Here is a 121,739-nt window from a genome sequence, read left to right as displayed (position 1 = left end):
TCCACTGAGAGGACAAAAAGTGTGAGATGCACAGTTGGATAACATGAGAAAATGACACAGGCTTTGGTCACCATGTGATGTGATCAGAAGCTTGAAATTCAACACTTCTCACTTGGTTCCAGTACGGAATGCCTGGTCTGCTCTGTGTTAAGAGATATGAAATGGTGTTTAATACTGTTTAAGACCTTGTGGGGAGATTTAATGATTTGTAATAAAAGATCGACTGCAGTCTGATAACTGCCCAGAAAAAAAAATGCAGACTATCAATATTAGGAATGAAAGAGGGAATTTCACTACAGATCCTACAAACATTAAAAAAACTTAAAAAATTTTTTTAAACCTTTTACTCTTTCAGCTTTTTGAGATATATTTTACATACAATAAAAATCACAACTTTGAAGGGAATATTGTGGACAACTTTATGCCAACAAATCTGAAAATTTTATTGTAATAGGCAAAAGACACAAATTACTAATGCTTATTCAAGAAAATTATATAACCTGAATAGCCCTACAACTGCTTTTAAAAATTGAACTTAGAGTTAAAATCATCCCAGAAAGAAAACTTTAACCCCACATGGCTTCACAAGTGAATTCTACCAAACACTGAAGGAGGAAATAATACCAGTTCTACACAGATTCTTCAGAACAGAGAAGGTAAGGGAGTACTTCCCAACTCGTTTAGTGAAGTTAGCATCACTGTAACACTAGACAGGACAAAATATTACAAGGAAGCTAAAAATAATATCCCTCACTAGCCCAGCCACAAAAATCTTCAACAAAATAATAGCAAATTATGTGAGCCCAGTATGAAAAGGATGGAACCATTATGACTGCTGAGAAAGGCAGTCTTTTAACCTCTGCCTTGGTGGCATAAGATTGGGCCTCAGGAGCATCTCCTCACCAAGAAGTAAAGAGTTTCAGACTGTACTTTGCTTATTGCTTTGGAATATTTTTCCCTCTTTCAGGCTCACAGTATGTTCCTTTTTTCTGCTTAACAGTGTGTGCCATGGGCCCCTGACCAGCCCCATATCTGTTTCACGTTTGGGGAGACGGGGTCCTCCTGCTGCAGCACAAGTGGTGTGCATGCTGCTCTGGGCCACATCTCAACTGCTGGGAAGGACCCGCTGGCCATGGGAGCTTCAACACTAGTGAAACTGTCATTTTGCACTGTCACGTCCCTGTGTGAGTAAAGCTTGTTCCATCCAGTGCTTGACTGTTTTGTGTTTTCCCTGGTGATGTCTAGACCAAGATGTAGTGAGCAGAAGTATTTGTATTCCTGATAATAGGTACCAGATGCTACTTGCGTGAGAATAACCAAGTGAAATTTAGCTCAGGAATACAATGAATGTAATTTACCATACTAACAGACTGAAAAGGAAAAACCATATAATAATCTCAGCAAATACAACAGCAGCAACAACAAAAACTTGAGAAAACTCGTCACTTGTTCGTGATTAAAAAACAACAACAACTCTCAGATAGCTAGAAATGGATTTCAACCCAGTGAAAACTTTCTCCTCAAAAGCTAGAGCATACATTATACTTAAGGATGAAAGATCAAAATGATTTCCCACTGAAATCAGGAACAATAGGGACTTTCCTGGCTGTCTAGTGATTAGGACCCCAAGCTGCCACTGGTCAGAGAACTAAGATCCCACATGACATGGTGCAGCTGAAAAAATCAGGAATAAGGCAAGGATTGTTACTCCTGTAACTTTTATTTGCTACTATGCATGAGGGTCTATTCCATACAATAAAGTAAGAAATAGAAATAAAAGGCATGCAGGTGGGGAAGAAAGCATTAAAATTGTTTCTACTTACCTGTGATATAATAGTTTATATAGAAAATGTTAAGAAATCTAAAAAATGGCTGCTAGCATAAGTCAATTTAGCAAGGTTGCAGGTTTAAAAGGCAACTTAAAAATCAAACATATCTCCATATCCTTGTAACAAACAATTGGACAACAAAAGTTTATTTAAAGTAATAATTAAAGAAGGATTAAATATATAAAATACTTAAAGGTAAATTTAACAAAATGTGTGCAAGTCCTTTATACTGAAAACTATAAAATATTGAGAGAAATTAATAAAGATCTAAGTAAATGTAGAGATAAACTGTGTTCATGGAGCAGAAGACTCAATATTGCTAACATATCAGTTATGCTCAAATTAATCTACAGGTTCAGTACGATTCCAATCAAAATCATATGGTCAACATTACTAAGAAGACTGCTGATAGCACCAAGGTTTGGTGAAGGGACGGCCTGTAGGGAACTTTCATTCATAGCTCAGGGGAATGCAGGATGGTATAGCCACTGTGGAAGACAACTGGTCAGCTTCTTATAAAATTAAATATAAACTTAAGACAAAACCTAAAAATTCCACTCCAAGAAAAATTAAAACACACCTTCACAAAAGACTTGTGCATGAATGTTAATTCATAATAACTCCATATGGACAAACTAAAGTCCATCATTTTATGAATGATAAACAAATATTGGTGGAATTTTTATTAACAATAAAAACAAAGCATTGTCAAGTGAAAGAAACCAAACATGAAAGACAATATACTTTATGATGGCAAGTATCTGAAATTTTATGCCAAAACTATAGCAAGAGAAAGCAGATGAGCAGTTCTGTAGGGCCTCGAGTGGAGCAGAGCATTGCTGAAAAGGGGGACTTTGGGGGGTGTTTCGGAGAAGGCAATGGCACCCCACTCCAGTACTCTTGCCTGGAAAATCCCATGGATGGAGGAGCCTGGTAGGCTGCAGTCCATGGGGTCTCGAAGAGTCGGACACGACTGAGTGACTTCACTTTCACTTTTCACTTTTATGCATTGGAGAAGGAAATGGCAACCCACTCCAGTGTTCTTGCCTGGAGAATCCCAGGGATGGGGTCGCAGAGTCGGACACGACTGAAGTGACTTAGCAGGGGGGTGTTTGAACTATACCTGTATTGTGCTGTGGTGGTGACTCATACCAATGTGTACAGTTGTCTAAAGTCATTGAGTCAAACACTTAAAATCAGTGATTGTTATTGCACATAAATTGTATCTCAATAAAAATGGGCACAAAAAGCTAAGCATATATATTATATTACTCATGATCAAATAAAATCTACACTCAAGTGCATCAGTGCACAAGCATAAGAAAGTTCACAACAACTTTATTCATAATATCCCAAACTAGAAAGAATCAAATGCTCATCATCAGTAATGTGGATAAACTGTGCCACATTCACACAATGGGTTAGTACTAGCTTTGACAGAGATAAACTATAGACATAACAACAGACATCAAGTTGGACGAAAGAAACAAGATGTGCAACATTCAGGCTCTATGATTCCACTTGTATAATAAAAAAAAAAAGGGCAAACCCAAACTAAAGTGTTCAGGGATGTATACTTAGGTGATTAAAGTACAAATAAACACAAGGAAGCAGTTCAGTGAAGTCAGCAGGAACTTCGGGGAAGGGTGAGGTGAGCTGCATCCTTGAGTCTGCAGTGTTCTGTTTCCTGATTTGGTGGCAAGGACACAGATGCTCGTTTATGTCATTAAACTGTTACATGCATGTCTTATGGGTTTTTCTGTGGCTCTATTATATTTTATAAGACAAAAAATTACAAAACAATAAGGTACATTCTGTGTCTCCAGGAATTCACAGGCCCTGATTTTGTGAGACTGAGTTCTTCAGATTAACCATCACCTGTGCAGAGATGGCTGCACTTATACATGAAGATCTATACTGATCATTCCCTAAAAAGGGGGGGCTTAGAATCAATAATGAAAGAAAAATTTGAGCACTTAGCCAGTTAAAAAGATAAAGGATGAAATAGTGGAAGGTAAAATGAAAAACAAATTAGAAAAAATAATTAGAATCAGCCAAATTAATTGAAGTAAACACTGTAGGAAATTGGATTTTAAATGCTAATAAATATGTAAATATTAAAATGCAATTTAACATTAATAGGGAAAACATTCTTCACTTGACACATGATTACTGCTATAATAAAAAAAACACATGATGTTTTAAAAACATTGTCCTCTCTGGTTCTCTGTTTTTAGAATGTGACAGTGACGTGTCCCACACAGAGGCGCCACAAGGGTCCCTGTGAATTCGCTTGGCGTGTGGTAGGCTTTGTGATTCTTAAAATCACTCCTTGCCACCCAGCCCTCCCCACGCAGAGTCATTTCTCAAGAGGGCGCTACTTCTTTCTGGCATGAGCTCCCCGCCTCAGAGCTCACCACGGCCCTCAAGTTACCCCCTGGACCCCGCTGTGCCAGGGGCTGGGGGAGGGGGACAAGCTTCACAGGTGAGCCTGTTGGGGGCTGGGGGAGAGGACTCTGCCAGAAAGCAGGGGAGGGCTTCTCTGGTGGCTCAGTGGTAAAGAATCCACCTGCCAATGCAGGGGACATAGGTTTGAGTCCTGGTCCGGGAAGATCCTACACACCTCGGGACAACACAGCCCATGAGCCACAACTACCAAGCCTGAGCCTCAACTGTTGAAGCCCATGAGCCCTAGGGCCCATGCTCTGCAACCTGAAAACCATGACAGTAAGAAGCCCAAACACCACAACTAGAGAGTAGGCCCCACTTGCCACAACTGGAGAAAGCCCACGAGCAGCAACAAAGACCCAGCACAGCCATTTAAAAAAAATCAGTGGAATTAACTTTCAAACTGTGCACGGTTGCAGAGGTGAGAGTGGGGCGGTTACAGGGTCCCTGGGAGCTCTGTGTGGCAGGGACTGTAGACTGCTGTCCCCTCCTCCTGCAGACACAGAGGGGAGACAGACACACTCATCAAGATAGCTGACCATTGTCCGCGTTCCGGCGGAGCAGCCAAAAAAGAGATGGCCGGCCACCTGCCGGGTGCCAGGTGGTGGGGCGGGAGCCCGAGAGTGTGTTCGACAAGCACCGTGATGGGGCAGGACCCTCCACCTGCCCCGACCCCTACTTGCTTCCAGCCCCCAGCCCAGTCTTCTCACTGCAGTGTGTCTAGAACACCCCACGGTGCCCAGGCCTTTCTAAGGTCTCCTCACCCTCTGGACCAAGTCCGAACTTGCACAGCTCAAGGCCCGTCATGACAGGACACCTGCTGGTCACTCTGCCTGCAGGGCTCCACATGCTCTGCTTCTGGCTCCTGGCTAGAGTGCCTTCCCTCACTGCAGCAGGGAGATGGGTCCTCGCCGTCCTGCGGACCTGGTCTGTGTCACCTGGCCCTTTCTCCTTGTGAGCAAAACTGGACTGACATTAGATGCTGTCACAGGACAGAGCAACCCCAGGTTGGCGGCAGCCCACCCATTCATTCATCTGCTCACTTGTCCATTCCACAGGGCCAGGACGGGGCCTGATGGGGAGTCCTGACAGGGAGGGGGTGGGGACAAGCTGGACATGGATCCTGCTTGCACTGAGCCTCCAATATGGTCGGGAAGACAGACATTTAGACCACTGGGAGATCCTGCCTGTTATGAGAGACCTTTGGCCAAGAGCTGAGGGGCAGGGAGGCAGTGGGGTGCAGGGAGGTGGGGGTGTAGGGAGGAGGGGTGCAGGAAGGAGGGGGTGCAGGGGGGTGGGGACTAGTGAGGTGGGCAGAGTCTGAGTTTGGTGTGGAAAACCTCTGTGAGGATAGCGGAGCCACCTGCCTCAGGGTTCATTGCCAGGACTAAACAGGAAAGTCTTTGGAAGCACTCTTTACACTGTTGAAAGGACAGTGGGCACCCAACAGAAGTTAGGGCAATAAAGGAGCTGAAGTTAAGGTCTAAGAAAGGGGACAGCAGAAGCTAGGTGAGGATGTGGCCTGGGGAACATAAAGCAGAAAAGGGAACAGCATATGCCAAGGGCTTGCTTTGGTAAGAGGCATCACTCATTTAAGGAACAGAGCAGTGGTCAGGGGTTGAGTGAATGGCTGGCAGAAGCAGGCTCTGGAGGAGAGAGGAGGTAAGATCCTGGAGAAATCCTAAACCAGGAGCCTGCCTGCCTCGGACTTGAGAGGCTGCTGCACAGCGGTCCGCAGCGCACCCAGGCCGACTCAGGCCTCCATCCAGGCCGGGCTCAGGACAAGCCAAGGCAGCTCACTTCCTCCCGCAAAGCCTCATCAATCTGGCTGCCGCAGCATCGCATAGGGAATGGAGAAGCCTCTCCATCCTCCACGGAGGTGGCTGCAAACCTCGTCTCCCTGGAAACAGAAATAATCATTGGAAGTCAGCTCATGGCAACTCCGCTCACACGCGTGGGTGCCACGATTATTATACAAGCTGATTTACACACTGTCCTTTAAAACCTATACCCCATAAATGTGAAAGAAGGCTCACTATCCCTACTTTTCTGGCAAGTCGTCATGCATGAGGAGAGGACTGAACGAGGAGGTTCAGCTGATGCTCTAAAATCTGCACTTCCTGCTAAAAATACAGCGAAACCTGCTCCTTCTCCGCACAGCCACCGCCGTTCACGTCCGTCCCACGCAAATGTCCAGAGAGACGCACGAAAGGCCTTCACATATATTCACTGGGCAGATGGTTTCCGTGAAACGTGGGCGAGGGTCCCCTTGCGCGGGCTGCCTGGCGAATGTGGGTGAGGCTTCCTCCAGACGCGAGGGCCCTCTGGGGGCTGGTGCCCCTGCTCACCGGGCACCGCCGGACACTGTGCAGGAGAGGGCCCGACGCTGTGAGCTCTGCGGGATGCCTCCACGGGCCAGAACTTGCCGAGCGGGCGGCAGGAACTGGGGTGTGTTCTCAAAGCACCCCTGCATCTCCCCCGGCCCCTCCTCCCGCATCTCGTTCCCTAGCTGCTGCACCACCCGCTTCCCCGGGATCCAGCGCGAAGTTATTTAACGCTGTAATTAGCCGGCAGGGTGAGTCATCGGTCCCCGGGCCTCGCTGCAGCAGCGGCAGAGCCGGTGTGGAAAGAACCGAGGGCGCTCGGCGCGGTGGGACCTCAGAGGGCTTGTCGGAGACGCGCTCCCAGGCCTCGTTTCAGCAGGCTGGGTGCCCGAGAGGCCCGGGCAAGGCCATCTCCACGCTCTGCTCGGCCCCACACCTTCCTCTCTCACCGAGAGCGCCGCGTCGGTCGGAAGGAGGCGATTTACCCTCCCCCCGCGCCGCACCCCCAGTCTCCCGCTTTGCTCTCAGGCCCTGAACCGCCTTCGGATGAATTAACTCACTCGCACCCGCATTTGCGGGGAAGTCCCGCATGATCCCTGAGAAAGGCTCGGACGAGACTCCTTCAGGGCTCCCCGAGGCCTCATCCCCCGCCCCCCGCACTGGGGCCCGCGCTCCCCGGAGGCGCCCGAGGGTCCCGGCACCCGAGCGCCTCCTCCGAGCCCTCCCCTCCGCCCCGCAGCCGGACTCCCGCCCTCCTCCCGCGAGTAGTCAGCTCACTCCTTCCCCGGCTCCTCTCTTCCCTTCCCTCCTGCCCGCCGCCCCCGCACACAAACCCCTGCTCGGGGGTGGGGGGGGGTCTTCCTTCTTCCCTTAGCCCCGGACTCGCCCCACCCCGCCCACACTCAGGCTTTCCCCGTAGCCCTCAGCACGAGGGTCCTCTCTTCCCGCACTCCAGGCCAACTTCCTCAGGCTTCCTGATCTCTGACAGGCGGGGGGCGGGGAGTGAGACCCCAGCCCCGTGGCCCGCGCAGCGCGCCCACTGAGGCCCGAGAGGTGGGAGGCGCTGGGGGTGGGGCCTGGGGGCGTCAGGGGCGGGCGCCCAGGGGTGGGGAGCGGCGTGCCCAGAGAGGCCGGGGCGCTACTCGGGGGAAGAAGGCGGAGAGACGCGGCGCGGGGGGCTTCTCCTTGGGGGGGGGGGTGGCTGAGGGGTGTCCTAGGGGCGACGCGGGTTGAGGGGGCGGGGGAGGGCGGTGCCTGGGCCGGGCGCGCTGGGCCGCGGGCGGTGGGGGGAGCTGAGCGTCCTGGGAGGGGCGCCGAGGGCTGGGGAGGGGGCGCGCGCGCCCTGCGGTCCTCCGCGCCGCATCGGTTCCCTGCGCGGGGCCGCGGCGGCGGCGGCGGGAGGCGGAGGATGCGGGCTCCGACTGCGGCGGCGGCGGCGGCGCGGGCCCGGGAGGACGCGGGAGGATGAGGAGGAGGCCGGCGGTCCGGCCGCGCGGCGCCGGGAGGAGGCGCAGGCGGCGGGGGCGGCGGCGGGCGGCGGCGGGCGCGCGGGGTGCGGGCCGGCTCGGGCGCGGAGGATGAAGTGGAGCGTCCGCGGGGCCTGCGCCGCGCTCTCCTCCTGCCTCCTGCTCGCCTGCGCGCTCAGCGCCGCCGCCGTCGGCCTCAAGTGCTTCTCGCTGGGCTCGGAGCTGCGCGGGGAGCCGTTCCGGCTGGGGGCGGCCGCTGGCGCCTTCTATTCGGGGCTGCTGCTGGCTGCCGGCCTCTCGCTGCTCGGCGCCGCCCTGCTCTGCTGCGGGCCCCGGGACGCGCCCCTCGCGGGGCCGGGCCCGGGCCCGGGGCTCGGGGTCGCTGCCGGCCCCGCGGGGGCTGCGGAGGCCGCGCCGGGCGACCCGGGGGGCGCCGCCGGACCCTCGGGGCCGGTGAGCAGCCAGAACCTGCTCCTGCTCGGCGTCCTCGTCTTCATGCTCGGGGTCCTCAGCGCCTTCGCGGGCGCCGTGATCGACGGCGACACCGTGTCCCTGGTGGAGCGCAAGTATTCCCACTACTGCCTGCCGCCGCGCGCGCCGGCCGCGGCCCCCGGCCCGGCCCCGGGCCCTGCGGCCGCCGGCCCCGGCCCGGCCCCCGGCGCGCAGCGCGCCCGCGGCACCCTGGACAGCGCCACCTCCGCCAAGTGCCGCCAGCTGAAGGACTACCAGCGCGGCCTGGTGCTCTCCACCGTCTTCAACTCGCTCGAGTGCCTCCTAGGCCTGCTCAGCCTCCTGCTGGTCAAGAACTACAAGTCGTCGCAGGCCCGGCGCGGCCGGCGCGGCCGGCGGAAGGGAGGCCGGGCCCTGGCGCGGCCCCGCGGCGGCCCGGGGCTCCGCGCGCAGCCGCCCGCCTCCCGGGCGCGGCGGGGCCGGCGGGGCCGGCGGGGGCGGAGGCTGCAGCCGCGGCCCAGCGAGGCTTCCATCCTGTCTCCGGAGGAGTCGGACTTCGCCGCCCCGGGGGACTGCGCGGGCTTCGCGACGCACCACGCGGTCTCCTACATCAACGTGGGCGTCTTCCACGCGTTTGACGAAGCGGGCGTGGAGGTGTGCTGTGGGGGGCACCCGTCTGTGGAGCTGCCGGGGTACGCGCCCTCGGACCCCGACCTTAACGCCTCCTACCCCTACTGCTGCCGCCCGCCTTGCGAGGCGGCGCGCCCCTGGGAGCCGGGCCAGGCCTGCTGAGCCCCTGGGCCTGTGCGGACGACCGTTCCCGTCTCCCTGCCCTGCCGCGGCGGCGAGGGAGGTGGGGAGTTGGCGGGGCGCAAAGCCAAGCCCCTCCGTGGCGCCGCAGCTTCAGGGGCGGTCTGGCCCAGCGCCTCTGGGGGCTCCCCGCAGCGAGACTGGTCCTCCAGTACTATTATTTCTGTGTTTGGGAGGTTTCTCTTCTTTTCTGTGTCTGCTCGTATCCGGACTCCATTTTAAAGTTTACAATAAATGTTTTGGGGTTGGCTCGCCCCCATCGCACTTCTCTTTGGCAAGTCCGTTCCCTGGGCGCCCCCGAGGCCCAGGCCCGGGTGAAACCTCACCCAGCGAGCGGAAAGAACGCTGACTGAGAGGACAGAAAGACGGAGCGGCTGATACTGTCGGAATGGAAGACGTGAAGAAGCACCCACAGCAACACTTTGTACACGGATGTGCCTGCTTTTGTTGATAACTTTCTTACTGTAAAGCTCTCCATAAACAGTGAAAATGTTTGGTAAATTTATTGCAATTTAAAATTGGTGAGTTCCTTTATTAAATTAATTGCTATGTTATTGGAGATATTCATCAAATTGGGGTTAGAGAATGTCGACACACAAATGAATTTGGTCTGACAGATGTGAGTTTGAACAGTTGTATTATGCTAGCTGGTTGGCTAAATCCAACCTCTTTCTGATGCTAACTTTCTGTGTGTATATCAGGTCCCATACATTTCTTTTTCTGGAAACTGGAGATTGGGTTTTTATGGCAAAACTGAGCTTATTTTGGTTAATACATATGAACAATCCAATCCTATTTTGGAAATCACAGTCATAGTTTTTCTGGCAAAGATTATTATCCTGTTGGTTAATTCAGTAATCTGGTAATTTTGGATATTATAGCATTTCATTTGAAATATACCCCTTAAATAGCCTTAATTGATGTGAAGGTCATACTTTTAAATCACTAGGATACACGTGTGTGCCTATTTAAACACAACGTGAAGTCTTCCGAATGATGGTGAAATGTGTTTCCGCCCAGTCCTTTGGTTCTGACTGGGATCCAGGTAAGCTCTGGATCTTGGGGAAAGGTGATCCAACTACCATGTGCTGGAATTGTGGTGCCGGGCAGGAGTGCTGCTAATTCTGAATGTGCTGTAAGCAGAGTCCCACGCTGACCCAAAGGGTGTGACCCTCCTGCAGAAGGGGTTGAGGACACACTCTGTGCTCTGCTAGGGTGAGCGCAGCACGGGACACTCGAGGCGAGAAAAGCTAAGGGAATAATGTGTGATCTCTCTGGAGTGTGTAGGGGTCCACTTCTAATTGTGGAAAAGCAGCCAGGTGCGGGCTCTGGGATGAGACCAGCTGACCCACCCAAAGCCAGAGTTCCTCTGTACCTAGGTGACTGAGTCCAGCACCTAACCATGACCAGCAAGGCCACCCAGTTGCAGCAGAGGCTGCTAGAGAGGAGAGGCCCGCTATCCACGCAGAGAAGCGGAGACCTACCGCCATTCAGTGGAGGTGGCAAAGTTGTTATGCTGATGCTTGGACAATTACTTAGAAACTTGGGGATTCTGATCTAAGGGGCCTTAGGCAGTGTCTTCTCCTTGTTATGTTGATGCCATCCGAGAAAAATGAATCATTCCGGGTCAATCTCCCAGGTCCTCATACCCAGACCTCTTCAGATAGTGGTCCATACTAGGCTTTCAGATTCAGTGAGGCTGAGAGCCTAGCCCAACTAGTTCCCCTGCTGGTCCTTATCACCTGACCACCCCCCCGCATCGCCCCCACACCACCAGCCCACTGGCCATCAGCCTAAGCAGAAAAAGTGATAAGTGGCAGCAAAAGAGACTTTTGATAAAGCTTTCCCCCATCTACCTAGATCAAATCAATAAGGCAGGGCTGCTCTCCACTCATGGAGCACAGACCTCAGGGGCAGCTGCAAGGCTGACTTCCCAGAACCACATGTGGAGGCAGTCAAGCCAGGGTGCGCCCAGTGAGTGGGCACACGGTGAGCTCTTGTGGAAGGCTGCTGTGCAGGGACCACTAGAATGGAGCAACCTCTTGAGCAGCGTGGACATCTGATGTCAGACCTTCCTGTATTCTTCCTGTTTCCTGAGGTTCTGTCTTACACAGTTTGTCATTCAAACATGCAGGCAAAATCAATGACCTCTCTCAAGTTTCAGACTTTTCTTGGGATGGGACAGAAGGCAGAATGGGATGGGGCAGCAGAGGGCATCTGGCTTCCCCCTGTCAAATGTACGTGTGACCAGGAAGCTAGATGGAATTTTAAAATATGTGTTTCTAACTCCAGAATATGGTTAAGTCCACTTTATAGAGGCTGATATAATGATATGAGATACCAGAGTTTTATTTTTTAAAGTTTGCTAAAGAAATAAAATCTCCAATATCCCTTCACTCAAATTGTTCTGAAGACCAGCACTCAGGGAGGCAGTGGAGAGTCACCACCTCACTTCCTTCTAACTGCTTGTGATGGCTCCAGAGTCCTGGGAGGTCAGCCAGCTCATTCATGCTTTTTCTCCTTTTTGAAAATTTACGTTAGTTGTTTAGAATTGATTCTAATGCTCCTTGGAAAATAATGCCAGCTCTTGGAGCGTTCTTAAAATATGGGTCTTATTCTACTTTTCAGAATAATAATAAACTCTTGGCCTGGTGGAGGCCAAACCAAGAGTTTATATCATAATGAAATACCAAAATTAAATAAACACATTTTTGTGTTTTTACTTTGTTTAATGCTGAGTTTGTAAGTTAAACATAGTTTGTTTACATTTAAAATAATGACTTAATTAATAACACATGACACAGTCACCAAAAAAACCTGTGTTTTCTTAATGTTGATGAACAAGCGCTCCCAAGGTGCCAGGGCACACATGCCATCCTCAGGCAGAGGAGGTGCTCTTGGCCACACAAATCTCGACTACAAAACTGAGTTTTTGACTGATATAATTAAGCAATCATTTTATTTAAAAAATTAGTCAGATGGTGCTTGTGGTGAAGATCAAACTGCTGGTTATCGATGTTTTTACTCTTGGCTAGTGTCATGATGCCATGCAGGTGGGAACCTCAAATATGTGCAAATGCACACACACACACACACGTGTGCATGCATACATGTGCATGCAGTGCACACTTGTGTACACAAAACCACATGTGCACATGTGTGCGTGTGTGGGTATGTGTATATGCACATACATATGATTATACATGCAGGAATACATTTGTGACAGATGTGTGTACATATGAGCATGTGCACACATTACATGAGTGTGTCAGCACATAGGAATGCACACAAATGAACACATGCATCTACATGTGAACACACATATACCTGTGTTTACACTCCCAGATATAACATGTTTGCAAACACATGCACCAGTGCATGCACACACACACACACACACACACACACACACAGACACACTGCCTCTTGGTGTCTGAGGTCCAGGCCAGTGGCCTGCCTGGGACACCAGGAACTCTAGGTGCAGTGTGTCGGTGGAGTGGCCTGGCTGTGGGCTGGTACCCCTGGCTGAGGCATCGTGGAGCACGCTCGTGGGGAGCACTCCTTGGAGGATTCTGTGGCTGCTGAGCTGCATGTTGGCCTGCACACTCTGTCATATCCAGGTGCGATACGCTGGTGGGACGGCTCCTGACCCAGATGCCAGCACAGCACAGCCAGCCACACCAGGGTAGCGTTGAGGTTGGGGCCAGTGTTGGTGGTGGTGTGAAGTTCGAGTTCCCAGGCTCCTGGGCAGCAGTGTTGCAGAGACCTCTGAGTGACCTCCGGGGAGCTCCGCTCTGGGCACAGGCCCCTTGCCAGCACTCAATGTTATTGCCCCAAAGCACCATTTTCTCACCAAAATGTGAATGAAAATTAATAAATAAGAGACTCTAAGCAAAATGAATTCTGGTACATAAATAACTATAAATTCTTTATATGCCTGCGAACTTCTTTTTATAGGAGCGGGAGCCAGCAGCCTAATGTTAGGTGGTTCATTTTCTAGATGATAGGATATCTTTGTTTAATTTGCTACTTTTCAGCACAGTAATTACAGGAAAAAACTCACCAAAGTGGAAAATAAAAATCTAACTTCGGAAAGTAGTGCCCATACATCCTTACATCCCCAGTTTGAATTCTAAGGACTTCCTGGGGGTGCTGGGAGAAAGCCTGGGGGTACCTGTCACTGTTTTTAATGGTTTTCTCAAAATCTCCACATTTGGAGGGTCATCCTCACACAGGTGAGTTTCATCTAGAGAAGTTCTGTCTCTGCCTTTTTATCTATCATTGCTCCTCTGAAGAATGTCAACAGAAATCCTGCTCCTTTTGAATCAATGAAGTCTGTGTTAGAGCACAACACTTTCCACACAACAGTCACTTCCTCTCTGTCTCTGGGTGATTCTGGTCCTGGTCCAGCAGACTGTGTAGTCAAGCCACCTGGGCTACATCAAGGGCAGGAGCGCCAAGCAGGCTGGTCAGGGATGGAGGCCGTCGCGGCCCTTCTCCGTGCTGCCTGTGGCTGCAGGAGGGGGCCCTTCTCCGTGCTGCCTGTGGCTGCAGGAGGGGGCCCTTCTCCGTGCTGCCTGTGGCTGCAGGGGGGCCCTTCTCCCGACACCCGGGCCCGGCTTTGGCTGTGCACCTGCTGTGTGCCCACACTATTCCTGCAACACCAGCCTGGGTCCTCCATCAGCTCCACTCCTGATAAAACTTTCTTCTAAAACACGTGTCAGATTGTGCTGTCCTTCCCAGGAACTTCCAGGAACTACGTTTTCTGAAGAAAAAGTAAAACCTCATGAACCTGACCCAATCTGACCTTTCAGCCTTCTCTGTGGGGCACAGGGGCTCTTGTCTGGGGCCCAGAGAATAAGTAGGTGTGGAGACCGAAGCTGGTGTGTGCCATGGACATGTCAGGAGGTGGGTGTGCAGTGGGGAGGCAAAGTGACTGGTGTCGCTGAGCAGGGAAGATGATATGGAGTACCAGGATGTAGGCCAGGAACATCTCAGAGGCCTGGACCATTACAGGGACCTGGGCCATCTCAGGGGCCTGGACCATCTCAGAGGCCTGGGCCATCTCAGGGGCCTGGACCATCTCAGGGACCTGGACCATCTCGGTGACCTGGACCATTTCAGGGGCCTGGACCATCTCAGGGACCTGGACCATTTCAGGGGCCTGGACCATCTCAGGGACCTGGACCATCTCAGGGACCTGGACATTGTAGGAGCTTGTCTTAGTTCCCTGGATTGCTGTCACACTACATGGATTAAAACAAAAAAATATATACTATCTCACAGTCTGGAGGCCAGAAGTCTAAGGTCAGGTAGTTGGCAGGGTTTGCTCCTTCTTGAAGCCCTAAAGAAGAACTCATTCTCTTCCTCCCTTCAGGCTCTGGGAGCCAGCAGTCCCAGGCATACCTGGGTCCATGGACATACCACATTATACCTGATCCCACTTTTGGTGGCCTCTGGCTCTATGTGCCCTTCTCTGCTTCTTATAAGGACTTTGTTGACTTTAGGTCCCTCTCTAGTCCAGAATGAACTGCAAAGACCCTATTTGCAGATAAGGTCATGTTCTAGGTGAATAAGAATTTTGGGGACTTCATTGAACACTTTTGAACCTGGTACAGAACTCAGGTGTGTGGTCTGTGCCCTCCTTCCTGCCTGGGGCCAGCTGCTGAGGATATCCAGGGAGGGCACCCCTTCCCTGAGCCAGGAAGCTGGTGGTGCCCTCGCCATCTGTCAGATGAACATTAAAAAAAAAAGCTGAAACAGTGAGATTAATCACCCAAGGGGGAAAGCTTTCTTAACATTTGGCGTATTTGCAAACATTTTCAGATAGGAGCTCCAGTGACTGTGTTATTTTGTAAATCCCGCCTGGCACATGTTACTTCCTCCTCTCAGCAGCCTGGGGAGATGGGGGCAGGCGTGGCCTCTGTGTCAGAGGCTGGAGTCCTGGTGGAGATTCCCCTCTCATCCAGTCAAAGGCCAGAGTATGTGCTCTGAAGGGGCCTCTCTGCCTGGGGCAGCGTGGACTCTGCAGTGGCCTCAATTTTGCTCCTTTTAGGGACTTTTTCTCCACCTGCTCCTTCTCCCAGCCTTGGCTCACACAGTCCCCTCAACACCTGTGTCCATCCCTGGACCCTCAGCCCCATCTCGTGTCCTGGCCCTGCTGGGATGTTGCCTTTGCTGGGAGGCTCTTCCAAGTGCACCTGCAGGGCTGTCTGAGGCAGCACCCCCTGCTCCTGTGCAGCTGGCTGGCCCTGGGAGCCCCTTCTGCCTTCTAGTGTAGCTCAGATTATTTTTCCTTAAATGCAAGACTTCAGTTCTCCTTCGTCTACCACTGTGGAGCTACCCAGAGCTGTGAGCTCTGCCACCTCCTGCCTCCCTCACCTCTTGACCTCACCAACCCTTCCTGGAGGCGAGGAAAAGCTCCTGGAGTTTCCTGAGACCCCACCCTCACCTGCCCAACCAATTAGCCTTGCCTGAGCCCTCACTCCAGCCTGAGTCCTATGCCTACCACCATCTCTGTCAGTGTGGTGTCATCTGACCAATGGCTAGTTTGTGTTGAGAGCTCTTTATGGGCAAGGCCCTGTGTGACAAGCACTTTAAGATTGCTGCCTCCCTTAATCCTGGAAACAGCACTTCACAGGTAGGAAAACCTAAGCTTAGGGAACGGGCTGTGTACCTGGGGTGGAGCTGGTGTGAGAACAGGGGTCTAAGCTCAGTTCTTCGCTGTGCCTGGGCCCCTTGCCTTGTTCTAGCCACAAGTGGGACCAAGGTTTTTTTTTCAAGTGGCATTTGTGGAAGTTTTGTGAGCCCAGGTTTGGCAGTGTAGCAACCTCCAGCTGTCTGCAGACCTCTGCTTTCAGCGAACAGCCTGCTCACTGCCCTCCTCAGGGTCCCTTAGGACCCTAAACTCAGACTTGCCAAAACTCAGCTTCTCCTTTTTCTCCATTGAGGGGCTCCACCCCTATGCCTGTCACCAGGGCTGTCAATTCAGCCTCTGCTAATTCATCTCTGTGTTCATTCAATGGCTACCCCGGGGACTGGATGTCGGGAATTCCAGAGGGTGCCCCATGCTCCATCCTGCCACTTGCCCTGATGCAAATGCCAAGTGCCACTCTTGGGAGACTGGAGGGTAAAGATTTTTGTATATATTTTCCATACTAAGTGCAGAAATCTGGTTGTATATTACATATAAGGCACATCTCAAAGTAGACTGGCCGCCATTCAAAGACGATAGCTGTGGTGGTTAAGTTGCTGCTGACTGGTCTAACTTAGTGTCATGGCAGTCTAAGCTCAGGTTGGAAAAGAGTTTACAGACAGAGCATTTCAGAAAGGAGTGAGTTTATTGAGAGCAGAGAGCAGAGACAATGAGGGCCCTGTGAGCACAGCGGCTGACCTCCTGACAGGCCAGGGAGAGCTGATGCTTTTCATGGTGCTCAGTCGTGTGGGTAGCCTTTCCTTTCTCCAGGGGGTCTTCCCAACCCAGGGATCGAACCCAGGTCTCCCGAGTTGCAGGTGGATTCTTTACGAGCTGAGCCACAAGGAAAGCCCAAGAATACTGGAGTGGGTAGCCTATCCCTTCTCCAGTGGATCTTCCTGACCCAGGAATCGAACTGGGGTCTCCTCCATTGCAGTCAGATTCTTTACCAACTGAGTTATGAGGGAAGCCGTTTTCCTGGGTTAGTAGCCAATTTTTATAGCCTCAAGACAAAAAAGATTCCTGCTGGAAGGGTGGCATTAGGTGATGGGTTAGGGCGTTATATGGTGAATACTGGATTGGGCCTCTTTGCCTATTTTGGTCAGGAAGCTTGTTAGTGATGATCAACAGAACTTTTGGCAATGGTTACAAAGGGTTTCAGTAAGTTCTGGAAATGGCCTTGGTTCTGGGCCCCGCTTCTGTGGCCTTGGTGCAAGGCCTTGCTCCCGTGACCTTGGTATGGGACCGTGCTCTTAGGACACCTCTTCCCCACACACTTCCTTTATTTTTCTCTGGAAGGAGGTTACATCTAATGTATTGCAAGTAATATATGCATCAAAAATAAAACACAGAACAGTTTAAAATATCATTTCCCATGTTCAGTCCACAGTTCTCTTTTACTGTTAAATATGTGAAGTGTCTAGGAGCAGCCGGAGCGACCCCTCACCCTCTGGGTTACCCTCACCTCTTGCTCCTCATGGGCCACACCTGGAGTGTTTTTGTGCTTCCACAACAAAAGTGTGTGTCTGTGCATATTATATAGTGTTGCCTGCATGTTTTCTACAAATTGAAGTATCGCTGACTTACAACGTTGTGTTATTTCTGCTGTGCAGCAAAGTGACTCAGTTGTACATATATATTCTTTCCCACTGCCGTTTGCCATAGGACACTGAGTATACTGCCCTGTGTTCTATACTAGGGCCGTGCTGTTTCTTCATCCTATATATACGAGTCTGCATCTGCTAATCCCAAACACCCAGTCTATCCCTCCTCCACCCCACTGTCCCCACTCGGCAACCTCAAGCCTGTTCTTTATGTCTGTGGGTCTATTTCTATTTTGTAAGTAAGTTCATTTGTGTCATATTTTAGATTCCACATGTAAGTGATATCATATGGTATTTGTCATTGTCTGACTTATCTCACTTAGCATGATAATCTCTAGGTTCATCCATGTTGCTGCAAATAACATCATTTCATTCTTTTTTTTTTTTAATGTCCGTTGTTTTAAATATTTAAAATGTTGTGTTGGTTTCTGCTGTATAACAACTTGAATCAGCCATAATTATATATATATGGAGAAGAAAATATATATAAGAAGAAGAATACCCACTCCAGTATTCTTGCCTGGAGAATTCCATGGACAGAGGAGCCTGGTGGGCAGTCCACGGGGTCACAGAGAGTCAGACATGACTGAGCGACTAACATTACATTATATATATATATATATATATATATATATATAATCAGTTCAATTCAGTTCAGTCACCCAGTTGTGTCCGACTCGGTTGCAACACCATGGACTGCAGCACGACAGGCCTCCCTGTCCGTCACCAACTCCCAGAATTTACTCAAACTCATGTCCATTGAGTCCGTGATGCCATCCAACCATTTCATCCTCTGTCGTCCCCTTCTCCTCCCGCCTTCAATCTTTCCCAGCATCAGGGTCTTTTCCAGTGAGTCAGCTCTTCGCATCAGGTGGCCAAAGTATTGGAGCTTCAGCTTCAGCATCACTCCTTCCAATGAATATTCAGGACTGATTTCTTTTACAAGGGACTGGTTGGATCTCCTTGCAGTCCAAGGGACTCTCAAGAGTCTTCTCCAACGCCACAGTTCAAAAGCATCAATTCTTTGGCACTCAGCTTTCTTTATAGTCCAACTCTCACATCCATACATGACCACTGGAAAAACCATAGCCTTGACTAGATGGACCTTGTTGGCAAAGTAATGTCTCTGCTTTTTAATATGCTGTCTAGGTTGGTCATACAGATTTTTGAGACTGCATCCAAGTACTGCATTTTGGACTCTTTTAATGACTATGATGGCTACTCCATTTCTTTTAATGGGTTCTTGCCCACAATAGTAGATATGATGGTCATCTGAGTTAAATTCACCCATTCAAGTCCATTTTAGTTTGCTGATTCCTAAAATGTCAATGTTCACTCTTGTCATCTTCTATTTGATCATTTCCAATTTGCCTTGATTCATGGACTTAACATTCCAGGTTCCTATGCAACATTGCTTTTTACAGCATCGGACCTTGCTTCCATCATGTCACATCCACAACTGGGTGTTGTTTTTGCTTTGGCTCCATCTATTCGTTCTTTTTGGAGTTATTTCTCCACTGATCTCCAGTAGCATATTGGGCACCTACTGAGCTGGGGAGTTCATCTTTCAGTGTCCCATCTTTTTGCCTTTTCATACTGTTCTCAAGGCAAGAACGCTGAAGTGGTTTGCCATTCCCTTCTCCAGTGATATATGTATCTCACCTCCCTCCCCTCCCTCATCCCACCCCTCTAGGAAACCAGAGTGCCAGACTGGGTTTCCTGTGTTACACAGCAACTTCTCACCAGTGCTCAGGATAGTGTATATATGTTGACGCTACTTTCTCCATTTGTCCCACTCTCTCCTTCCCCCACTGTGTCCACAAGTCCATCTCTACATCTGCATTTCCATTCCTTTCCTGCAAATAGGTTCACCAGAACCATTTTTTTAGATTCTGTATATATGCATTAATATACAACAATTGTTTTTATTTTTCTGACTTCACTCCTTGTAATTCTGTATGTTCTTTCCACCTCACTAGAACTGAGTCAAATTCATTTCTTTTTATGGCTGAGTAATATTCCATTGTGTATATGTGCCACATCCTCTTGATTCATTCATCTTTTGGTGGACATTCAGACTGCTTCTGTGTCTTGGCTATCGTGCATACTGCTGCTACCAACATAGGGGTACACATTTTTAACCTTACTCGATGGTCTCATACTGAGAAGAGTTGCTGGACCCAGTTCCAATGACTGCGTGTGGAGGCTTCTCCTGACCAAGCAGCTCTCTGTGGCAGTACGGAGTCCACGAATCCCACTCAGTCCTGATACTATCAACCCAGAGATAGAATCAGATCCCACCTGCCACTTCCGACAACACCAAACCCAGGGCCAGGTTGCTGCCTGTGCCTCTGACTAACTGACTGTCAATCAGAGGCACCCAAGAGCCTCTCCTCTGGTCATTCCCTTAATTGGATAGAATGGCTAGCAGAGTTCAGGGAAACATTATGTTTACTCACTAGTTTAGTGATTTACTGTTAAAAGATATTAAAGGATATGAATTAAGAAGCAGATGAAGAGACATGCAGGGCAAAGTCCTTAACAAAGACCTTCTTTTTTTGTGGAGCTGGGGGCCCAGCATGCTGGCACATAGAATGTTCCTGGTTCCCTGACTTGGGAACTCTTAAAAAGGGTAAGAAAGCACTCCTTTTTTTTTTTTTTAAGGGAGGATTCATTATATAGTCATGATTAACTAAGTCACTGGCCAATAGTGATTGACTTACCAGGAATCAGCGGGCAGGCCTGAAAGTTCCAGCTCTCTAACCATCCGGCTGGTTCTCCTTTCAACAAGCCTCCATCCTGGTTGTTGGCAGTTGCTCAGTCATGTCTGACTCTTTGTGACCTCATGGACTGCAGCACACCAGGCTTCCCTGTCCTTTACTATCTCCTGGAGTTTGCTCAAATTCAAGTCCATTAAGTCGGTGATGCTAACCAACCTTCTCATCCTCTGTTGCCCTCTTCTCCTCCTGTCTTCAATTTTTCCCAGCATCAGGGTCTTTTCCAATGAGTCAGCAATTCAAGTCAGGTGGCCAAAGTATTGGAGCTTCAGCTTCAGCATCAGTCCTTCCAATGAGTATTCAGCATTGATTCCTTTATTTTTCTTTAAAATGGTATATTAACATGCAATAGGGGCTTCCCTGGTGGTTCAGATGGTAAACAATCTGCCTGCAATGTGGGAGACCTGGGTCGGGAAGATCCCCTGGAGAAGGGAATGGCAACCCACTCCAGTGTTCTTGCCTGGAAAATTCCATGGACAGAGGAGGCTAGTGGGCTACAGTACTTGGTGTTGCAAATGATTTATATCTTTATTTTTGATTGAATATATTTATTTTAAATGTCTTAGTTTTAATTTTAAATGCTATAAATGCTGACAGATATAGCCCACATAAACCCAAGCTTCTGGGACCCCTGGTGGTTCCTGGATCATAAAGGCCCTGAGCTCTGCAAGGGTACCCTGGCAGCAGGTGAGCCTCGTCCCACAGAATCCCTGGACACTAACAAACCTGGAAACTTTGTATTCTTCAATTTAAACACATATATTCAGGTAACTTATCCAGAGGAAATTAAAAGCTCAGAAGTTCCCGGAGAGATTGTCAACAGGGAAATATGATGCATAACCCAACTAAGTATTTTAAAATGAGATTTTAAAACTACTTACTACTCAATCTAAATTCAAGTACAGTAGTCAAAGAAATTGAAGCTATTCATCAACCTTATAGAATTCACATCTTTTTTTTAAAAGAATAACCTTGCATTTAAACAGATATCCTTCGTGACACAAACCCATGAAGTAAACAAAAGAGTTTAAAAACATATAATTTTTCCAGTGTCTTGATAGCTCAGTCTAAGACCTCGTGTTGGTTTGATCCATGGCTGTGAAGAACATGCAGACAGCAGCTGTGATGAGCAGACGCGTTCCCTCATAGAGAAGTTTCGGAGAAAACACACTCCATATAAATAAGTGGTAACGCAGGGATGTCACCAAAACGACATACACAGAAACGGGAGTAGAACAGATGAGTGCGTAGCAGAAGCAAGCACGACTGAGTGCCGAGCCGCTGTCGACAGAAAGGGAAACGTGCATTAGAGCATGCCGCTCTGGACTGTGTGAGTCACGGACCCACATGCGACCACCAGAGCAGGAGCCCTGGGGTGAGTCCTCAAGCCCAGCCTTGGCTCCCACTTGGGACCCAGTCCCTCAGGCAGGGGTCCTCAGAGAGCTGCGCCTGAGGCATCACCTCCTCCCCTCCCGGGGCCTCGGTCCCGACACCCAGCATGGGAAATCCCTGGGGATGGGCCTGGGCACAGGCTCCGCTGCCCTCCTGGAGTGCCAGGGCATCTGTGCTCAGTGAGAGCCTGCTGACCCCACGGCCTTCTCGACCAGACAGGGAGGTAGGGAAACTCCAGACACTGACTTGCTTGGGTTTCAGTGTCATGCATGGGGAACGTGACCCACTTGGAAGACTCTGACTGGGTTCCTTCCATAGTGACAGCCCCAGTGAGAAGACAGTTCCTGTAACCTCAGCATAAGATAATTTGCAATTGAGGGGATGAATGGAGGCCCTGCAGCTTGGACCAGCTAGGCTGTCCCCACTGCTAAGCTCCAGAACAGATGCCAGCTCCTTAGTAGAGAGGCACGGTCTACCCAGGGCCTAGTTTTTGAGCCATTAGAAATACATTTTCAGAGCTTCCTTGGTGGCCCAGTGGTTGAGAATGTAGCCTTCCAATGTAGGGGACATGGCTTAGATCCCTGGTTGGGGAACTAAAATCACACATGCTGCGGGGCAGGAAGACCCCGCACCTCAATTGGAGAGCCTGCCTGCAGAAAATGACAGAGCCCATGTGCCACAGTCAGAGAGAAACCTGCATGCTGCAATAAAGAGTTCATGTACCTCAACTAAGACCAGATGTGGCCAAAAAAAAAAAATATTTAGAAAAATCATCTCCCTCTTAAAAAAAAAAAGTGTTAGCTGCTCAGTTGTGTCTGACTCTTTGCGACCCTATGGACAGTAGCCCCCCAGGATCCTCTGTCCATGCGATTCTCCAGGCAAGAATATTGGAGTGGGCTGCCATTCCCTTCTCCAGGGGATCTTCCTGACCCAGGAATAAAAAAAAAAAAAAAAAATTTGTTTTTCTATCACTTTAGTCTGGTTATAGTTTTCTGATTTTACTGGAAAAATAAAAACAGAAACAATAAGTGAAATTTGACTGAAAATGAATGAGAAAAACTTTTTCTAAAATAAAAGAGAAACATTCCTTAATTAGGGAAAACATCATACAACCCTCCCCAACTGACTAAAATGCTTTCAACTCACTTAAAAAAAATGCTAACATCTTTTTTTCTCTCCAATACAAGTATAATAGATGTCAAGTGCCAGGAAAATCAAGCTGTGATTTTAGCACCAGGGAAGCTGCTCTTCACAGAAGACTGGGCTCTCACGGCCCGGCCTTCACCTGCCCTGTCCACCTGCTCGGCTGGCCTGCAGTCAGAGACGTGGGTGCGTGCCAAGCTGGTACCACAGCAAGCAGCCCTCCAGGGCAGGGGGCACACACCTCACCTGCTCACGGCCCAGATGTGTGAAGGGACCTGCCAGCCTCCTGACCCAAGCAAACCCACAGCTCAGGGGCGCTCTCATAGCCAGGGAGGGTTCACGTGCAGCATGATTAACGGAAGGACATCCCAGGCCACACACCCACCCCATGTCCCTCCACGGCCACCAGCAGGCACCCGGCTCACAGGCGTGGACGACCAGACCAGCAGTGGCTGCGAGTCAGGGGAAAGTCTGTCCACAGACATCCCAAAGGCCACCTGAAGGGATGTCCCATCGTCGGGAAGCCTGCGGCCTCAGAGCAGGAGCTCTCTCCTCGGCAGGAGCCTCCCCAAAGTCCTACTCGAGTCTTGCCAGCCTCACACTGACGCTCACCTTCACCCTGAACGTCCACGGGGACACAAGCGTGGGGACAGAGGGCGAGGCTCCCTGAGACCTGTGTCTCAGGACCTGGTCTGGGGGTGAACCTGTGGGACTGAGAAGAACCCATGATGGAGGCCAAAGAAGTGGGGTTCAGATATTGGGTCAGCAGTCACCCAGGGAGGCCTGTGCTACTCTCTGGGGTAGGGAAGTAGGGGCCCCGAGGCAGGCGGAAACGGGAAGCTCACCCTCCCCTGGGCTGGAAGGGTCCCCCTGGGGCCGTCCTGACCAGCACAACTGCCCAGTGTGTGAAGGGGAGCATGTCAGGGGTTGAGAGGCACTGAGGGAGCCCTGACGTACAGACACTGCACTCCTCACACCCCAGCACCTTGTGGGATCCACCGCCCACGGCAGCAGCACCAGCACCCTGCCTGACTGATGAGGGTGGCCCAGCAGCAGGCTGCCACACAGCACTCAGGCCGCACACTGCCAGGTGGCCTGGGCACCCAGGCGAGCACGTGGACGGAAGCTGGAGGCCCTTCCTCATGACACCCCTTTCCGAGGGGAGTGATGTAGAAACAAGGAAGGAAGCACGGAATGTGAGGCGGTGGGAACTCTGTGGACTAAACAGGCAGGGGAAGGATGGACGGATGGATGTGCTGGGCAGGACAGCATGGTGGGCTGCCCTGTCAGTCTGACAGGAAGGAGCCTTTGGGGCTGGTGACTGTCAGCTTCCATGGGGGCAGGACAGGCTGACAGAGTCATAGCCCCATGGGGAGCCCCTTGGGACCATCCAAGGCCCCCCTCTCCAGCAGGGATCCTGGAGGTGAGAACTAGCTCTTGTGAGAACGAGAGAAGTCCTACTTTCTTGTCCCCCGTGGACACCCCCCTCCCTGGGCCCCAACCAGGTCCCCAGCAAGTAGATAAGACGAGAAGGGGCTTTCTATCCTGTCCAACTGGAGACCCAACTTGGTATGATCTAGAAGAAGCCAACAGGGACGTCTGAGCTGTCCCTACACAGAGCTGCCCCGTACCCCACACTGGCCACGCACTGTGGACTGTTCATTCTTTTTTAAGGAGAAGAAAACTGATGAAAAAGACCTCTGAGTTATTGGGAGCAGGAGTTAACCTGCCATCAGATTAAAGATGAGGAGCCTCACCTGCTGGCTTCTGAGGTCAGAAAGTTCACCAGGTGGCTGGCCCACAGCACAGGCCCCGAGTATGTCGCAAATGCCGTCAGGAACATGGCTGGGATCTCCATGTAGGCATCCAGGCCCACGAAGCCTGCTGAGATGTCCACAGTGGCGATGCTGTTGGAGTTTCCCTGGAGGAGGGCAGAAGCAGCGCTGACGTGGCTGGTCCTGTACCACGACCACGAGGGAAGATGAGAGCCAGTTGCGGGGACGTGGCCCCAGGAGCCCCGTTGCCCGTTCACTCCTGGCTCTGGGGCTGACCCCGGATGACGGCCCTCCACCTGCCTGCCTCACTCCCAGGCTTGGGGAGCAAGTGGAATGTTTTTTACCTTTGAGAAACTATACAATGTAAGTCTGCTGATGGGAGTGTGGAAAGCCCCAGACTTCTGTCAACCTCAGGTATACCAACCTCCCTCCTCCCTCCTTGGGGACCCTGTCTGAGGGGCTAAGGGCGGTGTTGCCACATGGCTTACAGGAGCAGCACGACACTGCTGTCAGGGAGTACAGGGAGAGTCAGGCCCAAGATCCTGGCCACTAACAGGACAGCTCGTCCCACCAGAGAGGGCGGGGTTTTGAATCCAAGTGAGGGTCTCCCAAGGTTTGGCCCCCCACCTTTCAGTCTTCACTGACGCTGGTGGCCTTTTCTAAGACACTTGCACTGTTTACATGCCTGACAGCACAAATGTCTGTCCCAGCACAGTGAAGGCCCTTCCCAGGAACTTTCTACCCGATGGCCCAGGACATGGGTCCAAGCTGGGTGAAGCCCACCGCCTCCTCCCCTGGCTGTGTGCCATTCTGGGCCATCACTGGGTGGTGGCGCTGACCCCCAAACATCTCAGGCCATACCTACTCCCACTGTGTTCACTGTCCACTGCTGGCCCATGCCTTGAAAACAACTTCCTTTGTGCAGCTTCCCCATGACCCACTCTGCTCACGTCCGTCTGGGCTCTCCCCCGACTGTATGATTGCCTCCCTAGAAACTAAGAAGACTTTGGAGCTGCTGAGAGGAGGAGAAGGAAGAACAGGAATCTTCCTCGCCACGGCGAGGAGGAGCAGGCTGATGACGGAAAAGTGGCTCTGACCCCAGGCGGTTGCTGGAGGTCCTGCCAAAGCTGACTCCGCCGTCAGGGAGGATTGGCCTAAGGTGCGGCCCGCACGCTCTGGGGCTTCCCTTGCGTTAGGTCACTAGGTTCTCAACAGTCCTGATGCTGTGTGTGTGGGTGGGGGGAGAAGGCATGGTCTAAAGGCAGACACTGAGGGGCCCATGGAGGGCTGTGGATGCCAACTGGGCACTAAGCTCCTGACCCTGTGCCATGAGGAGTTAGTGAGCTGAGGGCTGGGGAAAGGGTCAGTGAGCCTGTGAGCCTCCTGCCAGGAAACCCAACAGTGAGAAAAGGACGTCCTGAGGGAAGGGCTGTGGGCGGGGAGACAAGAGTGGCCCCAGGGGCCCACTGTGCACCTAAGGCCACACACCTGCCCACTCGTCTGACATGTTGTAGGGCCTGCCGTGAAAGGGCTGACCTGTGTTGATTTTGCTCCTCAGGGCCCTGCAGCACGTTTGACAGTGCCTGCTGTAGGCACACCCGTGGCTGTCAGACACATGTGCTCTGGCTGCCTGTGGGCAGTGCCTGAGATGTGCCAGTATCACATCCTATCATGGAAGCTTCGTGTCCTGCCGTGGGATGAGGCCACATGTGGCAGAGAAGCAAACTGAATGTCAAGAGGCTGTCTCCTTGCTTGGGGGCGTGACCTGCAGCCAGTCTTCCTGACACTGAGGCCTCAGCGTTGGGCAGAACTGTTCAGTTCACAGGGAGCCTATGGGCACCTTCCTAATCAGGCGGCAGGGTCTGCTGTGCCACTGGGGGCAAGTGGGAGACTCTGGTGAGCTGCACTCCGGGTACGGGGAACAGGTCAAGGGCAGGGCCGAAGGCTGAGGTGGAACCCGGTCGGAACCCGGTCCTTCCAAGGCCAAGAGCTGGACCTCTGTCCACCTGTCCAGTGCTGTCCCAAGCACACAGCTGCACCCTGAGGTCTGCCCTGGAGATGGCTGGGTCTGCCTCTATGGGCCCTTCAGCACTGAAGAGGAGATGCGACAAGCACGGGTCCCAGGAGAGTAACAGCCGAGCGGAGCCCCTGCGGCGCCCAGTGCTGGGAGCCAGGGAGCAGGGAGAGCAGTCACCAGCAAAGCTGACAGAGCCAAGCACTCGCTCCCCTGACTGCCCGCGGGAAGCAGGCCCGCACAGCAGCTGCACGCTGCCACCAAGCACGCCTCTCTTAAATAACTAACTGTACTTTATCTTATAAATATATGCATGATTTAAGCATAATTCACCTTGCCATGCCAACAGTTCTTGCACTAAACTTCCCAGCTTATGGTAAACATTTCTTAAAGAAAAGCTAAAAGATAAACAACATAAAAGTTAACAGTCTTCTATCCATAATGATGAAAACCTACCTGAAAATAGAAGAATGCTTGACCAAACCAGTAATGCATCACAGTGACCTCAGTTATGTTGTGCCTCAGGGGCCTCCAGATGAACTGAGTCATGATGGTCTGGATCGCGAGGCTCAGCACCAAGACAGGAAGATTGTGGGGTCTGAGGAGCAGCGCTGCCAGGAGAACTAAACCACTGTATATCTCCCAAAGGCCCACAGTCCTGGCCGTGAAGTCTGCAGCAATGATTTGAGATTTAAGCAAGTCTTTGGTGCCCGTGAACAGAATGCCAAGGACAAAGACATAAACAAAACGAGCCTCAGTAATGCCCCTAAAGAAAGCAAAACAAGTCAGATTCATTAGCACCAGCTGCAAAAAATCCAATACGTATTTTCCCACAAAAACCATGTGTCTACTGAGCTGAGGTGACAATACAAGCTTTGGGACCCACCCACCGCAGGGGGCTCTGTGGAAGTAGGGGTGTCTGCCTGTGCACATCAGCCCCCCAGGATCCCCAGAGGCTGGCAGCCCTTCCGGCTGATAGGAAATCGTGCTCATGTGGCCAAGGATCACCTGGGTGAAAGATCAGAGCCATCACTTGTGGCCAAAAGATCTGTCCACCTGCTTTGCATAGTTAATTTGAAAAACTGCTGCAGTAGGATAAGGTCAAAGAGGGAGAAATCCACAAAGGCCCAAGTAATCAGAGACATTTCAAGAAGAAAGGGGCTGGGTCCCGTATCAAGGAGGACACTGGGCAGGCTGACAGTGAGTAGGAAGGAGAGCACCACTGATGTCTTTAAGGGTCCCCCTCTGGCCCTGACCACCCAGCTGTGCCTGGATGTCCAGAACCACTGAAATCAGGCCTTCCACCCCAGCCAGGTCTGGGCTTCAGAGTGGAGGAGAAAGTCAGGAGTTAAAGGCAGAGGATTCCAGAACACCAATGTAGAGCACCACCTGAGGGGACTGAAAGGAGAGAAACAGCTTTTAGGGAGATCTAGACTCAGGGCAGATCTAGAACCAGGAGGGAGTCTAGAACCAGGATGGACCTGGAACCAGGATGCATCTGGAATCAGGATAAATGGAGTGGGGAGTGGAAGCATTTTACAGGAAGAATGGGAACCAGGCAGTGCAGGTTGATGAAAGGCTGCACTGGTCTATGTTTTAGACACCAACAAGGTACATACTGTTGTCTTCCATGAAAGGTAAGGAAGTGATCCATATCTTGATGCGAGTGATGCTGAAATAAAGGTGCATCCGAGAGGAAAGAGGAATTTACTCATGTATCACCCTTTGGTTTGTAAATAAGTTCATTTGTATCATTTTTCAGATCCTATATATAAGCAACATACACTTTGAGATTTAAACAAATAGAGACTGAGATTTAAACAACCCATCCTGGGTTGGATGCCCTCACATGTGACAGTCTTGACATTCAGTCTTGACATCTGCACAGAACTCCGACTTTGAGATAAACAGCCTTTAAGGTGTCTTATCACCATGCCCTCCCCACCTGACCTTCCTTTCACAGGAAGGCCTGCCAGCTGTCCCCTGAGCCAGGCCCTCAGCATCATCTCGACTCCCCACATCAGGTGATAGGCCCTATTTCCAGGTGTGCCCCCTGTGCCTCTTGGCCACCCAAACAACCTGGCCATAGCTCTCAAAATTCACCCTGACACGTTTTCAGAGAGGGTAACACTTGCTTTTCTTTCTCTGACTAGCAAAGCAATACCAAACGTTTAGAGAAAACCTATCCTTCTCAAACTATTCCAAAAATTGCAGAGGAAGGAATGCTTCCAAACTTACATTATGAGGCCAGCATAACCCTGATATCAAAACCAGATAAAGATATTGCACACAAAAAATTATAAGGCAACATCACTGATGAACACAGATAATAAATCATCAACAAAATAGTAGCAAACCAAATTCAAAAAAACATTAAAAGGATCATACACTGTGATGAAGTGGGATTTATCCCAGGGATGCAAAGATGGTTCAATATCCAAAAAACAATCAAGGTTATATACCAAATTAACAAACTGAAGAATAAAAACCACATGATCCTCCTCAATAGATGTGGAAAAAGCTTCTGACAAAATTCAACATCCATTTATGATTTAAAAAATTCTCCAGAAGGTGGGTATAGAGGGAGCATACCTCAACATAATAAAGGCCATATGTGATAAGCCCACAGTTAACATCATATTCAGTGGTGAAAAGATCTAGACTAAGAACAAGACAAGGATGTCCACTCACCACTTTTATTCAGCATAAAATTGGCAGTCCTAGCCATAGCAGTCAGATAAGAAAAAGAAATAAAAGGACTCCAAACTGAAAAGGAAGAAATACAACTGTCACTGTTTGCAGATGCCATGATAGAATACATAGAAAATCCAAAATACCACTAGAGCTCATCAATGAATTCAGTACAGCTGAATAATACAAAATTAATATACAGAAATATTTTACATTTCTGTAACAACGAATTATCATAAATGAAAACAATCCCACTGACAACCACATCAAAGTAATAAACCACTTAGAAATAAATCTAAGAAGGAGATAAAAGAACTATACTCAGAAAACTGTAAGATACTCATGAAAGAAACTGAAGACAGCACAAACTGATGTAAAGACATGTTTAGATGTACCATGTTCTTGGATTGGAAAAATTAATATTGTTAAAATGATCATCTACTCAAGGCAATCTACATATTCATGTAATCCTGATCAAAATACAAATGGTATTTTTCACAGAACTAGAACAGGTAATTTAAAAATTTTAAAACTTGTAAGGAAACACAAAAGATTTCAACTAGCCAAAACAATCTTGAGAAAGAAGAACAAAGCTGGAGGTCTATCACAAGCCTTAACTTTAAAACATACTACCTAGCTGCACTTATCAAAACAGTAAGGAACAGGCACAAACACACACATCACACACACACATAGATTGATGGAATGGAATATAGAACCAAGATGAACCTACACTTATGTGGGGAATTAATTGACGACATAGGAGGCAACACTATACAATGGGGGAAAGACCGTCTGTTCAATAAGTGGTGTTGGAAAAACTAGAAAGCTACACGCAAATGAATCAAACCAGACAACTCTCTCATACCACACACAAACATAAATTCAAAATGGATTAAAGACCTGAAAGATCCATAGACCTCAGAGACTCATTCACAGCTGCTGGCCAATCACCTCATTTTTCACTATGTGCAACTGTAAGTAATGCTTCAGAGAACACACCCATATCCCAGTCTCTTGCTTCATGTCTGGTTGTATCTTTGAGATGAATTCTAAGAGGGTTGGACAAAATCAAGATTCTTAACACATTTTATGAATAGTCTTCCAAAACAGGGTCTGCTCGCCCCAACCCTTGTGAGTGTTAAAAACAGAAAAAGCCCTGTGATGTGCAGAAAGTGGTATTGACAATTTGCAGGAGCCAGCTGCAGGAGCTCATGTAAATTATGGGAAAGTTGGGCTTTCTGCCATGCTCCACCCCCAACTGCTAGGAGTATCCACTCATTATTATCCTCATTACTAGTTACTTCTTAGTGGAGCAAAATGAAATCCTTTAAATTCTTTATTTTTAAACAATCCCTTATTTAAAAAAAAACCAAAACACCTCAGTGACCTTACTTCCAAGTTATTTGTCTCTCTCCTACCAAAAGAAGAGGCTAACAGAACTGCTCACTGAGGTGTTCTCAGTGACTGTTGACAAAATCACAATTCACAAAAACCAACTCTAACGTTCTCAACATTGCACGGCATTTTTAGTACATAAAACATCACAACAGGTCTAGGAACAAGTGCTTGTGTCTGCTAGTACACTTACTTTGAAACATCTTTGTTGTCTTGTTTCCATGGGAACAGCACATTTCCAATGGCCGCCCGGTAGCAATAGACGCCCAGCAGGCCAAACGCCATGGCCACTTTTGATGTGAGGGAGCACCTCTTCTGAACCAACACAAAAATCATGGCGAGGGAAAGTACAGCCAGAACAGAGAGTTCAGCCTTATGATCAGAGCTGGAATGAAATGTAAGATGCCAGAAGTTACTATCAAGGACAACTAGTGACGTTATGGGTCTACATACGTGGCTTTCTAAGAATGGAACAAATAAAGGGCTGTTAACCCAAACTCTCATTGCTCATTCACAACTGGTCCCCACCATCAGCTCTGCATGGGTCAGGGCAACACTGCTGGCTCTCCTTTCTGGGGCTGCCTCGCTTTCCCCAACCACAGGTGAGGAGGGTCTGGGCAAACGGTGTGGTTACCAACGCGCACCCGCTCACAGGAGGACATGTCCTGGCACCATCCTCTTCCATTCACTTGTCAGTGCAGAGGCAATCACTCGGGAGTGTCTGCCCCCTTGCAGGTACCCCAGCAGAGAGGCTGGGCACATGGCTGTCACAGCTGTCTCTCTGCATGGCCTTTGCCCATGCCCCCTGCTACCTAGGTGAGCTGTCCTGGGCGGCAGGGCTTTCCCGTTTTGTTCACTGCAGCTCATGGTCATGAAGCCCAAACAATACCTGTGAAGTGGATGAGTCAAGATGCATACAAACCACACGGAAAAACTACTAGGAAAGATGCAGGGAAAGGAGGCCAGTGTCAGGGCGTGGGTCCTGGGGATGGTGACAGGGTTACACTGGGGCCTCCACTGCTGCTCTGCAAGCTGCACTTTATGCAGATCCTGGATCATTGTCACAAATGGAAAGCACAGCATAGAGGCGGCAATTTTGGGTGTCTCTGGGTGCCTCCTGAAGGCTTTGTCCTGGAGGAGGAATCACTGAAACTGCAGCCTCCTCACAAACGGACTGGGAGAGTCATGCCCCGATGGAAAGGTGCAGGGGGCCAGTGTGCTGGGGGAGGGTCCAGACTGAGGAGTGGGCACAGCCACACCCTGGAGAGGGGGCAGGGGTGGTGGGTGTTCCTTTGCAAGCACGCCTGTTGGTGCATCTGGGGATGGAAACCACCAAGTCCTCCCGCAGTGCTGCAATGTCCCAGGAAAATTAGAAGGTCATTGTGCTGCCCTGGCGCTCTCACCCTCACAAGCTCTGGCTCTGCCCGCCACGCCTCAGCTCCCCTCTGCTTTCACACCCCAAGTAGGGACAGGCCAGTAAGCTCTTTTCAAGGCTGCTGTGAAAATGGAATGAGTGGGCACACAGCAGGTACCTGAAAAATGCTACCTGTGGTTACCGTGGTTGCCAAAGATTTGCTAGTACTGTTATCACTGGGGAGAAATTTACCATAAGAATTATTTGGCCAGAGGAATAAATAATCTTACAGCCTTTGGTGTAGAGTTCCAGAAGGACTTATCCAAAAGGACTGTGCCAGTGTGTGGTCCCAGGGTGCTCTGGTGCTTGCCAAATCCTCACCAGGGATAAAACTGCACTTTGTGATTTGACGCTGCCAAATCACCAGCCAGGAGCATGTCTTTCCCTGATCTTTCCTCTGGGACTCCCTCCCTGAGGAGTGTGTCTACCATAGTTGTGAGTCTTGCGTTCTGCCAACAGTTCTCAAGCTCTCCCCAGTGACACGACAGTGACCTTTGCTGTGACCTCTGCTGGTCTCTCCTGGGAATGTTTTTTCATTTTGCTGTGCTCTTACTTGAGTTGTTTCCTAAGACTTCGTCGACAGTAAAATTTACGATACAGCCAAATCTTGGTCTTTTCTGTCCTAGCTTCTTCTCTTCACTTCAGCCCTCTGTACCTGCTATACTTTCCACTGGGTTACCCAGCCACCCGTGAGAGGCCTCAGAAGCAGCTGAAGACACGCCTCCAGGCTCCAGCCAATGCAGCTGCCCCTTTGGGGGTGGGGGGTGGGGGAGGCAGGGGGACAGAGAGGGGCGGGGGCACAGGGCTCCCGCTCAGCCTGTCGCCCCAGCCCGCACCGTGGGGGACAGGGCAGCGAGTGACGAAGTACATCCTGCTGCAGTGATCATTATAAAACTCACTGGTTTTCAAACAGCAACACTTACAGTGATTCGGCAATGAAAAACCAAACTACCAGGCTAGCCTCAAATAAAGTCACCTTTCAGTTCAATTCATGGGTTAGTCTTCTATCCTGAGTAGGAAAAGCAGGCCTTTGCAGCATCTGGCCCAAGGCCGCAGCTCACGCCCTCACCTGGTGAGCCAGTGCCCCAGGTCGGGCCGGTGGGCCCACTGCACACCGGTCTGGTTCAGGGACCGCAGCAGCCGGCAGCAGGCCAGGACCAGCCAGGGGCTCGCCAGCACCATCCACCGCTCAGGGCCTCTGAGGGCTTCCAGGGAGGAGGGGTCCGCGGGCGCTCGGCTGAGCTCCCACCCCTCACGGCCAGCACGCTTGCCCTGCAGGGCCACCGTGACCCCGTCAAACTCCTCTCCCATGTGTGGGCAATGCTGAGGGGCACAGTCGTCTCCCAGAAAGCAGTTTCTGTAGATCTGGTGGCACAGAGCTAAACACAGCGTGTTGATGAGGAAATACCAGGTCTGGTGCTCCTCTTCAATGAAGCTGCTTGAGCCCAGACTCAACACATGGCCCACGGTTCCCAAGAAGCTGAGAAGATCTAACTCTGACCACGTTGAGGTGGACTGAGGTGGATTCTGTGAAAAGGAAAATGAGTTTTGTAAGGAGGAATCTCATCAGTCCACCTTCTTGCTGCACGAGCGTACAGTGCTCACTCACAGATGATAACCTGCTGCTCCTCACGCCCAGCACCCACTTCACCCCATCTCCCTGGGTAAACCAGAGGACGTGGGGACAGCAGGGTGACCCTGCCCTGGACGGCAAGCCTGCAGCTAAGGGACAAGGAGACTGAGGACATCTGGACCCCACTTCTCGGCAGTGCCAGAGCTCTGAGTCCGTCCTTCACATCCTGTCCTTGCCTCTCACAGCCATGGCCCACCACTCGAGACCAAGAACCCCAAGGGCATACTCCACCAAACCAGACATCTAGCTTCTCCATGAACTTGTCGGAAATCCAGAGTTTCCATTACAAAGGTAGGGTATCACAGTACTAGCCCTTAAATACACTAATGTAAAGCATTTTAAGTTAAGATGAGGACTCAATGGCTATCAATTAATGCTAGCTGGTATTCATTCTATTAACTGTGTGCACCTAGTACATGATGGTGACATGGTGAACCTAGTCAAGCCCTGGAGAATTAACTCCCCTGGGGAACCCCACGCTGGAGCAGGTAGGGAAATGTGTGGGAAATGACAACATACGTGTTCTCTCAGCCACCGGCCCATGAGGAGGGGTGGGTATCTGCAGCCCCATGACCAGACGCTGCCCTCTGGGGCCTGTAGTCATTGCCCTGGGTCCCTCGGGCCCTGGGCACTGTGAACCAACCAGGATTGCCTGTGTCTCTCTCACCACCCCGCCACCACAACCAGCTGATGAAAGAAGGTGTCAGAGGCCAAAGGCTGCAAGAAAGTCTAGAACAGGAAATTGCACTTTCCGAGGCAGAATGAGGATGAGGTCTGAGTTTCTTCTCGATCTCCGTCAGTCAGCCGCTTGCTCCTCTGTGCAGCCACTCTAGAGAGGCCCCTGGTCACAGTCCCAGGGACCCCGTCTCTCCAACTGAGAAAGAAGGCATGAGGCCTGACAATACAGGTGAGTGTGTGAAGCTGGGATGCTCAGGGGCCTGGGAGACTCGCCGCTGTGAGTGTGTCCCGTCAGCTCCCACGAAGCGTGGGCCCTTTCCTCAGCTCCCACCAGCACCGTGCCTACTACACACCTGGGGTTTAACCCACATCTCATCAGTGGGGCAACAAGAGCAGCCCATCTGAAAAGCCAGTCCTACCTGACTCAGACACTTTCCGCCGGCAAAAGTCCTGGTGAGAGCAGACACGACCGCACAGAGCAGTGCGGCTGTCAGCGCCATCACGCCGCCCGCAGCCGGCCACGGGAGGCTGCAGAGGTAGCACGAGCTGTCGGCCGCCGTGCACACGGCGACGTGCAGCGCCGCGAGGGCCAGGAGCAGCAGGTAGAAGAGCAGTGAGCACACGGGCGACAGCAGGGGCACGTCCAGCTCAGCCCTGCTGCCCAGCGCCTGCGGGACACTGAGCAGGAGCAGGGCGAGGACCTGGAAGAGGAGCGGCGGGTGTCCACGACCGCAGAGACGGGGCGCGCTCCCGTCCCCGTTCAGGAACACCCAATCTCCACGCCCTTTAACTACCAGACGTGGGCGACGCTGTCCGCTCAGCGACCCTGCCCGGGGACCCGTACCTCCAGGACCATGACGGTCCCCGCCGCCATGGAGTAGATGTCGTACTGGGCCGCTCGTTTGCTCAGCGACAGCCTCAGTGTCCTCAGTGCGTCCAAGTACTGCCTGCGAACCCTGGCTCCCAGGTTGAAAAGGACTTCTGAGTTATTCTCCTCCAAGTACAATCTGATCCAGTTCCCGTGCGATCTTTCCGACACTTTAAACTGGTCAAATCCAGGCTCTAAGAAGAAAAGGCCACACACACAAATCACTGACACGCACACACACGTGTAACCTGCGAGTCCTGTTACTGATAGCACGCGGCAGAGCCTGACGCTCATCAAGACGAACTCCCGGGAGGGGTGGCTGCCCCTCAGGAAAACCCCGACCACAGTGATGCCGGCCCGTGCCCGCCCTGTCCTCCCTCCCACTGCCCCGCTCGCATGGACACAAGGCCCTTCTTCTCGGCCTCCTCCCTCTCCTCTCCTCTTCCTCAAGGTGCAAGAGTGTAACAGCCCATAAAAGCAGAGCACTAAGAGGCCCTCAGTTCTACAGAATCCCCCCAACCCTCAGCCTCTGTGTGAGGACGGGGCAGGAAGTGCCTGACGCCTGCACCACTGTGGCCCTTTCCCCAAGGCCAGCGGGCCCCCCTGCTTTTCACTGTCAGTGCCCCTTTTACTTGCTTTCCTTCTTCACAGACCCTCTCTGGGAAGGGATGGAAGTCTCCCAGCCCCTCCTGCCACAAGGCTGACGTGCCCCACCTGCTAGATGATCCATGGCTGAAGCAAAGTCAGGGTGGTGAAACGGCTCGTCAGTGGGGCCCAGCCCTGGCTGTGGTGGGCTCCCCTGGGACGGTGGTGGCAGGCTGCCTAAGGTCCAGGGGCTGCCTGCTTCCTTTCAGGGCTGAACCAGACTCAGTCGTGACTCGACTGGCTAGCAGAGCAAGAACTTCCTTTCTGAGGCTCCAACTTAAAGCAGAGCTGTTTCAAGGTGGTCTGGGCCATGCCTTTCAGGGGCCTTGGCCCAAACTAACAGCAGCTTGCCCACTCCAGCCTTCCCCAGTCACAGGCTGGCATCCTCACTGCACAACCCGAATGTGGGCTCAGATGTCCGCAGCCCCACCACTGCCACTGGAGCCAGGGGACCTGCACCAAGTGCTGGGGGCAGGCATGACCCCAAGCCCACTCAGTCCTCTTCCTAGGACCAGTGGGACTGGGATGACTACATGCCCATTTCAGAGAAGAGGCAACTCAGACACCAGCTCATGGGCTGGCAGTGACAGCTGGGGTAAGTCTGGATCCAAGCTGTCTCCCTTACTTGCTACCCTCTACTACCCCGAAGTCACAGACATGGGTGCGTCTGTGTCGGGACCCCACTGCCTGGAGTCACAGAGAAATGGGGGACCTAGGCATGCACCCAAACAAAAACTGAACACTGACTACATGCTAGGTGCATCAGGTTCAGGTCCTGCCACTGTGGGCCTGTGGTCCAGCAGGGTTGTCACACACGTGCAAAACCACACACAGTGAGAAATGCTGTGGTGGGAAAGTAGAGGGAATAGCGAGAGACCCTGGTAACACAAAGGGAACTGACATAAGACTGAGGTTAAGCGTGGGGAACAAGGGCGGTCTGACAGTGAAGTGAAAACATGAAGGATGCCCAGGAGCTACCCAGGGGAGGAGGGAGAGCAGCATCCACAGGAAGAACACATGCAAAGGTCCTGAGGCGAGCAAAGCCCCCACTACGGCCGAATGACGGTCGGGTGAGTGCGCTGCTTCAGACTTGGCTGGACATCACAGCAGGCCTCGAGACCTGTCTCACTGTCAGACACGTGCCCAGCTCTGTTTCAGGAAACACTGTCACTGATGGTGCAGACAACGGGCATCCTGAAGGTGTGAGGCCCTGGGGTGCCCTCTCACTCTGGGGACTGGCCTCAGTTCATCTCACAGGCTCATTATGGCCACATCCACTGCAGCACTCAGTTCTCTCAACCCTGCCATCCTGTTTTTGGTTTCCTCTTTATTAGTTCTTGGCATACGAGAAGGGACACATGGTATCAGCAACAACTGATTTGCAAGTTATCTGTTTCTGGCCCAGACTGAAACAAGCATGCAGCCTGGCCTCGTCTCTGACACAGCTACCCACAGGGAGGCCTCATGATCTAAGAGCCGATGCTCCCCAAGCCCTCTTGCCATTCAGGATACCTGGTTCCCAACCACTCCCTGCCGGCAGGGTGTGTCTTCCACAACCAACGCAAGGTCAGGTTATATCTCAGCACAAACTCATGGCACTCACTCCACTTGGCAGTGCCCCACTACTTCAAGTAGGAAAGCACGCACACATCCCATTGAATGTTGCCTCAAACTGGGAAGTGACCTTCTTGGCTTCCAAACAAGCCCAGCCCCAGCATTAAACATCAGCCTTGACAGACCTGGATGGGCCAGAATGAGCTCTCTAAAGCCATGACCCTCCGGTTCTGTGTCCTCCCTCAGTTCAGGTCAGTCACTCAGTCGTGTCCGACTCTTTGCAACCCCATGGACTGCAGCACCAGGCCTCCCTGTCCATCACCAACTCCCGGAGCTTGAGCAAACTCATGTCCATCCAGTCGGTGTCATCCCTACCAAGCTATAAATACCTTGTTCTTCCTCCCAGCTCAAAAACAAGAACAACCCCTTCTTGGCCCCCATTCAGCTCAGACGACAGCCCGTCTTCCTGTCCCCGGTAGACCCGCTGCACCTGCTGCACCCACGCCAGCCAGGCATGTAACTCCCTCTGTCAACAAAGCTGCTGAGATCTCACCTGCCAGAGAAATGGTGAGTTCTTAATTTCTCATTTTATTTTTGGCCACGCCCTGCAGCTTGCAGGATCTTAGTTCACCAATAAGGGATTCAACCTGTGCCCCTGCAGTGGAAGTGATGGGTCCTAACCACTGGAGTGCCAGGGAATTCTCAGTTCCTCACTTTATTTTACCTTGAACCCTATTCAACACATCCACTCACTCCCTCCTTCTTGAAGTTCTTTCTTTACTTGACTTTGTCAACACCAGTCCCATCCTGGCCCTCTAGCACACAAACAAGCGCCCTGCCTTACAAACTCTCTCTTTCCACAGCCTTGCCCACTTCAGTGATGGTCACTGCTTCCTTACAGTGTTCAGCTGAAAACCGAAGTTGCTTTTTATGCCACTGGCTCGTCCTCTTTGCACTACCTTCAAAACAGATCCAGAAGCAACCCTCTGTCCTGGACTCCACTGCCTGGACCCTCACCCTCCGCCTGCACTGAAGCACCACACCAGTCTCCTACAGCGCAGCACAGAGCCCTCCTCATGGGCGCCTGAGACAGCCTCTGAAAACGCAAGTGGAAGATTTCAGGCTCTGCATGACACCCTGCAGGAGCTCTCCACTTACTGAGAATGGAAGTAAGAGCCACTTGAACGCCTAGAAGGCCCTCAGCCCTCTTCTCCTTTTGGCTCCCCTCGGTTCACAGTGCTCCAGTCATGATGGCCCCTGGTCACTCCTTGACTGTGTGGGCACATCCTCACCACAGGACCCTGCCTGGCCACAATGCCCCGCGGCCACTTGCCCCACGGCCCTCACCCACCTGCATGCCCATCCTTCCCTGGTTCAGCATTTTCCTAAGGCGCCCATCACCACCTGGCACCCATGGCCATCTTTCTCTCTTTCCCCCTCTGGATGAGAAGCTCCATGATGGCAGAGCTCTCCTCCTGCTGTGCCTCTAGTGCTCTCAATAGCCTCTGGCTGAAGAGAAACATAGTGAGAAAATTCAGCATTTGCTAAATAAATAAATTTATTACTTTTTCATACTGTTCGTGGGGTTCTCAAGGCAAGAATACTGAAGTGGTTTGACATTGTGTTCTCCAGTGGACCACATCTGTCAGAACTCTCCACTATGACCAATCTGTTTTGGGTGGCCTACACGGCGTGGCTCATAGTTTTATTGAGTTAGACAAGGTTGTGGTCCATGTGATCAGTTTGGTTCAGTTCAGTCGCTCAGTTGTGTCAGACTCTTTGCGACCCCATGGGCTGCAGCATGCCAGGCCTCCCTGTACATCACCAACTCCTGGAGCTTGCTCAAACTCATGTCCATCGAGTCTGTGATGCCATCCATCCGTCTCATCCTCTGTCATCCCCTTCTCCTCCTGCCTTCAATCTTTCCCAGCATCAGAGTCTTTTCCAATGAGTCAGTTCTTCGCATCAGGTGGCCAAAGTACTGGAGCTTCAGCTTTAGCATCAGTCCTTCTAATGAATATTCAGGACTGATTTCCTTTACAATGGACTGGTTGGATCTCCTTGTAGTCCAAGGGACTCTGAAGAGTCTTCTCCAACACCACAGTTCAAAAGCATCAATTCTTTGGCACTCAGCTTTCTTTATAGTCCAACTCTCACATCCATACATGACCACCGGAAAAACCATAGCTTTGACTAGATGGACCTTTGTCATGGCAAAACAATGTTTGGTTAGTTTTCTGTGATTGTGGTTTTCATTGTCTGCCCTCTGATGGATAAGGATAAGAGGCTTATGGAAGCTTCCTGACAGGAGACACTGACTTTGGGGGAAACTGGGTCTTGTTCTGATGGGCGGGGCCATGCTCTGTAAATCTTTAATCCAATTTTCTGTGATGGCTGTGTTCCCTCCCTGTTGTTTGGCCTGAGGCCAAACTATGGTAGGGGTAAGGAAGATTGGCAGACTTTATTATTTTGGGCTCCAAAATCACTGCAGATGGTGACTGCAGCCATGAAATAAAAAGATGCTTACTCCTTGGAAGAAAAGTTATGACCAATCTAGACAGCATATTAAAAAGCAGAGACATTACTTTGCCAACAAAGGTCCATCTAGTCAAGGCTATGGTTTTTCCAGTAGTCATGTATGGATGTGAGAGTTGGATTATAAAGAAAGCTGAGAGCCAAAGAATTGATGCTTTTTAACTGTGGTGTTGGAGAAGACTCTTGAGAGTCCCTTGGACAGCAAGAAGATCCAACCAGTCCATCCTAAAGGAAATCAGTCCTGAATGTTCATTGGAAGGACTGATGCTGAAGCTGAAACTCCAACACTTTGGCCACCAGATGAGCTGACTCATTTGAAAAGACTGTGATGCTGGGAAAGATTGAAGGCGAGAGGAGAAGCGGACGACAGAGGATGAGATGGTTGGATGGCATCACGGACATGAGTTTGAGTAAACTCTGGGAGTTGGTGATGGACAGGGAGGCCTGGCATGCTGCAGTCCATGGGGTTGCAAAGAGTCAGACACGACTGAGCGACTGAACTGAACTGACTGAATGAAGATAATGAAGACCTTCTTCAAAAGGATTTGTGCACCACTGTTGTATTCAGTGCCCCTGACCCTGCAGCAGACCAGGCCTCCAGTGGAGACTCCTGAACACTCACAAGTAAGTCTGGCTCAGTCTCTTGTGAGGACACTGTTTCTCTGTCCTGGTTCCTGGTATACACAAGGTTTTGTCTGTGCCCTCCAAGAGTTTGCTTCCCCAGTCCTGTGTAAGTTCTGTAATCAAACTGCACTGCCCTCCAAAGTCAAACTCCCTGGGGGTTCTCAGTCCCTTTGCCAGATCCCCAGGTTGGGAAATCTGTTGTAGGTCCTAGAATTTTCTTAACAGTGCGAGAATTTCTTTGGTATAATTGTTCTGCAGCTTGTGGGTCGTCTGCTCAGTAGCTCTATAGTGGGGCCAATGGCAACCTACTCCGACAGGGCTTAGGCCACATGCTGCATGACCCACGTCTGCTGTGGTCAGAGCCCCTGCCCCTGTGACAGGCCACTGCTGATCCACGCCTCCATAGGAGACGTTCCAACACTCAAAAGCAGGTCTGGCTCAGTCTCTGTGGGGCCTCTTGGTCCTGGTGCATACAAGGTTTTCTTTGAGCCCTCCAAGCACCTCTGGCAGATACAGGGTTTGATTCTAAATGCGATTTTGCCCCTTGCTCCTTGGAAGAAAATCTATGACCAACCGAGACAGAATATTAAAAAGCAGAGACATAACTTTGCCAACAAAGGTCTGTCTAGTCAAAGCTATTATTTTTCCAGTAGTCATGTATGAATGACAGAGTTGAACCATAAAGAAAGCTGAGCACTGAAGAACTGATGCTTTTGAACTGTGGTGTTGGAGAAGACTCTTGAGAGTCCCTCGGACTGCAAGGAGATCAAACCAGTCAATCTTAAAGGAAATCAGTCCTGAATATTCACTGGAAGGAATGATGCTGAAGCTGAAGCTCCAATACTTTGGCTACCTGATGTGAAGAACTGACTAATAAAAAGGAATGCACAAGGACCACTGCAGTGCCCATCATGGGAACATCAGGAAGACACCTGGTGCAATGGAAGCATACAGCATGACGGACATATTAGCAGCTGCTAACTGGCTTACCTTTTTCATATGATGGGACATTCTCCTGCAACAACTTGCTAAGCTGTACTGTATTTAAATGTAAAAACCTCAGCTGTTCCCGCATTGGTCTTCCTTCTACAACTGGGAACATAAGACTGCCAATATTGCTCTTCGGAATTGGCAGACCCAGTCCTATTGAGAGTGTCGCAGCCAAATCAGTCTGTTGAACGTGCGTTGGATGTCTGACATCACCTAGAAAAAAGAAAACAGTTTAGGTGACAGGCTCTAGGACATGTGTGATGGTAGTCATTTTTAAATCTGACCTTCTACAAGTAATGTTAAAACAAATCACCCTGTGTGCTTCCTACTAACCACAACCTGGCCTAAACCAGGTTTTTAATTTCGTGGCTGCAGTTACCATCTGGGGTGATTTTGGAGCCCCAGGGTCTAAATCTACTCATGCCTCTAGGTCAGACGGAATTTACCAGATAAACAGAGGACATGTTAACAGACAATGCAGAAAGAGACTCCACAGGACAACTAACCAAATTCTTCAACAAATAATCACGATAAAACAGGATGGGGATGGAGACTTGTAAGTTAAAGGAGACCTAGAGACACATCAACAACAACTGAAACTATTTTAAGAAGAATGTGAGCAATTCAAGCCTAAGGGTACTCTTGAAAACTATGGAGGTTTTGGAGATAAATAACTAAGAGGAAGCTGGCAGCTTCCTGAGAGCCACAAGCTGAACCACAGGTCAGTTCCAAGTGTATAAGCTGAAAAGGGCTCCCCTGATATCAGAACAACCTTAACGACTGGCCTTGGGAAAGACTCCTGCAAAGTGGCCCAAATGTGATGAGACTGGACTACGGAGAACACTGATTATCAACTGTCAAAACTGAAGGTGCGGTTAGCCTGAAATGAGTGGAGCCAACAGCTGGGTGGGTCTGACAGCAAGAGAGGCAACATTTCAGAGCCACCACGGCAAGTGACCATCATTGAGCTCTGCCGGCTCTGCCAATTCCCAGGCCACAGTGCCCTCACAGGGATGACGGCAGAGATCTCATGTGTGGGGGTCAAGGCTTCACTGGAGAGGTCTAGTCAAAGTACTCAATAAATCAACCAAGCTAGGCTTCAACAGTACGTGAACCAAGAACTTCCAGATGTTCAAGCTGGATTTAGAAAAGGCAGAGGAACCACAGATCAAATTGCCAACATCTGCTGGATCATAGAAAAAGCAAGAGAATTCCAGAAAAAAACATCTGCTTTGTTGATTATGCCAAAGTCCTTGACTGTGTGGATCACAACAAACTGTGGAAAATTCTTAAAGAGATGAGAATACCAGACCACCTTACCTGCCTCCTAAGAAACCAGACATGGAACAGCAGACTGGTTCCAAATTGGGAAAGGAGTACATCAAGGCTGTATATTATCACCTTGCTTATTTAACTTATATGCTGGGCCGATTAAGTACAAGCTGGAATCAAGATTGTCGGGGGAAATGTCAATAATCTCAGATATGCAGATGACACTACCCTTCCGGCAGAAACTGAAAGTGAAGTCACTCAGTCGTGTCCGACTCTTGGTGACCCCGTGGACTGTAGCCTACCAGGCTCCTCCGTCCATGGGATTCTTCAGGTGAGAATTCTGGAGTGGGTTGCCATTTCCTTCTCCAGGGGATCTTCCCGACCCAGGGATGGAACCTGGGTCTCCCGCATTGCAGGCAAACACTTTAACCTCTGAGCCACCAGGCAAGCCCTAAGAACCTCTTGATGAAGGTGAAAGAGAAGAGTGAAAAAGCTGGCTTAAAACTCACCATTCAAAAACTAAGATCATGGCATCTGGTCCCATCACTTCATGACAAACAGATAGGGAAACAATGGAAACAGTGAAAGACTTTATTTTTTTGGGCTCCAAAATCACCCCAGATGGTAACTGCAGCCACGAAATTAAAAGATGCTTGCTCCTTGGAAGAAAAGCTATGACAAACCTAGACAGCATATTAAAAAGCAGACACATTACTATGCTGAAAAAGGTCCGTCTAGTCAAAGCTATGGTTTTTCCAGTAGTCATGTATGGATGTGAGAGCTGGACTATAAAGAAAGCTGAGCACCAAAGAATTGATGCTTTTGAATTATGGTGTCGGAGAACACTCTTGAAAGCCCCTTGGACTACAAGGAGATCAAACCAGTCAATCCTAAAGGAAGTCAGCCCTGAATATTCATTGGAAGGACTGATACCAAAGGTGAAGCTCCAATACTTTGGCCACCTAATGCAAAGAGCTGACTCATTAGAAAAGACCCTGAAGTTGAGAGATTGAAGGCAGGAGGTGAAAGGGATGACAGAGAACGAGATGGTTGTATGGCATCATCGACTCAATGGACATGAGTTTGAGCAAGCTCCGGAAGATGGTGAAGGACAGGGAAGCCTGGCATGCTGCAGTCCATGGGGTCACAAAGACTCAGACATGACTGAGTGACTGAACAACAAAAATAAAATAATGACAACAGGCCCTGTGAGGAGGGCTAGAGTTACTGCAATATAGTATTTAATGTTTGGTTTTCATCAAAAACTACATGCAATTATGCAAAGAAACAGGAAAGTATAGCTGAAAGAGAGAGAGAAAAAAAAAAGCAGGCTGCACAAGCGTCTTGGGAAGGGTCCATATGTCAGAGTTAATAGACAAAGTCTTCCAAGCAGTCATTGTAAATATGGTCAAAGAACTAAAGGAAACTAGGCAGGTTTCCTTGCCTAGGAAGGTAGTAAAGCCAGGTAGGATGACAGGGTCCCATCCTTCAGAGATTATCAATAAAGGGTTAGGGGTTAGATGGAAACTCTGAAGGTGAGAAGTATAACTGAAATGAAAAATTTACTATGAAGGCTCAATAGCAGATTTTCAACTGGCAGAAGAATCAGGAAAGACAGATTGATAAAAAACTATACAATTATACAATAAACAATTATACAATCTGAGAAATGGAAAATCTTCCAAATTTGATGAGAAACATTAATTTCACATCCAATAAGCTCAATGAACTCCAAGCTGTACAGATACAAACTACAAGGAGTGAAGCGAAACTAATTAGATTAATGGTTGATTTCTCATCAGAACCACAGAAGCCAGAAGGCAGCAGGACAGCATGTGCAAAGAGCAGAAAGAACCAGAATCTAGCAAAACTACCTTTCAAAAAATCAAGGGGAAATGAAGACATCCCAAGACTAAAAAAGCAAAAAAGACAATTCATTATTAACAAACTCAGGACTCAAAAAGCTAAGATCATGGCATATGGTCCCATTACTTCATGGTAAATAAACGAGGAAAAAGTGGACTTTATTTTCTTGGGCTCTGAAATCACTGTGGATGGTGACTGCAGCCATGAAATTAAAAAGGAAAGCTATGACAAACCTAGACAGTGTATTAAAAAACAAAGACATCACTTTGCCTACAGAGATCCACAGAGTCAAACCTACAATTTTTCCAGTAGTCATGTATGTATGTGAGAGGTGGACCATAAAGGCTGAGTGCCAAAGAATTGATGCTTTCGAACTGTGGTGCTGGAGATGACCCTTGAGAGTTCCTTGGACTGTAACGAGATCAAATCAGTCAATCCTAAAAGAAACCAACCCTGAACATTCATTGGAAGGACTGATGCTGAAGCTCCAACACTTTGGCCACCTGATGCAAAAAGCCAACTTATCAGAAAAGGCCCTGATGTTTGGAAAGATTGAAGGCAAAAGGAAAAGAGGGCAGCAGAGGATGAGATGGTTGCATGGCATCACTGAATCAATGGACATGAGTTTGAGCAAACTTGGGGAGATTCTGAACAGCAGGGAAGCCTGGTGTACTGCAGTCTGCTGCTGCTGCTAAGTCGCTTCAGTTGTGTCTGACTCTGTGTGACCCTGTAGACGGCAGCCTACCAGGCTCCTCTGTCCCTGGGATTCTCAAGGCAAGAATACTGGAGTGGGTTGCCATTTCTTTCTCCAATGCATGAAAGTGAAAAGTGAAAGTGAAGATGCTCAGTTGTGTCCGACTCATCGCGACCCCATGGACTGTAGCCTACCAGGCTCCTCCATCCATGGGCTTTTCCAGGCAAGAGTACTGGAGGGGGTTGCCATTTCCTTCTCCGTACTGCAGTCTATGGGGGTCACAAAGAGTGGGAGGTAATTTAGCGACCGAACAACATTTAAACCTGCCTTACAAGAAATACTAAAGGAAGTTCTTCACACTGAAAGCTAGTGACTCCAGATGGTAATCTGGATCCACTTTAAAGGTAACTATATAGTTATAAAAGATAGCATAAAATGTATTTTTCTCTTAAATTCCAAAACAATTATATAGAACTATAGGTATGTATGTATCAAACCACATATATATATTGTCAGCCTACAACATATAGAAATGGCATGTATCTGACAAACAGCAGAGCAGAGGTGAGTAGAAGCAAAGTTCTAGTGGAGAAAGAAATGACACGGTAAGAAAATATATGTCCACACAAAAACTTGTTCAGAATCATTCTTAGTGGAATGAAATGTTTCCACAAAGTGAAAACAACCCAAACATCTATCAATTGATGGATGGATAACCAAATGTAGAACACATATACAATGGAATATTACTCAGCAAAAAAAACACAAAGGAATCAAGTCCTGACACCTGCTACAGGATGAATGAACCCTGAAAACATTACACTAGTAAAAGAAGCTGGTCACACAAGACCATTTATTGTTATTGTTTTGTTCAGTTGCCAAGTAGTGTCTGATTCTTTGTGGCCCCAAGGACTGCAGCACACCAGGCTTACCTGTCCCTCACCATTTCCCGGAGTTTGCCCAAGATCATGACCATTGAATTGGTGATGCCATCAAACCATCTCATCCTCTGTTGCACCTTTCTCCTGCCCTCAATCTTTCCCAGCATCAGGGTCTTTTCCAGTTAGCTGGCTCTTCACATCAGGTGACCAAAGTATTGGAGCTTCAGCATCAGTCCTTCGAATGAATATTGAGGGTTGATTTCCTTTAAGATTGACTGGTTTGATCTTCTTGCAGTCCAAGGGACTCTCAAGAGTCTTCTGCAGCACCACGGTCACATAAGACCATTTATTACATGGCTCTATTTGCATGGAACGTCCAGAAAAGGCAAATCTGTAGAGACAGGAAGATTAGTGGTTGCTGGTGGCTGAGGATGGGGATGATACTGGGTTGGAGGAAGTGGAGGTGACCAGTAAAGAGGTGATGCTATATCCCAAAATTGACACTAACGATGGCTAACCATCTCTGAATGAACTGAACGGCAGGTGTGGAGTCCTGGCTCAAAAAATAAGCTTGATAAGAACACAGACTATAACTACTCTCAAAGCAAACAAATAAGTCAACAAAACAAGGAAGAGCTTACTGTGAGCAGCCCACGCAGTCAGTCCCTAGGCACAGCCGCCCTGGCCCTTCCTAAAGACGTGTCAGGCCTCCCAGGGAGGATATCCTTATATGCCCATCTGAGCCATGAAACATCAGCAGTTAAGTTAAAAATCACCCTAAGGTCCCTATAACATTAATGGCAACAGGCCAGCCCAGCTGTCCCTGCCCTTCCAGACTACAAGCTCCCTGTCTGCAGTGCCAGCACAGCGCCCAGCTGACTGCGGGTGCTCAGTGTCCTCTGCGGGGTGGGTGGACAGACGGACGGAGAGGGTGCATCCGGCCCGGGGCTCTGCCTGAGGCAGACGAGCCCCACGGGACCCTGCTCTGGGTGTGCGTGTGTCGGAGGCCAGTGCTCCGGTGGGTGCTGTGCACTCTCACTGGAAGGCAGGCTCCAGCGGGGCACTCAGTGAAGGCTCAGGTTACAAGACCCAATACCTGATGCCTCTGGAGTGAGACATCTAAGGGGAGGCGGTGCTGTAAAAAGACAAAAGGAAACCGGTGGGGCTTCTTCCCCAGCCAGTCCCTGCTCAAGCAGAAGACTCATTCATTCAGTATTTCCAGTGCCCATTAAACACCAGGCAATGCTGAGGCCCAAGGCACACAGTGATGCATAAAACAGACCTGGCCCTGCCCCATTCTAGCACCCAGTGAGAAGACAGAGGTACACGAGTCACACAGTTCATTCTGGGGTTATAAACCATGATAAGGACGATGGTGGAGTGGAAGAGGGGTGTGAGAGATGACCATAGGAAAGGTGAGACCAAGGATGAGCGTATGAGCAGGCTGAGGGGCTGAGGAGGACGGGTCAGGGCATGTGAGGAAGAGCTTAACACCTGGAGGATGTGTTGGAGAGGCCGGGATGTGATGAGTAACGGGGATGTGCCTCCAGACAAGGCCATGAGGGAGGCAAGAAGCCTCACGTGGAGTTTTCACTTTATCCGAGGCTCAGCTTCTGAAGGTGGTATGTATGGGAGCCTGGGACAGTCTGGCACAGGTGAGGAGCAGGGAGATGCCCAGGTTTCCAACCTGAAGAACTGTGTGAATGGCACCATCTGTTGACAGGGATACAGGGAGGGCCGACTGCAGGTGTCGTTGTCTCATTTGCTCTACCTGTGGGCGATCCAAGAGGACGTCAGTAGGCAGTGGGGCTGACAGTTTGGCGGTTGAGAAAGAGGCACAGCTGGAGGATAAATCCAACAGGTGTGAGCCCATTCATGGCATTTAAAACCATGGAAGAGCATGCGATCATCTCAGGAGTAAATGCAGAATCAAACTGAGGCAGTCCAGAAAAAAGGCTAGGGCAAGGTTGCTGAGCCGGCCAAGAGGACTGGACAGCAGAGCGAGAGGTGGAGGGGACCCAAACAGGTGGATAGTCCCAGGACCAGGGGTCAGCAGAGCCAACGGTACTGAAAAGTATCAGAGAGTCCAGCGTGCAAACAGCTGTAAGCTGACGGCCTGCGTGTCCTAAAGGGAGGTGGCAGGGGTCTCGTGCAGGCCTGTGCTGAATGAGGGGCCCGGTGTGCCTGGGCTGGACAGCTGAGGTATGTCTCAGTGCTGACGATAGGCTCTCAGATAGTCCTACTCTTGACTGGCCTATGACTCGAGCTGACATTGCTATCTATTCAAGATCGTCTCAAATAATAGATTCTTTTTCTTAAGTTTAATTTCTTATGTTTCTCTAAATTCATACATGCAGTTCAGATGTCCCGAAGCCTCTGGCACTTTTTATTGTTTAGATATCAGGCAGTGACATTCATACCACACAAGAAACATAAATTCCAAATCCTGACTGGTCCTTGCCCCATTAATTTTCATTCTCATTATTCAGGGTTTTTCAAATGTACACAGCTTCCAAAAATGGTTTTTAAAATTAAAATCAAAGTATAGAAAACAAAGAAATAAAGTACAGGTTTAAACTGTTAAACATCTAAATCTTACCAGGTTTCCTTTCAAATGCAGAGCTAATTAAGACCAGAGCAGTGTTTACTTCCTCCATGGAAGAGGCTCCATGACCTCCAGCTTCAGACATGCCATGATCACCACAGAGAACCAGCAGACTGGGCAACAGAGTATCTCTCTCCTGGGAGGCAAAGGGAAACATTTCAATTGTACCCAGACTAGGGAGAACACATGATCTTGTTAAGAAACCTACTTCAGATTTCAGCTTTGCTTTGTAAATAGTAGCTCTTTCTAAATGAGTTTTTTTCCTAACCTATGAACTTACAGTCAGATTAAAAGGTCAAGGTCAAGTAATGTCATAAATAGGGACTTCACTGGCAGTCCAGGGGCTTCCCTGGTGGCTCAGCTGGTAAAGAATTTGCCTGCAATGCAGGAAACCTGGGTTCGATCCCTGGGTTGGGAAGATCCCCTGGAGAAGGGAAAGGCTACCCACTCCAGTATTCTGGCCTGGAGAATTCTGTGGACTGAATAGTCCATGGGGTCGCAAAGAGTTGGACATGACTGAGCAACTTTCACTTTCACTTTCTGGCAGTCCAGTGGTTAGGACTCTGCCCTTCCACTGCAGGGGGCTTGGGTATGATCCCTGGTCAGGTAACTAAGATGCCACGCAGGGCCAAAAAACCCCCAAAACTAACAACAGTAATGTCTTAAGTAAGACAAATGGGATTAAACGGAGGTCACAGAGCATAGGACAGTCTCCTTATCTGTCACACACAGCTGCCCTCTGCCCCTAGGGCTCTGGCCAATGGCTCCTACTACCCCTGGGATGGACCTGATAGGCTCTGAATTGCCCTTGCTGCTTCTTCGCCTGGAACATACCTTCATACGTGGCTTACTGGCATTCCCACCCCCTTCAAGCCTCTGCTCACCACTCACATGTCCTCAAAGACTGCTCTGATCATGCAGCTTAAAATTTTGGCCTTTCTCTCACATGTACACTCTTCCTGCCCTATGTTCTGCTATAGCATCGACTACTGTCCAGGATACCTTTGACTCACTGATTATGCTCCCTGTTTTCCCTCCTGGCTAGAGGCTAAGCTCCTCAACTGTCTGTATAGGAACAGTGACAGAGAAGGTGTTCAGGAGAAATTATCTGGATGAACAGGTGGAGATACTAAAAGCCACTCTTTGGCAGGGCCGCTGGGTATAGTGCCCAGCACATGGCATGTGCTACTGTAGGTGAAGGTTGCCTGAGTGCTGGTGGGCATGAAGCTCACGCAAGGTCACCCGAGTTCACTCCCCCCGCCCCGCCCCCCCCCCCCCCCCCCCCCAGTTCACTTTAGAAGCTGCCTTTCCTCCAGGAAATACTGGCACCTTGACATGCTCACCTCTGACAGCAGTGAGGTGTGGATCTTCATCAGGATGCTGTCCATCTCACTGAGCTTGTGCCCAATCAGGGGGCTGTTGGGCCCAGAAATGTGGCCGATGTGGTCCAGCCCGAGGTAGTGCAGGATTAACACATCCCAATCCTGCCTTTTTAGTACTTTATCCAAATGCCTTGTAACATTATTATCCACCTTTAAAGGGAAAAAAGCACATATCAATAGCTTCCCTAATTTCCCTGGTGTTCACTCTTCAATGAAAAGTGACATGGTTATTTTCAAATCTAGTGGGTTTTTTTTAGGTACTTGGATTTGTGGGAGTTTGCAAAGACCAAAAACAAAACAAGCCTCCAAAATAAAAACTGTCTTAAAAAATGTTTGCATTAGATCAATCTTTCATTAATATTTTTATGTCTCTAAGTTATGAAGAGAACATATTATAATTTAAATGCACAAGGGTTGTTCTGACAAAATAATTCTGTAAGATCACTACTGGAGCATAAACTAAAGCTGACCAGAAGACCAAGTTCAACAGGTACCAGGTTGTTACGAGGCAACTAAGGGCTAAGGGCAGTTGAGTAAGACAAAACAGTACCCAGAGTTCAAGGAACCAGCGAAGTGAAGCTGAGGGCATCTGTGTGTCCTGTAAGAACACTATTCAGGGAGGAAAGAGACACACACTCAGTGGTTCCCAGTAAAACAGCCCCTGACAGACCCATTAGCCTGGAGAGCCCTAACTCCTCAGATGGCCCTTCTCCCTTCCACTGAAGAATCTACCATGAAGAGAAGTATTTCTGAGTGGTCATACACAGGAAGGGCAGTAATTGTTGTGTCTATACAGGTCTCCTTCAGTGAAGCAGACACTCCAAAAGGCCAAGCAAACGGACCCATCCAACGCGAGCTCAGACTTGCAGTGCCTCTGCTCCATGGGCCAGCTTTCTCACTGTGGGTCTAATTATGCCCTTTTCCTCTTTGGAGGCTGCACACCCACCACAGGGTCGATGCCTCTTGGGACCAGGCTCACCCAGCACACGTCTGCCCTCATGCTGCCAACCTCACAGAACAGCTGTGAGGCAGGATCCCTGGCAGACCATAGAGACCTCGGGCTCTGCCATGCACAGATGCTGTCAAAACTCAGGCTGAGGGACTCTTCCTGGCAAGCCCTTCCTGACTGTTGGTACCCATCAACAGGTATCTATCTGGGCTTAAGGGTCAGAGAACTAAGCTCACACCTGTGTCTGGGTTTATGTTTCTGGCTTGGAGCTGATTATGGGAAGGAACAAGTTTTTCAATCTCTCCATACTATTCTTAATGTACTAATAAAAGTCACATAAAACGCAATGTTGCCCCTTGCTAAGAACAGGGTACCAGGCTGTCTCATGGGATATATTTTTCTTAAAAACTGACCTCTGTATAATCTGATACAAAAAAAGAGGTTGTTCCATCGTATTCCACAAAATGCTTTGGGAATAATTTCACCCATGTTTCATCTCCATAAAAGATGATTCTTTTCCCAGCAGCTTTGGCTCGTGTGATCACATTGTCTTCCAGCAATGTGGGAGAATTGAGGTTCCTGACGACATCGATGAAGCCAGGGAGGCTCCCTGTCAGCAACGCCTGCAGGAGGGAGCACTCAGGAGTCAGGCCATGGAATTTGCGCATGGTGTCCAAGTGTTGTGTGGTGATCAGGGGCGGAAATGACTTGATGACTAAAGGAGGCAAGCATAAAGCTAAAGCAACCCCAGTACTGAAGGCTGGGTCAGTATTAGGACAAAGCAGGGCACAGATTCTGGGCAAAACCAGCAAACTAAGTAGTGAAGAACTGACCACATTTCAGTTAATGAGAGAATAAAGGAGGCGGCTGTGGGGTAGCCAGATGATAGCTGTGGTCAAAAAGGCAGCAATGGATGTTAAGAACTGAAGCAAACGTCAAAGGGTGGCAAGAACTTTGTATATCCAAACCCACTGACTGGTCCTCACCTAAGCTTCAGATCTGCCTCATGCAACAAGCAAACTCCTGACCCTAAAATCCAGCAATTCTATTATCCACCCCTGAGAAAGAATAGCTTCCCACTCACCCAGGGAGGAAAGCAGCCTCTAAACAAGAATTCTCAGGAATTCTCAACAGTAAACTGGCCCAGGGATGCTGGTAGGATACATTCCCCAGCCGCCCCCCACCCCCCCCTGCCCTGCCACCACCATAATTATTGAAAAAGTGGGTGGGTGTAACATGTCCTCACAACTTTCTAATATAGAATTAAGTCAATCACTCCTCCACTCCACCCCTGTACTTGAGCAGAGTCTAAATGGGTCATGGGTCTCTGGGATCTGGAGTGAGCTTGCAACTCATAACACTGGCATCCAGGGTCCTGTGTGATAAAAATAAATAGGAATCTGGACAATGTGAATAGTGTAACAATTCTGCCAAGACCGCTCTATCAGCAAATTAACAAAAATGAATTAATCTTGGACTTGGGAGAGTGAGGAACTTGGCAAATCCTCTCCCCCAACAGCAACGATAAATCTGGATAAAACTGTCAAAAACAACCACTACAGGACTTTACACAAACTGAAACGTTCTTATTCAAAATGAACTTTCAAATTCCAGTAAGAGCTGTGAGTACTTGTGGTGTTTTATCATGGGCTGAGGTGACAGAATTCCAGCTGAGCTGTTTAAAATCCTAAAAGACAATGTTTTTAAAGTGCTGCACTCAACATGCCTGCAAATTTGGAAAACTCAGCAGAGGCCACAGGACTAGAAAGGGTCAGTTTTCATTCCAATCCCAAAGAAGGGCAATGCCAAACAATGTTCAAACTACTGTACAATTGTGTTCATTTCACATGCTAGCAAGGCTATACTCAGAATCCTTCAAGCTAGCCTTCAGCAGTACATGAACTGAGAACTTCCAGATGTACAGGCTGGGTTTAGAAAAGGCAGCGGAACCAGAGATCAAATTGCCAACAATCACTGGATCATGGAGAAAAGCAAGGGAATTCCAAAAACAAACAAACCAACAAAAATAAACACAAAAAAACCCATCTACTTCTCCTTTACTGAGTACACAAAATACTTGGACTCTGTGGATCACAACAAACTGTGGAAAATTCCACAGATGAGAGATGCGAGTACGACCTTACTCGCCTCCTGAGAAACCGGGACTGGTTCAAAATTGGGAAAGGAGTACGCCAAGGCCATATATTGTCACCTGCTTATTTAACTTCCATGTAGAGTACATCATGTGAAATGCCCGACTGGATGAATCACAAGCTGGAATCAAGACTGCCAGGAGAAATATCAATAATCTCAGATATGCAGATGATATCACTCTAATGGCAGAAAGTGAAGAGGAACTAAAGAGCCTCTTGATGAGGGTGAAAGAGAGTGAAAAAGCTGGCTTGAAATTCAACATTAAAAAAACTAAGATCATGACATCCAGTCCCATCACTTTATGGCAAATAGAAGGGGAAAAACTGTACACGGTGGCAGATTTTATTTTCTTGGGCTCCAAAATCACTGCAGACAGTGATTTTGCCAACAAATGTCCATATAGTCAGAGATGTGGTTTTTCCATTAGTCCTGTATGGATATGAGAATTGGACCATAAAGAAGACTGAGCGCCAAAGAATTGATGCTTTCGAACTGTGGTGCTGGAGAAGACTTCTGAGAGTCCCTTGGACAGAAAGGAGATCAGACCAGTCAATCCTAAAGGAAATCAACCCTGAATATTTGCTGGAGGGACTGATGCTGAAGCGCCAATACTTTGGCCACCTGATGCAAAGAGCCAACTCATTAGAAAAGACTCTGATGCTGGGAAAGATTGAAGGCAAAAGGAGAAGGGGGCAGCAGAGGATGAGATGGTTAGATAGCATCACTGACTCAACAGACATGAATCTGAGCAAACCCTGGGAGATAGTCTAGGACAGATGAGCCTGGTGTGTTGCAGTCCACAGGGTTGAAAAGAGTCGGGCATGACTTAGTGACTTAAAAAACAAGTTCCCCTCTCGCACACTCAGCCATGAGTACCAGGAAGGGTACCCACCCAATTGGGCGCTCCATCGAAAAGTCCCATGCCAGGGACAAACTGAAAACAGGGAAGGCCAACATCATAGCTCTCTGAGGCTTCAATGCAGTTTGTAGAAAGACAGAACAGAAAACTTAGAAATGAAGTCTGGGGCATGGGACGATTGCGGCAGACCTCTGTGAGCTCCCACATATTCCTGGAATCTGGAAGGCTGCATGCATACAGGGGGTGAGCATACACTCAGGAGAGAACAGAGAGAACTGTTTGGATAACAGAGAGAGCTATCTGTTCCTTCCAGCTGTTTGAGACTTGCTCAGACAGACAGTAAGAGTTAGGGAGATGCATAAACTACCTGAAGATGAGTGTGTGGCCCAAACCATACACAGGTGCTTTTGCAAAGGGCAGAGGCCATATCACAGGTGTGTTTAAGCACAACCTCTGACCAGTCACTGGGTCACCACTCAGCCATGCTCACCTGGCTGCCCCTCAGGAAGACTAGCTTTAAAAAACAAACAAGAGCAAAGACCTCAATGAGTGTACATCTCAGGATCTCATGAGAAACAGACTCTAGAACTAGCTTTAGCAAGCCAACAAAACAACAGTGACAACCGCCACCACTCCTGGGATGGGGATCAGAACTCAGAGTTGAGATGGGAGTTACACAGATGTATATAGCTGTTAAATCTCATCAAATTATTATACTGTACTATATGAAAATTCTATCTCAATGAGGTTATGTTTTAAAACTTGATCTTTTCACCCCAAAAATCTGCTCTCTAAAGTCAACCAGTTACTTTGGATGAATATCTTTTCATCCTTTTGTTCTGTATGTGTATAATCACAAATATATAAAGTACACATCTTATCAAAATGGTTAACTACATAATTCCACAACTTGCTTTTTTCACTTAATAACATCACAAACCTCTTTCAGCAGAAAGCATACAGGTATTTCAGCTTTTTTTTTTTTTTTTAACAGCTACAGTACTCCAGAGTTTGGATGTACAGTATATTTATCCAAGACTGATTTAATGACCACTGCTTTTAAAAAGCTTCCAGTTTGGAAGTGCCGTTGGACCTCCGGTGTGAAGGCATAGTGTCGTCTAGGTGAGGCAAAGTGGGGCTTTCCAGAGTGAAACACAGCAAACTGTGAGAATCCACCATGAAAGGGGGTGGCACACATGGGGAATGTGTGCTCTGCTGGATAAAAGACACAGGACGGGGAAATGGGTTTAGATGAGGGTGAAGAGAGAACAAAGGCAGGACCACGCACCCTGAGGCCTGAGGGAGGAGGCAGAGTGTGAGCCGCTGGGGGCTGTCGGGAGTAGAGCAGAGTGACCTGTCTGTTCGGACAGGTTCTGGGTGAAAAGAGGTGCTGGCAAGGGTTTTCCAGCCCAAGGTTTCACAGGCTGAGACCACAGGAGACTGGACAAGGGTGGGAGTAGTCCAGGCTGCGTCTAATTCAGTCACACGAACAGTGTAAAGAGATCTGTTCACCTCATTTCTTGTGAAGAGTGCTATAATTAACCTTTCAATGTTTACAGTATGCTAGACAGATTGTTTAGTTGCCTTTGTTCTGATTACTAGTAGAGTTAAGAATCTTTTCATGTGCTTATGGCCATTTCAGTTTCTTCCTATGTGGATTTCTTTATATCCTTTGTCCAGTTGCCACCAGACTGTTGCCTCTGATCAGATCCTCCTTACATATTATGGGATTTACATCTTGTTTGCTGTGTTAACTGTAAATAAGTTTCCTCATTTATCGTCAGTGGACTTTTGTTTACAATGTCTTCCACCACTTACGGTCGAATCTGTCCATTCCTTCCTCTGGGCTTTCATAAGACACTTCCCTCCTCCTCCCACTAGTTTGAGTTCACACTGACATTTTCAAGAAGGGCAGGGACTAGCTGGTATCCCCTTCAACCCAGGACACATGCAGGCAGCAACCAAGTTATAGCTGAGAGCCTAGGAACTTGTGAGCGCCTGTCTGTTAGCTTCTTGGAGGCTTTCCTGGGGCTGCTGTGGTCTTGGGAACAGTAGTTTCTTGTCTTCTGAGAATTAAGGAGGGCTCTGCAGAGACTACTGAAAGAGAATCTGACCTGGTCACATCATTCTGCAATATCACTGTAGAACCCATGTGACCAGCAGAGGCTCTGGAAGCAGACAAACACAGGCTTATGCTCGGCTTCTAACATCAGCTGTGAGATTTTTACCACTTCAAGCCCGCTTCCTCACCTGGGAAATGAAGAGAGTGGCACCGACATCATGGAGCCTCATCCTCGGGCTGTGGTCAGAGGGCAGAAAACAGTGCCTGCACCACCGGCATGCTGCAGCCAGTGGTAACTGCTCATTATTACAACTATAAATTCCCCCAAAAGGAAAGGCATTCATAAATTAGTTACAATGTTTTAGAAGGAAGTTACTGTATAATCTTGGCTTCCCTGATAGCTCATTTGGTAAAAAAATCTGCCTGCAATGCAGGAGATCCTGGTTTGATTAATGGGTTGGGAAGATCCCCTGGAAAACAGAAAGGCTACGTACTCCAGTATTCTGGCCTAGAGAATTCCATGGAACAGTATGGTCCATGGGGTCACAAAGAGTCAGACACGACTGACCTATTTTTACTTTCACTTACTGTATAATCTTAACACAGAATACAAGTTGAACATGCTACTAGAGACATCAGTCTTGAAATTTTAAAACTGTGTTTCATGACAATTGTATCAGCACCTCCAGATGAACTAAGTCCCTTCCCTAAGTGGAAGCAGGACAGGGGACACACTTTTTAGTGTGTGCCTTACCTGATCCTATCAAATTCCAGAGCTGTAAAATCCTAACTCCAGGATGGAGTTCCTGTATACCAGTTCCTCACTGGTGAAGAATGAGGAGCAAGAACCTACAAGGACCCAACACAAAACACTGGTTTGGTGAAATGAAACAAACTGGAGATAGGAGGACCACAGTGGTCAGTGTGCAGGACTGAACAGAACCTAGAGCAGGCATGCTCACATGCTTTTTCTTACAAAACTGCCCAGATTCCTAATAACACTTTTCCTATCAAAATGACGGAGGAATGAGTTCCTTCCACACTTCTGCTGATAGAACAGACAGAGAATCAATCATCCTGATGGTCATGAGCCTGGATGCCTTTCTTCTAGCTTCCACAGGACTGTTCAGCAGAATGACTCAGCTCACCGAGAAGTTGTTCCTGAGCAACCTGACTACAGGGGGCCTCTGCCACTGCCCATCACTCTCTTCATGTTCTCCTCCTCAATTTCCTCCGTAGCACTAACCACTTACTGAAACTGTTCTGACTATTTATTTGTATACTTACATATTTTCTGTCCCCTCAATTAGAAAGTAAGCTTCATGAGTATAGGATAGTTGTTGTCTTGTTTTTCACTGAATCCCTCTTATCTAGAACAGCATGCAATACATAGCAGATGCTCAATAAATACTGCTGAATGAAGGACAAACCACATCCGAAAGTGGCAGAGAGAGTGGGACACTCAAGAAAAAGTCTTTTATTAAGATGCAGCATTAACCCCTTCAACCCCAGACTGTTTTACTCATCCAGGAGTCATTTCTTACTAATGCTGCCCCCAAGCTTTAAATCAAAAAGTGACTCCTTCTCAACAAATAATAAGGTGTCACATGATCATCCACAGATGTAAAGCTCAGCTAGAGACTTCTACACCATACTGGCCTGCAGTATATTCACAAACTTTTAAGTGCCTGTCCTTTTCTGATCCCACGTCTTTACTCATCCTTCAGATCCTTCAGATCCAAGCATGAATGTAATTTCCTCAGACAGGCTTTTCTGAACCACCCCAATCTAAACTGAGCCCCTAGCTGGCACTGAACATCACACCCTGTTCTTTTTGATTATGCATTAATCACATTTTGTAATTGCACATTTACTTATATGTTCATTTCTTTAATGGCTAGCCCTCTCATTACAGACTGAAAGTTCCATGAAGGCAGAGATAGTATTTTAAGAAAAAAAGTTTTTGAGCCAATAAAGCTTTACTCTTTTCTTTCTCCATAGTTCTTGAGTAAAGTCTCGCCCACTAGGCTGAACACCTGAAGGTGGTTTATACAGTAAAAACAAATATATCTGCTGAGAACAGAGCATGTTGATTTGGTCACTGTATATACTAAAATATTGGATGAGTCATTTAACTTATTTGAGTTTGCTTCCTCATCCATAAAATCAAGAGGTTGAACTAGATAACCCTAGAGGCTCCTCTCAGAATTCTAACTGACTCACTGATAATTAAAAACAGCAGGATAGCAAAGAAGATGGTATTTCCTGGATTAGACTGGCTGAGAAGATCTGGCTCTAAATCCCTTATGCTTCCCATGAAGCATGAGCTCTGGCTACCTGACAGAGGGCATAAATCATGAGTCTCAGTTCCAGTCTATCTGGAAGGCTTCTTCAGCATTCTACTGCCCCAGCCAGGAAGACAGCACCAAAGTAGTTTCCACTTAGCTAAAACTGGGACTCCAAGTAAAAGACAATAGAACATTCTTCTAAAGCTATGAAAGAGCCCAACCATGATCTATAATATATTAAGTCAAACTGTTTACCTTGATTCGAGGCATAGTAACTGTAGGTGGCTTTGCTTCAGCCACAAAACTGAGAGATGATCCCTTTTCCACAAGATAAGTTGTGTAGGGCATAAATTTCACACCCTTTGACCCAAACACAAAATCATCTCTCAAGGCGTCTATCAGCATAATAACAACTTTACTGAAGAGAGGTGGTGGAAGCTCGGTCCAGTTGGAACTGGCTCCTAAAGTGTTTGAAAAAGAAAAAGGAAATTGAATTTTAAACTCTTTTTTAGTATCCAGGAAATTTATAATCTGGTTTCTCCCTACTTCTCCAGCACATACTCTGTCACATCTACACATCCTGACCCAAAGGAAAGGGCCTGTTCTTGGGAAACAACGCTGGGGTCAGAGGGTGGGTAACAAGTAAGCCCAGGGGCCCCCGTATTAAGGAGAGAACTATCCTTAGCATTGTGGGGTGTACTGACACTGGGGAGTTCCTTCTTGCGAGTCCTACAATGGGATATCAGGGAGCTTGATATAAAACAGCGCTGCAGGAAACGGATGAGCGAGCATTTACAAACTGTCTTTCCATAGTTACCAGCTAGTATTGTGTGGATTTGGTCCAAAACGCGAGTTCTTTTACCTAATATTTATTGCTGGGTATATTATGTATTATTGAGGGTTCTACGCAGGGAGGTCTTCACTGGAAAAAACGGGCCCCTGGACGAATGCCACAGAAGAAAACAGGAGAGGTCGCAGGAATCTTACCTGCTGTGTCTTACTGAGCAAAAAGGATGCCTGGAACAGGGAGTGGCCCAAACATCTGCTCAGGGAAGGGGGTTGGGGTTCACTGGATGAGTACAGCTGGGGAGAATCTTACTTTTTACGGGTACAGAGAGCTTACTTTGCGGTGATCAGGGACGAAGATCTTAGTGGGGCAGGTAGTGGTGCTGGCCACAAAGTTGCTGGATACAGAAGAGGAAGCTGGAGCGGCAAGAAGGGGACCCTAGGAGGTTGGGATCAGAATGGAAGAGACCCCGCGGGAGTCCCGGGAGCAGAACCGCTGGGGGGAGGGTGGCACAGTCGTACCAGCAGAGGGTTCGGGCGCCGGGGACTCTGCTTGCCGCTCCGCTCCGGAAAAGACGGGAGTCGGGAAGAAGCCCCGGAGGAAGAGCGCGACGCCGAGCACCTCGATCACGACGCAGCCGGCAGCGAAGGTCCCGGAGCCCAGCCGCATCGTGCCCACCCTCCGCGCCGAGATCCGGATTCCCGGACACCGGGTCACTTCTCGCCTAGGAGGAGAGGCTCTCGCCTCCACCGCCGCCGAGTAGGCGGGAGCCGAAGCACCCGACAGACTAGCTGCGTCCTTTCCGCGTCCGCCGTCGCGCCGGAAATACGCATCAAGAGTCAGCCGCTTCCGGAGAGGCGGCCCCGGGCTCCAACTGTACTTCCGGTGCACCTGCCTATAAGGCCCCGCCCCTCGGCCGTTTTATACCCTTTGAGCCGCTCCAGGTTGATCCTGTGAAAGAGCTGCACTTAGCGTGCCAGCAAATGGGGAGAGCTCAGCAGTGCCCACAGCGTTGGAAAAGGCCAGTTTTCATTCAAGAAGGGCTATGCCAAAGAATGTTCAAACTGTCGCACAGTTGCCCTCATTTCACATGCTAGCAAGGTAATGCTCAAAAATCCTTCAAGCTAGGCTTCAACAGTATGTGAACCGAGAATTTCCGGATGTACAAGCTGGATTTGGAGAAGGCAGAGGAACCATAGATAACATTGCTAACACCCGTTGGATCATAGAAAAAGCAAGGGAAAACATCTGCTTCACTGACTACGCTAAAGCCTTTGACTGTGTGGAGCAAACAAACTGTGGAAAATTCTTAAAGAGATGGGATTATCAGACCACCTTACCTGCTTCCTGAGAAATCTGTATGCAAGTAAAGAAGCAACAGTTAGAACCGGACATGAAACAATGAACTGGTTCCAAATTGGGAAAGTGCAGTTCAGTTCAGTCGCTCAGTCATGTCTGAGTCTTTGTGACCCCATGGACTGCAGCATGCCAGGCTTTCCTGTCCATCACCAACTCCCAGAGCTTGCTTAAACTCATGTCCATTGAGTCGGTGATGCCATCCAACCATCTCATCCTCTGTCATCCTCTTCTCCTCCTGCCTTCAGTCTTTCCCAGCATCAGGGACTTTTCCAGTGAGTCATTTCTTAGCATCTGGTGGCCAAAGTATTGGAGCTTCAGCTTCAGGATCAGTCCTTCCAAAGAATATTCAGAGTTGATTTCCTTTAGGATTGACTGATTTGATCTCCTTATAGTCCAAGGGACTCTCAAGAGTCTTCAACACCACAGTTCAAAAGCATCAATTCTTTGGTGCTCAGCTTTCTTTATAGTCCAACTCTCACATTCATACATGACTACTGGAAATATCATAGCTTTGACTAGATGGACCTTTGTTGGCAAAGTAATGTCTCTACTTTCAATGAGACATCAATGACGTCTAGATTTGTCATAGCTTTTCTTCCAAGGAGAAAGTGTCTTTTGCCCCTCCTATTGTTTTGTTGGGGCTTCTCCATTGCCCTTGGATGTGGGGTATCTTTTTTTTTGGTGGGATCCAACATTCTCCTGTCAATGGTGGTTCAGCAGTGAGTTGCAATTTTGGAGTTCTCCCAGGAGATGAGCGCATGTCTTTCTACTCCGTCATCTTTATATCATGCCATATCGGGAAAGGAGGACATCAAGGCTGTATATTGTTGCCTGTTTATTTAACTTATATGCGGAGTACATCATGCGAAGTGCCGAGCTGGATGAAGCACAAGCTGGAATCAAGGTTTCTGGGAGAAATATCAATAATCTCAGATATGCAGATGACACCACCCTTATGGCAGGAAGTGAAGAAGAACTAAAGAGCCTCTTGATGAAGGTCAAAGAGGAGTGTGAAAAAGCTGACTTAAAACTCAATATTCAGAAAACTAAGATCCTGGCATCCTGTCCCATCACTTCATGGCAAACAGATGGGGGAAACAATGGAAACAGTGAGGAACTTAATTTTCTTAGGCTCCAAGATCACTGCAGATGGTGACTGCAGCCATGAAGTTAAAAGATGCTTGTTCCTTGGAAGAGAAGCTGTGAGAAATGTAGATAGCATATTAAAAAACAGAGACATTATTTTGCTAACAAAGATACATATGGTCAATGCTATGGTTTTCCCACTGGTTGTGTATGGATGTGAAAACTGGACAATAAAAAAGACTGAGTGCTGAAGAATGATGCCTTCAAACTGTGGTGTTGGAGAAGGCTCTTGAGAATCCCATAGACAGCAAGGAGATCAAGCCAGTCCCTTGGACAGCAAGGAGATCAAATCCTAAAAGAAACCAACCCTGAACATTCACTGGAAGGATTGATGCTGAAGCTGAAGTTACACTACTCTGGCCACCAATGCCAAGAACTGACTCATTGTAAAAGACCTTGATGCTGGGAAAGATTGAAGGTAGGAGGAGAAGGGGACGACAGAGGATGAGATGGTTGGATAGCATCACTGCCTCAATGGAGATGAATTTGAGCAAGCTCCAGGAGATAGTGAAGGATAGGAAAGCCTGGCGTGCTGCAGTCCATGGGGTCACAAAGAGCTACAGAGATGGCCAAGGGACATGCTGGCTTCTCTTAGCCAAGGGCCGTGTCTGTGGCAGGAGGTCCTGGGCAGTCACCCTCCATCTCAGATCAGGCAAGACTGGTAGGAGGTATGTCCAGCTCCACAGGCCCTCAATTTCCCGGCAGGCTGAGGAGTCTATCCCCAGACAAAACCAAGGCCCTTCTCCCTGAAGGCAACCCAGGGACCATTGTTTAAAGGAGCCCGTGTCTGATCACCTTCCTAGGAGCATACAGAGGCCACCACACATCCACCCCTGAGTGACCCACACATTACAGATGAGGCTGCCTGCCTCTGATGTTCCCATCCTGCAGGCTCCTGCCTGGCCCTCTTGAGATCCATCATTCCCAGAGTGCTGTGGCTACTGCCCCTTGGTCTCTTCCACCTCTGCCTGTCCATCTGTCTTCCCTGAATCAGGACACTGCTCCTCCCCACAATGCTCCTGGATTCCCGCCTTGGAGCTTGCCCCTGTGAACTGTGTCGACCATCAGCATTTGTCACCCCAAAGAGGCCCCTAGGAAGATGAATGAACCTCGTGTACAGGTGGGTCACTGCCGAGCTGTCTGGGTTGAGATGAGGTCACTTGATGAGCCATGTTCAGTGTGTGTGTGTGTGTGTGTGTGTGTGTGTGTGAGGGGTCTTCACAAGGGGAAGTTTGGACACAGACACATGGCAGACAAAGTGATGTGACAGCAGCAGTGGAGATGGGGTGATGGAACCCCAGGAGCTGGGAGGGTCATGGAACTGACCATCCTTAGAACCCGCAGGAAGAGTGGGCCCCTTACACTTTTGACTTCAGGCTCCAGGACTAAGAGTAAGTGTGTCTGTCATGTTCCAGCCCCTCATCTAGTATGATGTGGGGTCCTGGGGTGGGAGAGTGGGTCCTGTGCTTCTTGAAATCCAGGACCATCTCTGGCTGCCTCCTCTCTGAGCACAAGCCCCACTCTTCCTTGGGGAGAGAAACCTGGGACCCAGAATTCCTGCACCTTGCACATCCCTGTCATTGCCATCTGCCCCTGTCAGCCCCATCCCCAGGGCATTCCAGGCCCCATCCAGGAGCCACACTGGGAGAGGCTGTAGGCCAACCCCTATCCCACCCCCTGGACTTGAGTGCAGTCACCTGAGAATTGATTTACCAGTCCCCACATGCACCCCCATACCACAGGACAGGTCATAGTTCCTAGTTCGGGGATGTTGAGTGTGGTCCTTGAATCTGGATACAGAAAACCCTTCCCAAGAGACAAGGGCACAGCTGGACCAGGATGTCAGTACTGCTCCCTCCCATCCTCCATGGAGTGAGGCCAGAGCCCCAGTGACACCCAGGGAAGGATGTGACAGCCAGAGGAGTAGAACATCCTTGGACTGGGGCCCAGTCACCAACTCATTCCCCCAGAGAGATGAGTGTTTTCACCAGAGCCTCAAGATGCGACTGTTCCCCCAGCAACATCTAGGCTCAGGGAACCAGCCAGAAGGAAACCCCATTCCAGTGTATCTGATGTTTATAGGCCCAGCCTTGGGGTGGGGGGATAGTGCAGCTTGAAGGAAGATGGATGTGCTCCAGTTCTGGACACTTGCTGTCCAAGCCCATGCATTGCTGTCCCCGCCCCACGCCCAGCCCCCATCCATCTGTGACACTGTCCACCCCTGACCCTGGCTATCATTGTCCTCATCCATCCCTGACCCTGTCCATCCATGTCCCCGTCCATCCCTGACCTTGTCCATCCATGTCCCCGTCCATCCCTGACCCTGTCCATCCCTGACACCGTCCATCCCTGCCCCCATCCATCCGTGTCCACATCCATCCCTGCCCCCATCCATCCCTGACCCCGTCCAGCCTTGTCCACATCCATCCCTGCCCTCCTCCATCCTTGTCTGTTCCATCTCTCTATGGCCTTGTTCCCCTCAGGAAACCCTCTAGGCTCCAAGTGTCCACTTTTCCACCTCAACTGCATCCCTCTGTCCAATTAAATTTGTAGGATTCTTGCCCCAGTGAAGACAGGGCAAATGCCCCACATGGGCGTTTTAGCGTTTATAGACTTGGCTTCCCTTCTCTTCTGGGCTGGGGTCTGGCTGGATCTGATTTGGTTTCCAGCTGCCCTGGGGGTGAAACCAGGCGCCTCCTCACCACAGTCATCCCTAGCTCCACACCTCTTCACACTCTCTGGCTCTTGAACAGTCTTGCACACTGACTGCAAGCTGCCTGAGCAGTCAGGGACAGGCTAACTCCTCTCCTTGGCCGATCAGGAGTCCTACCTACATCACCAGGCAAAACTGGCTGAACCAACAAAGAGACAGATCGGAAGCCTTCCAGGCTTTAAATAATCAGAGGAACTGCTCTTCTCCCTGCCAGAGCTGAGACTGAACTCATTTTTCTAGAGACACCGTGTAGTAGGGGACATTAGCTGGGGGAATCCCACCACAATTTCCTAATCCACGAGGTTCTCTTCTCCCCCGCAGGGTACATGACTCTTCTCCACAGCCAAGAAATACCATTCTGCTGTCACCACTGGCAGACAGCAGCATGCCAGTCTAGAAGATGCTCTTTGTCCCACGCACTGGAGAATCCCTTCCCTAGAGGTGCAAAGGTACTAAGCCTGGGGAAGCTCCTCCAGCTCCCTCAAATTGCATTGGCTGAGACCAGTGGCAGCCTCGTGTCACAAGCTAAGAGAAGCAGAAGACAGCTTTGAAAATTAGTTATTGGAACCACAGACCATAGAATTTAGGCCAAGATAAATAGAGGACTGCAAGCTAAGACAAAATTTTAAAAGGATGCATGGCATCCTTAAAATATAGTCCATATGCCTGGGATACAATTTAAAAGATCACCCATTATACAGAGGATTGAAAGTTAACTTGAATGAGAATCAAAAATTAACTGATATGTAACAGTTTTTTTTTAACTTTCTAGACTTGCTAGACAGCCTCCCTGGAGTAGGAAATGGCAACCCCCTCCAGTATTCTTGCTTGGAGAATCCTGATAGCTTACAGTGAATGGTGAATGGTGCCTCCAGATTCATGGTCTCTGAAGAAAATTTAACTCCAGGACCAAAGACAAGATCTCTGTCACTCAGAGCTTTGTGTGCAAAATTTTACTTAAAGTGACAGGACAGAGAAAGCTTCTGAAATAGACAACAGAAGGGGATAGAAAGGGTAACTGCCTCCCTAGTTTAAGCGGGGGCCTTATCTACTTCTCAATTAGCTGCTGAGAATAGATAAAAAGAATACCTCAAGGTTGTAAGAGTTCCACCAGACCCTTTCCCGAGGCATACATCCTGAGATAACTTTGGCATAAGAGTAGTCAGGGAGAGTGTGTTCTGGGCAACCTCTCTGGGCAAGATCCACTGTTGCTGTGTAGTCAGGGGTACAAGTCTTGAGAAACAGGCTCCCAGGCAAGATCTGTTACAATTATAATCATTAACATAGAGCCTAAGAACAGCCATTCCATGAGTAAGACATTGTGCTGTGTGACCATTACTTTCAGACCTAAAGAAAGGCCAGTTCTAGGGCTAGATACATTGTTGCACAGGGCTTAAGGAAAGGGTGAGGGGGAATATTCACCCCCTCCTTAAAGGGCCTTGGACAGCCTGCCTAAGCTTTAACTCTTTCAATCCCATGGACAGAGGCGCCTTGGAGGGCTACAGTCCATGGGGTCCCAAAGAGTCAGACATGCCTGAAGCAACTTAGCCCAGCGCAGCACAGACAGGCCCAAGAACAGAGTGGAGACGACAGAGGGTGCAATCAGTGAGCTCTGTCTAACTGATCTAACCTGAACAGAAAAAGAAACTAGACTGAAAAATAAATAAATAAACAAAGCTGCAAAGACAATGATAACAAAGAATCTGACCTTTGTGTCATCAAAGTAGACAGAGAGGGGCTGAAAGAGTTTTTAAAAAACAATGGCTGAAAGCTTCCCAAATTTAATGAAGGATATAAATTCACAAGTGCAAAAAACATAAAGGTATAACATGGAGAATCACAAGAAATCTACATATTAAATAAATAAAACTATAATTAAAGAGTGAGTTCAGCAAGGTCACATGATACAGATCAAGACATAAAAATCAATAGCAATGAGCATGTAGAAAATCAAAATTAGAAATGTAATATCATTTATTATTAACATCAGAAAATAAATGAAAGACTTAGGTAGTCTTTAACAGGCTTTAGTTTTAAGTAGAATGATTTCTCCTACTTTATTCATAACCTTAGCAAACATGTACAGGATCTATATACTGAGTTACAAAATTCTGATGAAAGAAATCAAAGATGTAAATAAATGGAAAGATTCACTGTTTTTATCATGTACTGGAAGATTAAACATAATAAAGATAGTTGTATCCAAATTGGTTTATAGGTTTAATGTAATTTCTATTGAGTTAAAGTAAAAGAAAAACTTGTATAAATATAGATAAGTTTATTCTAAAGTTCATATTGCAAAGAAATTAATTAACAGAAACTTTCAGCTAAATAGGATTAGGAGATCAGAAGGGGAGGCTCTCATTCCCTGTGACAACAGCAGAGTCTTACTGGAGGGAAATTCTCCTCCTTCCTGGAATGACTCATCCAATGAAAAGCCATGGACTTTTTGTATACTGAGGCTTCCCAGGTGGCACAGTGGTAAAGAATCCGCCTGCCAATGTAGGAGACACAGGAGACGCTGGTTCAATCCCTGGGTAGGAAAAGTCCCCTGGAGAAGGAAATAGCAACCCTTTCTAGTATTCTTGCCTGGAAAATCCCATGGACAGAGGAGCCTGGCAAGCTACAGTCCACAGAGCTGCAAAGAGTCAGAAATGACTGAGTGTTTACTACAGCCCTCCCCACTTCCTTTTTCCCTCTGAAAAGCATTCTCCTTCCCTTGCCAGGCAGACACTGGCCATAGACGCAGACCCAAACTACAATACTCTGCTGATCCCAAATAAACTCATCTTTGCCAGAGGAATATCTGTTGAACTGTTTACTTCCGGTCTACAAAATATAAACAGACAACTAGCCCTAGAACAGCTAAAATAATCATGAAAAAGAACAAAGAGGTAGGAATCCTCCGACTGAACATTAAGCCCTAATAGCGAGTTACAGTAATGAGGACTGCATGCTATTGGTGGAGGTCTAGTCACATAGATCAGTGGAATAGAATACAGAGTCCAAAAGTAGATTCACACAAATTTGTTGAACTGATATTTTACAAATGTGAAAAAATAATTCATTGGAGAAAGGAGAACATTTCAATGAATGGTGCTGGAGCAGTTGGAGATCCACAGGCAGAAACATAAACCTCAACCTGAGTCTCATACTTCACATAGAAATTCACTCAAAATACATCAGATATGGAAATATAAAATGTAAAACTATTAAAATTTTATTAAAAAATAGGAGAAAAATCTTCAGATCTAGGACTAGGCAAATGATTCTTACATTTGGCAATAATATTCCAATCCATGTAAGGAAAAATTGATAAAATGGACTTCATCAAAACTAAACATTTTTGCTCTGCAAAAGACCCTGTGAAAAGACAGGCTGGGAGAGAAAATTTGCTAATGAGAAATCCGAAAGTAGACAACTATCTGGAATATATAAAGGATTCCCAAAACTCAATAGTGAAAGAAACTGTTGTCCTACAATTTTTATCAAGTTAACATATGCTTAAAAATAAACATGGCAGTAGGCCATTTTAAGGTAAAAGAAAATGAAAATTTTCCCTTAATTCTTTTAGACTTATGAATGATAAAACAAAGATTATAGCCATAATGTGATTTATAACATATAAAGATATACTGCATGTGCCAAATAGAGCACAGAGATGGGAGCAGAGTAAATAGACCCAAATGTTTTCAATGTTTCTACATTAATATGAAATAGTATAATGCTAACTCTATTAGACTGAAAAGTTAAGGATATGAACTGTAAACCAGAAAAACCACTAAAAATTATGTAAATAATTATAGCTAAACATCCAATAGATTAATTAAAAGCCAGACATTTGCAGTATGGATTAAGGGGGGGGGATCCTACATATAGGCATTGAACTTTAAAATAAAGATATAGAAATACTTGAATTAATGGATGGAAAAATATATGAGGGAAACAGCATAACAAAGCTGAAATGGCAATATCAGTATTGGGTAAGATAGTCTTCAAGAAAAAATACTATTGAACATAAATAAGGACATCATAATAATAAAATATTCCACTTTATTTTAAATAAAGATAAATATAAATATACTTCATCTCACACACAAGCAAAAGTAATGCTCAAAATTCTCCAAGCCAGGCTTCAACAGTACGTGAACTGTGAACTTCTAGATGTTCAAGCTGGATTTAGAAAAGGCAGAGGAACCAGAGATCAAATTGCCAACATCTGTTAGGTCATCAAAAAACCATCTATTTCTGCTTCACTGACTACACTAAAGCCTTTGACTATGCAGATCACAGCAAACTGTAGAAAATTCTTAAAGAGATGGGAATACCAGACCACCTGACCTGCCTCCTGAGAAATCTGTATGCAGGTCAAGAAGCAATAGTTAGAACAGTACATGGAACAACAGACCAGCTCCAAATTGGGAAAGGAGTATAACAAGGCTGTATAGTGTCACCTTGTTTATCTAACTTACATGCAGAGTACATCATGTGAAATGCTGGGCTAGATGAAGCACAATCTGAAATCAAGATTACAGGGGAAAATATCAATAAAATAACCTCAGATATGCAAATGACACTACCCTTATGGCAGAAAGTGAAGAGGAGCTAAAGAGACTCTAGATGAGGGTGAAAGAGGAGAGTGAAAAAGCTGGCTTAAAACTCAACATTCAAAAAACCAAGATCATGGCATCCAGTCCCATCACTTTATGGCAAATAGTTGGGGAAACAGTGGAAACAATGAGAAACTTTATTCTTTTGGGCTTCAAAATCACTGCAGATGGTGACTGCAGTCATGAAATTAAAAGATGCTTGCTCCTAGGAAGAAAAGTTATGACCAACCTAGATGGCGTAATAAAAAGCAGAGACATTACTTTACTGACAAAGGTCCATCTAGTCAAAGCTATGGTTTTTCCAGTAGTCATGTATGGATGTGAGATTTGGATCATAAAAAAAGCTGAGTGCCAAAGAATTGATGCTTTTGAACTGTGGTGTTGGAGAAGACTCTTGAGAGTCCCTTGGACTACAAGGAGATCAAATCACTTCATCCTAAAGGAAATCAGTCCTGAATATTCGTTGGAAGGACTGACACTGAAGCTGAAACTTCAATATTTTGGCCACCTGATGTGAAGAACTGACTCATTAGAAAAGATCCTGATGCTGGGAAAGATTGAAGGCAGGAGGAGAAGGGGACGACAGAGGATGAGATGGTTGGATGGCATCACCAACTCAATGGATATGAGTTTGAGCAAGCTCTGGGAGTTGGTGATGGACAGCGAGGCCTGGCTTGCTGCAGTCCATGGGGTCACAATGAGGTAGACACAACTGAGTGACTGAATTGAAATGATAAATATACAAAGCTGTAACAATCTTCAATACTCCTAAACACATAGCTTCAAAATTTAAGAATTAAAGAAGTAAAAGAAGAACTTGACAGAATTCCCTGGTGGTGCAAGGAAGAATCCACCTGCCAATGCAAGGACATAGGTTTAATGTCTGGTCTGGGAAAATTTCACTTGCTGTAGAGCAACTGGTCCTGTGTGCCACAACTACTGACCCCATGCTCTAGAGCCCACAAGCCATAATTACTGAAGCCCAGACACTTAGAGACTGCACTCTAAGAAATTACCACACTGTGAAGCCCTCACACTGCAACAAGAGAAAGCCTGTGCAAAGCAACAAAGACCCAGTGCAGCCAAACAAACAAACAAAATTTTTAAGAAATAAATAATTTTAAAAAGAAGTGGGAAATTCCCCAATAATGACTGAAAGTTATAAAACCTCTCTCTCAGCAATTGATAGAACAATGAGAATAATATATATATACAAAGGAGCTTCCCAGGTGGTGCAGTGGTAAAGAATCCATCTGCCAATACAGGAGACACAAGAGGGATGGGTTCAATCCCTAGGTTGGGAAGATCCCCTGATATAGGAAATGGCAACCTACTCCAGTGTTCTTATCTGGAAAATTCTGTGCACAGAGGAGACTGGATAACAGTCTGTGGACACAAAGATTTGGACACAAAGAGTCAGATGCAAAGAGTCAGACATGACTGAGCACACATGCATGCATAGACATATATATTGAGGATTTAAAAGATGAACAACACTATTAAACAACTTAGCCTAATTGTTATTTATATTTAACTACACAGGAGAGCTACAGAATACATGTTCTTTCCAATTATTTAGTACAAGATGGGAACATTGCATGCAAAGATGGGTTCGATAAAGGACAGAAATGGTGTGGACCTAACAGAAGCAGAAGATATTAAGAAGAAATGTCAAGAATACACAGAATAACTGTTCAAAAAAGATCTTCACGACCCAGATAATCATGATGGTGTGATCACTCACCTAAAGCCAGACATCCTGGAGTGTGAAGTCAGGTGGGCCTTAGAAAGCGTCACTATGAACAAAGCTAGTGGAGGTGATGGAATTCCAGTAGAGCTATTTCAAATCCTGAAAGATGATGCTGTGAAAGTGCTGCGCTCAATATGCCAGCAAATTTGGAAAACTCAGCAGTGGCCACAGGACTGGAAAAGGTCAGTTTTCATTCCGGTATTGCCAAAGAAAGGTAATCCCAAAGAATGCTCAAACTACCGCACAATTGCACTCATCTCACACACTAGTAAAGTAATGCTCAAAATTCTCCAAGCCAGGCTTCAGCAATACGTGAACCATGAACTTCCAGATGTTCAAGCTGGTTTTAGAAAAGGCAGAGGAACCAGAGGTCAAATTGCCAACATCTGCTGGATCATCGAAAAAGCAAGAGAGTTCCAGAAAAACATCTACTTCTGCTTTATTGACTATTCCAAAGCCTTTGACTGTGTGGATCACAATAAACTGTTGAAAATTCTGAAAGAGATGGGAATAACAGACCACCAGACCCACCTCTTGAGAAATCTATATGCAGGTCAAGAAGCAACAGTTAGAACTGGACATGGACCAACAGACTGGTTCCAAATAGGAAAAGGAGTACCTCAAGGCTGTATATTGTCACCCTGCTTATATAACTTATATGCAGAGTACATCATGAGAAACGCTGGGCTGGAAGAAGCACAGTTGGAATCAAGATTGCCAGGAGAAATAGCAATAACCTCAGATATGCAGATGATACCACCCTTATGGCAGAAAGCGTAGAGAAACTAAAAAGCCTCTTGATGAAAGTGAAAGAGGAGAGTGAAAATGTTGGCTTAAAGCTCAACATTCAGAAAACTAAGATCATGGCATCTGGTCCCATCACTTCATGGGAAATAGATGGAGAAACAGTGTAAGCAGTGTCAGACTTTATTTTCTTGGGCTCCAAAATCACTGCAGATGGTGATTGCAGCCATGAAATTAAAAGACATTTACTCCTTGGAAGGAAAGTTATGACCAACCTAGACAGCATATTAAAAAGCAGAGACAAAAATAAATAAATAAATAAAAAGCAGAGACGTTACTTTGCCAAAAAAGGTCCATCTAGTCAAGGCTATGGTTTTTCCAGTGGTCATGTATGGATGTGAGAGTTGGGCTGTAAGGAAAGCTGAGTGCCAAAACATTGATGCTTTTTAACTATGTTGTTGGAGAAGACTCTTGAGAGTCCCTTGGACTGCAAGGAGATCCAACCAGTCCATCCTAAAGGACATCAGTCCTGGGTGTTCATTGAAAGGACTGATGCTGAGGCTGAAACTCCCATACTTTGGCCACCTGATGCGAAGAGTTGACTCATTGGAAAAGACCCTGATGCTGGGAGGGGTTGGGGGCAGGAGGAGAAGGGGACGACAGAGGATGAGATGGCTGGATGGCATCACCGACTCAATGGACATGGATTTGGGTGGCCTCCGGGAGTTGGTGATGGACAGGGAGGCCTGGCTTGCTGCGATTCATGGAGTCACAAAGAGTCAGACACGACTGAGCAACTGAACTGAACTGAACTGAAACAATATTCTGGGCCATAAAACAAGCTTCAATAAATTTAGAAGAACTGATATCATATAGAGTATACCCCCTGAGCATCATATGATTAAATCATAATAAAATATTTAAAACTGACATATATGTGAAAATTAAACAATGCATTTTACAGTAATGTATAGAAGAAAAATTAATCAAGAGGAAGTAATGAATGACAATAAAAACACAACATATCAAAATTTGTGTGATGTATTATAGTTCTTACAGGAAGTTTTATACTTTATTTATATTAGAAAATTACTTAAAGTCAAGCATTTAAGGTTTCATCTAAGGAAGTTTAAAACATCACTCAAATCTACATAAAGAAAAATATGAATATAAGACGAGAACTTGGTGAAGTATAAACGTCAATGGAAAACATCATAATTAATAAACCTAGCTAGATTTACCAAGAAGAAAAGTAAAGGAAAATTAAATTATGATTATCAGGGATGGCAATAAGTAGGAAAAGTTGACAAATATCTTGAAAATACTACTTATCAAAACTGATACAAGCTACAGCAGAAGATATATATATATAGTCCTGTATCTAATACAAAAATTGAATTTGTTATCAAAAGCATTTCCACAAGCAAATTTCTGGGTTCACTGATGAATTATATAAAACATATGAGGAAGAAATAGCACTGACACTTCAGAAACTCTGAGAGAATATAGGGGGAAGACAGACTTTACAACTGGTTTTATGAAGCCAACATAACTCTTAAAATGAAACCTGATAAAAATATTACCAAAAAATAACACCCTATACCAGTATTTTTCATAAAACCACAAAAGATTTTTAACAAGATATTGGCAAAGTTGATCCAGCAATATGTATGATTTGACTGATTGAGTGAAAGTCACTCAGTTGTGTCCAACCCTTTGTGACCCCATGGACTATATAGTCCATGGAATTCTCCAGGCCAGAATACTGAAGTTGGTAGCAGTTCCCTTCTCGAGGGGATCTTCAAAACCCAGGGATCGAACCCAGGTCTCAGTCATTGCAGGTGAATTCTTTACCAGCTTAGCTACTAGAATAATAAATCTTGATAAAGTACTCACTTTATCTTAAGTATGCAAGATTGGTTTAATATGCATAAGTCATCAATGTAATTCACTGTATTGACACAATAAAAGAAACCCAATATAAGCATTTCAAATAGATTCAGTTCAGTTCAGTCACTCAGTCGTGTCTGACTCTTTGTGACCCCATGGGCTGCAGCGCACCAGGCTTCCCTGTCTATCACCAAATCCCTGAGCCTACTCAAACTCATGTCCATCAGGTCAATGATGCCATCCAACCATCTCATCCTATGTCGTCCCTTTCTCTTCCTGACGTCAATCTTTCCCAGCATCAGGGTATTTTCTAACGAGTCAGTTCTTCCCATCAGGTGGCCAAAGTATTGGAGTTTCAGCTTCAGTATCAGTCTTTCCAGTGAACATTCAGGACTGATTTCCTTTAGGATTTACTGGTTGGATCTCCTTGTAGTCCAAGGGACTCTCAAGAGTCTTCTCCAACACCACAGTTCAAAAGCATCCATTCTTTGGCACTGAACTTTGTTTATGGTCCAAATCTCACATCCATTCATGACTACTGGAAAAACCATAGCTTTGACTAGATGGACCTTTGTCAGTAAAGTAATGTCTCTGCTTTTTACTACACTGTCTAGGTTGGTCATAACTTTTCTTCCAAGGAGCAAGCATCTTTTTAATTTCATGACTGCAGTCACCATCTGCAGTGATTTTGGAGCCCCCCAAAACAGTCTGTTACTGTTTCCATTGTTTCCCCCTATTTGTCATGAAGTGATGGGACCAGATACCATGATCTTAGTTTTCTGAATGTTGAGTTTTAAGCCAGCTTTTTCACTCTCCTCTATCACTTTCATCAAGAGGCTCTTTAGCTCCTCTTCACTTTCTGCCATAAGTGTGGTGTCCTCTGCATATCTGAATTTATTGATATTTCTCCCAGCAATCTTGATTTCAGCATGTGCTTCATCCAGACCAGCATTTTGCATGATGTCTTCTGCATATAAGTTAGATAAGCAGGGTGACAATATACAGCCTTGACTTACTCCATTCCTGATTTGGAACCAGTCTGTTGTTCCATGTACTGTTCTAACTGTTGCTTCTTGACTTGCATATAGATTTCTCAGGAGGCAGGTCAGGTGGTCTAGTATTCCCATCTCTTTCAGAATTTTCCAGTTTGTTGTGATCCACACAGTCAAAGACTTTTTCATAGTCAATAAAGCAGAAGCAGATGTTTTTCTGGAACTCTTATGCTTTTCTGATGACCCAGTGAATGTTGGCAATTTGATCTCTGGTTCCTCTGCCTTTTCTAAATCCAATTTGAACATCTGGAATTTAATGGTTCACATACTGTTGAAGCCTGGCTTGGAGAATTTTGAGCATTATTTTGCTAGTGTGTGAGATGAGTTCACTTATGCAGTAGTTTGAGCATTCTTTGGCATTGCCTTTCTTTGAGAATGGAATGAAAACTGACCTTTTCCAGTCCTGTGGCCACTGCTGAGTTTTCCAAATTTGCTGGCATATTGAGTGCAGCACTTTCACAGCATCACCTTTTAGGATTTGAAATAGCTCAACTGGAATTCCATCACCTCTACTAGCTTTGTTCGTAATGAGGTTTCCTAAGGCCCACTTGACTTCACATTCCAGGATGTCTGGCTTTAGGTGAGTGATCACACCATCATGATTATCTGGGTCATGAAGATCTTTTTTGTATAGTTCTGTGTATTCTTGCCACCTCTTCTTAATATCTTCTGTTTCTGTTAGGGTCCATACGATTTCTGTCCTTTATTGTGCCCATCTTTGCGTGAAATGTTCCCTTGGTATCTTTAATTTTCCATTGTGTTGTTTTCCTCTATTTCTTTGCATTGATACTGAGGAAGACTTTCTTATCTCTACTTGCTATTCTTCGGAACTCTGCATTCAAATGGGTGTATCTTTCCTTTTCTCCTTGCCTTTTGCTTCTCTTCTTTACCCAGCTCTTTGTAAGGCCTCCTCAGACAACCATTTTGCCTTTTTTTGCATTTCTTTTCTTGAGGATGGTCTTGATCCCTGCCTTCTGTACAATGTCATGCGCCTCCATCCATAGTTCTCCAGACACTTTGTCTATCAGATCTAATCCCTTGAATCTATTTGTCACTTCCACTGTATAATCGTAAGTGATTTGATTTAAGCCACACCTGAATGGTCTAGTGGTTTTCCCTACTTTCTTCAATTTAAATCTGGATTTGGCTATAAGGAGTTCATGGTGTGAGCCACAGTCAACTCCTGGTCTTGTTTTTCCTGGCTGTATAGAGCTTCTACATCTTTGTTGCAAAGAATATAATCAATCTGATTTTGGTATTGGCCATCTGGTGATATCCATGTGTAGAGTCGTCTCTTGTGTTGTTGGAAGAGGGTGTTTACAAACAATCATTTGACAAAAGTCATCAATCATCTGTGATAACTCTCAATATATAAGGAATAGTAAGAAGCTTTCTTAGCCTGATAAAGGGCATATGAAAAAGCTATTTAATGATAGAATATTGAGTGCTTTTCCCCTAGGAGCTGAAAAAAAAAAGCAAGGTGTCCAGTCCTACCATTTCTATTGAATCTTGTATTGGCGCTATAAGCTGATTGCTGTAAAGTAGTGATAATACTTAAAAGGCCTAAAGTTCAAAAGTAAACAAAACTTTACAAAATGGTTAAGGCATCAGTTCACTACACAATGATCTATAGATTCAGGGCAGTCCCAAACACAATCCCAGCAGACACTTCTGTAGAAATTGATTCTAATATTTATATGGAAGCACAAATGACCTACAATAGCCAAAGCAACCTTGGAAAAGAACGAGATTGGAGGATGTACATTAGCTAACCTCCAGACTTACTAGGGAGCTACAGTGATAAATGTGGTGCTAGTCTACAACTGATAAACAGCTTAAAGAAGAGAGAGTCCAGAAATACATCACACGTTGATGGTAAGTCAAGTTTTGACAAAGGTGCGCCTGAAAACCAAAAGGGATCCAAAGGGATAGGAATGTCTTCAATATCCAAAAGAGATATCCAATATCCAAAAGGCATAGGAATGTCTTCAGTAAATGATCCAGAGAAAGTGGATAGCCATATGGAAATAATTAACTTCAAACACTATCTAGTACCATACACAAAAATTAACTCAAGCTGTATCATAAACTAAAATTTGTCAACTAAATCTATAAAACTTTAAAAATAATAAGCATCATATAATACCCTTGTAATGTGGATTTAGCAAAAGTTTTATAGACAAAACTAAGAAAGCAATAACCATAGAAGAAAAAAAAAAAACATGTATCAGACTTTGTGTAAAGTAAAATTTTGGCCATCAAAAGATATTTAAAACATTATTAGGTAAATCAAAGACAGGGAAGAAACTTTTACAAACATGTATCTGATGAAAGACTTCTATATACAATATGGTTTTAAAAACTCTTATAACTCAACAATTAACAGACAAAATCTATTAAATATGAGCAAAATATTTCAACGGACATTTGAGAAAAGGAGAAATACTAATGACCAATAAGCACATGAAAAACTGCTCATGTTGGCAAAGTAATGTCTTTACTTTTTAATATGCTGTCTAGGTTGGTCATAACTTTCCTTCCAAGGAGTAAGCGCCTTTTAATTTCATGGCTGCAGTCACCATCTGCAGTGATTTTTGGAGCCCAGAAAAATAAAATCAGCCACTGTTTCCACTGTTTGCTCATCTATCTGCCATAAAGTGATGGGACCAGATGCCATGATCTTAGTTTTCTGAATGTTGAGCTTTAAGCCAACTTTTTCACTCTTCTCTTTCACTTTCATCAAGGGGCCCTTTAGTTCCTCTTCACTTTCTGCCATAAGGGTGGTGTCATCTGCATATCTGAGGTTATTGATATTTCTCCCAGCAATCTTGATTCCAGCTTGTGCTTCCTCCAGCCCAGTGTTTTTCATGATGTACTCTGCATATAAGTTAAATAAGCAGGGTGACAATATACAGCCTTGAGGTACTCCTTTTCCTATTTGGAACCAATCTGTTGTTCCATGTCCAGATCTAACTGTTGCTTCTTGACCTGCATACAGGTTTTTCAAGAGGCAGGTCAGGTTTTCTGGTATTCCAATCTCTTTCAGAATTTTGCACAGTTTATTGTGATCCACACAGTCAAAGGCTTTGGCGTAGTTAATATGCAGAAATAGATGTTTTCTGGAACTCTTTTCTTTTCCTATGATCCAGCGGATGTTGGTAACTTGATCTCTGGTTCCTCTGCCTTTTCTAAAACCAGCTTGAACATCTGGAAGTTCACGGTTCATGTATTGCTGAAGCCTGGCTTGAAGAATTTTGAGCATTAATTTACCAGCATATGAGACGAGTGCGATTGTGCGGTAGTTTGATAATCATATAATCATACAATTATAATGAGGGTCAAATTGGAAAATGTGAAATTGCTGCCTATGATAAAATGCCCTTACTTATTTTAGTGACTCTTCTCTCACTTAAAAGCAGCTTACCAAGCTTACCAAGCAGCTTACCCACAGAAAGTTTTTCCATTAGCCATCCAGATATTACTCCAACTTTTGACTTCATTTCTTATAGCAAGACACAGCTTTGAAGAATAACTGTCCTTTGTTGCTGTTTAGTTGCTCAGTCATGTCTGACTTTTGTGACCCGAAAGACTGTAGCCTGTCAGGCTCATCTGTCCATAGGATTTCCCATACAAGAACCTTGGAGTGGGTTGTCATTTCCTTTTCCAGGGGATCTTCCCGATACAGGGATTGAACCTGTGTCTCCTGCATTGGCAGGTGGATTCTTTACTGCTAAACAACCAGGGAAATATGACTGTGTCCTTCCTTGTGCATATGGGAAATTCATCAGTCAAGTGGCAAGTGAGTGTGTGTGTGTGTGTGTGTGTGTGTGTGTGCATATACATACAATCTATGTTTGTTAAATAGGGAATTAAAAGAATAATTGGGCTTTCTGAAAGGATTAAAAATGAGTTGATTTTTATGAATGGCACTGACAGCTAACGAAAATGATTGAAAATATGAATAAAACTAGCAAATACACAGATGTATATACAACACTTCTTTTTACTTACTTTAAATTGTTTCCATGGTACTAGACATCCCTAAACAGCGCCTGTACTCTGAACTACATATTCAGGTATGTCATCAAGCAAACAAGAACATGAAACAAACCTTATAAGATCATTGGATCAGTTAATGACTATATATTAAAGAGTAAAGACTATCAATATATGCAGAGACAATGAAATGAAATAAAGACATCAGGTTGAGATTCATAGAAACGTAGGTTCAAATCAAAGCTCTTGTACTAAGTTATATTATGTGATGAGAAAAGTTACTTAAAATTCTCAAGAGCTCAGATTCTGTTCTGCAATTGTGTATAATAACAATACCTATTGATAAGTTTCTTGGAAGAATCAGATAAGGCAATATTGATATTGACAAGGCCATTAATGCAGTTAGATGCATTGGAGAAAATTGCCATCAGTGAGAACAAGCTCCCAGAGCCTTGACACAGAGCAGAAATGACAACCTTTTACTCCCGATTTCTGCTTCCCCTTGACCCAGGCTTACAGATATCTGTACTCGTCCTTTTACATACTCACAAATATAAAATAGTTTTTCTGGTTACCACAAAGAAGATATGGTGTCATTTAAATTTGCAACGCTTTTAAGTTTTTAATAATCCTGAATACAATTTTATAGTTTTCAGACCCAAATGTGTGCGTGTGTGGGTGCTAAGTTGCTTCAGTTGTGTCCGACTCTTTGTGACCTTATGGACGGTAGCCTGCCAGGCCCCTCTGTCCATGGGATTCTCTAGGCAAGAATATTGAAATGGATTGCCATGCCCTTCTCCAGGGGATCTTCCCGACCCAGGGGTCAAACCTGCATCTCTTCTGTCTCCTGGATTGGCAGGCAGGTTCTTATCCATTAGCATCACCTAGGAAGCCCAGATCCTCAGGAGCCCACTTCTTTTACAGGTAGTGTCATTGTACAAAGAAAATCAAATAATACAAATAGTGGAGAAAAGGAGCAAGGTTCTATATTAATCTAGCAAGTAATTCTTAGGCTCTGTACTTCCCTAATCTGGGAAGTGTTGGTCCTTTATTGAACTGGACCCTGGTGGTCCGGAGTCGACGATGAGAGAGTGAAAGAAGGAAAGAGGCTAATATTCCCTGGGTTATGCAGCCAACTTTTGGGTTCCAGGGAATCAGCCAGAAAGAGAGAGAGAGAGAGAGAGAGACAAGGGGACCCAAGCTCTGATGGAGCAAAGGTGTTTTAATCAGCATGGTGTGGGCATATATACTGTCTTACAAGGTAGTTATTCTCAGCAAAGATAAAGATTAAAATTCCAGACTTACAAAACATAAGGTGATTCATATTAAAGAGAGAGAGAGTTGTAAACAATCACTTTTTACCCTATGGTTCACAAGAAGAAAGAGGGTACTTATCACTGTATTGAAAAACTAACGAAGGAGATGCCCGGATTCCTCTTAATTCCTGAATATTCAGGAATTAATAAGGAACAGAGGATTCCTGACAGATCCAAAACAGCACACAGGAAGCCTCCTGTTAAATGCTTCCTGACAGGGAAGGTCCTAAGAAATACTATTTTAGAATCAAATGCTCATTAAATATGAACAGATCAAACTGCTTTTTTTTTTTAATAAAAGGAATTTCCAAAATTTCTGTTAATACTTAGGTAATGGAGAGGACAGGGTCCTCAGAGTTTATGATCACAAGGTTTATGATCAGAAATTATTTAAAAGGTAATTAAATGTGCTGTGTTGTCCTGGATTGACCCCTAGAACAGAAAAGTGATAGAAGTGGAAAAGTTAGTGAAACATGATTAAAATCTTGTGCTTCTTTAAGAGTAATATAATCAATGTTCATTCCACAGTCTTGACAAATATAGTACTAGTAATGTTAGATGATAATTATTAGGGGAAAATAATTGAGGAGTAGACAGAAACTCTGTATTATCTTGGCAACTTTTCTATTAATCTAAAATTATTCCAAAATGAAAAGTTAATTAAAATAATAATAATAATTGTTCAATTTCCAATATAAAAAATCTAGAAGCTACAGATTCATAGTCATGTGTCACTGAAGAAACCATGAAGCTTCTGAGTCCTCTCCTATAAAATAGAGTACCACTTATCCAAGCTGTTGACCTATGAGAGTCAAATAAGACAGTTACTATGAACTGCTTTGTAATGTCTAATTCAACAGGAAGATGTGGAATCTTGATATGTTTTATCTTTTAAAATAGTGTTTACACATACAAAGTGCACTGAGGAATCTATGATAAGAATAAAATAGGTTTCTAAGTCAGGTTTTTAAAAAACGACATCTTCTAAATTGCAATGAAACAGCTTCATTCATATTATTTAATTGGGAAATGTTTTAGCAAATATTTTTAGAGTCATAAAAATGACTATATTTTTTACACAAGTAACCCCAACCCTAAAAATTATTCTAAGAGTGAAATAAAGTGATGTTAAGTTTTATGGAAGATGATATTTCATTTATTAAAAAATCAGAAATATCTAAAATGTTGAATAAGATGTTTATGCAACTCAGTCTATGATAAATTAATAACAAAATATGCTATGAATAAAACACTAATTAATAACATAAGGACATAACTTGGTGAAGAATTTTTACAGCATGTTAAATGAAAAATTGTGGCAAACCTATTCATTAATAATCTATGAAAATAGTAGAAACTTTTTATTTTCAACATGCATTTTGAAATAATAACAAAAAAAATTAACATTAAAAATCAATTTTAAAACCCACAACATCATATTATATATCACCTAAATATTTGTTCAGGAAGAGATGATGTTTGAGGATAATTTTATTACTTATCCAGTGTAATTAACTTGTACTGGTGGAACCAACATGCTAACATAACATAGAATCTTGCACTGTATTTTCCTGATGTAAAGAAACCACAGATAGCCAAATCATAGGCCTGGCCCTCCCTATCAGTTTTCCTGTTATAGCCATGCGTCCCGAGAAACAGACTCACTCAGAAGGACAATGCAGATAGTGGAGTGCAGTTTATTTCGCCAGCAGGCCTAAGGCAGAGTCTCCTCTTAGCCAAGGACCCTGACCAGTTTTTCTGGTCATAAATGTATGTGCCCAAACCCACCTCCCCAAATTCCCTGAAACTAGTCTGAACAAAGGAAAAGAAAGATACAATCAAAGTTAACCTGTGATTCATATGCCTTAAGCCTAGGTAGTTAACAGTGGACAGTTATCAATAGGCCTGTGGTCCTACCCTAATAAGCATAATAGAATTTATGGCTCTATTTGGTTACACAGATAATTAGGGTAGTCCTTTAGGCAACAGAGAGTCTAGGGACGAGCCCTGGGGCTCTTCCATCCAGGGACCTGGTTTTCCAGTTGCTATGTCGTTTCCATAGATACTGGTCGTACAGCTCAAAGTCCACAGTCCGGCCCAAGATGGAGTCCTGCTTTCAAGATGGAGCCTGTTCTGTCTGTTTCCTCCTTCATTCCCCCCTCCTGATGCTCTTAACTCATAGTATGAGCATCATTCATAGGGATATATTTCACCCTGACTTTCCGACCTCCAATTTGGGAGAACGACATCAAACTTTGGGTTACAAAGTTCAAAATACATTGTAAAATAAAGGGTCCACAAAGCAGAACTATCAAGGCAACTATAACAATGGTAAATATAGCTCTCCACCAATCACCCTTCACCCAAGATAAGACTTAAGTTCAAAAAGGAAGGTTATCATCATACATAACTTTTATCTGACCTTTCATGTCATCTAGGGTGACTGATATATAGCCAGATAAATCAGGAATATATACACAACATTCAACTTTAATTATAGCACAGGTCCCTCTTTGTACTGAAACTATGGTTAGTCTCAAGAGGATACCAGCAAGTCCTTGTAGCAGCAGTTGATTGTAGAGCTCCATCTCTTTTTCTTCTTTAAGATGATCTTGGTTTCACGGGGATCAGTGGGGTCCTTTTGTGTAGCCCCTCGGCGTCCTCCAGGTCTGCATGGTGTACTCTCTTCACCCTCACGTGGTGGATGCAGGGGGTAACACCTGCAGCTTTAACTGCAGTCGGGCTGGTTAGAACAACAGTACATGGGCCCTTCCAACGTGGGGCCAAGGAGTCGTTTCCAGTCCTTGAATACACCTGATCCCTGGGCACAGATTCGTGAGTCTGTTTCCCAAAGGGGAACAGCATGCTTTCTTGTACAAACTGAGTTACCTGATTTATTACCTTACCCAGTTGTTTCATCTGCTGTGAAATCTCATCTCCTCTTACCTGAGGCAAATTTGTTGACACCTGTTTTATTATGGGAGGAGGGGGCCTCCCATACACAGTTTTGTATGGAGAAGAGCCATGGGACTGTGGGGTCATCCTGAGTCTGAGCAGAGCCGTCGGAAACAAATCCACCCAGGAGCAGTCAGTCTGTAAGATCCACTTGGAGGGTGTCTCTTTAAGTGTCTGATTGGTTCTTTCCACCCTCCCAGAACTCTGGGGCCTATATGCTGTATGTAGTTTCCACTTGATGTTTAAAGTTTTGCTTACTTGTTATACTAAATCAGCTATGAAAGTTGGGCCATTGTCCGATCCAATGCTGGTAGGAAATCCAAATCTGGGAACTATCTCCCTAAGCAGGCATCAGGCTACTTTAGATGCTCTTTCAGTCTGGGTAGAAAAAGCTTCTACCCATCCCAAGAATGTACATACTATGACCAGCAGGTAATGGTAGTGTCGGTGAGGTTTCATTTCAGTGAAGTCCACTTTCAGGTGTTCAAAGGGCAGTGTGCCTTTCAGCTGACTCCCTGGAGGTTTCTGTCTGTTCTGAGAGGCAGCATTGGCCTGTGAGCAGGCAGTGCAGTTCTGAGATTTTGTCCTGCATAGGGAAGAGAAGCGGGGAACCAAGAAATATTTTCAAATTAGCTCTTCCAGTTTATCATGGCCAAGATGGGTCGCTTGGTGTGTTTGAATTACCAGAGTGGGTACCAGTTCCTCCGGTACCCAAAATTTGCCACTTGGCAATTCCCACCATCCCTTTTCAGTCTTGATGGCCGCTTCTGCTTTGGCTAGTTGGTTTTGGGCTTCAGTGTATTTTGGAGACTCCAGCGTTAGCTCAGGTAGCTCTGTCAATATGAGAGCTTTAATAGGGGCCTCACTTGTCACCCCCAAGCCCTCAGCTGCTTGTTTAGCGGTCTTATCTTCCAGTCTGTTCCATGAGGCCGGGAGGTATCCTCTTTTTGATGTCCTCAGCAGTGTATGACTGTGATCCTTTCTGGTTCCCAGGCAGCATCTAATAGGGTCTTAATTTCTTCCTTATTTTTAATATCTTTTTCACTAGCTGTCAAAGGCCTCTCTCCTTATACAGAACCTTGTAGTGTGGCAAAAGCCTACCTGGAGTCTGTATAAATGTTTGTCTTCTTACCTTTTGACAACTGGAGGGCCCGGATTAGAGCATATAGTTCAGCCTGTTGAGCAGACCAGTGTGATGGCAGAGAGCTAGCCTCAACGATGGTTTCTTCCATGACTGCTGCACATCCCGACAGTCGTTGTCCTTGTTTCACCAGGCTGGTGCCATTGGGGTACAGGATCTAATCTGGGTCCAGGACTGGCTGGTCTCTCAAGTCAGGTCTGCTAGCATATTTCCTTGCAATCATGTGAGGGCCCACTTTCTCCCACAAGAAAGAGAGTGGCCAGATTCAGGGCTTGACAAGGCTCAGTAGTAACATGGGCGTTCTCACATAACAGTCCCTGGTATTGAGTAATCTGGGATGTTGACAGCCATTTATGGGGGTCCCCTCGCAGGAGGGTGTTGACCTCATGTGGGACTTTTAGGAACAAATCTTGGCCAAAAGTCAGCTTGGTTGCCTCCCCGACCAGTAAGGCAGCTGCAGCAACTGCCCGCAAGCATCCCAGCCACCCGGGGGCAACATTGTCCAGCTGATTCAAGAGATAAGTCACGGGTCTGTCCCGCGTCCCCATAGTCTCAGACAACACTCCCAAAGCCGCCTTGTCCTTTTCAGTCACGTGAAGAGTAAACGGCTTAGCAGGGTCTGGCAGGCCCCAAGGCGGGTGCTGACGTAACTGTACCGGGCTGAGTTCTGTTACCAGTGGGATTTGTTTTGCAAGCCTGGCTGGGGGGTGGGGGGGGGGGGTTGTCTTCTGCCCAGACCTCAGGGAATTGTTGAGTTAACTCTCTCTCGCCACTGTTTAGCCCGTCTGCTTTCCCTTCTGGGAGATCGTGCAACCTCCATTCATCTTGAGGGGTTACCAAGAGGAAGAGTAAATGGGTGGTTGAACCCACTCGAAGAGTGGGCCTTTTGTGGTTGGGAGGAAAGGTCACTTGTGCCCCCAATTTAGACAGCAAGTCTCTTCCCAACAAAGGTACTGGGCATTCAGGGATGTATGAAAATTCATGAGTCACTTGGAGTCCCCCCATCTGACATTTTCGGGGTAGGCTTGATACACAAAGGCTGCATTTATCACCATCTGAGACCCAGCAGCGGCTGGATCTATTGGCGTATAAAGTCTACAGGCCTCGCACAGTCTTTTGTAGAACTCAGAGGGTGATTCGCTTTCCCTTTGAATCACTTCGGAGGGTTTTGCCATACTCATAGGTTTTTGGGCCCCCCTTGAGGCCTTGTAAAATACCCTCCTGATGTCTGTCCAGGCGGCCCCTCCCTTCCTCTGTGTCACAGCCCCAGTTGGGCCTCTCACTGGGGGTGGCTGGTTCTCCCACCGCTGCGGGTTTGAGGACCCCCCCTTCCTCTGGGTCACAGCCCCAGTTGGGCCTCTCACTGGGGGTGGCTGGTTCTCCCACCGCTGCGGGTTTGAGGACCCCCCCTTCCTCTGGGTCACAGCCCCAGTTGGGCCTCTCACCGGGGGCGGCTGGTTCTCCCACCGCTGCGGGTTTGAGGACCCCCCCTTCCTCTGGGTCACAGCCCCAGTTGGGCCTCTCATCGGGGGCGGCTGGTTCTCCCACCACTGCGGGTTTGAGGACCCCCCCTTCCTCTGTGTCACCGCCCCAGTTGGGCCTCTCATCGGGGGCGGCTAGTTCTCCCACCGCTGCGGGTTTGAGGACCCTCAGGTGCCATTTCTCTGAACCATTTTCTGGCCTCAGTGAGGATCCTGTGTCTCTCCTCAGGGCTGACAAAGGAGACTAGCAGTTGGATTATGTCACCCCATATAGGGCGGTGGGTTCGAACAATAGTCTCCGTTGGCCTAATCATGGCTGTGGCTCCCCCGAGTACGGTGGAGCATGTTTCTGCCAGTTTAATACATCCATAGAGGAAAATGGCTGGCAATAATAGGCTGTGGGGGGCTGATGGTAGTGCCCACATGCGTCCTGACCCGGAGGCTGCTGTAGCTCTCTGAGGGGCATCTGTAGTGGGGTTCTTTCCCCCTGTTCCTTGGAGGCGCGCAGCCTCTAATTCCTGTGTTTTCTTCCCCCTCCCCATCAGTACTCACCGGGAGAGGTGGATACTATCGAGGAGGTCCAGCTGAGGTGGAATTCTGGGGGCGTTGACCAGAGGTCTCCATCGCTGGGATCGGAGCCTGCCGAGGTGGCGGCTCTACAATCTCCAGGAGAACTGGCGGAGGAGCAGCGGCCGCTGCAGGAACTTCACCCGGCCCTGGATCGGGTGTTAGGTTGCCTCCAGTCCTGGTGGAACACTGGGCAGCGGGCACGTCATCATCCAGTATGGGGGAGGGGTCAGGCCATCCCCATCCAAATCCTGTAGAATTTCCTTTTTTATCATCAGTCAATTTTTGTGCCATTAATATTTTTCCTTTTCCCTTCTGGATACAGAACCTAGTCCAAGTAGGAGGGTCTTGAGCTAACCCTGCTGCTGCTGCTAAGTCACTTCAGTGTGTTCGACTCTGTGCGATGCCACAGACATCAGCCCACCAGGCTCCCCCTTCCCTGGGATTCTCCAGGCAAGAACACTGTGGGTTGCCATTTCCTTCTCCAATGCATGAAAGTGAAAAGTGAAAGTGAAGTCGCTCAGTTATGTCTGACTCTTCAGGACCCCATGGACTGCAGCCTACCAGGCTCCTCCATCCCTGGGATTCTCTAGGCAAGAGTACTGGAGTGGGGTGCCATTGCCTTCTCCTGAGCTAACCCTAGCCATGAGTCAATATATGGATACTTCACCTGGTTCTCCTGTGACTACAGTATAGACTGCTTCCACTATTTTTAAGTTCATGGTGTTCTCTGGTGGCCATCCTACTCCCACAGGGGGCCATTCGACCTCACAGAGTATGTGGAGGTGGTTAGGCATCATCTTCACCCCATAGTTTCCTCCAAATCCCTTCTTTAAATTTGAAATCATGCACGCCAATACAGTTGCCTTAGATTCACTTCCCCCCATCTTGCTTACCTTCTCAGACCTTCTTATACTTTTCCTTTTCGTTCTGTCTACGAAGTTCTCAGTACCCTATGTACTTCTGATATTTCCACTCAATGAAACACTTAAATTGCCATTCCACCTCCTTGCCTTACTTGACAGATCCCAGAGACAGAGGGGGATAGGCGTGTCTTCACCAGCCAGTCAGCATGGCCGAACCAGAACACCACGTCGTCCAAGACTGTTTCTCCCTTAACTTTTAAAGTCCATTCTGCCTTGGTGGGCTTGATCAGGTGCGGATGAAGACACAGATGAGTTAAATATCCCATGTCCCAGGCAGTCTCTGGAAAAGCCAATTTGTACTCACTTATGTATTCTCCTCCTTCTAAGCCTGACAATTCCAAGGGAGTCAAGAATTTCACAGCAGATGGGACACCTCCCGGGGGAGGGCAGAATACGACCACACAAGGACCAAGTTTCTTCTTCTAAAAACCCCCAGGCGATCGCTTGGTAATAATTTTCCCCAAGAGGGCGTGGACACATCTCCTAATGATCTTCACAGATTTCCTTCCTAAGTCCTAACATGCTCTGTATCAAGAACTTGTACCAAGCAATCACTGCCACCTGCCTATTCCAGGCTCCTGTGGGTCCAAGCCCCTTCCAGTCCCTCCCAAGGAGGTGTTCAGGGCCCCTCTTCCACCCTGCCGGGGTGGGGTGGGGGGGGTTCCCCCTCACCCGAGTGCTCAGTTCCCCTGCTGCTGAACACTACCTGCTAACGTGAAAGGTCCAGGCGTTTAGAAGCAGAATCCTTCCAGAAGGGCAAGGCACCTTCTCCCCTCTAGAAGATTCAAGCTGCAAGGACTCGGAGTAGTCCCAAATGGGACTTGTCTCCTCAAAGTGAGTTTCCTGGCCAATGCACCAAATGTTGTAGCCACACGTTCTGGGAAACAAACTCACTCAGAAGGACAATGCAGATAGTAGAGTGCAGTTTATTACACCGGCAGGCCCAAGGCAGAGTCTCCTCTTAGCCAAGGACCCCAACCAGTTTTTTGTGGAAACCTTATATACCCTAAGTGTACACGGTCAAACCCACCTCCCCAAATTCTCTGAAACTAGTCTGAACAAAGGAAAAGAAAGATACAGTCAAAGTTAACCCCATGATTCATATGCCGTAAACCTGTGATTCGTATGCCTAAAGCCTAGGTAGTTAACAGTGGACAATTATCAATAGGCCTGTGGTCATACCCCAATAAGCATAATAGAATCTGTGATTCTATTCAGTTACACAAATAATCAGGGTATTCTTTTAGGCAACGGAGAGTCTAGGTACGAGCCCTGGGGCTCTTCCATGGGGGGGAGGGTGTCTGGTTTTCCAGTTGGTATGTCGTTTCCATAGATACTGGGCATAGAGCTCAAAGTCCACAGCCCAGCCCAAGATGGAGTCCTGCTTTCAAGATGAAGCCTGTTCTGTCTGTTATCTCCTTCAATGCAAGAGATTCAGACTTGGTCCCTGAGTTGGGAAGATGCCCTGGAGAAGGAAATGGCAACCCACTCCAGTATTCTTTCCTGGAAAATTCCATGGACAGCAGAGACTAGCAGGCTACAGTCCATGGGATCGCAAAAAGTCGGACACAACTGAGCAACTGAGCACAGTGATGAGTGAGGGGTGTCCTTCCAGGTGTGAGTCATGCATAGCTGGACATATCATGTTCTTATTCAGGCTCTCTTCCCACGTAAGTCATTAGGGAGTGTTGAGGAGGGTTCCTTGTGCTATGCAGTGGGTCCTTGTGGATGGTTTTATAAAGAGTGGTGTGTGTATGTTAATCTGAGCCAGCTCATTCCTCCCTGCCTTCCACTTTTCCTCCTTGGTAACTGCAAGCTTCTTCTTGGGAACCATGTCAGTGAGGCCATTTCTCTTTGGTAAAGAAGTACATGTGTCTCCATTTTTAGATTCCACCTAGAAATGATGCCATATGATTCTGGTCTTGCTCTGCCTTCCTTACTTCACTTAGAATGATCACCTCTACTTTCCTCCCTGTGACTGGAAATGTCATTATTTGATCCCTTTTAATGGCTGAATAATACTGTATTATGTCTAGGTACCCCATCTTCTTTATCTGTTCATCTGTGTTCTGCTCTTAGATTGCTGCCATGTCCTGTTTATGGTCCTAGTGCAGCTGTAATCATCAGTTCAGTTCAGTTCAGTTCAGTCGCTCAGTCATGTCTGACTCTTTGCGACCCCATGAATCACAGCACGCCACTGTCCATCACCAACTCCCGGAGTTTACTCAAACTCATGTCCATCGAGTCGGTGATGCCATCCAGCCATCTCATCCTCTGTCGTCCCCTTCTCCTCCTGCCCCCAATCCCTCCCAGCATCAGGGTCTTTTCCAATGAGTCAGCTCTTCACATCAGGTGGCATGAGTATTGGAGCTTCAGCTTTACCATCAGTCCTTCCAATGAACACCCAGGACTGATGTCCTTTAGGATGGACTGGTTGGATCTCCTTGCAGTCCAAGGGACTCTCAAGAGTCTTCTCCAACACCACAGTTCAGAAGCATCAATTTTTAAGCACTCAGCTTTCTTCACAGTCCAACTCTCATATCCATACATGACCACTGGAAAAACCATAGCCTTGACTAGACGGACTTCTGTTGGCAAAGTAATGTCTCTGCTTTTTAATATGCTATCTAGGTTGGTCATAACTTTCCTTCCAAGGAGTAAATGTCTTAATTTCATGGCTGCAATCACCATCTGCAGTGATTTTGGAGCCCCCCCCCCAAAAAAAAAATAAAGTCTGACACTGCTTCCACTGTTTCCCCATCTATTTCCCATGAAGTGATGGGACCAGATGCCATGATCTTAGTTTTCTGAATGTTGAGCTTTAAGCCAACATTTTCACTCTCCTCTTTCACTTTCATCAAGAGGCTTTTTAGTTTCTCTACACTTTCTGCCATAAGGGTGGTGTCATCTGCATATCTGAGGTTATTGATATTTCTCCCAGCAGTCTTGATTCCAGCTTGTGTTTCTTCCAGCCCAGCGTTTCTCATGATGTACTCTACATATAAGTTAAATAAGCAGGGAGACAATATACAGCCTTGAGGTACTCCTTTTCCTATTTGGAACCAGTCTGTTGTTCCATGTCCAGTTCTAACTGTTGCTTCCTGACCTGCATATATGTTTCTCACAGCAAGGAGAGATAAGAAAGCCTTCCCCAGCGATCAATGCAAAGAAATAGAAGAAAACCACAGAATGAGAAAGACTAGAGATCTCTTCAAGAAAATTAAAGATACTAAGGCAACATTTCATGCAAAGATGGGTTTGATAAAGGACAGAAATGGTATGGACCTAACAGAAGCAGAAGATATTAAGAAGAAATGGCAAGAATACACAGAAGAACTGTACAAAAAAGATCTTCACGACCCAGATAATCACGATGGTGTGATCACTCACCTAGAGCCAGACATTCTGGAGTGTGAAGTCAGGTGGGCCTTAGAAACCATCACTATGAACAAAGCTAGTAGAGGTGATGGAATTCCAGTTGAGCTATTTCAAATTCTGAAACATGATGCTGTGAAAGTGCTGCGCTCAATATGCCAGCAAATTTGGAAAACTCAGCAGTGGCCACAGGACTGGAAAAGGTCAGTTTTCATCCCAATCCCAAAGAAAGGTAATGCCAAAGAATGCTCAAACTACTGCACAATTGCACTCATCTCACACACTAGTAAACTAATGCTCAAAATTCTCCAAGCCAGGCTTCAGCAATACGTGAACCTTGAACTTCCAGATGTTCAAGCTGGTTTTAGAAAAGGCAGAGGAACCAGAGATCAAATTGCCAACATCCGCTGGATCATGGAAAATTCAAGAGAGTACCAGAAAAAGCATCTATTTCTGCTGTGATCATAGTCTTTTCAAATTTTGGTTTTCTCCCTATCTATACCCAGGTGTGGGATTGCTGGATCCTATGGCATTTCTATGTTTAGTTTTAAAAAAGAAACTTCATACTCTTTGCCTATGCGATGGACCAATTTACATTCCCACCAAGAGTGCAGGGGAGTTCCCTTCTCTCCACATCCTCTGAAACATGTATTGTTGGAGGTTCTCTGAGATGGCCATTCTGACTGGTATGAGGTGATAGCTCACTGGACTTTTGATTGGCCTTCCTCTAACCATTAGTGGTGCTGAGCACCTTTTCAAGTGCTTAATGGCCACCTGTATGCCTTCTTCATGAAATGTCCATTGAGATCTTTGGCCCATTTCTTATTGGGTATTTTTGTTTTTTGATATTGAGCTGCTTGAGCTGTCTGTATGTTTTGGAGATGAATTCTTTGCGGGGATCTTTGTTTGAAATATTTTTCCTATTCTGAGTGTTGTCTTTTTCTTTTATTTAGGGGTTCCTTAGCTGTGAAAATTCTGCTAAGGTTAATTACATCCCTTTGGCCTATTTTTATTTATTGTTACTCTTAAGATGTGGATCCCAATAGAACTTGCTGTTGTGATTTACAACAAAGCATTTTCTGCCTATGTTTTCCTCAAGGGTTTAGAGTGTCCTCACATTGAGATCTGTAAACTATTTAGAGTTTATTTGTGTGTAGGGTGTTAGGGAGTGAGAAGTGGGCTGTTTCCTGCTGTGTCAGTAAACAAGGATGTCAGAGTCACCAGCAGCCCTCCAGTGAGCCAGGGAGCCCTCGGGGCGCTCAGGAAGGAGAGGCATCTCTGCTCTCTAGCAGCCGTCAGACTGCAGGCGCTCTAAGGCGAGCCCTGAGGAAAGGAAGCTCGGGACGTGAAAACAGGACGCTGGCCCCAGACAGGTGAGGTGCACCTGAAAGGAGTGATTTCAGGGAGCGCGGACTCCGGCATCTTCCCGCACACAGAAGAGCACTAAATCCCTTCACTCAGGGTATCTGGCTTTCTTTAGCAATAGTCTTGATGTTCAGACCACCTGCCCTTCATTACAGAGTTCTGTGTAACCTGGCTCCTCCCTTCACCTCCTGGGAGCAGTTCCCTCAGAGTTACCCGAGATGGTGTCTCCTGGGCTTGAAATCCTAAGTTCCCAATGAATAAAACATAACTCAACTTTTAGGTTGTGAATATTTTTTAAGTTGACAGGAATATTGTAATTTTGTTCCTATTTTCGTTGTTTAAGGAACCTTCACACAGTCTCCATGGGTTTCCCAGGCGGCGCTAGAGGTAAAAAGCCCACCTGCCAACACAGGAAACATAAGAGACATGGGTTCAATCTCTGGTTGGGGAAGATCCCCTGGAGCGGGGCGTGGCAACCCACTCCAGTATTCCTGCCTGGAGAATCCCATGGGCAGAGGAGCCTGGCGGGTTACAGTCCACAGGACCGGCAAGAGTCAGACACGGCTGAAGTGACTTAGCACGCACGCAGTTTCCACAGTGGCTGTTTCCGGTTTACATTCCAGCATGGATGGAGGAGGGTTCTCATTTCTCCACGCCCGCTCCAGCCTTGGTTCTTTGAGTGTTTGACAAAGGCCATTCTGACCTTTGTCAGCAGTGTGAGGTGATACCTCATTGTAGTTTTGATTTGGATTTCTCTAATATTTAGCAAGGTTGACATTTCCTGTTTTTTTGTAAAGGGTATGAGTGAAACCTCTTGCAAATGACTCTTGAACATTTTGATAAACGTTTTAATAAATGCTCCTAGAACATTCCTTGAAAGCGGGTGTTGTTTAGTCACAACCCCATGGGCCTTCTGAGTCTTAAGTGCCCATCAGCACAGCTTTCGACGTTGTCGTTATGGAAAACGGCCACAAGGAGGCAGCATTTTTCATGTTTCCCGCCCCCCCCCCCCCCGCCCCTTTTTGCTTTCTGTGCAATTTCATTTTGATCTTACATTGGAACAGAGCTGATGTCCAGTGTTGTGTTTGTATAAGGTGTACAGGAACTTAATTCAGCCACGCATAAACACATATCTATTCTTTTCCAGGTTTTTCTTCCCATATACAGCAGTTCCTAAAAAGTAGTGAGAAGCAAGAGTCAGAGAAGAGAATTAAAATGCAGCAAGAGGTGGTGGAGGTGTTGGAAACAAGTGGAAAACCCAAGAAATGTAATCCTGCAGAAGCAGGGCTCTACAAATTTAAAGCACGGTAACTGGATTCTGGAATTCTTTACAGTGGGCACATTTTTCCTAAGAAACTGCCAGAGAAGCCACCCACCGTGCCTATTGGCTTTGACTCTGAAATGGAGAAAAGAATCAAACAGAGAGAAGAAAAGAGGGTATTGCAGGACAAACACTTTAAATTTATGCAAAGCCTTGCCCTTACCATATCTTGTTAGGTGTTGTGGGTGTTCCTGATAAGAAAGAAATTCCACTCACTGTCCCCAGGACTCCTGCCTTTGTTTGGAAGAAAAGAACCCAAACCCACCCAAGAGGATGAGGGTGAAGAGCAGACAGGAGTCATAAAAGCCCAACAATCACCCCAAGACGGGTACCTTTGAAACCCAAAATCCCAGTGAGAACTGTGGAAATGCGCCCTTTCTGTTTTGTTACAAAAAAGTCACTTACAGAAGGAGAAGAAAATAAAGCAGCTGCAGAAAGTGCCCAACTTCTAGGCACTTCCTTTGCCTCATTTTATCACCATTTACCTGAAGGAGAAGAACATGAAGAACACAGCTCAGGTTGAGCCTTCTGCGTGGAGCCTGGCAGAAGAGGCGCCTGAAGGCACAGATTTGGGTTCTGTCTGCGCCCGGCGACAGAGAAAGCTCCTCCCGGTGTGATGGGCAGAGCAGCTCTGGTTCCCGGCCAGCGTCTGCAGCCAAGTTTGGCGGCAGAGTCGACTGGAGAACCCAGGTGGTACCCACCAGTCATGGGCCGCTCACTCACAGTAGTTTGTGTGGCTTCCATCCTCCTCCGGAGAAGGCAATGACACCCCACTCCAGTACTCTTGCCTGGAAAATCCCATGGAAGGAGGAGCCTGGTGGGCTGCAATCCATGGGGTCACTAAGAGTGGGACACGACTGAGCGACTTTACTTTCACTTTTCACTTTCATGCATTGGAGAAGGAAATGGCAACCCACTCCAGTGTTCTTGCGTGCAGAATCCCAGGGACGGGGGAGCCTGGTGGGCTGCCGTCTATGGGGTCGCACAGAGTCGGACACGACTGAAACGACTTAGCAACAGCATCCTCCTCCTCCTCCTCCTCTGTTTTATATATGTCAGAATATATAGTTGACTTGGTTTGTAATTTATTCACTTGGAGTGTAATTTTTACTGCTTTTATCCTTCATTTTTTATATTTAAAAATAAAGATATTTGATTTAGTTTATAGTTTATGTCTGATTCTTTCCTCTTCTCTGTGCAAAATGAATTTGGAGTTAAGGAGTCCTTTGCTGTGAGGGGGGAGCCTCATTAACCGCCTGACTAGGCAGAGACTTGACTGATGCGTCCCTCACTGAGGCTGTCTGCTACTTCAGGCCAGGCCGCTGTTCAGGCACCTTCTGCCTTTGGTGGTGCTGAGATGAGAGAATGCCGAGCAGGACATGTTTTAAGTCCCCCTGTGACCTGGGCTGGAATCAATATGTTTGTCTTACTAAAAATTAACAAAGGCAGTTCCATACTCCTCTCCACAGTGATTCTCAGCAGTTACATCTCATCAGCACCGTGAATGTTCTCTTTCCTCTGTGTCTTCTCCACCATTTTCCTTTGTAGACTGAGGATGGCCTTTCAAACAGCTGCAGTGTTCCCTCACTGTGGTTTTATTTGCACATCTCTAACAATTCCTTATGTGCAGCATATTTTTATGGGCTTTGATTTTAGTGTGTGTGGAATTGACTGGAAATTTTCATCTTCACAGTCTACCCAGTTTTTGTTTTCGGTTAGTTACCCATGGACATTTTTAAAGTGCTGGTATCATTTACAGCCCAGCAGTCCTTGTGAATATGAAGTGTTTTTAAGTGTTGCAGTGAAATAAGAAATAGTTTTTTCTCTTTTGCCTTTTGAGTCCTTCTCTACTTTAACTGTTACTGAGCTACAGCCAGCATTGATAGTTAAGTCTCCTTCTTTTCAGAAGACTAACCTGTTATGTAAGCTAATCCTGCACCTGTGTGTGTGTGTGTGTGTGTGTGTGTGTGTGTGTAAGTCACTCAGTCGTGTCTGACTTTTTGTGATCCCATGGACTGTAGGTCACCAGCCTCTTCTGTCCATGAAGTTCTCCAGGCAAGAATACTGGAGTGGGTTTCCATGCCCTTCTCCAGGGATATCCCACACCTATCACCCTCTAACTCTGCATGAGCCATATTTCATATCTATTATCTTTTAATTTTATGCTAGTCACATCCTGGTGCTTAACTTTATGGTACTTTCTCTGCAAACCTCCCCTTATAATTTGTTTTCTCTTTTTGCATTACAGAAAGAAAGCTTCAGTGCAATCTACAAAAGACAATGGCCCCAACTCCTGTGACTGCCTGCTGGACCTAAGTTACTGGGCTCCCTGACGCCAGCCTATTGACTATTTTGAAGCAATGCAAAAAGAAAGAATATAGAACCCTTATATGTTTTCTCTTTATCTCCAACCTCTGAATATGAGCCCCAACTGTGTGATCCCCTCGATTCCCTATCAGGGGAGACACAGTTCTTGAGCCATAAATCTACTGTGTTCTCTCCTCTTCCAGCTTAGGGATTAAAGCCGTCTGTTGCCTCCAAAAAACATTTCCACAAAGGTATAAGTTTCCTATGTTCTTGTTGCTTTTTGCATTGTTTCAAAACAGTCAATAAGTTAATCTTCTGAAAAGAAGGAAACAGTTATCAACACAGACTGTAGATCAGGAACAGCTAAAGTAGAGAAGGAATCAAAAGGCCAAAGAGGAAAAAAAAAAACTTTTTTCATATTTCACTGCAGCATAGGCAATAGCTTTGAAGTTTCTGTAGTGGGAGATGGCCACAAGGAGACAGGATTTCTTCATGCCCTAGTCCTGTTGCTACAGTAACCAGAGCCTTAGGGTCACTCCTAGTCCGTGGTTTCTTCTGGCACATGCCAGAAGCCTGTGGCTCATTAATCCTTGTTTTTCTTTTTTAAAGTTAGTGTATACTTTTTTTGGAGGATAGCTGACTGACAGTGTTGTGTTTGTTGGTGGAGAGATTCTTCATCAGTTATCCCCAAACACATTCTGATTCATCTTTGTTTTTTTCACATACACGTTATTATAGAGTATGTAGTACACCACCCTTTCTAAAGTAGGTCCATGCCGATTCTATATTCTATATGTGTTTGTGGGGATAAATGAATCCCAACCTCGTAATTTATCACTTCCACCCACCACTCTCCTTCCACAAACAATGTTTGTTTCCTGACTGTGCATGTATTTCACTTTTATAAAATAGCTCATTGGTATCAGTTTCTCCTTCTGAAGTACTTCACTTACTATGATTGTTCTAGTTCTAGATTATCCCTGCAAATGGCATTATTTTTTCATGGCTGAATCATATTCCATTCTATACATATATGATTTCTTTATTCATTCATCTGTCCATGTACATTTTGGTTACTTCCATGTCTCAGCTGTTGTAAATGCTGCTGCAGTGCATGCTTGTGCACGGTGTTGTTCAGTCGCTACTTCTGTCTTGCAAAACCCAGACAGTCCCCATGAGACACTTAGTCCCCTTTCCCCTCCCTCAGCCCCTGGCACCCACCGTCCTGCTTTCTGTGTCTATGGAACCAATTGCTCTAGATGCCTTGTATGAGTGGACTCAAACGTCATTTGTTCTTCCGTGTCTGCCTTATGTCACTGAGCATAATGTCTTCAAGGTCCATCCACGCTTTAGCCTGTGTCAGAACTGCCTTCCTTTCAGGCTGGAGAACATTCATTGTGTGGATGGACCATGTTGTGCTTGTCCATCCTTCTGTTGAGGGACATACGGAATATCTTCATTCATCTCTCACCTCTTGTAGTATTTGTGGAATAACTTCAGAAAATCCCATGATCTAAAAGTCATTCACCATTAACTACTTTATAAACTTTTTTATTTTGGAAACCATCAAAGCTCAGAAGAAGGAAAGAATGCACGTGAGCTTCACTTGTGTTTAGAAAGGCCCACTTTAGGGTATTCACTTTACTCCCCGTGTGTGCGCTGTGCGTGTGTGCGCGCCTGTTGGCGGACACGTGCTGTGTGTGGCCTGGGAGTGTGTGTGAGTGTGTGTGAGCGTGTGTGTGTGTGTGTGTGTGTGTGTGGTAATGGGTCATGGGGTGGGCTTGGGGCCCGAGGTGGGCAGGCGGGCGCAGGTGGGAGCTCCCGGCAGGCGCTCTGCTCGGATGGCGTCTGTGCCCCACATCTGCCCGCGTTCTCCGCTTGGATGCAGCACGGTGCCCTGTGGACATCAACCCCGGCACGAAGTCACTTGACCAGGAGCCTAGGAGCTGTCAGGCCCACCCCGCTACCCCCGCCCCTGCGGGGAAGCAGTGCCGGAGCGCACTCCCTCCCTAACTGACCAGCAGGATGGACGGACCGGCTCTCCCCGTGGACGCTACAGGACGGTCCTGCCTGGGCGACCCGGGCAGTGCCTCCTGCTGGGAGCCCGGAATGCTGCCGCCGGGCCACTTCCGGTCAGTCCTGCCTGGGTGAACCGGGCGGCGCCTCCTGCTGGGAGTCCGGAATGCTGCCGCCGGGCCACTTCCGGTCAGTCCTGCCTGGGCGACCCGGGCCGCGCCTCCTGCTGGGAGCCCGGAATGCTGCCGCCGGGCCACTTCCGGTCTGTCCTCACAGGACGCTGGGCTGCGCTCCACCAGGTTCCTGGCTCTCCCCGGGCCCTGACCACCACGTGGCCGCAGAACGTGCTCACAGTTTTGTTCTGCCTGCCGAAATGTTTAGTGACAAAGCTTTTGTTCCGTTTCATGATATGGGTGAAGTGTGGAGCCAGTGATGATTTCTTCTTCAAGAAAGGTACGTCCCAGTTCTCACAGGCGGGTGAGCCCCTGTCCAACGATGAGAGACCCGGGGGTGTGACCTGTGCCTCCTGGGAGCGCAGCCCTAGGCGACTTTGAACCTGGCCAAGTTCTGTCTACACTGTGGATTCAGACCTCTGCAAGTCCTGTCTACACTGATTATGTTTAGATGAGACGTGTTCTTCTACAGTGAGGACATTTACACCTGGCGGGGTTCTCTGTGCAGTAGGATGTGGAGACCTGGGTGCAGACCCGGCCTGGCCTCTGTCCTGGAAAACTCCTTGCCTGTATCTCCATGTCAGTGCTCAGAGGTCTGGAGTCTGGAGCTGAGGTGGGTTTCTCTGGGTAACCATGGGGTTCCATGGCCCTCCCGGGGGTCAGTGCTGAGGCAGGGCTCTCAGTCTTTACCTCTGACATGTTCACCTCCCCGGGACTCATCGAGACACAGATAGGCTACCTGGTTGTTGTCGTTCAGTCTCTAAGTCGTGTCCAACTGTTGTGACCACATGGACTGCAGCACGCCAAGCTTCCCTGTCCTCCACTATCTCCTGGTGTTTGCTCAAACTCATGGCCATTGAGTCGGCGATGCCATCCAACCATCTCATCCTCTGTCGTCCCCTTCTCCTCCTGCCTTCAATCTTTCCCAGCATCAGGGTCTTTTCCAATGAGTCAGCTTTTCCCATCAGGTGGCCTAAGCAGCTTTGACCACATGGACCTGGCTTGTTTACACATTACGAGCCTGCCGACCACAGCCATGGTGCCCTGACCAAGGGAATGTGTGACCCCAGGTAGGGGGGTCTAAGAAATGAGTCTCACCCCATCTGCATGGGCCAGAATCATGTACAGAGGGAGACCAGCTAAGGAAAAGGGAAGAACACATGTGAGCTTCACTTGACTTGTGTTTAGGAATCAGTGCTTTACAGTATCATTTTATACAAGCCTGTGCCTATTTTCTCTTCACCCCTGAGTGGTTCCCCATCCCTGGGGCTCCTGGAGACTCCTCAGGTGAGCTACCTGGTAATTATTCCAATTCACCAGCATGAGCATGGGGAGAAGGGAGCAGGTTTATCTGGGCAATTGATTGCAGGGCACATGGACCAGCAAAAAGCCAAAGAGAAGCAGGTGAGGTTGCAACTGTGATATCCTTCCAGTAGACGTCCATACTCAGTAGAGACCAGACCTGCCCCTCCTCTTCCAGCCCAGCGTCTGATGTGTTTTCATGGAATCTCAGTGGGACAACAAAAGACCGAGACTGCCAGCATGAAGGTAGTGTGTTCAACATTATTATGACATCTGTAAAAACAGTTAATATCACACAGAACCAAAGGGAATGTGGGAGAGCAGGAGGGGGAACCTGGGTCCCCAGTGACACCCTCTCAGCAAAGCTGGGCCTGGGTCAGGCTTGGAGGGTGTGACTGAGAGTTTGCTGGACAGGACACCACATTTAGAGGGCCTCCTGCAGTGTAGGTTTCAGGGCTACATAGCAACTAAGTGCAGAGCATGGTGGCTGAGCTGATGGCTGTGGATCCTGCAGGCTGAACGCTGAACCCTGAACATTGGAAGCTTGTCTGGAGTCACAGGACATGATTGCTGTCTCTGCTGAGATGATCACAGTGGGGACCCAGGTTCCCCCTCCTACTCTCTAGCATCCATCAGACTGCAGCCACTCCCCACAGGGGTCCCTGAGGAAACTCGGGAAGGAAAAGACAGGATACTGGCCTCAGATGATGAGGTGTGTATCAAAAGGAATAATTTCAATGAGATGACTCTTGCATCTTCCCATACATAAAAAGTGCTAAATTCCTTACCTTTAGATGCTGCCAGCATTTTTGAAATCCTAAAACATTCTTGCTGAAAAAACTTAACTCTCAACACCTAGGTTATGAACATTTTTATGTCTACACATATGAAGTAGACACTTTCCAAAGAGCAACAAAAGAAGACAAATCTCAACATTTGGAACACTGGCACCAATGGTGGACACTCCCCAAAAGATGCGACTGGTGGAGCAACTAGAACAATCATCACCCCTTTTCCCATAAGATTGTGGAATGGACACTGAGAGTGGGGAATTGTTACAGGAAAGAACAAAATCTGACTCCATGTTTTAAAAAGATATTTTTTCAAATTAAATCTTTTATTTTAACCTTTGCTTCCTTTTGGTTTGTTTGCTACAGGGATGCTGTCCATACATAATGGCCTGCCTCAGGAAACCCCGCCTCTCTGCCTTTGTCCAGGACCTGTCCACCTGTGGATGGCAACAGGAGGGAGAACGTAACACATCTCCCTCTGAGGCTGGCCATTCCAGGAGATATTTGCCAGATTAATGGCCTTTTTACGTTATTTTCTCACCTCCCAGCTCTGTGTTCTATAAAAGACACTGGCATTCAGACCCTGACAAGATGGTTTCTTTGCAATGTTAGTCTGCTATCTTCTCAATCTGCTGGCTTTCCAAGTAAAGTTGTATTCCTTGCCTCAGGACCTCCTCTCTGATTTATTGGCCTGTTGTGAGGCACGCAGAGCGAGCTTGGACTTGATAACAATCCCACATGCCTTGCAGTCAAAAAATCAAAACATAAAATGGAAGCAATATTGTAATAAATTCAATAAAGACTCTAAAAATGGACCATATAAAAAGATCTGAAACTAAAAACCGAAAGGAATTCAGTGGTTGTCTGACATATTTAGAAAGGAGTTCGTGCCCCTCTTGCCTGTACCCCCAAAGCCACACTGAACAGTTAGGCCCTGTCCATTCAGGACACCCTCTCCAGACCCCAGCTGGAGGTGCTCTGCCTCCAGCGCCCACCTGGGTCTCAGGAGATGGCAGGGGCACAACCTAGGGCGTCTCTTCTCTGGTCCAGGGGAGCGTCACACCAGCCACCCTGTCTCCCTGCCCATAATAAATAAGGAGGGTTGTTGGCACCTGGGTGAGTGATGCTGTGGGCACCTGGACTGCCTTGTCCTTGTGATTTGATGTGAAGACAACACAGGAGAACCAGCCAAGAGGGATCCAGGCAGCAGTGAACCCCTCTTCACAGGGACCCTGTGAGACCCAAGCACTCACTTTGCCCACCCTGCTCTGACTTTTGGGAACTGGCCTTTATCAGTCTGTGGGCAGGAGGTGAGAAGGACAACCCGGTCTCTCTTCCACCTCCTGAGACCCAGGTGGGCACTGGGGGCAGCAGCACCTCCACCTGGGGTCCGGAGAGGGTGTCCTGAGTGCACAGGGCCTAACCGTTCAGTGAGGCCGGCCCTCGTCCACAGTGCACTGACCTGCTAAAGGGTCTCGGGTTCCCTGGCATCCAGCTCCCCCATCGCCAACCCCAGCTTGGTGCCTTGGGAGCCCCTCACTGGCAGGCACCCAAGAGATGAAAGCTGCATGCCCAGCGAGAAGGAGGAGAAGCCAGTGGGGCAGGGGTCTAGCATGAAGTGTCCAAGGCCCCTCTGCTCCCCCAGGAACACCCCGCCCTGCCTGCCATGGCCTTTCTCCTCTTTAGTATGTGTCTTTGTGGCTGATGTTGCCAAACACCTTCCTCTGGAAGAGAAGGCTCCATGACCATGGAAGGGGTGGAGGTGCTATAGCCCTAAACCCAGGGAGCTTGAGGACTAACTTCCCTGAGCCCTGAACATACTGCCTGTTACATCTCTACCAACCGATGCCGAGATCCAGATTCTCTGTGGAAACACTTTCCATGTCCAACAAGAGAACCAAACTAGGCCAAGATCTGGGCAGATTCTCTGTGGAAAAATGTTTCATGTCCAACAAGAGAGGATTTGTTAACCCACAGCTGAACCCTGAGATGTGGGATGTGCTGTAACTGTGGAGACTGCAGGGAAGGCGTTTGAGGGGCTTCTTCCCAGGAGGCTCCCCTGAGGCCCCTGGAGTTACTGGACCCAGAGGTGGAGCACTCACACTTCTCTCCTCACTGCAGGCCAGACAGTGCCCCCAAACTCACAGCCCTGCTCCTCTGCCTCCCTGAGTTCAACAGAAACCCCCCGGTCATGAGGCCAAAGTGCAGTCTTCTTGGTGAGCAGAGCAGAGGCCAGTGGGAAGGGGGGTGGAGGCTGAAATCTTCTTTGTAGAAGAAAAATATGCATGTGTGTTCCCATGAGTGTTGGCCAGATGCTGCAGTAATTGGTGTTCCCTACAGATTTATGGGTGGGTTTTAGTTCCTGTATTTTCTAAATTTCTTTTTTTTTTTAAACAGCTGCATATTATGAGAAATTTTTTTTGCAATCAACCATGAGAACTTGCAAAATAAGATCTTTTTTTTTTCTTTCACTAAAATGTTGCAGTTTTCTCTTGGTGACAGATGAACAACCTCCTACTTTTAAGTATTCACTTAATCGGCTGCGCTGGGTCTTAGCTGTGGCACGCAGGGTCTTCAGTTGCAGCATGTGGGATCTAATGCCCTGACCAGGGATTGAACCTGGCCCCCCTGTGTTGGGAGCTCAGAATCTTAGCCTCTGGATCAGCATAGAATGCTGAGATCTCCTACTTAAAAAAAGATTATTTATTTTCGGCAGTGCTGGGTCTTCGCTGCTGTGCGGGCTTGTCTCTGGCTGTCGGGCGTGGGGGCTGCTCTCTCGTTTCTGTGCTGAACTTCTCCCTGTGGCGGCTGCTCTGGTTGGGAAGCACGGGCTCTAGGCTCTTGGACTGCAGTAGTTGTGAACGAACTAAGTTGCTCCACGGCACGTGGGGTCTTCCCAGATCAGGGATTGAACCCGTATCTCCTGCATTGGCAGGTGGATTCTTAACCACAGCACCACCAAGGAAATCATTCCCCTCCCCGCTTCCTGCCAACATCACCCTTTAAAAAAAGACTAAAAATAATCTGTTTAGTAAATTTTCAGGAGTCTGAGCTCTGAGGTCAGCGTCTGTGGTGTCATTCTCCCAAAGGCTTCAGACACCAGTTGGGCTTATGAGTCTGGCCACCAGGGCAGGTCTGGCGGCTGAAGACAGGCTTGGCCTCTGGAGCTCTGCCCTCACTGACTCACTCAGGGTCCCTGAGCCCTGGCAGCCAGGCAGAGCCGCGCGCAGGCGGGGCTGGTACAGCCGTGGGGCTGCTGTGGTCAGGGTGGAGTGTGCAGCGGAGGCAGCTGGCTGTCTGTCCCTGTGACTGCTGGTGTCCTGTGTGCCCGTGCAGGGCAGTCACGGTGTCAGGTGAAGCCTGGCCGCTGTTGTGGGGACAGGATGGAACCTCAGACTGCTCGCATCCCCACTCCCCATCTCCCAGCTCCGCTTCAGATCATGGCTTGTGGCTGCTGGCAGCTCCCTGGGCTGGGAGGCTGTGTAAAGCACCAGCCCCCTTGCTCAATGTCAGCTGAGACCCCCAGGTCTGGGGTTACACACCTTCCGACTGCCATGCAGGTCGTTCCACTTCTGTGAGGGAGGGCCTGTGCGGGGCTGTGGGTGTTGGGGGATTTGGGGGTGTTGTGGGCTGGCCCAGGAGCCAGCTTTTTGAGGGGAGGGAGGGGAGGGAGAAGCTTTGACCTGCTCAGGCTTCCAGGAGATTCCAGGCCCAGCTCTGGTGGGAGGTGCAGGTGAAAAGCCCCTGCAGGTTTCTGGATCCCCACCGTTTTTCAGTTGAAGCCCCTCTGCCTACACCACCCCTAACTCTCCCTCCCGTGGCCCCGGCCTGAAGCCACAGAAGATGGGGAGTTTACGTGGCTTCCCTTCCTGTAGGGAAGCCAAGCCACAGACAAACACGTTCCTTTAAGAAAGCATAGAAACAGGAAAATAATAGTGGGTGGTTATTACTGACGCGGTTCATGTAGAGACGCTTCACAAGCCTGGCACATGGAGGGAACTGAGGGCCGTTGCCCCGAGTCCTGGACTTCGCACACTCCGCCCCCCCGCCCCGTGGCCCACTCTCCCCTTGGTGTCTTCTGGTGGTCGGGCGGACTTCAGCCTCCTGAGCCCCTTCTGGAAGGATCAGGCCAGGGCAGAGGTCATTCACAGAGAGGAGGGTGTGGTCGACCTTAAGAACCCCATTGCCCCCGCTCAGTATCGGAGCTCAGTTCCGGGTCTGAGCAAGCGTGGCTTCCTGGTGCTCTCCCCACCCTCACTCACCCAGGGTGGGGGGGGCTTTGTGTCCACCTTGTCCCCTCGTGCAGCCTGGTCACCCCGGGACCCGTGCTGTGTGTGCATCTGCCCTGCTCACAGCGCACCCCGGGGCCCATCAGACTTCACTCATGAAAGGGAAGTGTAAGGACGAACTTTTCCATGGTTAAGAATTTCAAGGTCACGACAGCGTTGCCCAGAGCACACGGACACAGGTACGAGGCCCATGCAGAGAGAAGCCGCGGTGTGGGCTTCAAGGACCCTCCGTGTGGGGGTGGGATGGGGGCGGACAGGGATTTCCTGCAAACGCGGCTCCAGGCTCTGTTCTCGGCAGGGGTGACGACTGTGGGCACTGCCTGTCTGTGGAGGGGCCCTGGGGCTGCCCAGCTCAGCAGGAACGGCAGGGGAGGGAAGGGAGGTCGGCCTCCCTTAGCACCCCTGACCTCACACCCCCTCGTCAGGGCAGCCCAGTGCCTGAACGGCCCCTTCCTCATCTAGCTCTGAAGACCTGGAAGTTGTGGGGGCTGAGGGACATGCAGAAAACAAAATTCTGTAAAGCAATTATCCTTCTATTAAAAAATAAAAAAGATTAAAGAAAAAACACACAGGACAGCAAAGGTGGGGCTTGCGTTCTCAGCCAGCCTCTGGCAGATTCCGCCTGTGCTTACGCATCAGACCAAAATGTTGGTGCTCCCACCTCGTATCACAGATGAATAGAGAGAGAATAGAGACACAGAGAGGTTGAGCATCTTGCCCCAGCTCACAAAGCTGCTGAGGGCAGGGCTGAGAACTGGACCCCTGTGGTCGAATCTGAAGTCCAGATGCTGTGATGACCCTGAGTGAGCGGCAGAGACCAGATGGCCCATGCTGCGCCAGGCGCGTGTGCACACACACACACACACGTGCACGTGGACTTCACCTTTGCGGCTACAGAAGTCAGACCGAACCAGAGGGCCACCAGGAGAGGCAAAAGGAGAGTTGGAGTCTGTAAGGAGGAGAAGCCACACTTCCCAGGAGGCCGGGGAATCCCTTTCCTGGTGAGTCTGTCTCAAACCCTAGATTCCTCTCCCTGGACCCAGGAACTGACTGTCCAGTGACCTAACTGATTTGGCTCCAGAGTGATGCCTTCCCAGGGGTTCAGCTACGACTGGACTCCACTACTGTCAGTGATAAGGGGGGAATGAGTACATAGTCTGGGCTTCAGATTTGTTTGGAGACAAAATTTATTAAAAGAGGAGTACTAAAAAACCACGAAGGCAATTGGCATGAACATCTCCAGAACACTTAAGAAAACCTCTGCTGTTTATCTACCTCCTCTCCTGTCACGAAAGTGGAAGGTCTATTTAACAAGTAATTCTGTGCTTATCACACTCTTTCTTTAAAATATTTATTATCTATTTATTTATTCGGCTGTGCTGTGTCTTAGTTGCAGCCTGTGGGATCTAGTTCCCCAATCAGGTATTGAACGTGGGTCTCTGCATTGGAGTCTTGGCAACTGGACCACATGGGAAGTCTCTTCTCTTACTCTTGTGGACAGTAACGGGTCACAGGCCTCCTCTGAGGCCCCCTTAGAGCTGAGGCATGGGGTGGCTGCAGTAATCCTCCTGTGGCTAAGGTGTGGTTTGTTGGTCATGACTCACTCACACTCCCTACAAACATAGGGCTTCTCCCCTTGTGTGTGTCCTCTGGTGTCTGATGAGGACGGGCTTCTGACTGAAGCCTCGCCCACACTCCCCGCAAACATAGGGCTTCTCCCCTGTGTGTGTCCTCTGGTGGGTGATGAGGTTGAAGTTCTTACTGAAGCTTCACCCACACTCCCCGCAAACATAGGGCTTCTCCCCTGTGCGTGTCCTCTGGTGTCTGATGAGGGTTGACTTCCAACTGAAGCTTTGCCCACACTCCCCGCAAACGTAGGGTTTCTCCCCTGTGTGTGTCCTCTGGTGTATGATGAGGACGGGCTTCCGACTGAAGCTTTGCCCACACTCCCCGCAAACATAGGGCTTCTCCCCTGTGTGTGTCCTCTGGTGTGTGATGAGGTTGAAGTTCTTACTGAAGCTTCGCCCACACTCCCCGCAAACATAGGGCTTCTCCCCTGTGCGTGTCCTCTGGTGTCTGATGAGGGTTGACTTCCAACTGAAGCTTCGCCCACACTCCCCGCAAACATATGGCTTCTCCCCTGTGTGTGTCCTCTGGTGTCTGATGAGGGTTGACTTCCGACTGAAGCTTCGCCCACACTCCCCGCAAACATAGGGCTTCTCCCCTGTGTGTGTCCTCTGTTGTCTGATGAAATCTGACTTCCAACTGAAGCTTTGCCCACACTCCCCGCAAACATATGGCTTCTCCCCTGTGTGTGTCCTCTGGTGTCTGATGAGGACGGACTTCTGACGGAAGCTTCGCCCACACTCCCCGCAAACATAGGGCTTCTCCCCTGTGTGTGTCCTCTCGTGTGTGCTGAGACTTGACCTGTCCTTGGAGCCTTGCCCACACTCTCTGTACGTGACCCTCATAATGCCCGAGACCCCTGCCCCCGTGAGCAATGTGCCTGTGTCCTCTGGATTCAGTTTCTGGCTTGTGCTGGGCTCGTCTTTCATTCTCTCATGCACCCCAGAACTCCCCATTTGTCCTCCAGGTGAGTAGGAAGAGGCCTTTGAAATCCTCTTCAGCCTTATGCTTTTCAGCAATTTTGGGGGCCTGTCCTTGGCCTCCTGACCCCAGGTTTGTCGCTCAGGCTGTGTGGATCTGAATATCGCTGATTTTGATTGCCTGGGCAGGGATCCTCTGGTTGGAGGAGGTCTCTTTCAGATGGTCTCAGGAGGGTCTGAGAGGGGTGACTGTGTCGGGTGTGTTGGCTGAGGAATTTCTGACTGGAGAAGGCCAGAGAGCAGGAGGCACATGGGTGGATCTTGGGCTTTTGTTCTGCTGAAAGAGGAAGCTTTTGGTCAGGTAGCTGGTTTGCCGTGGTCAGGCCTGCCTCACTAATTATCTAAGTGTTGACAGTGCACGATTTGTCTCCCATCAAGTGTCTTTATTGTCCACTTTTCCATTCCGCTCTTATTCTCTACATCTACAGAAATCCAGGAAGCTTGTGTCACGGGCCTTTTCTACATATCACCCAGATAGGGACCTTCGCAGCAGCATCAGAGGCAGCGTCTCTCCTGATAGAGGTGGATCTGCAGGGACTTTTCCTGCATGTAATTATTGGAAAAGTCACATCACAGTGGCCACAGGTATTTACCCTACTGATGGATAAGACTTGATGACTTAGGTGAAATCTCCTGAGAGGCTCACTGTGAGGGGAAAGGGTCTATTAAGTTAGGGGTGCCTGGCCTGGAGCTCTCTGCATATGGGAGGCAGCACAGGGGGTGGTTACAGCAGGTGTGGGTAAATCTGACTTTGTGGCTCCTTGTTCAAAGAGCAGCCCTTGTGCCGATCTCTGCAGCAAGTGGGTTTGAGACTGGATGAGAAAGAGCGGTCCAGGTCCCACTGACTACAGGTCTGGCTCCTGCTGCCCAAACTGGTTCACAAATTGCTCCTCTCTCCATTTCCCATAAATCATAAAATAAAGGCATATCCTTTCTCAAGCCTCACCAGTACTCATACCTCATTTATTTCATTCGGGCTTAGTCCACTTAACATGCACTAGGAAGCCCTGTTTAAAAATACATCTCCAGTCAGACTCTTCACATCCACACTCCCAAGCATCTTTAGCCAGCCCACTCTCCCCTCATGTCTGGCAATGAACTGACCTCTGAGGGGACTCCCCGCTGCTGTCTCTTCCCAAAAATGAGCCAAAGCATCGTCTTAGCACAGAGAACATGATGCTTGCAGCTGAAAGCCTCGCGGTTGTTCTGTGTCACCCAGGAAGACCCCTGGGGCCTGCACGTGGACACAGGCCCTGAGGCTTCCGTGTCCCATCCAGCCTCCTTCCTCTCCATCTGTGCTTCCTCCCGCGACCCCTGGCATGGCCTCTCTTCCCGGCCCTGGGGCTGCGGCACTGGCTGCTCCCCTGCCTGGAATCCTTTCCCACGGGTGTTATCTCTGCACAGACCCTGCCGCACCATCCTGCACCACAGCCCACCTGCTGCTCACGCTGACCCGAGGCACGCTCCCTGCGCTGGTTTTCCTCAGAGCACCAGCCCCTGTCTGGTGTGAAGCCCCTGCTGCCCCAGGGCAGTGGTTCTGTCTGTTTCAGTGCGTGGAGCCCCGTCTGGCACAGAGCATGAACTCACATGACAACAAACTGGAACAGTAACTGAATGCACATCACTGTACATGTGTTGCTTAGAAATGGGAGGAAATGAGGAAGAAACAGGTAAAGGGCAGAGAGCTGGTAGGTGCTAGAAATGTTGCTCTTTGCTTCTCAGCCTTTGAGCAGAAGGTGATGATATGCGGGGAGCGGCTTGAAAGAGCTGACTCTGGGAGCTGCCTTGATTGATTATCAAGGGTCTGTTCGCAGACATAGCTCTCTGTCCCGCCACCCCTCTGGAATTTACTATCCAAGTTAACTCCTAACAGAACATTAGTGAGCCTTGAATGCACACAATGTGCAGATAGATAGCTTTGCACGACTGCCCTTAAGATAAGTAGGATGCCTTTGGTACCATGAGAGAGCTCTGGTGATTGTTACCTTAAAGATGATGTACATGGGGAAGAATTTTCTTTGGGATGCCTCTCTTCTTGGTTTAGTATATATGTAACCCTGAGAAATAAAGAATCATCGTTGACTGCAGCGATCCTCTCGACCCCATCTGTTCTGTCTCTTTATTTCTTAGCCTAAAGGAACGCGTCGTGTTGCTCGCTGAAATCTTCCAGCTGGCCCGGCAAGTGGCGCCCAACGTGGGGCTCGACGAAAGTTCCTTGCGGCCACTGCCCATTGAAACTATTAAGGTAAGTAAGAGTGTGTGTACTTGTATATTGAGGGGCAGGAAGGAATATTGTCAAGAGTATAAACCATGGGACAAGATCATAGTCGTCAGTTGTTTGTGCATATGTTACAGATAATGTTGAAGGATCTGGGAATGCAGGTTACTAAAACAAAATTGCAGACTTTTCTTAGTTTTGTTGAGGAAGTATGTCCCCGGTTTCCGCAGGAAGGGACTATGAGTTTAGAGATATGGAAAAAGATAGGAAAACAGATTCAAACATATTATAGTCTCCACGGACCTAATAAGGTTCCTGTGGACACATTTTCATTATGGTCTTTAATAAGAGACTACCTTGATTTTGAACATGAGGAAGGGAGTAAATTAAAACACGTGCTCCCACCCGAAGAACCAATTTATACTACTCCTAAAGTTTATGCTACTCCTAAAGGGAAAGGACCCACAACCTTTGAATTAGAATCTGCAAAACCTTTGAAGGAAAATGAGGGAATGCTGACTCCAGAGGATGAGGAAAGTTTAGAGGATCAGGCAGCTGCTTACCATAAGGATGATCATTGGGAATTACTTGTAACTGATGATTCAAATGTGCAGGCAGCAGCTGCCCCTCCAACAAAGGGTCTGGAGGCACTCATGCAGAAATTATTAATAACAATAAAGGAAGAAATAAAAAGGGAAGGTAGGGATGAAGGCGCTGGTGCAGTCTCTACTGTGCCTCCTGCTTATGCACCCTCAACTATTGCTGGATTAGATCCTCCACCTATTTCCAAACCTGAAAATTCATTGAATATAACTCATGAATCACACAGTTTGTCCCCCTTGCAAAAGGCTATGCAACAGGCCCAAAGAGCTGGAGAAACTGTTCAGGGATTCTCCGCTGCTTTCCTGGTATTCGAGCATGAAAACCAAGGGTACTATGAGGCCCTACCTTTCAGACAACTAAAGGAATTAAAAATTGCCTGTGCCCAATATGGACCTGTGGCTCCTTTTACCCAGACCATGATAGAGAGTCTAGGAGGTCAAAATTTGCCACCCAGTGATTGGAAACAAATTGCAAGAGCTTGCTTATCAGGAGGGGACTATTTATTATGGAAATCAGAATTTACAGAACAATGTGGCCATATAGCTGAACTAAACCAGTGACAAGGGATCAATACTACATATGAAATGTTGGTAGGGGAAGGGGCCTACCAAAATACCAATGCTCAATTGAACTATTTGCCTGGAGCATATGCTCAAATTTCTAATGCTGCCCGGCAGGCTTGGAAAAAGCCCCCTTGCTCTAGTAATAAGACTGAGGATCTTTCAAAAATTCGTCAGGGGCCTGATGAACCATATCAAGATTTTGTGGCTCGTCTTCTTGAAGCAGTAGGTAAGATTATAGCTGACGAGCAGGCTGGAATGGTGCTTACTAAACAATTAGCCTATGAAAATGCAAATTCTGCCTGTCAGGCTGCGCTTAGACCGTACAGAAAAAAGGGGGTTCTATCAGATTACATTCGTATATGTGCTGATATTGGACCTTCCTATATGCAGGGTATTACCCTGGCTGCAGCTTTACAAGGTAAAAGCATAAAAGAAGTATTATATCAACAGCGAATGAAAAATAAACAAGGATTACCTAGTAGGGGAAATGCTGGCTGTTTTGTTTGTGGCCAGCCTGGACATCGTGCCACCTTTTGCCCCCAACGAGCCAATTCGGGGAATATTAAAACTCCTAATTTATGCCCTAGATGTAAAAAAGGAAGACATTGGGCAAAAGATTGTAAATCCAAAATTGATGTCCAGGGCAACCCACTTCCCTCGCAGTCGGGAAACTGGGTGAGGGGCCAGCCCCTGGCCCCAAAACAATGTTATGGGGCAGTGCAGGGAAATCAGATGGTAGAAGGCGAGTCACAGACTTGTTCAGAGCCACCTCAGGGAGCGCAGGCTTGGACCTCTGTTCCTCCTCCTACACAGTACTGACTCCCGAAATGGGAATGCAGGCTCTGCCCACTGGGGTATACGGCCCTTTGCCTGATGGAACCATGGGCCTTTTGCTTGGACGCAGTAGCTCTACCATAAAAGGGCTGCTCATAGCTCCTGGAGTAATTGATGCTGACTATACAGGAGAAATCAAAATTATGGCCCATTCCCCTCGATGCATTACCACCATAGCTAGCGGACAGCGTATAGCTCAATTGATATTGGTCCCTGCGGTGCAGACTGGGAAAGCACTGGCTTCCAGGAGAGGGGAAGGTGCCTTTGGATCCTCTGACGCCTACTGGGTCCAGGCAATAACTAATAATCGTCCTGATTTCACGTTAAGAATAAATGGAAAGTTGTTTATAGGCATTCTGGACACAGGAGCTGATGTTTCTGTTATTGCCGAGAGACACTGGCCCCGACAATGGCCTAAACAGATAGCTATATCAACATTGCAAGGAATTGGTCAAACTAATAACCCTGAACAAAGTACAGAGCTGTTACATTGGACTGACCATGAGGGTCATGAAGGGGACATTAGGCCTTATATCCTCCCAAACCTCCCTGCAAATTTGTGGGGACGAGATGTTATGACTCATGTGGTAGTATACCTATACAGCCCCAGTGATCAGGTTAGCAATCAGCTTTTAGATCAAGGGCTTCTTCCCACCTCGGGACTTGGAAGAAATAATCAGGGAACTGTTGCGCCTGTTTAGACAAAAAGGTTACCAAAAAGAAGTGGACTTGGGTATTTTTAGAAGGGACCTCTGATCCTCCTGTAATTCACGCAGATCCTATTACTTGGAAGTCTGGGGAGCCTGTGTGGGTTGATCAGTGGCCCCTTTCCAAAGAGAAAATTGACGCTGCCCAACAACTGGTGCAGGAACAGTTAGAACTGGGACATATTGAACAGTCTAATTCACCTTGGAATTCGCCCATTTTTGTTATTAAGAAAAATTCTGGGAAATGGAGGCTTTTGCAGGATCTGCGAAAGGTTAATGAAACTATAGAAGTCATGGGAGCATTACAACCAGGATTGCCTTCTCCCATGGCTATTCCGAGGGATGCCCACATAATAATTCTAGATTTAAAAGACTGCTTTTATACTATTCCTCTAGCACCTCAAGATTGCCCTCGATTTGCTTTTAGTGTTCCTTCTCTTAATTTTTCCCAACCAATGCATAGGTATCATTGGAAAGTTTTGTCACAGGGTATGGCCAATAGCCCCACCTTGTGCCAGAAGTTTGTTGCAGCAGCATTGCTTACGGAGTTTTTCTGCTATGGGCCTACCTAAATGCATCAAAACAGACAATGGCCCTGGATATGTTGGCCGCAATTTTCAAACCTTCTGTGCCCAGCTGCGCATCGTACACAAGACTGGAATCCCATATAATCCACAGGGCCAAGGAATTGTTAAGCGGGCACATCAAACCCTTCAGCACCAATTGAAAAAATTAAAAAGGGGGAGTTTGTATGCTATTACGCCTAACAATCTTCTTAGTCATGCTTTGTTTGTTTTAAATTTTCTGAGCCTCGATAAAAATGGAAAATCAGCAGCTCAACGTTTTTGGCACTATGATAATAAAAAGGCACGGCCATTAGTCAGGTGGAAAGACCCGCTGGAAGGCAGATGGCATGGGCCGGATCCAGTTCTAATATGGGGGAGAGGTCATGTTTGTGTTTTCCCGCAGAATGCCGAAGCGCCGCACTGGCTCCCGGAAAGGTTGGTACGCACGGTGGAGGAGATCCCTGGTGGAGCGAATGAGACAGCTCACGATCCAGGAGACGGTCCCGCTGCCGACAGCTCAGCAGATACAGGCGCTATTACAGATGGCGTGTGAGAATGCTTCCAACCCTTCCCTGCCTCTCCTACTAGTATATTAATTTCATTATTACTCCTTTTAAACCAGATAAGTTCCATGGAAGCCAGTATCTTCTGGGCGTATGTTCCTGATCCCCCTCTTTTACAGCCTGTTGGATGGGAAATGAGTTTTGTTCCCGTGTATGTGAATGATACAATCTTATTAAGAGGCTTCTCTGATAAGCACATCTCTCCTCAGAGTGTCAGTATTTCTTACACAGGGTTTTCTTCACAATTGCCAATGTGCTTTTTCCGACATCAGAATGTTTCAGGTTGTCTCACTGTTACGGATTTCGGGTGTTCTGGTTACAGCACTGGCTGGAGTGTGGATACTCCTGGTGTGACCAGGCTCACAGGGCATGCACAGCGGCGCAGCGGGACGGGGCCCCAGGATGTCCCATTCTGTGGCCTGGGGCATGAAGGGAAACATAGAGCGGGGCCATGGACACTCTGCCGGAATGAGACTGCTACGGTGTATTCTATTCCTAACAGCACGCACTCACTGTGGGACTGGTCGCCAGACTCAGAGAGAAACCCCGGAAAGGAAAGTAACAGACAGTTTGCAGCGAGAATTTGGAATCTTGGCGGCACCCTTGTTTATCAAACTGAGGTCTGGAAGTTGCTGGCCGCTTTTGAAACAAGCGGATCCTTCATGTAGACTGGAGAAAAGGTTAAAGGTGGATTTTTTTGGAATGCAACCTGGAGATATCCTCGGGCTTGTGTACCTTATCCATTTATGATTATTGCTGGTTCTGTAAATCTTACTAAGAATAATAGTCAATATTATATTCATTGTTTTAACTGTACCCTAACCAATTGCATTCGAGGAATAAGAAATAATTCTGGAGTCTTAATAGTTAAACAACCACCTTTTGTTATGTTGCCTGTAAATCTTACTGAGCCCTGGTATGAAGAGTCTGGGCTTGAACTATGGGAAAGAGTGCGCACAGCCCTTGCTAGGCCACGTAGGGGGATAGGATTAATAATTCTAGGAGTAGTAACGCTTATAACTTTAATTGCCTCTGCTGTTACTGCTTCTGTATCTTTAGCTCAATCTGTGCATACTGCTAGCATTGTAGATGATTTGGCAAAAAATACTTCCAAAGCTTTAGGGATTCAAGAAGATATAGATAGAAAATTAGAGGATAGACTAAATGCGCTTTATGATGCAGTAAGATTTTTGGGAGAAGAAGTGCAAGGGTTAAAGCTAAGAACAAAAATTAGACGTCATGCTAACTATCGTTGGATTTGTGTTACACCAAAAATTTATAATGATACTGAAACTCCTTGGGACAGAGTGAAATCACATTTAGATGGTATTTGGCATAATGAAAACATTTCCTTAGATCTATTACAACTTCATCAGGAAATTCTTGATATAGAAAATGCTCCTCGGGCTAGTATGGATTTGGCAGAAAATGCTGAAGAGTTTGTTAACAGTTTGTTTTCCAATTTTCCCTCGATAACCTCACTTTGGCATCTTTTTTCAGGGGTCGTGACCATGCTTCTGGTATTAGCGCTTTTTGTGTGCATTGCTCCTTATATCATAAAGAAATTTGTCAAAGAGCTGTGGGACATCAAGGCTGTCCTACACAGTAATTACTTACGCCAAAAGAATCAGGCGTGCCATTTTACTAAATAAAAGAGGGGGAGCTGCGGGGAGCGGCTTGAAAGAGCTGACTCTGGGAGCTGCCTTGATTGATTATCAAGGGTCTGTTCGCAGACATAGCTCTCTGTCCCGCCACCCCTCTGGAATTTACTATCCAAGTTAACTCCTAACAGAACATTAGTGAGCCTTGAATGCACACAAGGCGCAGATTGATAGCTTTGCACGACTGCCCTTAAGATAAGTAGGATGCCTTTGGTACCATGAGAGAGCTCTGGTGATTGTTATCTTAAAGATGATGTACATGGGGAAGAATTTTCTTTGGGATGCCTCTCTTCTTGGTTTAGTATATATGTAACCCTGAGAAATAAAGAATCATTGTTGACTGCAGCGATCCTCTCGACCCCATCTGTTCTGTCTCTTTATTTCTTAGCCTAAAGGAACGCGTCGTGTTGCTCGCTGAAATCTTCCGGCTGGCCCGGCACAGAAGGATGCAAATGGTTGCTTTAAGGGACCACCCAGATAATCCGGATAATCTCCCCATCGGAAGATTCTTAACTTAATCACAGCCACAAAGCCCTTTTTTTTTTTGCCTTATAAGGTAACAATTACAAGTTCCAAGGATTGGAACATAGCTCTCTTTGGGAGGCCATTGTTCAGCCTCGCTCCTGGCCCTAAGGAACGATTTGAGGACAGGACTTGACCCCAGGGCACATGGTAGGGACAGAGGGGGGCGGGTGATTCAGGTTAAGTGGTCATCTCCGGGAGCCGCTGGGGCTCAGCGCCCCCACCCAGGCCATCCTGTCTGAAGGTGAGGGCCTAGTCACCCACCCACCCTATCAGTCATGAGTTAAGCACTGCTGCCTGGAGAGGTGATGCCTTGAATCTCCCACCAGCCGCCAGAGAACCCTTCAGACAAAGAAACACAGGGGCTGGCATGGAGCCCCCGGGACAGGAAGCGCCCGGGGCGTGGGAATGGGGCAGACCCATAGTTCCCCAGTCCCCACCTCAGGGAGCGCACAGCCTGACTGCACAGAGGGTAGAGGTCAAGCCCATGAAACAGACACCCGTGGGGATGAGGATGGGAGAAGAAACTCTCAGGGACCCGTGGGGTGGCGGCAGCAGGGGTAACCCCCGGAGACCATCCGGTGTCAAGGTCAGCCTCTTGGAGAAATGATACTAATGCTGAGAGTCAAGATGGGATGTCCCATGGAGGGAGGGAAGGAGGGCCTGAGGACGGGCCCTTACAGACACCCTGTGGTGGCCGCGAGCTCAGCACCCGGGGATGAGCAACCGCCCGGAGGGGCCGGGCAGCGGCTGAGCAGGGAGTCAAGGGAGGGGCACCGAGGAACTGGGGGCCTTCTGCAGCCTGGGGTCCCAACCCCAGCGTTTCCACCTCCTCCATCTCCACGGCCACCTCCCTTCTCAGCATCTCGCCCCCCACCCCTGACCCCTCACTGCACAGAGGGAAGGGCAGAGCGAGGGGGCCAAGCTGAGCGTGGCGTGGGCACAGGCTGCGGGCCGTGGGCAGGGCACCCGCCGAGGAGGAGGGGCAGGTAGGCCCCCACAGCCCAGGCTCCCCACGTAATCCCCTCCTGGCGCTGCACCGCCTCTTGGTTATTTTTAAAAATCTCATTTTCAGAAAGCGGAGAAGAAAACCTCTTTCTTTGGCCTTTTTCCCCTTTTTTGTCCTGTGAAAGATTAGGAGAGGGGTGTGGAGGGAGGAGGGAGCCTGGAAGAGCGGGAGGCACCTCTGGCAGCGCGCCTGCTTGGGGGCCCGGGCCTCCGCTGACTGCCGCCCCCACCCCCGGCGGCCCTGGAGACACGAGGCAGGACCCCTCCTTGGACAGCCAGGTCTCAGCTGCTGCTTTCGCCCGGCGGGCGCGTTGTCGGCGCCAGCTTTACGCTGGAGCATGGCAGGGTGGGGGTTCTGGGTGTCCACCCTCATGGGGTGCAGGGCCTGTGGGGAGAGAGGGCCAACAGAGATCCTTCCCCGGGCTGGGAGGCTGGGGGAGGGGCAGGAACTGCCTGGAGGAGGGCCCGGCAGAGGGCAGGGAGGGTTCTAGAGGCGAGGACTGCACGCGTGGGCAGAGCCCAGTGAGCCTGGGTGGCTGGCAGGACATGGACTGACCTCAGGGGCCAGGGAACCCCAGGGCCCATCAGGCAGGTGCCCTCACTGCTCCCCGACAGGACACTCCGCAGGGGAGGACTTCTCTGAGCCAGGAAGGCCTGGAACCTGGGACTGGACTCCCAGCTCTGCTCCTGAGGCTGGGCGGGCTGTCTGCCAGCCTGCTAAGTCACTCCCAGTTCTAACCCTATGGACTGTAACCCGCCAGGCTCCTCTGTCCATGGGATTCTCCAGGCAAGGAGACCGGAGTGGGTTGCCATTTCCTCCTCCAGGGGATCTTCCCGACCCAGGAATCGAACCCGCATCTCCTGCATTGCAGGTGGATTCTTTACCACTGAGTCATCTGGGAAGCCCGTGGGCCTGCTGCACTCAGTGTCTTAAATACCTCGGGAGGGTGTCAGGTGGTCTGATGGAGCCACTGTGCTCCTGGGAGCCCATCCTCATGGGGGAGAATTTGTCTGCTGGTCACCTCCCGTCAGAACCCCAGCCTGCACCACCCCACCTCCCAAAACTCAGAGTTCCTGTTGAACCAACCTCTGCAGGGAGAATAAATGCTCTGGGAGCCCAGAGAAGTCAGGAGTGGTGTCTCAGGGGAGGTGACTTGGGCTGGGGTCCCCAAGGGTGAATAAGAGAGTGCGGGATTTTCTTTAGGAAAGTAGGGGTGTGGAAGGGAGGGAGTGACACCAGGTGAAGACCAGACTCATATACGTGCGGTTATGGCTGCAGGTGCAGGGATGGGCCGTGCAGGGGGAGAGACCCGGCTCAGCTCTTAATGCAGTGGGGATTTACAGCCAAGGAGCAGGGCGGAGGGGGTGGAGGGGGGGCGGTCAGTGGATGCAAAATAACCAGCAGGAGGTATCAGGGGTAGGGAGAGTCTAGCTAGATCCACCTACCAGGGTTCTCGCTCGAGGCAGGCCGGGTGCTCACACCTCACCTGGGAGCGAGCAGAGGATGAGGACCCCGATCATAGGCAGGGGGTGCGGGGCAGGGGACACGGAAGAGGAGCTGTTCTTGCTAGAACTGCACTTTATGAGGAAGAGCAAGGATGGGCCCAGGATGAGGTTCCGGAGCCCGGCTGAAGTTTGGTCCAGCAAAGACTCTTTGTCAAGGGCATCCCAAGAGGAAGGCATTGCAGAGCCTCAGAGGGCTGGGGTGGGCATGGAGGCGGGCAGAGAGAAGCGGCCGGGGTAGCAGGGCAGGGGCTGGGCGGCTGGGCCCTGGGTCAGGCCCGTCCTCTCTGGGGCAGTAGCAGCAGCCCCCTCCCCTAAGGGTCCAGGCTGGAGCCCACGAGCCGGGGTGTGCCAGGGGCCTGGGCGGTGGGATGCCGAGGCCCCCTCCCCCCGACCTGCCCTCTGGGCTCCGGAGGGCTGTGGCCCGGGCAAGCCCGAATCTGAGGGAACGCCCTGCCGGCCCGCCCCTCGGGTCCCCCGCCTCGAGTCCTGCCTGAGTCCGCAGCGCCATCTGCCGGCGGGGCGGGAAGGCTCGGGCGGAACTGACCCGAGGCCCCCCGGGAGGGACGGGTACCTTGCAGAGGCGGGCGCGCGATGGTCCACAGGCCTCCTGCTCACCGTGGAGCGAGCTATGAGGGCCTGGTTTTGAAGCTGGCTCCACCGTTGGCCGCTGTGTGACCTGCGGCCAGTTCCTGACCTTCTCTGAGCATCATCCCACTCGCAGGGAGGTGAGCACACCAGCCGCCAGGTTACTGTGAAAAGTGGCCATGAGGCTGGGAGCCCACACGCGGCAGAGGTGGTCCCCCCTGTGCTGAAGGTGCTCCCCAGTTCCTGAGAGGATCATGGGGGAAGCAGGCAGGCGGCATGACCCAGCCGGGGACCTGCAGCCTTGATATCTCACCGTTTTCAAACGTGGTGAAGGGTAGCACGAGATGGACAATGATCAGACCCCAGGTCTCAGTGTCTCCTAGGGCTGACACCTGTCCCCAGAGGAGGCTCATCCACTCCCACCCTAACATCCAGCCCCCCTTGGACCCTGCAGGAACAGGAGTGCCCCCTACCCCAAGCAGCTCATCCATTGTCCATCTGGGGCTTGCTGGAAAGCTCTTCTGTGGAAAACCTGCCTCCCTGTAATCCAGGTACATTCCAAGAGCCCAGAAGGCCCATGGGGAAGTTCTGGGGCCAGGACCCAGGAACCGACCCCCACCCCGGCTCATCCCCTTGGGGGCCAGCCTCTCTCTGTACCCTGCTTTCTCCTCCCTTCTGCCTGGAGCCCTGAGGAGGGGTGGGCAGCTATAGAGAACCCCAACCCAGTGCTTCCTTCTTGGCCCCAATTCCAAATTCCTAAGGGGAGGAACTGGTTGGCCCACCTTGCCCGGTCAGCCTGGTCGATGTCCAACAATGGCTCACCAAAAAAGAAAGAAACCAAAGGCCCTGACTTGCAGCATTGCCCACGACCGTGGTATAAAGGCTCCCACCACAGCTGGTGCCCTGCTGCCCCTGTGATGGATGGCACACAGAGTCTGGCGGAGATGCGCGGTACCGTCCCGTATACAGACAGAGACACATAGATAACCTCTAGGACACAGGTGACAGTACAATACAGGCAACAAGCACTAAGTGATGAGCTTGGGGCACTTATTACCTCTGTTTTTATTAGCGTCCCTTCCATTGTAGGCTTCTGTGGTGGTATTTAACAAGTAACCCTCAACATTGCTGATCCTTTAAGCACTAATCACACAAGTCTGTAGGCCACCAGACAGAGTGGCTATAGGGGGGCACACCGTGGAGGCGTGGGGGCCCAGCCCTGAGAAGGGTCACTGGCTGGTGACATCTCGACACGCCCTCCAAAGGCAGGTGTCTCCCCCGGGCAGCTGGCGGGCCTGTTCCGAGCCCTCCTTGGGAGCAGGGCTGGGTGAGTCAGCTGCCTGCTTACTGGGTCCAATAGGCCTCTGACCTGGTGCTGCCACTGGTAAGAAAACAGGCTTGAAGCCCAGGCTCCTGGAATCCTAGGCTCCGGCCGCAGAGTGGCCGGCCCCCTGCACTGTGAGTCCAGGGAAGGGAAAGCAGGGGCACCCCCCCCTCAGCTGGAAGGGGCTTCCCCTGGTGCTGGGTGGGGGCTGGGCCAGGCGAGAAGGTCCACAGGACGTGCCCTCAGGGGCCACGGCCTCCAGGGAGTGTTGGGGGAGAGGCTGCTGATGTGGCTGTCCAGTGGCACCACCCTCCGAGGCTCCCTACTGCCAGCAAAGCCTCTGCTCCCGACTCAGCACCCAAGGCCTTCCCCCTGGGCTCCTCTCTGTCCCGCAGGGCTCCCGATGTGGACACTGAGCGGAACTGGCCCCTGCAGAGTCCTGCAGGGAGCTGGCCTTCCAGTATCTTCAGTTGTCTCCCCGAGGCTATGGTGTGGTTGCTGTTGTCCCCATTGTACAGAGGAGAAAACTGAGGCTTGGCACTGGGCTTGGCCAGAGTCACACAACTAGAGGGTGGCAGGGCTGCAGGTGTATCTGAACCCGGAGACTGTGTGCTGGCCACACCCTCACATGCATCTGTCAAGACCCTGGGTGGCCCCACACGGCCCAGCGCACAGAGGGTGCTCGGTTCACACTTACTGACACGTGCACTTGTGTGATCAGTGCTCACAGGGCTTGTGTCTGGGGGTGGGGGATGGGGCAGAACGGAGCCTGCGGGTCTGGACCCCTGCTGTCTGAAGGGCCGGCCCCACGTCCTCCCTCTCATCCCTGGCTTGAATGTATCTTCCTGCGTCTGTTCATTCACGGGTTTGTGTCCCACAAGCATCTGTTGCGCTTTTTGTGGGTAGGGTGGGGAGGGGCTGCGCCCCACAGAGGGCCAAGGCCTGACCGCCCGAGCAGGGGACGCAGAGCCAGGCTCGGACAGTGGCAAGGACGGGGCTTGCCCCGTGGGCAGAGGGGCCTGGGAAGGAGCCAGGCTGTCCCCTGCTGTCCACTCCTGCTCTGAGGAACTGCCTGGGTCCAGGGTGTGAGAGTTCCCTGAACGCGCCTTTGCATTATTATTGTGTTCCTGGCAGGTGGATGGCAGGCTTCGGATGCTGAGATCTGGGGCAGCTCGTTGGCTGACCAGGAGGTCACGTCCTGCTGGGGGGCTGCAGGAGGCAGGACTCAGGTGAGCGCCCCTCGGGGGCCCAAGGCTGCTATGTCCGGAACTTTGGAGCCTTGAAGGATCTCAGGACTGAGATGTCGCACTCCTTCCCTGGATCCTCCAGAGTCTGTCCTTGCCTGCTGACCTTGGAGGTTCACTTGGGTTTTCTTTGTAATTTCTGTGAATATATCTGTGTGGCAGGATGGCCTGATTCATTCTGTCTCTAAAAAAAAAAAACCCAAAATTCGTGCTAAAATATACATGACAAAGGTCTTCCCTGGTGGCTCAGATGGTAAAGAGTCTGCCTGCCATGCAAGAGACCTGGGTTCGATCCCTGGGTTGGGAAGATCCCCTGGAGAAGGGAATGACAATGCACTCCAGTATTCTTGCCTGGAGAATCCCATGGACAGAGGAGACTGGCGGGCCACAGTCCATGGGGTCTCAAGAGTTGGACACGACTGAGTGACTAGCGCTTTCACTTCACTTCTCATACATGACACAAAATGTGTATGCTTATCATGTTTAAGTGCGCACTTAACACACTCAAACACTAACACCATGAATACAGTATGAGGTGTGCTCACGCTGCCATGCAGCCCTTGCAACCATCACCACCCTCCTCAGAGCTCTTTGCACTTTGGCAAAGTGAAACTCTGTCCCCCTTTACACAGACTCCCCAGCCTGCTCATGCAGCCTTGCCACCCACCGTTCTACTCTGTCTCGGAATGCGACTGCTCCAGGGATCTCACGGAAGTGGAATCATGCAGTGTCTGTCCTTTTGTGACTGTCTTATTTCACTTAACATAGTGTCCTCATGGCTTCCATTGTGGCTCAGCTGGTAAAGAATCCGCCTGCAATGCGGGAGACCTGGGTTTGATCCCTGAGTTGGGAAGATCCTCTGGAGGAGAAAAAGGCTACCCACTCCAGTATTCTGGCCTGGAGAATGTCCTCAAGGCTTGTACATATTCTAACAGGTGTCAGAGCTTCCCTCCATTTCAAGGTTGAGTAATATTCCGTTTTGTTTATCCATCCATCTGTCAGTAGACACGTGGATTGCTTCCATCTTATAATTATCATGAATGATGCTTCTATGAATGTGAGTGTACAAATCTCTGTTTAGGACCCTGT

The 121,739-nt window shown here is 48.1% G+C and overlaps 2 protein-coding genes across 14 annotated transcripts; one reads left to right on the top strand and one right to left on the bottom strand.

The window, feature by feature from the left end:
* The first annotated feature begins 8,178 nt into the window (after positions 1–8,178).
* On the top strand, positions 8,179–9,334 carry TMEM271 (transmembrane protein 271). The gene has a single exon (XM_061145124.1). It carries the CDS (start codon positions 8,179–8,181, stop codon positions 9,307–9,309), a length of 1,131 nt encoding a protein of 376 aa, XP_061001107.1. The 3' UTR covers positions 9,310–9,334.
* A 7,314-nt stretch (positions 9,335–16,648) lies between these two features.
* Positions 16,649–60,369, bottom strand: PIGG (phosphatidylinositol glycan anchor biosynthesis class G (EMM blood group)). Of its 13 annotated transcripts, XM_061145289.1 has the most exons (15): positions 60,077–60,369; positions 59,024–59,229; positions 51,819–52,028; positions 50,418–50,606; positions 49,069–49,210; positions 48,157–48,240; positions 41,757–41,969; positions 35,385–35,602; positions 34,960–35,241; positions 33,299–33,756; positions 31,009–31,200; positions 28,346–28,398; positions 27,183–27,397; positions 24,695–24,858; positions 16,649–21,683 (listed from the first exon to the last, which is right to left on the bottom strand). In XM_061145289.1, exons 1-15 carry the CDS (start codon positions 60,222–60,224, stop codon positions 21,470–21,472), a joined length of 2,988 nt encoding a protein of 995 aa, XP_061001272.1. In that variant the 5' UTR covers positions 60,225–60,369; the 3' UTR covers positions 16,649–21,469. The 13 variants fall into 13 exon arrangements, 12 of the variants coding, with proteins under 12 accessions (XP_061001272.1, XP_061001271.1, XP_061001278.1 ...); XM_061145288.1 differs by lacking the exon at positions 28,346–28,398 and having other exon boundaries at positions 27,183–27,492; XM_061145295.1 differs by lacking the exon at positions 28,346–28,398 and having other exon boundaries at positions 27,183–27,492; positions 33,638–33,756.
* Between the last annotated feature and the right edge of the window lie 61,370 nt (positions 60,370–121,739).

Source organism: Dama dama, chromosome 6, assembly GCF_033118175.1.
Source record: "Dama dama isolate Ldn47 chromosome 6, ASM3311817v1, whole genome shotgun sequence".
Lineage (NCBI taxonomy): Eukaryota > Metazoa > Chordata > Mammalia > Artiodactyla > Cervidae > Dama > Dama dama.
The sequence above is the reverse complement of the archived record's forward strand: the minus strand, read 5'-3'. Positions and strand labels throughout refer to the sequence as shown.

Coding starts and splice junctions, on each gene's coding strand:
- TMEM271 (XM_061145124.1), top strand. CDS start 8,179: ATGAAGTGGAGCGTCCGCGGGGCCTGCGCCGCGCTCTCCTCCTGCCTC.
- PIGG (XM_061145288.1), bottom strand. CDS start 60,224: ATGCGGCTGGGCTCCGGGACCTTCGCTGCCGGCTGCGTCGTGATCGAG. Junction 50,607..51,818: donor TTGTATCAGATTATACAGAG/GTCAGTTTTTAA, acceptor TTCCCTTTAAAG/GTGGATAATAATGTTACAAG. Junction 21,684..24,694: donor CTGACCTCAGAAGCCAGCAG/GTGAGGCTCCTC, acceptor TTCTGTCGACAG/CGGCTCGGCACTCAGTCGTG.